The sequence below is a fragment of the Euleptes europaea genome, chromosome 18 (genome assembly GCF_029931775.1).
Source record: "Euleptes europaea isolate rEulEur1 chromosome 18, rEulEur1.hap1, whole genome shotgun sequence".
Classification (NCBI taxonomy): domain Eukaryota; kingdom Metazoa; phylum Chordata; class Lepidosauria; order Squamata; family Sphaerodactylidae; genus Euleptes; species Euleptes europaea.
This window is the reverse complement of record NC_079329.1, coordinates 34,556,345-34,699,969: the sequence shown is the minus strand read 5'-3', so window position 1 is coordinate 34,699,969 and position 143,625 is coordinate 34,556,345. Positions and strand designations below refer to the sequence as shown.

At 47.3% G+C, this 143,625-nt stretch overlaps 2 protein-coding genes across 6 annotated transcripts; one reads left to right on the top strand and one right to left on the bottom strand.

The window, feature by feature from the left end:
* Positions 1 to 22,593: 22,593 nt before the first annotated feature.
* RPL19 (ribosomal protein L19) lies at positions 22,594 to 25,598 on the bottom strand. Its single transcript, XM_056863180.1, has 5 exons — positions 25,465 to 25,598; positions 24,267 to 24,389; positions 23,975 to 24,095; positions 23,532 to 23,642; positions 22,594 to 22,775 (listed from the first exon to the last, which is right to left on the bottom strand). Exons 1-5 carry the CDS (start codon positions 25,568 to 25,570, stop codon positions 22,652 to 22,654), a joined length of 585 nt encoding a protein of 194 aa, XP_056719158.1. The 5' UTR covers positions 25,571 to 25,598; the 3' UTR covers positions 22,594 to 22,651.
* Positions 25,599 to 43,323: 17,725 nt separating this feature from the next.
* Positions 43,324 to 118,148, top strand: CACNB1 (calcium voltage-gated channel auxiliary subunit beta 1). Of its 5 annotated transcripts, none has more exons than XM_056864743.1 (14): positions 43,324 to 43,415; positions 57,725 to 57,811; positions 86,362 to 86,481; positions 96,261 to 96,383; positions 96,719 to 96,855; positions 97,633 to 97,709; positions 99,862 to 99,881; positions 100,354 to 100,434; positions 102,232 to 102,290; positions 103,978 to 104,087; positions 107,852 to 108,003; positions 112,462 to 112,557; positions 114,923 to 115,108; positions 117,702 to 118,148. In XM_056864743.1, exons 1-14 carry the CDS (start codon positions 43,329 to 43,331, stop codon positions 118,146 to 118,148), a joined length of 1,782 nt encoding a protein of 593 aa, XP_056720721.1. In that variant the 5' UTR covers positions 43,324 to 43,328. The 5 variants fall into 5 exon arrangements, with proteins under 5 accessions (XP_056720721.1, XP_056720724.1, XP_056720723.1 ...); XM_056864746.1 differs by lacking the exon at positions 99,862 to 99,881 and adding an exon at positions 98,130 to 98,287; XM_056864745.1 differs by lacking the exon at positions 117,702 to 118,148 and having other exon boundaries at positions 114,923 to 115,227.
* Positions 118,149 to 143,625: the final 25,477 nt, after the last annotated feature.

Below are 143,625 nucleotides of genomic sequence, written 5' to 3'. Positions count from 1 at the left end.
TTCTCCTCTCCAGGACTGTTTCTGAAATCAACTTTGTGGGGGTTTCCAAACCTGTAAAAAACTGGGGAGATTGATCATGCATCTCCAATAAAGATGCCAGCAGCCTCCAGCTGAGACTTGGGGATCCCCCAGAATTACAGCTCATCTCCAGACTACAGAGATCATTTCCCCTGGAAAAAATTGATGCTTTAGAGCAGTGGTTCCCAAACTTTTCGGGCCACCACCCCCTTGGTTCCACAAACTCAACCCCAGCACCCCTACCCTACAAAAAGCATTATTAAAAACAGGTGTTTGCATGACTCACTAAGGAAGATAATAACAATAAAATTTCAAAACAGTAACAATTATTTGCACATCTATTCAAAATCGAATTAAAACTTTTTAGTTGAAATTTATTCCACCAAACTGATGAGCTTGATCCAGTGGTAACAGCTCTTCAATGTCTGGAAAAAAATTCTGATAGTTTCCATCAAATTTGCAGACATGGCGCCATAGCTTGATCTATTGTAAATTAGTGAAAAACACAGTTGAAGGGGCCCACCTCTAGCGCCCCCTGCTGCCCCCTTGCCCCTTAGTGCCCCCCTAGGTAATCCCACCGCCCCCCAGGGGGTAGTACTGCCCTCTTTGGGAACCACTGCTTTCAAGGTTGAAATCTCCAGGAGCTTCCCAATCTGTATCAGGCAACTCTGCCTCCCACCCCCTGCCGGTGGCCAGGGGAGACCCCAAATGTCATGGATAATTTGGCCCTTTGACCTTATGCCTTATGGGGAAAGGCATATGATCTACTGCAGAGGTTTTCCATCTTTCCCAGATGCAGCTTGAGTGCCTAGGCAAGCAGAATGGGACCCACCAAGTTGTAAGCATGTGACAGGGCCTCCTGTCGTAAAGTCACGTAACAGGAAGAAGCAATGCCAGTGTTACAAACTCACCAGTGAAGCAGGGAGCTCTGCTCTGCAAGGGTATGTAGAGCAAGGGTGTCAAAGATAAGGCCTGTGGGCCGAATCCGGCCCTTTGAGAGCTAGTAACCCAGCCCGTGAGCGGAGCCGAGGCAGCCACCCCCCGCTTCACCCCACTCCCAATTCTGGGCTGCGGGGACCTTCTGATCCACACTGCTTGCTGGCTGGGACCTCCACGTGGAGGTCCAAACCTGCAGGCAGTGGGGATTGGAAAGTGGGGGCTCCAGCAGCACATAGATCTCCTTTTCCCACTGCCCCTGAAGTCAGGGTCTGCTGGAGAGGGCTGGAGCCAAGCACTTGGATCACCCTCCCCTGCCGCCCCCGAAGTCGCCGGCTGCTGGGGAGAACAATGTAGGTGCTGGGCTCGCCAGCCAAGGAAGCCACACACACACCCACTCTTGATCTGGGCTAGTGAACCCACTGCAGGCTGGCACACATGGCTGATCTGGGCCGGCGAAGCATGACCCGGCCTGACCAAATGACATTTATGTCATATCCTGCCCTCGTAACAAATGAGTTTGACACCCCTGATGTAGAGCATTGGCAGACTGAGTGTTGGGGGTGGGGGGTAGGTAGGTGATGGCTAAACCAGGTGAAAGAGAATTTTTGTGAGGGGGGATATATCCGAATCTGCCTATGCTAAAAGGAATCCCCTCCATTGCCAAGTGACCTTGCCTCACCATCCTAGTGTGCTTTTCAGTGTGCATGCACAGAGAAGCATGGCATCCACATATGCATGTGCCATAGCAGCAAGGCCTTCCAAAAAACACCAACCCATGGCAGATCTGTACAGGCTGGCAGCCCTCCGGTGGGCCCTGGCTCATGGGTTCAGCCCAGGGGAAGAATATGAGGCTCATCCCAAGAGCTGTAATTCACTGTGCCTTGTCAATGCCCATGGCCTTCTGAGAGAGAAGCTTTAGGAGACCTACCATGAACCAACCCAAGATCAACCAGTAGATCCTGAGAGCCAGCATGATGTAGTGGTTAAGAGCGGTGGTTTGGAGCAGTGGACTCTGATCTGGAGAACTGGGTTTGATGCCCCACGCCTCCACATGAGCGGCGGAGGCTAATCTGGTGAACTGGATTTGTTTCCCCACTCCCACACGTGAAGCCAGCTGGGTGACCTTGGGCTAGTCACAGCTCTCTCAGGCTCACCTACCTCACAGGGTGTCTGTTGAGGGGAAGGGAAGGTGATTGTAAGCCAGTTTGATTCTTCCTTAAGTGGCAGAGAAAGCCAGCATATAAAAAGTCTTCTAATTCTTCTTCTCTCCCGCCCCCCGCTTTGTTTTAGGGTCGCTGGAGGCTGTTGTCTCAGTATTGCTATTCCAAATCAGTACCATGGACAAGGAATTCCATTAATCCGTCACCTTTTCCCCCCCACTGGCTATCTTGGGGATTTCAATGTTAGCAGCAAACTCTATACTCCGCCCACTCTCTGAATATCAGAAATGATAATTGTGCAGTTGTTGAATAACCTCTTACGCAAGGACTGAGCACAGCTAACTAAAGGGCCTGATTTGACGAAAGACGCTTTCTCCCTCTTTAACCACTGAATCATCCTTCAAGAAATACGACGCTCACCCTCTGAAGGGCATTTTGAGGTGGGGCGGGGGAGTTGTTGGCTTGGGAGGTAGACTCTGCACATGGCACCTCTACCCTCTGCGTAAATTCATCTGGCATAACTGCCAATCCATGCTAGTCATCGGTGATCTGTTAGTTAGTCAGTTGCCAGTGACCTTCAGTCTGTATGCTGTTGAGTTTCCTGGCAGATACAACCCAGGGGTGTTGTAGATTCTCACTTCCACCCACAGTAGCTCATTTGACTTCTTGAACCTGGGTCAGAATATGAGAGTTATTCTGATTTTCTCATCACCCAGACCCACCAGCTTCCAGACTGTGATGGAGGGTGTTGCTTCCCTTCTAAGATAGGAAGCTCTGACAAAGGGTGATTTAGTACAGTGACATTTCATATCTGGTGACAGGACTGGCCAGCATGGTGTAGTGGTTAAGAGCGGTGGTTTGGAGCAGTGGACTCTGATCTGGAGAACCGGGTTCGATTCCCCACTCCTCCACATGAGTGGCGGAGGCTAGTCTGGGGAACTGGATTTGTTTCCCCACTCCTAAACACGAAGCCAGCTGGGTGACCTTGGGCAAGTCACACTCTCTCAGCCTCACCTACCTCACAGGGTGTCTGTTGTGGGGGAGGGGAAGGGAAGAAGATTTTAAGCCGGTTTGATCCTTCCTTAAGTAGCAGAGAAAGTCAGCATATAAAAACCAACTCTCCTTCTTTCCAGAGGGACAGCTGAAGCTACAAAGCCTCTGTTTGTATGATAAAAAAGAAAGATATAGGCAGAGATAGCTCTGACATGAACGCAGAACTGGGGACAGTCTTTAAATGCTTCTGGCTTGACTCCGTCCGTATCTCTGCCTCGGCCTCACTAGGCAACTTTGACCCAATCCTTTTCTACACCACAAACTCTGCCGGTCGATAATAATATTCTGATCTAACATTGCAGCTTCTCGTTTAAAGTTCAAAGCACTGTATTGTCTTTGGATTGCAAACAGCTGGCACTTTCAGTCAGTCTCACCCAATTCCCATCCTTCCTTCCATCCCCCGTCTCACGTGGCTTTTGACCACGTGGTCCCACAATCCCCCACATAGCCTTTGTGGGGTGGTCGGCTTCTCCCTTTTTCAACAGCAGAAAAGTGAGTTGGATCCAACCCTTTGCTTTCACAACAATCCTATAACTGTTTAGCCTATTTTGTATTTATGGAGTTAATTTTATCCTCACAAAAGCCCTGCGCTGTAGGCTGTGCTAAGAAATCACAAATTATCCAGGTCTATCTAGTAAGCTAGGGAGCCAGCTTAGTGAAGTAGAAGAGTGGCTGACTCTAATCTGGAAGACCAGGCTGGATTCCCCACTCCTCCTGGGTGATCTTGGCCCAGTCACAGTTCTCTCAGCCCACATGGGGGCAGCGGATGGCAAACCACCTCTAAATGTCTCTTGCCTTGAAAACCCTATGGGGTTGCCATAAATCAGCCTTGACTGGGTGGCACTTTCCACCATCATCTAGTAAGTTGCTTAGCTGAGCAAAGATAGAATCATAGAGTTGGAAGGGACCACCAGGGTCCAACCCCCTGCACAATGCAGGAAATTCCAAACTACCTCCCCCCACACCCCCAGTGACCCACACTCCATGCCCAGAAGATGGCCAAGGTGCCTCCCTCTCATGATCTGCCCAAGGTCAAACAATCAGCACTGCTGACAGATGGCCGTCTAGCCTCTTCTTAAAATCCTCCAGGGAAGGAGAGCTTACCACCTCCCGAGGAAGCCTCCACAATCCAAGTCCCATCTTCCATCTACTACATTGAGTTTCAGAGGAAATGTGAAGTAGGAAGAGGCTGAATCCTCCAAGGCCATGTGATGAATCAAAGGCTTCAGCTAGAATTTAAACACATCTCCTGGAGTGCTAACATACCATCTGCTACTTACCTAATATAGAAAGTCCCCCTTTTCACCTACCAGTGTGGCACATTCTGCTTGCCCTTCCTCTTTGTGATACACTGATCTGAAACACAGCATGGGAGGGGGGAGTAGCGCATAGAGAAATCAATGGGCCAGGCAACCGGGCCTTCATGCTCATCCTTGCTGTCAGTAGTGATGCCAGCCTCCAAATGGGACCTGGGTGGAAGAAGCGCATAGAGAGACCAATGGGCCAGGCAACTGGGCCTTCATGCTGTATGTAGGGATGCCAGCCTCCAGGTGGGACCTGAGTGGAAAAAGCGCATGGGGGTGAAGTAACACATAGAGAGACCAATGGGCCAGGCAATTGGGCCTTCATGCTGTATGAAGGGATGCCAGCCTCCACATGGGACCTAGGGATCCCCCGGAATCACAGCTCATCTCCAGACTACAAAGATAAGTTCCACTGGAGAAAATGGATGCTTTAGAGGACGGACTCTATGGCCTTGTTCCCTACTGAGCTCCCTCTCCTCCCCAGGCTCTATCCCCAAATATCCAGACGTTTCCCAACTTGGATCTGACAACCCTAGCTGTATGATTGTGGTTCTCAACCTTTGGGTCAGGACTCAAACACAGGCCCCGACTCTCTTGCAGGTGGGTCACAAGCCAGGAGGGAGGAGGAGGAACAGGGTGAGCTGGGAGAGGAGGCTCTGGGAAGCAAAGGAAAATTTGGGCTTTCCTCTGCATAAGATGCAGAACGGTCATGAAATACAGCCCTGTTGCCCCGTAATGCTATATATTTCTAAATACTAAATGCCAAAAATAAAATAGCAAATTAATTGGCTTTAACTGAGGTGAGATTCCTGCTTTTTTAGGCTGTGGAGGGGGGCCATAGCATGGAGGGAGTCCCCAAAAGTACAGTAAGCTCAGAGGTGGGTCCCACTTCAAACGTTTGAGATGCACAGCTGGATAAAACCACCTAATATTTGGCACATTACCACCTATATCCATCACAACATTCAAATGTAAACCAGTTGGGAAATTTACATTACAAGGCAAAATGATACTCTAAAAGCACCATATACATATAGAGATAAAAATGCATTACAAGCCAACATAATACTCTGAAAGCACCTCATATACACAAAATAAGAAAATATATGACATCTTACACATATAAGAATGCCTTAATAGTTTGAATATATATGCTATTATCGAAACGGTGGACAAATTTCTGTTTCTTCTCTACCAGCTTCAAGCTGTAAGTCTCTTCCAGTACCTTCAAGCTGCAAGTTTTCAATCTTTACACTGACTGCAAGTTGTTGAATCATTTATTTCAAGCCACAAGTATCGTTACAAACCATACTTTAAGCCTCCAGGTTTTTTACCTGTTTATAAAAGACTTTACACAATATTATTGAGGCTTACCTGATACTTATCTCATTGTATAGATGTTTTGAGGCTGCCTATTATAAGCTGATTTTTTTTATATATAAAACGTTCTATTATTGTGTGATGTCTAGGAGTTTCTCATAACTATTATTAATTAGGTAGCCAGTTGCTTGATAGTGTTTAAAAGTTTCTTTGGACTTGATGTTTTCTTTCAGTTTGGCTCATCTTGTTTGCATAACCTCCAGGTGGTGGCAGGAGATCTCCTGCTATTACAACTGATCTCCAGTTGATAGATATCAGTTCACCTGGAGAAAATGGCTGCTTTGGCAGTTGGACTCTATGGGATTGAAGTCCCTCCCCTCCCTAAACTCCCCCCTCCTCAGGCTCCCCAAAATCTCCAAGTATTTCCCAATCTGAAGCTGGCAACCCTACCCTTACCTGAAAGCTGACCTGGCTCCTGGGTTGAAGAAGACGAAGAGTTGGTTTTGATATGCCGACTTTCTCTTCCACTTAAGGGAGACTCAAACCGGCTTACAATCACCTTCCCTTCCCCTCCCCACAACAGACACCCTGGGAGGTAGGTGAGGCTGGGAGAGCTCTATCAGAGCTGTAACTTGCCCAAGGTCACCCAGCTGGCTTCGTGTGGAGGAGCGGGGAAACAAATCCAGTTCACCAGATCAGAGTTCACTGCTCCAAACCACCGCTCTTAACCACTACACCACACTGGCTGAAGCAGGTGTAAGGATGATTCTACTGTGTGACCCCTGCATTGTTTAATGTGTCATGTTAACCCTTATACTTGGTTTCAGCTGGTTTCAGATTTCTGTTTGTTTTCACATTTCTGCAGCCCAAATCCTATTGCGCTGCTATTGATTTACTCTATGCCATTCACCTTGAGTCTCAGTGAGAAAGGCAGGCTATAAATAATGCCATGTCAATAAAGTGGAGGTGTTGATGGGTGAGTTGGCTCCAGGTTGGGTTGGGACCGTTAATCCAATGGGAGGACTGTTAAAAGAGACTTGAGGAATTCAGCGGAATCGCTGCAGTTCTGTGGTGTTGGTTTGTCCTTGTTGAAAATGGGACACAAAGGGGTTTTTTTTATCATGTTCTTTCAGTGTACAGACAGCCCCATTCCAAAGGCTAATGAAAGCAAAGCAACCCTCCGCAACATTTAGCTAAACAGAATAAAACTTAACCAAATTAACTGCAATGCTTTTTCCCAGCTTAACCCCAAAAGCCAAGCCAGAGGAGCTTTTGAGAAGGGGCTCCAATTGAGGCTTAGGCCGTTAACGCATGACCAGGTTCAAATATACTTTGTACTAATCTTGTATTAGCTACTGATTTAATAATGTTAGATATAATAAGATTAGGTTAATTAGAAAAATAAAAAATATTGGGATTAGTTCCGTTAGCAAAAGTTTATATAATTTATTTTTAGATGGAAGAGGGGGAGGGGGGAGTCACTATATTGTTATATTACTTGTCTCTTTTATTATTACTGTTATTCTTATTATTGGATATTGTCTTTATGTTTGATATGTTAATTGAAGAAAATTAAAAAAAAAATTCATAGGAACGCATGACCAGGTTCCCATTTGTTTGTCCCTGTTCTATCTCACATTTTGTCATCCTGCGTTCATAACATTGAACGCATGGGAACAAGGACAAACAAAACCTGAAGAAGGGGTGCCTTCCCTGCCGGGAGAAGCCACTGCTTGGCCCCGGCGGCGGTAGCAGCAGCTCCTTTCCCCTCCCTGACCACATGCCCCTCTCTCCCTCTCCCCCTCCTGCTCCTGCGCCTCCCCCCCCAGCACCAGTGGGGGGGTTTCAGCCCACCTTACAGGTGCCTGCTGCCCAGAGCCTCACCATCAGAGGCAGAGGTGTGGTGGCGGCTTCTTCTGGCGCCAACATTGCACACTTCCAGCCGCCTCCACCCGTTACCTATGACTTACAATTGCCAGGTTGGTTTCCCCACTCCTCCACATGAGCGGCAGACTCTAAACTGGAGAACCGGGTTGTTTCCCCACACACAACACAAGCCTTTATTGGCATATAAGGGTTGTTTTCCCACTCTTCCACATGTAGCCTGCTGGGTGACCTTGGGCTAGTCACAGCTCTCTTAGAGCTCTCTCAGCCTCACCTACCTCACAGGGTGTCTGTTGTGGGGAGGGTAAGGGAAGGTGGTTGTAAACCGGTTTGATTCTTCCTTAGGTGGTAGAGAAAGTCAGCATATAAAAACCTACTTTTCTTATCTGACTGTTCTATTTTCTGTATTTTATATATATATATATATATATATATATATATATATATATATATATATATATATATATATATATATATATATATATATATATATATATTGCATTTTTGTATCAGGTATGATTATTATATTATTATTTTTAAAGTTTTTTAAAAAGCACAAAATAGCTTGCCCTAAGGTTCTCATCGCTCTCATGCTGAGACTTTACTACTTCCCGTGTCAGGAAGAAGGTGGCCCACTTCTTGCCCACAAAGAAGTGAGCACAAAATATTCAAGACTCCACGGCTGAAATTAGCAATGAAGCTTGTATGGCAGGGCTCCCCAATCTTGCTGAGCCTGTGGACAATCTTTGGATTCTGAGAACAGGTAGAGGGTGCCACCACAAAACGGCTGCTGTGGTAGGGTTGTTGACTTGGTGGTGGTGGTGGTGGTGGTGGTGGAAAGTGCTGACAAGTCCCAGCAGACTTATGGTGACCCCGGTGGGGTTTCAAGGCAAGAGGCGTTGGAGGTGGTTTGCCATTGCCTGCCTCTGGCTGAGAGAGTTCAGAGAGAACTGTGACCGACCCAAGGTCACCCAGCAGGCTTCATGTGGAAGAGTGGGGAATCGAACCTGGTTCTTCAGATTAGAGTCTGACACTCTTAACAACAATATCACACTGGATTCCTAGAGAATTGGGGATGGAGCCTCTGCAGGGCGGCGTTTGGGGAGGGAGCTTGGCAGAGATATGATGCCACAAAGTCCACCCACTGAAGCTGCCATCTTCTCCAGGGCAATAGGTCTCTGTGGTCAAGTGATCAGTCATGATTCCAGGAGAACAACCGGCCCTACGTGGAGGTTGGCAACCCTACATACTGCGGAGGGTGCAACCTGCCACAAAATGGTTGCCATGGGTTGCTTGGGCCAATAACCAAACATTGGGAGATTTCATCAAGCCTCCTCTCAGGCTCTTCTGCCCCAGTGAGGAAAGCCACTGCTTTGGGGAAGAGGTGAGAGGGCACCAGGTGGGCATCACTACAGTCCACTGTTCATTAGGGTTCTCATATGAAAACAAGTCACATTCAGTTGCTTCAGAAATGGCAGAGCCAGGGAACATTCAAGCACTCATGAACACATGAAGCTGCCTTCTACTGAATCAGACCCTCGGTCCATCAAAGTCAGTATTGTCTACTCAGACTGGCAGCTGCTCTCCAGGGTCTCAGGCAGGAGTCTTTCTCATCACCTACTTGCCTAGTCCCTTTAACTGGAGATGCCGGGGATTGAACCTGGGACCTTCTGCATGCTGAGCAGATGCTCTACCACTGAGCCACGGCCCAAACCGGCAACCCCAGGTGGGAAGCATGTCCTGAACCCTTGCACTGGGAAGAAGCCTGAGGTCTAATCCCTGCAACAATAATGTCCTTATTAGAAAACACGTCAGACTTTCAAGCCCACTTTCTGTCTCTGGCTCTATCTTTAGCCAGACCTTTGCAAGCGGATCAGGAAAGCTCCAAAACAAATCAGTTTGGCAGTTTCTTTTTTCATTGCCTTTTGTTATGCAAACCATCCTAATTAACGTGGGCTCCGTCTCCTCCTCGGCTGTCCTTGGAAAACCATCCGGACAGCAAGAAATCATACACAATTGCCAGCGGCAAGCTGACATGGGAGCCGGGCTCCATTGGAGTGAAATTTAAGAGGTGGGGGGTAAAAAAAAAATCGGATCTCTTTACCGTCTTTTATCTTTGCTGCTTCTGAGCGCTGCTTGGCCTGATTTAGCAGTGCAGCAAAGAAGGCATGCGGGATCTGGAGCTTGTAAGTCACATCACGTGGCAGCTGGAACAGGGCGGCAGCATGCTTCGCTGCAATGAAGCCTCTCTGCTGCACGCTGCCCCGCTCCAGGGGGCAGGTCACGGATTCAGATGCTGACAGCCCAGTTTATGTCTATTAATAACTCTTTGCAGATCCACCGGAGCTGCGTGCCAGAAGGCCTCGGGCAGTCTTGCTGTGACCCAGCATTGCCAGCTCATGAGAGAGAAAATACCGTTCAAGAGATGAGAATGTTGTCCTTTGGAAGGGTCTTTGGAGGTGGGGTGTCCTGGAACAAGGTGCTTCTTCTAAAACCAAGGAGGCAATTTCACCCAGGCCTTTTATGCAGGGATGTATTCTTATGGTCACCCCCGCTGACTGCTTCGGGGCTGCCTTTGATTATGCATTGCCTTTTCCACCCATCAGAGGTCGCCTCACTCTCCCAGTGTGTTTTGCCCACATTTTCAATATGCTGGCTAAAACAGCATCTGGAAAACGCAGGAAAAACACGCGGGGAGAGCGAGGCGACCTCTGATGGGTGGAAAAGGCATGCATAAGCAAAGGCAGCCCCGAAGCAGTCAGCAGGAGGGTTGCCAGCTCCAGGTTGGAAAATACCTGGAGATTTTGGGGGTGGAGCCTGAGGAGGGTGGGGTTTGGAGAGGGGGGACTTCAATGCCATAGAGTCCAAAATAGCCATTTTCTCCAGGGGAACTGATTTCTGTCGCCTGGAGATCAGTTGTGATAGCAGGAGATCTCCAGCCACCACCTGGAGGTTGAACCAAAGGAAATAAACCACTAGTGCTGTATCATGTAAGTGTAAAGAAAAACCAGCACACAGGCTCACCATATATCACAAAACACTATAGTCTATGTCACAATGAATAATTCTTATTATGTTCTATCACCAATATTTACATATATATTTACAACATTCAAAACTGTGTGCAAAATGGATGTACAAAGGACATCCACATAATGAGAGCAATGTCCAACAAATTCTTCTCAGGCAAGAAATGAGACTCATTTACATGTTTCAAATGCTAACTCCCACTGGTCTTAATACAGATTTTGATTTATCGTGTTTCTTGTAATTTCTATGAATAACTAGACTTGTGATTAATTTTCGTTTCATATTTGGCGGTTCATGCTCATGAGAGGTTATATCTTTGATGTTATTTTGCTGTAAATTTGTAATTTTTGTAAAGAGATATAATATGTCTATGTTGCTTTAAGACCATATGCAATGGACTGCAGCCGCTCCACCTGCATATTGTTGAAATGTTAAATAGTTAAGGACTGCTCCAACTGTAGCTGGAGAATTCCTTGTGAATCCTGCTAGAGAACCGGAATATTGGTCTGCTGAAAGTTATACTCATTGGTATGTATGTATACAAAAAAGACTTATATTTGCTTAAATATTTATTCATGTAGGGTTGTGCATTGGAAAAACTTTTGTTATTGCAATTATAGAAAAATTGGCTGATGAAGCTTATTGGCGAAAATGTTGCCAACCTGGAGGTTGGCAACCCTAGTTGGTGGGAGTGACTGTGGGGAAGCATCCCTGCATAAAAGGCCCAAGAGTACCATTTGTTCCCCTTTAAAAGAGGAGCAGGAAGCAGACAGTGCAATAAAAAATAAGTTTTGTGCTTTTTTAGTAGTAGCCTCAATCTGGCATAAGTAAGCAGTATTCTTTTCCTCTTGAAGTAGATGGGTGGGTGGGCGGTTTTCTGCAGAGGGCATGGTCCTGATGTAGAAGAGACGCAACGCTTACCAAGAAATTGGAGAGATGGGTGCTCTAGGACTGGAGAATAAAAAACCTACAATTAAAAAAGTGGTGGGGGGGAGCAAGCGACCAAAAAGGTTTGTGAAATTATAGGACACGGTTGCAGGAATTGGCCTGCTAGTGTTTCTGTGGTAGGGTTGCCATGTCCCTCTTCGCCACTGGCGTGAGGTTTTGGGGATGGAGCATGAGGAGGGCGGGGTTTGGGGAGGGGAGGGCCTTCAGTGCCATAGAGTCCAATTGCCAAGGCGTCCATTTTCTCCAGGTGAACTGATCTTTATCAGCTGGAGATCACTTGTAATAGCGGGAGATCTCCAGCTAGTACCTGGAGGTTGGCAACCCTATTCTGTGGCAATGAATTCTTGCCACAAATATGTCAAGGAGAAGATGAGGGGAGAGGATGGAGAGAAAAAGTTGGATGAGAAAGTGGCTGGATGGGGAAAAGCAGAGACAGGTGAGAGAGGAAGGGAAGGGTCATGGAAAAGCAGGAGCTGTGCAAGAGAGGGTGGTGAACTGCCTGTAAAAAAGTCTCCAGTGCTCTGTTTTAAAGCCTTGGGCTGTTGCCAGAATTTGGGCTGTAAAGCCAGAAATTTTACCTTTTTGCCATCATTACAGGGTGGGGAATGCATTTTCTTTTACTGTGCATGTGTAAACTATGTAGCGGATGCATGTGCACTTGGTTGTCGCCATCTGTCCCAGTACACCATTGGTCCCCAACGTGGTGCCCATTGGCACCATGGCACCCACTGGCACCTTTCCTGGTGCCCACCAACTATTTTTTGAAAGTGGGTAGGGGCAGGTGGGGCTTTTGCCCCGCAGGGCTTCTGGCTGGCCACTGGGAATTTGATTGGTAGTGCAGATTTTTTAAAACATTGTTTCGGCAACAGTTGCTTCCAGGATCTTCACTATGTGACTGAAGGTAAGCCATGACCACCTTTGGGTGGTTGGCTCCGCCTCCTGGGGCAGCCATTGTGCAGCAGCCATTTTGTGGCTGCGCCCACCACATGGTGTCTGAACACCAAATGAACACGCAGGCTCAAAAAGGTCGGGGACCCCTGCAATACACGATTTCACAGGCTGTCCCTTCAGAGACTGCAGGGTGTGTCTGCAAGTTGAACATGGTGATGTGGTGGCGGCGGCGGCAGCTGTGGAGACATTTCATGCGCCCAGTTCCCTGTTTCTTGCCCTCCCATGGTACCAGGGTTTGGGAAACCAACAGTTGGCAATCCATTTCTAAGGGAAGGAAAATACAGGGAGGGGGGAAAGGCAGGGGATTAGGTGGCAGAAGGAGGGGGGGAGATTCTTTCATGATTCACTCTTCGTAGGAGGTAGACGTTGAGAAAAGGGTTGTGCATGTTGGAATTTTCCAGCCAGACATTGGCTTCAAGCTTGTAGTATCACTAAAAGTACAATGTAAAATACTCAATACATAACCATTCTAAGCAAACACACACACACACACAAAGTGACGAACCAAAACAAAAATAAGGTAGCAGCAAATTCAAAGGTGGAAGACCAATTTAGCAGATATTAGCTGGTCTCCCAAAAGAATGAGCCTGGTGTGTCTCTTTTGATATCCACAAAGATTGAGTTTGAGTGCTTGGAGAATGTGCTGTCCATCTAGACCACTGGTTCCCAACCGGGGGTTCGTGGACCCCCAGGGGTCCGCGAGAACTAAATTAAGGTCCGCGAACAAAGTTATAAACCAATAATAAATTAATATTTTCTCTATTATAAAATATATATATTAAAATATTATTCTAAGTTTAATGTTCAACTAACAGTTATGATTAAAGTTTATTTTCAAATTCTCAGAATTTTTATTTTGGACCTTGGGGTCCCTGCACCGAACAAAAAAGTCCTAGTGGTCCCTGGTCAAAAAAAGGTTGGGAACCACTGATGTAAACAAAAGGGCTGCATCTGGATCCCCTGACACAATTGAGGAACAGCGGCCCAGCCAGGCCACCGGCCAGGACAGACTTCTGCTGACATAAATCAGCAACACCAACCACAAACTAGTGTTTGCGCTGGATGAGGGGTGCCAGCTCCAGGTTGGGAAATACCTGGAAATTTTGGGGGTGGAGCCTGAGGGTGGGGTTTGGGTGGAGAGGAACTTCACTGGGGTATAATGGGGAATGAGCCAGTGCTCTCATGGCCATTTCTTACATGCCCAGGATGATGCCAATTGCCACTAGGGGGTCAGGAAGGAATTTTCTCCAGGCCAGATTGGCCAGGGATCCTGGAGGTTTTTTGCCTTCCTCTGGGCATAAAGCAGGGGTCACTGGGGGAGTGGGAGGAAGGTGGTTGTGAACTTCCAGTGTTGTGCAGAGGGTCGGACGAGATGACCCTTCAGATCCCTTCCAGCTTTATGTGTCTATGTTTCTAAACAATATAACTGAATAGAGAGACGGCACAGTACAGTGGTGAAAAGCAGCAGACTCTAATCTGGAGAACTGGGTTCGATTCCTCACTCTACATGAAGCCGGCTGGGTGACCTTGGGCCAGTCACAGTTCTCTCAGGACCCTCTCTGCATACGTGGAGGCAGGCAATGGCAAACCACCTCCAAACGCCTCTTGCCTTGAAAACCCTATGAGGTCGTCCTAAGTCAGCTGTGACTTGACGGCACTTTCACCCACCATCACTAAATGCTTTGAATATTCTTAGTGCTAAGTATCTTTTTAAATTTTCATTTTGGGCTGTTGCTGCTGGAGAAGAGCTCTGGATAACCTTAAAAGTGCATATTCTGCCTTTTGCATACTTAGTCTAATTACAGCAAGGGCCATATGGGATGTTTTGTGGGTTTCTGGTGCCCTCTTCTGTTGTCTAAGGAGACAAGCAAGGGCGAAAGCCAAAGAACTAGAGAAGACAGAAGACATTCCTCCGTTGATGTGGAGTGTTTGGTACAGAATGCCACAGCTCAACAACTATTGCGAGCTAGGTGGAGCATTCATTCTGCACACTCCCTTGGCTGTCCATCAGTTGCCAGGTTCAACTCAAGGCACTAGTTATGACCTACAAAGCCCTCAGGGCTTTGGACCCTACAGGATTGCCTCTCCTGCTATGCTTCACCATGACAACCTTTGTTCATCTGCTGAATAGGGTTGCCAACCTCCAGGTATTAGCTGGGGAGCTCCTGCTATTACAACTGATCTCCAGCCGATAGAGATCAGTTCACTTGCAGAAAATGGCCGCTGTGGCTATTGGACTCTATGGCATTGAAGTCCCTCCCCTCCCCAAACCCGCCCTCCTCAGGCTTCGTCCCAAAAACCTCCCATAGGTGGGGAAGGGGGACCTGGCAACCCTATTGATGAAGGTGTCTGTAAGTCTGTAAGTTGCCAGGTACCTCTTCACCACCGGTGGGAGGTGTTTTGGGGCAGAGTCTGAGGAGGGCAGGGTTTGGGGAAGGGAGGGCAATGTGTCCAGAGGAGGGCAACAAGTTGGTGAGGGGTCTGGAGACCAAGTCCTATGAGGAAAGGTTGAAGGAGCTGGGTATGTTTAGCCTGAAGAGGAGAAGGCTGAGAGGGGATATGATAACCATCTTCAAGTACTTGAAGGGCTATCATATTGAGGATGGTGCCGAGTTGTTTTCTGTTGCCCCAGAAGGTCAGACCAAAACCAATGGGTTGAAATTAAATCAAAAGTGTTTCCATCTAGACATTAGGAAGAATTTTATAACCGTTAGAGCAGTTCCTCAGTGGAACAGGCTTCCTTGGGAGGTGGTGAGCGCTCCTTTTCTGGAGATTTTTAAGAAGAGGTTAGATGGCCACCTGTCAGCAATGCAGATGATAAGAGGGAGGGCATCTTGGCCATCTTCTGGACATGGAGTGGGTGTCACTGGGGGTGTAGGGGGGAGGTAGTTGTGAGTTTCCTGCATTGTGCAGGGGGTTGGACTAGATGACCCTGGTGGTCCCTTCCAGCTCTATGATTCTAGGGGCTTCAACGCCATAGAGTCCAATTGACAAAGCGGCCATTTTTTCCAGGTTAACTGATCTCTGTCAGCTGGAGATCAATTGTAATAGCAGGAGATCTCCAGCTAGTACATGGAGGCTGGCAACCCTACTCCATTCCTACTCAATAGCCAGCGTACAGGAGACTCTGGTAGCTTCCATAACAGGTCTCTTTATTGCTTCCAACTGGGAGAGAACACTTGTCAATGAAGAATATTCTGGCCTTTTATGCAGGGACGCTTCCCCACGGTCACCCCCGCCAACTGCTTCGGGGCTTCCTTTTGATCATGCATGACTTTTCCAACAGTCAGAGGTCGCCTTGCTCTCCCCGCGCATTCGGCTAAAACAGCATTTGGAAAAACAAAGGCAAAACGCACAGGGAGAGAGAGGCGACCTCTGACGGGTGGAAAAGGCATGCATGATCAAAAGGAAGCCCCGAAACAGGCGGCGGGGGTGACTGCGGGGAAATGTCCCTGCATAAAAGGCATAAGAAGACATACTGGAAGACTGTATCAGATGCACACCCACGGAAGAAGACCCAAGTTAGGCTCTCCCCATACAGGCCTTGAGTGGAGGGGAAACGAAAACGAGCCGTTGAGCTTACTTAAACAGATACACATCATGGGGCCACCCTATGAATGGGTGAAAACAACATCTGACAGTACCTGGCCACGCTCTCTTGTGGCTCCCACTTTGTGGAATGGCCTGCCTGAAGAGAACAGAAAGGCCCCAACCCCTCGACCATTCCACAGATGGTGTAAAACACAATGGTTCAGGAAGGCATTTTTCTAAAGGGAATAAGGCTGTAGCATAGGTTTGCCAGCTCTGGGTTTGGGAATTCCTGGAGATCTGGGGGTGGAGCCTGGGGAATATAATGCCATAGAGTTCACCCATTAAAGCAGCTGTTTTCTCCAGGACAACTGATCGCCAGTTTAATTCCTGGCGATCTCCACGCTCCACTTGGAGGTTGGCAACCCTAATGGATAACTGAATGGTTTGTAATCTGCCTGGGATTGTAGCCTGTTCCACTATTTGTTGCATCTGCTCTTAATTCATTGACTTCTAGATTTGTAATTCCATTTTCTGTATTTTTGTTTTTTCATTGTTTTGCTAACCTTTCTAATCCTAACCCTGTTGCATTATTAGATATGGTCTGATTATATTGTGAGATATACCTTGAGCATCAGCGAGAAAGGTGAGCTATAAATATAGTCTCCCATTTTTCTGGACATGGAAGAGACTTAGCGATAATAACTAAGCCTCGGGTACAAAATATGTCTGATTTGGAAAGCAGCATTTTTTATAGGTCAACAAGTAAGTGAAACAAAATTAAGTGGTTTCTATAAAGCCTAGAAAGGAGGAGTTAAGAGTGTGCTTTGTACTTCGTAGTTTATACCAATGTTATTCAAACTGTATACCTTCAGGCAGCTCTGTCCATATATCCCTGCATGTTTCAGAGGATTCTAGGGAATGCTCTATGGTGCACACTCAAGCCTAGTTCTAACTGAAGTGGAAAATCTGTGTGTGAGTTGGATCAATGCAGACTGCAGGCAGAGATTCATCAGACTGAAAACTCTTCCACATAACATAATTCCCTGCATTACAGAAAACTAGATGTTAGTGGAAGGGTTTTACTCTAGTCTTTTTGCGGATATGCTACTTTTCTATGAGTAGGGGAAATCAGAGGCAGGGAAGAGAGGAAAGAGGGTGGTGGGAAATAATGATGCTGGTGTGGAATCAGTCAAACATCAGGAAAAACTTTTTCTAGGTCTCTCCAGAGGTGCCACCAGTATCAGCAACTTTAGCACTCCTGGAGTAATTTCTATTCTAATTTAGATTAAGGGTTTTTAGTTATAGTTGCTATCCTGGTTGCATTACTCCTGTGTGGAGGAGAGCAACTGGTTTGCTATAAGAAGAAGAGTTGTTTTTTTTATATGCTGACTTTCTCTACCACTTAAGGAAGAATCAAACCGGCTTACAATCACCTTCCCTTCCCCTCTCACAACAGATACCCTGTGAGGTAGGTGGGGCTGAGAGAGCTCTTAATAGAACTGTGACTCGCCCAAGGTCACCCAGCAGGCTTCATGTGTAGGAGTGGGGAAACCAACCCGGTTCACCAGATTAGCATCCACTGCTCATGTGGAGGAGTGGGGAATCAAACCCGGTTCTCCAGATCAGAGTTCCCCGCTCCAAACCACTGCTCTTAACCACTACACCATGCTGGCTTAGCCAGAGACCCAGCATGGTATAGTGGTTAAGAGCAGCGGACTCTAACCTGGAGAACCAGGTTCAATTCCCCACTCCTCCACATGAAGCCTGCTGGGTGACCCCGGGCCAGTCACAGTTCTCTCAGAACTTTCTCAGCTCCACCTACCTCCAAAGGTGTCTTTTTTTGGTGGGGGGAGGAAGGGAAGGCGATTGTAAGCTGCTTTGCGACTCCTTAAAGGTAGAGAAAAGCGGGGTATAAAAACCAACTCTTATTCTTTTTAGTTGCTAACTAGTTCTCCTCCATTTCTTTTTTCTTTAGTTGGTCTTTCCTTCTACAGGTCGCTGTCTAGTGCCATGAATGGCAGTGAGTACTACTACCATCTGCATTATTCGATCTTGAGTGTACTAGGGGGGAGCCATCGTTCACTGTTGAACATGACATGGTACTTATTTCCTAGCATTCACACTCCCTGAACAATGAGAGAGGGAGTTGGGCCAAAGGAGGCGATCTATCTGAGCTATTTTGGGAGAGAATCGCTGTATGAAAAGTGGGATGAAAACAGATATGTAAGTAAAACCAAGGGCAGCCATGAAGGAGCTAGAAAAGATTCTGAAGTGTAAGGATGTGGCCACCAAGATTAAGTTAATTCATGCCATCATATTCCCTATTACTATGTATGGGTGTGAAAGGTGGACATTGAAGAAAGCTGATAGGAAGAAAGTAGATTCCTTTGAAATGTGGTGTTGGAGGAGAGTGTTACGGATTCTGTGGACTGCCAAAAAAACCAAATCAGTGGGTTATAGATGAAATCAAGCTTGAACTGACCCTAGAAGCTAAAATGACTAAACTGAGGCTATCGTATATTGGTCACATTGTGAGAAGACAAGAATCACTGGAAAAGACAGTCATGCTAGGAAAAGTTGAGAGCGGCAGGAAAAGAGGAAGACCCAACAAGAGATGGATTGACTCCATAAAGTAAGCCACAGCCTTTGATTGGCAAGATTTGAGCAAGGCTGTCAAAGATAGGACAATTTGGAGGACTTTGATTCATAGGGTCGCCATGAGTCGGAAGCAACTTGACGGCACTTAACCCACACAAGTAAAACCAAGACATCAGTGCATCAATTCATGGGAAAGGCAGTGCAGAGTTAAATGGAGAGCCAGCCATGCTAGAGCTTACTTACCAAGATTAAGCACAGGGCTTTCAGCCCCACTTGAGGCTTCCTTTTGATTATGCATGCCTTTTCCGCCTGTTAGAGGTCGCCTTGCTCTCTCCACATGCTTTGCCTGCATTTTCCAGATTCTGGCTAAAACAGCATCCAGAAAACATGGGCAAATCGTGCGGGGAGAGCGAGGCAACCTCTAATAGGCAGAAAAGGCATGCATAAAGGAAGCCCCCGAAGCCGTTGGCCTCAGGGAGTTTCCTGCTGCCCCATCTGTTAGTCTGCCTTCTTTCTGGGTTGGGACCCAAATGCAAGTCTCACACCCACAGTGCAATTTTGCCTTTCTTTCCTTGGGTACCAAACACTGCTATGCGCAAGTGCTGTAACGCTGCCATGTTCCCACACTTCTGGGAATGCCAAATACTTGCCTGCTCGGAGAACTTAATTGCCTACCCTGGCTCCTTTTGCCTGAAATTTGGCACTATGATTGCTTAGATGAGGGGATACAATCCCCAGTAATTTCATGGAAAACAAAGACATTGTACAGCCAGACATGTGTTTTGCTTCAATAGATGATGAGGCTGGTACCCATTCTCTTCTCTGCCTAAAACTTGGCAGGGAGCATCCCTTGGGAAATGAGGGGGTGAGGCCAGCAACAAGCCTTCTCGGCTGAATTAAAAACTGTTGTGTTCCGGAAGGTGTCTGAATTGGATCAAAGAGGCATGGCGATTGTTGTTTATATTCCTGTGCCCATTGAGATGTTTTTATGAATGCAGTGAAATTTTTTAAATCTCACTCCAATTCATCACCTTGAGCATGTTCAGATGGAAAAGGATTTGGTAGTCTGAGTAGATCCTTTACAATTTAACTGTGTTCACTGTTAAAACCAATGGAAAAACAAAACTGAATGAAATTACTAGGTAATGGTAGTCCCCTGTGCAAGCACTGGTAATGGTAGTCCCCTGTGCAAGCACTGACCTATGGGGGTGACATATCAGGACGTTTACTAGGCAGACTATGTTTACGGGGTAGTTTGCCATTGCCTTCCCCAGTTGTCCACACTTTACCCCCAGCAAGCTGAGTGCTCATTTTACCGACCTCAGAAGGCTGAGTCAGCCTTGAGCTGGCTAACTGAAACCAACTTCCATCGGGATCTAATTCAGAGTTTACCGCTCTGTGCCATGGGGCTCCTAATAACAGAACATTTGAAAGTAGAAACAAAAATGAAAAATTGCACAGCCTAGATATAGAATCTCTGCTTGCTGTCTTGTCCATACCTGGTGTTAATCGTTTGCCCTTCTGCCCTACTTTGGGATTAACTGGCTAATCAACAGACAAGGCTTGACTGATGGAACAAGTTCTGATTATTATTGGTATGCAAAAGCCCTCTGGTGATGCAACTGAAGGGGCGAATGAATGCCACCTAAGGTGGGAGGTGCATGAAGGGCTCTGTCAGTGTGCCTGGGGTGAAATGGAGCTTGGCGTGTCTTTTCATTTGATTCCTACGCCAAGACCTGTCTAGAAATCAGTGCTTGTGGGAGAGTGAACAACCAATGTCAAATTCCAGCCTAAAGCAAAACTTGGCCAAAGCATCTTTTGAAAGTCATCCCTGGGAATTAACATTCATGACCTTATTGAATAGTTAATTGGATTCTTCTGCTTATTCATGCTGCTGCTGGTCAGCGCTTTGCATTAACATGTGCTTGAAGTGCTAATGAATGTAAAGCAATGAGCAAAGTGTTCTTTTTTTCCTGTCTGAATGCCAAGAAGCTGTCTCTGTTTGAAAATGCATCGCACATAATCTTCTGCAAAAGGCAAACTGTAGAAAGCCACATTAGTCCATGGAAAAATTCCCAAACCAGCAATCCTAAACATGAACAGATTAAATAGCTCCAGCCCCAATGCTGGTTTCTTTAGCGTTTAACTGCTCCTTTACTCATCCCTCACAGGGTGTCTGTTGTGGGGAGGGGAAGGGAAGGTGATTGTAAACCGGTTTGATTCTCCCTTAAGTGGCAGAGAAAGTCGGCATATAAAAACCAACTCTTCTTCTCATCTCTGGTTCTTGATGTTTAACCAGTTTCTAATCCATGAGGGGTACTCCTTTTTATCCCACAACTATGAAATGCGGGAAGATTTGGTGAAGGACTCGTCCCTCCAGCTTTTCTGAAGTCCAAGTATATAACATTTTAATAGCTCACCCTTGTCCACATACTGGAGTTTGACAAGACTATTTCACAGAATTCTGATTTTTCCTCAGAAAAAACTTGCTCTTCTACGTACCTAATTCTGCATTTAAGTTTCCACTACTCAGAACAGACATATTAGACCATTTCCTGCCATCTAATCCTCTGAAACAGGGGACCAGTTTTAGTGATAAGTTGTGTATTGGTACTAGATTTCCGTGGCTGCATGCCACCCAGACTCCGTGCCTTGGTTTTGTAGCATATTACCCCAAGAACTCTCTCTCGTCACTGCAACTTTGCTCAGTGTGTCCAAGACCCCTCCCGAAAACTGGCTGTGTAACATTTTTTGCAGTGAAAACTGACATAAAGAATTCAGTTCCTGTCATATTCCCTTGACAATCCTTTCCCACCAAAGGCCACACCACCTCTGTGGCTATTTTTTCTGGTTCTGATGCATTTGAAGAAATTCTTGCCGGGTTTAGCAATATTCTCTTCTTTTTGCCTGGCTTTTAGTAAGATTTGTCAGACACAACAATGCTCTTTGTTCAACACATTTAGACAAGATTTCCACTTTTTAATGGAAGTCTTTTTTCACCTTTTATTGTTTCCCAATTTCATTCATTAACCATACTTGCCACTCTAAATTTTAGTCTAAAGTATTTATCCTAAGATTTCATTACTACGGATTTAGATAATTTCCAGGCATACGGAAAATGTTTGATCCCCCTTACCTTCTTTCAATTAATCCCCTCACTTTTGGAAGTTTCCAGTAAAGAGTAAAATGGAGCTGTTGGGTAGCCTTCAATTCACATATATGGTGCACTGAACAATATTGTGACCAGTTTCCTATTGGTGAAAACAAAACTGACACTTCATTCCAGATCCTGAGCACCGTTTAGGCCCAAGTCCAGGATTTCTTCTTTAGGTGGCTTCGTGACCAACTGCTCTCACGCACTACCATCTGATCTTTCCCATGACTTGATCATGCATTTACCCAGGCAATGGTAAATGCAACGGTAGGTGAAGTAGCCCATTATTATACCTTTTCCCCAGCTTCCTTATTCCTTTCTCAGTTTCAAAATCATCAGGTCAGGTGTGCGACTGCATGTCCCTAATATTGTTACCTTTCAGGGGTTTCTACCAATAGAAACTCTGTGGGGGGTTATTTCTCAATTTTTCTGTATTTGTCTGTCTCCCCTGACATATAGAAGCTATTCCATCCCTGATACAATCCTCCTTCCTGTATGCTTATATGCAGATATAGCAATGGCATGGGGAAACCAGGCTTTGGAAATGCTCACTACACTGTATTTTTTTAAATTCAAGCGCTCCCCACCTCAGTTCCAGAGGCTTCCAGCATTTGCATATGAACACCTGCACTTCCTCTCTCCAAACACCCTCAATATGTACATTTCCCCTGATGGCAGTTCTGGATTAGACTCTACAAAGCCCTTTGGTTAAGAGATTTATTAGACTCCCTTTGAGCACTATGTACACAGAAAGGCAGAAGTTACTTCTTGGTTTCTTCCTCCTTAGACAAAGTCTTGAAAATCTCCTCCTTCTTGGCTTGCAGGCGTTCTTCACGGCGCTTACGGGCCTCCTTGGTCTTAGACCTGCGGGCTTCAGCCTGGTCACTGGAAAAATAAAGGCAACCTCATGAAAAGAGCAACAACATAACATTCACATCAGTACCCTCAATATGCTCACTCAATCAACCATGAGGACTATTTCCATGTGAACAGATGTGTATCAAAGAAACTTCTTCCACAGAGGGCACTCTGTCACTGATGCTAGCCACCTCTATAAACCTATTTTTTGCATTCTGAGTCACTTGGACACAATAATGTAACACTCCCCCACTAGACAAATCCCAAGCAACCATGGCTGATCAGGCCTGGCAGGTAGTTAGATCTTCTCACACCTCTCCTGTAACCAAAGAGTTTCATTAGATGACCAAAATAAATCAAAGAATTCTCCCAACTCTTTACTGCACCTATTGATTATGTAGAGGAGATTAGTGCTACAATGGATTCAAACGGACTGGCCTACAGGAAACAGGCAAAAGGCTATTCTAATCTAGCTTCTTTAAAACGAGTTATACTCTACTTGCTATAATTGACCATCGGATTCTTTTGGACCATTCCTGCCAAGGTACAGGCCGAAGAACTCTTTTCCATATTGAGGTTCGTGAAGGAAAAACCAGGAAGTTAGAACCATAAACTGCTCCAGTCCCTCTCTCAATTCCTTAGCCTGCTACACGTTTTTACTGGGCATAACTATCGAACTACTGTTTTTCCTTAGGGAGAAGGCAAAGTTGATTAGAAATGGGTATCTATTTGAAGATGCAAGCACAATCCCCCCTGCAGTGGTAAGAATAAGAAAACACTCACGCCAGAAGCTTCTTGCGAGCTTTGTCTGCCTTCAACTTGTGAATGTGCTCCATCAGGATCCGCTTATTCTTGAACACGTTACCCTTGACTTTCAAGTACAAGCTGTGATACCTGAAAATGGCAGACCACAGGAAAGAATGAATGTGCTTCGGAGTTTAAAAAAGCTTGTACAAAAAGAAGATCCAAGAAGCTTTGCCATAACGGTGCCTTAAATTCTATGAAACCCAAGATATTAAAATCCAGCATGCTACTTGCTAAGCCTGCATCAGCTTAGCCTGCATCATTAGCTCATCACTTTGGAAGATGTGCTTCTCAGCTATTAATTACCCTTTCTGCTGTACTTGCTGAAGTGTCAGTCTGATCTGCAACCAGACAATCCTTCAACCCCTTGAGACAGGCCCATTTTATCAACTGGAGGAAGCATATCCATTTCCCAGACTTACATGTGGCGATCAATCTTCTTGGACTCCCTGTACCTCCGAAGCAGACGCCTCAAAATTCTCATCCTTCTCATCCATGTAACTTTCTCAGGCATACGGGCATTGGCTGTACCTTTTCTCTTACCTGGACGGCAACAGAGAATGGTATTAAATATAATCAACTCTGTTTGACAGTTTGAGAAGCACAGAGCCAAAACATTATTCAATGTCTCCAGGCAATTCCTGCAGATGATCTTTCCACATTCAACTACTTCTACTACACGAGAAGTCAAAGATGAGGAAAATCGATCCTTACCTATGCCCATGTGCCTGCCCTTCCGGCGGGCCAAGGTGTTCTTTCTGCACCGAGCACGTGAGTGAACGGTCACAGGCTTGCGGATAATCAGACCATCTTTGATCAGTTTCCTGATCTGCTGGCCTAAGGTGTACAAGGACAATAATCAGTGACAATGAATTAATACATACAAAGATAAATGTGTTTATATGTTCAGAAACTTCAACTGATACAAAATGCTGCAGCCAGAATGTTGACTGGAGTGGGTCGTGGGGACCATATCACTCCAGTCTTTGCCTATCTACACTGGCTTCCAATCACAATTCAAGGTGCTGGTCTTGACCTTCAAAGCCCTATATGGTTTGGGACCAACATACCTGAAGGACCACCTAATGCCTGATGAACCCTGCTTGGGTGCCCCCGCTTTCTGAAATCAGGAGGGTAGCAAACTGGGAGAGGGCCTTCTCAGTCATGCCACCAACGCTCTGGAACTCTCTCCAGGGAGATTCGCCTGTCCCCTTCTGTTGATGTCTTCCACCAGTGGGTAAAGACTTTTTTGTCTTCTTGTGTTTTTATGTTTCGTATGTATTTTAATGCTGTCTTTTAAACTATTTTAATGATGTATGTTTGGGAGGAGGGTTGACGCTAATTGTTCTATTGTGTAATTTTATTTTATATGTTTTGAATTGTTAGCCACCTTGGTGGCCCTTGTAAGGGCAGGATAATAAATAAAACAAACTGCTTTGAACATCAATAGTAGTATTACAAGCCTGCCCTTCTACAGATGTGCTTTCTCTATTTACATACTACAACCTCATTTGTTAAGTGGATGATTTTTAAGTTGCTTGCTTATGCGCAGTTGCTATCTGTGTACGTGGTGGCAGCACTCTAGGCAACACCTTGATGTTCAGTTAACAAGAGTTAGTTGGAAAATAATTTCTCAAGTCTCTGTTATGGAATGAAAAAATGCCCCAGCTGTCCAAGAACAATGTCCCTGGAGTCCGGAGAAAAATTCACAGGGATACACCAATACAGTGCTAAGCATCTTAGTGGGGTATTTACTATGCTTTCCTCCCCATCAACCAGTTCACTTTAAAAACTGCTACAAGGAGTGTGAGGCTAAAAGTGTTGTCAATGAGCAGCTAACAGCCCACCCTCTCCAGGAACATGGCTGAACAGAAGCACTGCAGCCATGACCTACAGACAAACTAGTACTTACGAGAGTTCGCATTTGCGATTTCATTAGTCTCATTGGGATCCAGCCAGACTTTCTTCTTGCCACAGCGCAGGACGCTAGAGGCCAGCCTCTTCTGGAGCCTTAGCATACTGGGGACACAAATCAAAATATACAGGTTAGATATTTCACACAGATAAAGAGAACCGAGATTGAAAAAGACATTTAGTTTGGGAGTCATAATATACAAGTGGGAACCTGTAAGGACTCGCAGGTCTTAAAACTAAGTACTTGTGGGTGCCTACTTGTACATTATGCATTTTTTACATGCAAGTTGATTGTTTCATCTGTCCCAGTCTTTCTCTGAGGAACAAGGCACATGGCTCCTTAAAAGCTTACTGCATACAATGGAAGACTTATTGGGAATCTCTTCCTGAAACTGGATCCCTTAGCCTCCTGTTTCAGCTACAGGGATGCAAATGAGGCACTTCCCCAACTTTCAGGTCCTACGTGGTTTATGCCATCATACTTTATTAGCAGAAGACACAGTTAAATTATACTCTAAGACCAAAACCTACATTTTTATTAGCTGTCAGAATGTTGATCCGTTTCAGAGACCCAGGTTTCAATCCACCTTGCTCTGACACTTACTTAGAGGCCTTGATCCAGTTGCCCCCGTGCAGCCTAACCTACTTCCCAGGGAGGGTTGTTATGGTACAGAACAGAAGAGGAAGTAACCACAAGCGCTTGGCCCTGAGTTTCCCTGAAGTCAGAGCAGAAATTTTGTTTAAAGCGCTCAATAAACCAGCACTCCCATATCTAATACAGGCCAGTGCCACTTTATTTATTTTTTTATAACATAAAACAAAACAAATACAATAATATAAAGAAAATTGAAAAAAGAAAATACAAAAGAGTATCTATGAATACTTATTAGTACATTCGTGGTTACAAAATTATAAAGTTCAAAAAGATACCCCTTCGACCCTCCACCCACCTTAAAAAAGTGGCCCATCACCTGACTTCCGAAGAAGTGTCTAGTTTTAATAATATCTATTAACAGTAAAATATAGAAGTATTAAAACTAGTTTCTATAACTCACTAATTAAAGTAGTAAAATCCATTTTTGCCCGTTTATCCCAATATGTGACGGCCTTTGCCCAAGTTTTTTTTTTTAAATTCTTCCATATCTTTTCCACATAGGAATTCCGTTAATTTGGCCATCCTCATATACATCCATAGTTTCTCTCAGGCCAGCGCCACTTTACAAGGCTGTAGTAAGTACGACTGATCCCAAAAAGCACTTTTAAGTAGCGGAAAACGAAGGCTACATAAAGCAGCAGGGTGAAGCAGGTTATAAAACGATTTAAAGGCTCTGCTAAACCATAAGAAAATATGGTATGAGGGGTTTTTTTTCCTGGCATCCTTTTGACCCCACGAGGGAGACCTGCCCCTTCATCGCCTTTCAACGGTGGAAAAATGGGGGGGGGTCGCCGGCGGGAAGGGGGGGTTAACAGGCCCCTTTCAACACCCCCCCACTTTCCCTTCCCCCACCCTCTTCCCGCCGGCGACCGCTCCATTTTTCCACCGTTGCTAGGCCACGCCCTTTTCGAATGCGCCCCCCACCCCCCCTTCAACCGCCGCTCTTCCTCGGTTCAGTCCTCTCCCTTCACGAGGCCTTCGTCGACTCCGGCAAAGGGTGGTCGCTTTCCCTCCCGCCAAACCCCCTAACTGCCCCCAAGAAGACGCATCTCCCCCTTCCCCTCATGTTATTTTCCCCCCCTCCGGATCCGCACCTCATGGCGGCGGCACCGACGGCCCGGAAAGGAAAGGAAGGAGACGCGCATGCGCAGGCCCACTAGGTAACGCGTCAGTGGATCGTACCACTTGTTCCCCTCCCGCCCCCGCCCCCACCGCCCGCGTCCATTTTCTTCCCCGTAGCTTCGGTTCACCCTCTGCCAAACTGAAAGCTCCTCCACGTTAAGCAAGGTTAAGTAGGGGGACAGGCCGCAGAAAGAACGAAACAGGGAGGATTATTTCTTTTTCCGCTCTCCCCTCCAGGGGGTGGGAATGGCATGTCCCGAAAAAACGCCACTGCGCGTGCGCGCCTGGCTGGGTCGTCAGGCCGAGAGGCCCTTTCCGGGTAGTCGCGCGCCAGTCCTTTTCGCGCATGCGCGAGAAAAATGTAGTGCGCGGAGTCTGGTTTTTGACATGCCTGGGCTAGTTTGCAAAGAGTGCGCCTGCGCAACGTGCAATGTGTAGGAGTTTGCAAATGCGCTGTACCCTGACCTGGATGGCCCAGGCTAGCCTGATCTCGTCAGATCTCAGAAGCTAAGCAGGGTCGGCCCTGGTTAGTATTCGGATGGGAGACCACCAAGGAATGCCAGGGTTGCTGTGCAGAGGCAGGCACTGGCAAACCACCTCTTGTCAGTCTTGAGACAGCAGGGTAGACTTCCCCTGCCTATGGAAGATCCACTGATTTAGCAATTTGCAATAATCTCTTTTCCTTTCTGTAAAATGTATTGAAATGTATTAGGGCAGCCAGGGAATAGCTTGTTGCTGGGCAGAATATCTCTGTATGTCTGTGCTAAGGAATTGGGGCAAGAGTCATGGAGGGTTACAGTAAACCATAACAAGAACTGGGTGAAACTTATTCTATTGCCGCCTCGATGTCTGGAGTGCTATCAGCGTTACCCTGAATGTTGATGGGTTGTCATATCTTGAATTTGGATAAATATTCCTTCCTCAGTACAATCGGGGCTCAGAGGTTTTTACTCGCTAGAGTGCTCTGGGTAGCAGCTGCTCCAAATAAATAAATAAACAACGGTTTTGGGTCTCCTTCTCCTCCACGAACCATTTTACCATATCAGTCTCTTGCCATGAAAACCCCAAAAAGGGGTTGCCATAAGTTGGCTGCGACTTGACGGCACTTTACACACACACAAATGCGCTGTGGGTTATTGGATTTTCTGTCTGATGTAGCTCGTGCTGCCCTGACCTGGATGGCCCAGGTTAGCCTGATCTCATCAGATCGCAGAAGCGAAGCAGGGGCAGCCCCTGTTAGTATTTGGATGGGAGACCACCAAGCAAGTCCAGGGTTGCTAGGCAGAGGCAGGCAATGGCACACTAGCTCTGATCGTCTCTTGCCTTGAAAACCCTATGAGGTTGCCATAAGTCAGCTGCAACTTAATAGCACTTATGGCGACCCTGTAGGGTTTTCAGGGCAAGAGACATGCAGAGGTGGTTTGCCATTGCCTGCCTCTGCATGGAGAACTGTGACTGGCCCAAGGTCACCCAGCTGGCTTCATGTGGAATAGTAGGGAATTAAACACGGTTCACTAGATTAGAGTCTGCCACTCTTATCACTGTCAAAGATAGGACATTTTGGAGGACATTGATTCATAGGGTCTCCATGAGTTGGAAGCGACTTGACGGCACTTAACACACACACACACTCAACCACTACACACAGAGATGCTAAGTTTGCAGTTAGCTATATACATTTGACTTGACTTAAAGAGGCCAGCGTAGTCTGATCTCGTCAGATCTTGAAAGCTAAGCAGGATTGGCTGTGGTTAGTTTTTGGGTTGGAAGACACCAAGGAAGTCCAGAGTTGTGATGCAGAGGCAGGCAATGGCAAACTACTTCTGTTTGTCTCTTGCTTTGAAAACCCTATAGGGTTGCCATAAATAGGCAATAAATCAGTTGTCGTGTGAGCCACATAGTTGTCCCAGAGTACAAGAATGAGACTTGAAGTTGATGAAAGTTCGTAGAGGGTCATCTTTCTGCTTAATACTGTTTTTGGAAGAGCTGTTTTGAGGTTTTTCAACTTCTGAGTATTCTTACACAAAAACATCCACTGCTTACACCTGTTAAAAAATTCAAAACTGAAGAAAAACATTATACCAGAAAAAAACACAGAGGCAAAAAAGATGGAAAGAAAATCTGAAAATCTGCAGGCAAAAGCAATAAGTACCCAAGCAATGTAGTAAGTGAATATGAGAGACCCAAATTTGAATATCCTCTCTTGCTGGGTGACTTTGTGAAAGTCACACACTCTCAGCCTAACCTTGGGTGTCTGCTGGGGAGAAAGACTGGGTATAAGTGAAATAAGTAAATAAATAACTAAGCAGCCTCTCCCAGGTAGCGGGTACCTATATCAGCCATTTCCAGATGAGTTACTAGGGATGGCAGCTCCAGGTTGGCAAAATACCTGGAGATTTTGGGGGTGGAGTCTGAGGAGGGTGGGGTTTGGAGAGGGGAGGGACTTCAGTGCCATAGAGTCCAATTGCCAAAGCAGCCATTTTCTCCAAGGGAATTGATTTCTATTGCCTGATGGTCAGTTGTAATAGCGGGAGATCTCCAGCCACCACCTGGAGTTTGGCAACCTATCCTGAGTTCAATTATTTTGGGGAAGAGGTTTTTTTTCCTGCTTCCCACAGCATCGTGGTGCATTTCTGCCCGCCCAGGGGTTTCCTTTGCTTTTCTCCAGTCTTTCTCAAATCTCCTTTGGTTCAACGTTTTGGGAAAGTTCACAGTACAGCCTGGATAGTTGCTGTATGGGTGGTAAAATTTGGATTTTCTGGCCCACATGGCAGCCATTTTCCCATACCCTGTTCCCCCACCTGCCACCTGGGGCTTTTTATTTTATTTTTAAAAATCAGCACTAGAGTATCCTTATATCAATATACAATAATAGGTTCCCTGAATTCTCAGTTTTCATTTTTTTAAAGTAAGTCTCTAGAAAGAGCCAGCATGATGCAGTGATCAAGGTGTCGGACTAGGATCTGGGAAACCCAGGTTCGAATCCCCACTCTGCCATGAAAGCTTGCTGGGTGACATTGGGCCAGTCACACACTCTCAGCTTCCACCATGGCAGGTATTTAGATGGGAGGCCTCCAAGGAATATCAGAGGTGTGAAGCAGAGGCAGGCAATGGTAGACCACCTCTGAACGTCTCTTGCCTTGAAAACCCTACAGGGTCGCCATAACTCAGCTGTGACTTGACAGGGGAGGAAAGCAAATCTTTGGAAGGGAGGGGGGCTGGAGACTTACTTTTTCATTAAAGTTGGGAATTCAGAGAATCTGCTACACATATAGTTACAATAGTGTATTGATATAATTATGTTCTAGTGTAGGATTTTTAAAAATTGCATAAGCCCTGGTGGCCCAGGGGCAGGGGTGGCCACTTCCAGGGGGTAGGGGTAGGAAGCATGTGGAAGCCACTTTGCTACTTCGCTTTATCTGCAGCTGCACCAGCAACATGGAAATCACAAAATCCAGTCCCCCTTGGAAGTCACCATCATCTCTAGACAGGTGGCAGAGTTCTGGTGAAAGGAAGAGCCGGCAGTTTGCAGGCCAAGGTGGGAAGAAGCTGCTTAGGATCTTAATGAGAATTCAGGTACTCAGGAGCATACATGTGTTAAAATCTCTAACCCACTCTGTTATTCTATGCCCTCTTCCATGTGTCTCTATTCTGGTCCCTTTAACTGCATTAAGCGGGAAATTCACAAAACCCCGGTCTTCTGTTCTAGAAATTGAATACGCGGGCAGTGAGATGATTGACAAGCAGGGAAGAATTTAAATGTCTAGATTTGGATTTGTTTCTGAATTATATACTTTGAGTATGTGGGCTATAGCCCAGACTAAAACAGGTAGTTATCCATCCATTACTTTAAAAACATTGTTAGAAATGAATGACGTGGCCAATTATTGTCTGGTCTCTCAGTTTCCCTTTCTTGGCTAAGTGACAAAGAGAGCAGCTGGGGAATAATTGTAGGTTTTCCCTGGTGATTCATCTGCACTTGGCCCCTTTCAGTCTGGCCAGGCTATAGGACTGAGACAGGGCTGGTATATTTAGTTGGCGATTTCAGTTTGAATGTCGATAAGGGCTGTTCTTCTTTTCTGCTTTTACAGGATTGATCAACATCCTTTGATAACAGTGGACCATGCCATCCTGTTGAGTCTTTTGGGGGCAGAAGTAAGTATCTGAGGATGTGCCTTGGAGTGGTTTAAATTGTTCCTCATGGATCAGACTCCAAGAGTTGCCATTGGAGTTGTCATCAGTGTGGGAGGGGAGGGGGAGGCCAGCTAGCATGTAAAAACTGTCACTGTCCTCAGTCATAGGCTGGACTCAGTATTATTCCTGGAGAAGTTGTCATGGGTCAGCCTGCTGGGGCTTCCTCAGATGGTCATGATGAGGACCTTGAAGCTGAAGGCTATGAAAGAGAGAAGCAGAAGCAGGCTGAGTATCCACAGGCAGCCTCAGGCAGACAGGTCCTCTCTGTGTCTGCAGCCACCCAGCACAGGAGACTCACCTTTGTAAGAGGTCCAGCCACAGGCAGTGCATACCTGTTCTCTCCAGGATCAGAGGAGCATGCCTATTATATTAGGTGCTTTGGAACACAGGCAGGATAATACATCTGCAGTCGTCTTGTTTGTGGGCTTCCTAGAGGCATCTAGTTGGCCTCTGTGTGACAGACTGCATCCTTGGTCTGATCCAGCATGACCTTTCTTATGTTCTTTACAGCTAAAGACCCCCTAGGTCAAGGGTGTCAAACATAAGGCCCGCGGGCCAGATCCGGTCCCTTGAGAGCTCTTATCCAGCCCGCAAGCCAGCTGAGGCAGCCACACACACCCCTCGATCTGAGCTGGTGAGGCATGGCCCAGCCCGAACAAGTGACATTTATGTCATATCTGGCCCTCATAACAATTGAGTTCGACACCCCTGCCCTAAGTGATTTGTGCTTTCGCACAGTGCCAAATAAAGTGCTTCCCATGTAGGCTGCATGCTTAAACTATTCAGTGGCGTACGTATACACACGCACACTGTTTCTAACCCCCCATTCCATTCTTTCACCTTCTGTTGTGCTTTTATCCTTCCTGTTTTCCGGCTGCAACCTCTTGTTTGTTGCTCGCTCCCTGGGGAGAGCCTGGTTGCTGGTGGGGCAGCCAATGAGAGAAATGAAATCCTGGACACAGCTGCAACGAAACAGGCTGTTTCCTCCTGGTGAAAGCCTGGTGGAGACAATTATAGAGGCGGCGCTTGTTGGCCCGCGCACACTCACCCATGTTCAGCTGGGATGAGCGAACCTCCCCAGAGAATCAAGAGGATAAACACTGACCAGCGGAAGTTCAGTGCTAATTCATCCGCTCCTCCAGCAAGAGAGGCTAGGCTACAATTCCAAAGCCAAAATCAGGACACCAGTTCTTGCACTTGCTTTGCTGGAAGGTTTGCAGGGCCTCCTTGCAAGACCATGGAGATGTCCTGGCAGGACGTTTGTATTAATTTCGGTTTGAATGAGGCAAACATTTTCTCACCTTTCTTTTTCTTTTTGCCTTCAAATCACAATTGACTTATGGCTACCCCCGTAGGGTTTTCAAGGCAAGAGACATTGGAGGTGGTTTGCCATTGCCTGCCTCTGTGTCACCATGGTATTCTTTAGAGGTCTCCCATCCAAATATTAGCCAGGGTCAGGGTGTCAGCGAGGGCATGCAATCGGACCCGGGATAGCGAGGTGGCTTTCGTTTCATCTCTCCTTCCCGTGGGAAGGAAGAGGCAACAGCCAAAAGGCTCGAGAGATCTCCACTTCAAAGTGACTTCCTGATTGTAATCCTGCTCTGATCTTAAGGTGTGAATTCTCTCTCTTGGTATTGGGGAACCTCTGATGTTTTGCATTTCAAAGATGTTACTTGTAAACATGCTAGTGTGGGTACTCTATAAGAATACCCTCCAAATGATTTGGCGCCATTGTAACGTTGTGTTTCATAGGTTACTGTACCCTTCCTTTCAAATAAATTCTACTTTAAACTCTCTGCTAACGTCTGGAGTAAAGTGGATGATTCCTGAGAGGCAACGGAGTCCTAGAACCTGACAGTACGTTACAATCACAACCTTTTTTGTTTTCGGGTTAGAAGTAGTATTAGGATGTCGGCACCACCCTCGGTCCCGCTCAACGCGGGAGAGGAGCTTCGGCAGACTCCCGCTGATATTGAGGTTGGTCAAGGAGCAGCGACCCCGGAGCAGCGCCCACCCGGGCCTACCGATGTCCCTGGGAGGCCGACGTGGACCCCCCGATTCTCGGAGACCGGGCAGCGGCAGAGAGCAGCGTCAGAACCAGGAGGCGACTTCTACCGGGGACCGCTGGCCGCTTGGTATGGAGAAGGGGAAGGGTGGAAGGACCCCACGCTCGCTCACACCCCGACCCTCACTGCAGAAGCGGCCACTCTGATACGCGGACAGAATCAGATGCTCGTTCTGCAGAATCGGGACCTGCAGACTCAGCTAGATACCTTGCAGCGAGACCTGGCAGCCGTTCTAGGGGCAGTGAGGGGGCTTGGACAGCCCGTGCAACAATCCCAAACGGGTTCACGGCCGACTACAGGACCGCTCGTTGTTGGGGAGGCTCCCACGCCCAGACGCCCTACGGCCAGAGACCTGAAGGTATCTTTCGACGGGTCCAGCTCACAGTTGTCTCACTTCTTACTCCAAATCTCCGGCTTTATGAAGGACCAGGGGGAGACCTTTGCCTCGGAAGAAGCTCGGGTCAGGTATGTGATCAGCCTGCTGGAGAAGGAGGCAGTGGAGTGGGCAGTGACAGCGGCGGAAACTATGCCCCGAGTTTTGGCATCCCTGGATGAGTTCTTGTGCGCTCTACGACGCCGGTTCGAAGACCCCCACCGGGGGGAAAAAGCAAAGATTGCCATGCGTCGTTTGAAGCAGGGAACCCGCTCAGTGAGTGAGTATGCACAGGACTTTTTATCTTTGTCGTGCAAGATAAGGGAGTGGAGTGAGGCCACAAAGGTCCAGCATTTCCGCGAAGGGTTGCGGTGGGAAGTGCTGGATGGCTGTTTGACTTTGGGAGATCCAGAGTCCGTGGAAGAGTGGGTAAATTTGGCAGCTCTAGTGGAGAACCGCAAGCTTACCCTCCAGTTCTCCAAGGATCGTCCTTCGAAGACGATCCCTATCCCGCCCACGAGAGGGGACAGCGCAGCAGGTCCCAGGCGAGAGGGAAGACATCGAGGAGTCTACAGTCTCGACAGGGCACGTCGGTTCAGGGAGGGAGCTTGCCTTCAGTGTGGGAAGATGGGTCATTTTGCAGCAAGATGTACCAACACGCCGTCAGAAGGGACGAGCAACAGGGCGACACAAGAGCGGGAGGCGACACCACCTCGGAACCTGGAGCACAGGAGAGCGGAGGGGACGAACGGTCGCCGGGGGGCGGCGGCCCTGCAAGCGGAAACCTCATCGGATCGTGGCACCCGAGATAGCTTCCGAAGCCCCTCACCGGCAAAAAACGAGGACGGCCTTCTGTGAGGGAACCGGCACAGAGGGCACCCTTGGAAGAAACCAAACCGGCTCCATGTAGGGTGAGTGACCAGGGAGAGACATTGCTGATACCTGTTGTATTACGAAATCCCCAAGGGGGGGAACCGGTGGCCGTTGTGGCTATCGTGGACTCCGGGTGCTCCCGGACCCTAATTGATCAGGCGGTGGTAGAACGTCTGAGAATTGGGACTCGAGAACTGGATCAACCCTTACATTTCCATCAAATGGATGGGAGTGACCTGCGGGGGGGGCCGGTTCATTTGCACACTCGCAAGATGTGGCTGGGGGTGGGAAACCACTGGGAACAGATCCACTTCACGGTAGTGCCTAAGATTTCCTACCCGGTGGTCCTCGGCGTTAATTGGTTGGCGGGACATAACCCGAGCATTGACTGGGAACAAAGGCGGGTGGTGTTTGGAGCTCCTCAGTGCGAAAAACACAGCCGGGATGATTTACCCGGGGGCGAAGGGGGAAGCGCCGCTGCCTTGGAGGAACCCACGTTGCCCCCAGAATATAGTGATTTCGCAGATGTATTTGAGGGGACGGACTGTGACTTATTGCCTCCTCATCGCACTACGGATTGTGCCATCGAACTGATTAAGGACGTTAAACCGTCCAAGGCCCGAGTTTATGCCATGAGTTCTCAAGAGAAAGCAGTGCTGCGAGAATTTCTGGACAAGAACTTGGAGCGGGGCTTCATACGACCGTCCAAAGCTGCATTTTCTTCTCCCTGCTTCTTTGTGAAGAAGAAAGGTACATCTGATCTCAGACTGTGTGTAGACTATAGGGGGCTTAACGCGATTACTGAAACTAATGCCTACCCCCTTCCCTTAATCCCAGACCTCCTGAGTGTGTTACAGGAGGGTTGTATTTTCTCGAAAATTGACCTGGCGGAAGCCTACTACCGGGTCCGGATCAAGGAGGGGGATGAAGCTAAGACAGCCTTTTCTTGTTGTTGTGGGTTGTTTGAATTTTTAGTCATGCCGTTTGGTCTGTCTGGGGGGCCCTCGTGCTTCATGCAATTAATTAATGAGATTCTACACGACCTCCTATTTAAAGGTGTGGTAGTTTTTTTAGACGATTTGCTCATTTACTCCAAGGATCCCGCAGAGCACAGGGAATTGGTGCGGGAGGTGTTGCGTCGTCTAAGGGACAATCATTTGTATGCTAAGTTATCAAAATGTGCATTCAACCAGAACCAATTGTCGTTTTTGGGCTATGTGATCTCGCCACAAGGGTTAAGCATGGATCCGGAGAAAGTGAGGGCAGTGTTAGAATGGGAACCTCCCAGAACTCGCAAACAGGTTCAGCAGTTCTTGGGGTTTGCGAACTTCTATAGAAATTTTATTCAGGATTTCGCTCAAATAGCTTTGCCTATTACTGATTTGCTTAAAACCAAAGGGAAGGGGCAAGGGGCCACTTTTGCACAATACCAGGTACCTTGGACCGCCAGGTGTCAGGCGGCTTTTGAAACTCTTAAGGAGCGCTTTACCTCTGAACCCATTCTGGCGCACCCAGATTGCTCCAGGCCATTCACTTTACAGGTAGATGCCTCGGACAAGGCGATGGGAGGCGCACTCCTTCAGAGGGATGATCAAGGGAGGCTTAGACCCTGCGCATATTTTTCTAAGAAGTTCTCTGGCCCTGAACTCAATTGGCCAATTGGGGAAAAAGAGGCAATGGCGATTAAACATGCACTCACGGTTTGGCGACAGTTCCTGGAGGGGGCTGCCGAGCCCTTTGTGGTATGTGCTGATCACCGCAACCTCGAATCTATTTTGGGTCAGCGGAAGCTGTCAGCCAAACAAGTGCGTTGGTCTACCTTCTTCTCTAAGTTTAATTTTACCATCAAACACATGCCTGGGAAAGAAAACTGCTTAGCAGACGGACTGTCTCGCATGCCGCAATATGAGTGTCAGGTTGAGCGGCCGGTGGGTTCTCTTTTCACACGGGAACACCTGGGTTTGACTCCAGAGGGGAATAGTGCAGGAGTTCTGACCAGAGCGCAAAGCCGCGCGGCGGCACAGGACTCGAGTTCGAGTCCCCCTCGTGAAGTGGTCGCTCCCACCTCCTCATCCCCAGCAGTCCCCGGAGAACTCTCAACCACTACCGCTGGGGAGGGGGGGGGAATCTCCCAAATAGAGCGAAGGGAACAGGCTGAAGGGCCGGTACCCACCCCCTTGCCGGGGTCGGATGTCGCCATTCCCCGCCTCTGGGCAGTTCCAGAAAGCCTCCCGGAGGTAGTCAAGAAAAGGTGGGGGGAGGCTCTTCAACGGGAGCGGGAGGAAGAATCTATCCCGTCCCAGATGACGGACAAAAACGGTATCTGTAAGAACAAACATTACGTACCCAGGGAACTGAGGCGGGAGATATTGGAACGGAGCCACAGTTCAACAATAGGGGGACATTTTGGGTTTGCTAAATCCTTACACCTAATAAGAAGACAGTTTTGGTGGCCTGGGATGCGCCAAGACATCGAAGTATTTATCAAATCCTGCCCTGTGTGCGCAACTAGTAAACGTTTGATGGGAAAACCCCCGGGATTATTAAAGCCCCTAGAAACTCCCGAGGCACCCTGGCGAGTGATTGGGATGGATTTCATAACAGACCTCCCATCCAGTCAGGGGAAGACTGTCCTGTGGGTAATCACGGATCTTTTCTCTAAGCAAGTTCATCTCGTACCGTGTGAAGGGATGCCATCTGCACATAAACTGGCTCGCTTGTTTGTGCACTGCATATTCAAATTGCACGGATTTCCACGGAAGGTCCTGAGTGACAGGGGCTCCGTGTTTGTGTCCAAGTTCTGGAAAGCGTTTTTAGGAATTGTAGGTGTGCAGTTGGGTTTGTCATCTGCCTATCACCCCCAGACGGATGGGCAGACCGAAAGGGTTAATGCGGTGATGGAATGTTATTTGCGTTGTTTTGTTAATTATCACCAAGACAATTGGGTTGATCTGCTGCCACTGGCAGAATATGCCTACAATAACTCGGTGCACTCTGCAACCGGGGTGAGCCCATTCAAAGCAGTTTATGGAATGGATTTTGGACCATTAGGGGCTGTACCCACCCCGCCAGAAGGCGATCCCCCCGAGGTGTCTAAATGGGCTCACACAGTGAGGAACACTTGGCCCTGGCTTGTAAAAAACCTGGAACAGGCTAAAGATAGGTACAAACTACAAGCAGACAAACACAGAACACCTCAGTGGGAATTGAGGGTCGGAGAAAAGGTGTATCTTTCCACTAAGAACCTCAGGTCTTTACGCCCGTGTAAAAAATTGAGCCCACGGTTTGTGGGCCCATTTTCTATCTCCAGAGTTATCAATGAGGTTACGGTAGAGCTGGAGCTACCCAAATCCTTACAAGGGGTGCACCCGGTGTTTCACGTGAGTCTACTAAAACCCTTTCTACAAGCACCAGAATGGCACCCCGAACCCGAAGCGGCAACTCCCATCATGGTACAGGGCGAACGGCACTTTGAAATCTCCAGGGTGCTCGATTCTCGGAGGCGCAGGGGCCGACTGGAATATCTTGTGCGTTGGAAACATTTAAATTCCAGTCACGATGAGTGGGTGTCCGCTGTTCACGTACAGGCTCCAACCCTTGTAGCGGATTTCCATCGCCATTACCCGGACAAACCAGGAAATCTGGAGGGGGGGCCTTTGGGGAGGCGGAGTGTCAGCGAGGGCATGCAATCGGACCCGGGATAGCGAGGTGGCTTTCGTTTCATCTCTCCTTCCCGTGGGAAGGAAGAGGCAACAGCCAAAAGGCTCGAGAGATCTCCACTTCAAAGTGACTTCCTGATTGTAATCCTGCTCTGATCTTAAGGTGTGAATTCTCTCTCTTGGTATTGGGGAACCTCTGATGTTTTGCATTTCAAAGATGTTACTTGTAAACATGCTAGTGTGGGTACTCTATAAGAATACCCTCCAAATGATTTGGCGCCATTGTAACGTTGTGTTTCATAGGTTACTGTACCCTTCCTTTCAAATAAATTCTACTTTAAACTCTCTGCTAACGTCTGGAGTAAAGTGGATGATTCCTGAGAGGCAACGGAGTCCTAGAACCTGACACAGGGCTGAGAGTGTGTGATTGGCCCAAGGTCTCCCAGCAAGCTTCCATGGTGTGAGTGGGAATTAAGACCTGGGATTCCCAGGTCCTAGTCCTTAACCACTACACCACGCTGGCTCTCTTTCTCACCCTTACAGAAGTTTTGTTAGATTTGTACAGCTAAGAAGATTCTACTCTCTTTGATCACCACTGCTGGTGATTGGTTCACTCTGTCCTTATCTCTTACAAATTGGAGCATACAAAGTCTGTACCGCTTGTATTGGTTTTCAGCCTAGGTTGCCAGCTCCGGGTTGGGAAATACCTGGAGATTTTGGGGGTGGAGCCTGAGGAGGGGAGGGTTTGGGGAGGGGAAGGATTTCAACAGGGTATAATGCCATAAAGTCCACCTTCCAAAGTGGCCATTTTCTCCAGGTTAACTGATCTCTGTCTCCTGGTGATCAGTTGTAATACCCAGAGATCTCCAGCCACCACCTGGAGGTTGGCAACCCTATTTTAGCCCCACAATTTACATTTCCCCCCTCTATACTGTGTCATCAGTCAAGGGAGGACACTTTTTTGTGAACCTTAGTATACAAAAATGTCTGCCACAATAAAACGATTGGTCTGTAAAGTGCCGCTAGATGCCTTTTTGCCTTTCCCTTAACAGATTAATATGACTACCCCTCTGGAACCAGATTAAGTTTCTCTTAAATTAATTTAGAAGGCAGCGAAGCATGTTGAAAGATTTGCTCACAAAGACCTCCGTTCAGAGATACCTCAGCAGCTAAGTTATAGCAGAATTAATCGTAATGTGCAAAGGGATTCAGTTATTTTTACAGTGTTTTACTGTGATCGAGCGAGCTCAGGCTTGCTAGCTTATCCTTGTCACTTTGTGGAGGAACTAAGCTGTATCATGCACTGAGCTGCTGGAAAATTTAGCTTGCTTGCGCGCGAGCAGGACTTCAGAAATCTCGGCTAAGAGGAAGAGAGAATCGACAGTGTTCAGATTGGGCATTTTTTGCCATGGAATGGAAGAACTAGCAAATCTGCAGGCACGTCTTACAAAAGAGGATAGATCGGGGTGGCCGACGCCTGTCTCCTGATCAGTCCAAATGCGAGTGTGGGGGTGGGATCCAGATAGGAATAGAACAAAAAGGGATGGAAAAAACACTCCAATGTGTAAATCGCAGAGAGGTAGTTTTGTAATAATCATGCAGATTTTAGATAAATGGAATATTGCTTAGTTCACTGTTGTGGGTATTTAAGTTATATTAGCAGCACGGTTTTAGTTTCTTTTCAAGAATTTGTATTATGAGTATTTTAGTAATGTTATATTTCCATTTTCCTTTATTGTTATATTCTCATTTTCTCTTAATAAATTCTCTTTATAAAAAAAAAAGGAATAGAATGAAAAGATGCTGTCAAGCGTGCATGCACAAGGAGCCCTGCGAGAACTCATCCTTCCATCTTTCCCAGCTTCCGAGGGACCTTTGGAGTGAGGAATATATGAAAGGGGTATAGTCTGGAGGAGAAGGAGAGGGTAGCCGTTGGCAAAAGGATGCTGGTAAGCAGGAAAATGGTGTGGAGCAGCTGCTGGGGCGAGAAAAGCAGGAAGCTGTAGTAGTGCCAGGGCTACGTCAGAAGTCTGCGAACGTGCGGCTCCATACTTAGCAAAATTGGCCATCCCAGGAAAGATGGATGTGAGATGCAAGAGAGAGAAATGCATGCAGGTGGACACAAAGGAAATTAACTGGACTTCCCTTCTCTGTACCCAGAGCCAAGTGGCATGGGGATGCAATCCCAACAACACTGTCTTAGGAGTAATCATCAGCCAAGAAAATGAGGTTTATTTCTGAGTAGAGAACCAGCGTGGTGTAGTGGTTAAAGTGTTGTATTCGGATCTGGGAAACCCAGGTTCAAATCCCCACTCTGCCATGGAAACCTGCTGGGTGACCTTGGGCCAGCCACACACTCTCAGGCTCGACCCTGGCAAGTATTTGGGTGGGAGACCTCCAAGGAATACCAGGGTAATGGCGCGGAGGCAGGCAATGGCAAACCACCTCTGAATGTCTCTTGCCTTGAAAGCCCCACCAGGGGTCGCTGTAAGTCAGCTGTGATCTGACAGAACCACCCCCCCCCCAAAAAATCTTCTGAGTAGTCTCACTTAGGATTCTCCTGGAGCCTCAGTGGAACAGGCTTCCTCGGGAGGTGGTAAGCTCTCCTTCCCTGGAGGTTTTTAAGAAGAGGCTAGATGGCCATCTGTCAGCAATGCTTATTCTATGACCTTAAGCAGATGATGAGAGGGAGGGCACCTTGGCCATCTTCTGGGCATGGAGTAGGGGTCACTGGAGGTGTGGGTGGGAGGTAGTTGTGATTTTTCTGCATTGTGCAGGGGGTTGGACTAGATGACCCTGGTGGTCCCTTCCAACTCTATGATTCTATGATTGAGCATCATTCTGTTCACAGTACAGGATCCCCCAGTACCTTCCGTACAATCGAATGTATGAGTGAGTGTTCCCACTCTCCCCACATCAATTTGAAAGAGATGAAGGTCTACCTTTCTGCCACTCTGTAACTGTCCTTATTACCTAGTGTGGTATACAGTTCTATAGCTCAGCCCTTAGGCTAGAGCCAATTGGAACCATAAAAAGGCATCTGAATTCTCAATTCAGGCTGTACTCGTCTCACTTGTGCATCTGAACACCCCAAATCAGATGTTCACCTCTTTATCCTAACCAGCCCCCTCTGATGACCTGCTACCTCTCTATTCGATAATGAACCAATACATCTGCCATAGAACGACCCCATAGAAGAAGAAAACAGTGGTTACCCAGACCTCGTCACTGGAAAAAGACAATCATGCTAGGAAAAGCAGAAGGCAGCACATGAACCTGCCTTCTACTGAATGAGACCCTTGGTCCATCCAAGTCAGCACTGTCTACTCTGACCGGCAGTGGCTCTCCGGGGTCTCAGGCAGAGGTCTATTCCCAGCACCTCCTTGCCTAGTCCCTTGAACTGGAGATGCCAGGGATTGAGCCTGGGGCCTTCTGCGTGCCAAGCAGAGGCTCTGCCACTGAGCCCCGGCCCCTCCCTGGGACAAGAGGAAGACCCCAGCAGAGACGGATTGACTCCGCAAAGGCAGCTGCGGCCCTCTGTTTGCGAGACCGGAGCCCAGCTGTTCAGGCTGGGACATTTGGGAGGCCATGAGAGGGTCGCCATAAGTCGGCAGCGACATATATATATATATATATATATATATATATATATATATATATATATATATATTTATTTATTTATTTATTTATTTATTTATTTATTTATTTATTTATTTATTTATTTTCACATTCAATTTCAATATTGTCATCTTCAGAGTTACATAAAATAAAACCATTTCAAACTAATCAGCCTAATCAATATTGACTTTTCTGATTTCCCCTCTCCCCTCCTCTATCAAATTAATATTTATATAATCCCCTCTGTATTTGTTTTCTAATTCATTACATCATTTCTATAAACTACATATAACCATCCTGTATACTTTAATTATTGAATACTTCACCCTTTCAACATTGATCAGTTGAATTAGATTAAATCATAGCCTTTAACTGGTTCTTGTAGGTTATCCGGGCTGGGTGACCGTGGTCTTGGCATTTTCTTTCCACGGGTCACACAGCCGGATAACCCACAAGAACCAATGCACTCTGACCGCGAAAGCCTTCGACAGTACAGCCTTTAACATTTCCCGTATTTAATCCGTTTCCACAACACGTGACCCCTGCCTCCCATCCTCTCACATATTCTTCATTGTCTTTTTGATTTACTAAAGCAGTGAAGTTTAGCCGTTTCTGCTAGGGCAAACATTTCATTGGTCCAGACATTCTTGCCTGGTAGAGTGGGCAGCGACCGGAGGGCCCTGAACCCCCCCTCCCCTCCCCTCCCGGCGGCTTGGCCGGGTCAGCGGCAGGCGGGTCTGGGGAGGGTCTCCGGGCGGGCGGGTTGCAGTCCGGCGCCTCCAGCCTCCTCCCCGCTCGCCGGCCGGCCGGCCGCTCTGCCCCGCGGCGGCGCAGACCCCAGACACCCACCCATCCACGCACCCACCCATCCATCCACGCACCCACCCACCCATCCACCCATCCTTCCACGCACCCACCCATCCACGCACCAACCCATCCACCCATCCACGCACCCACCCATCCATCCACCCATCCATCCATCCATCCATCCACCCATCCGCCCATTCACGCACCCACCCATCCATCCATCCACCCATCCATCCACGCATCCACGCATCCACCCATCCACGCACCCACCCATCCATCCATCCACCCATCCACGCACCCACCCATCCACCCATCCACGCACCCACCCATCCAGCATCCCTTTCTTCCCCGGGGAGCCGTCCGCCCGCAACGCCTCCGGGGCCGGAGCGGCCGCCTCCTCCTTGGCGGCGGCGGGCGGGGCGGTCTGGGCGGACCCCGGCCCGGTCCGCCCGCGCGCCTGGCCTGAGCGCAGCCGAGGGCCCGGCGGCCAGCTCCATGGTGCAGGACGGCGGCATGTCCCGCACGCCCTACAGCTCCAGCCAGGACATCCAGATGGAGGTCTTCGACCAGCCGGGCCTCCAGGTGAGGGGCCGGGGAGGAAAACGGGGGAGGGGGGGGGCTTTTCTCGGAAGGGGGCCGGGGGTCTTCTGGAGGCAGGAGCTGCCCCACCGGGGGGGGAGGGGGGGCGGCGGATTGCTGCCTGCCGCTGGAGGGATTGGGCTGGCCAGACACGAACGCCTTTTCTCCTTTCGGCGTGCGTTTTGCCTGGGATCCTAAGCAGCCGGAACCCAGGAAGCTGCCTTCTACTGAGGCAGACCCTCGGTCCATCCATCCAAGGCAGTCTTGCCTACTCAGACCGGCAGCGGCGCTCCAGGGTCCCAGGCTGAGGTCTTTCGCATCCACTACCTGCCTAGTCCCTTTCGCCGGGGGATTGAACCTGGGGCCTTCTGCATGTCGAGCAGAGGCTCTACCACTGAGCCACGGCCCCTCCCCAGATGTAGTAAAGCCCCTGGCAAGGGGTGGTGGGGTGGTGGGGAAAGCTTTGCCTGCTTGTGGCTGACAAGAGCCTTTGGAGGGTCTCCTCTGCCCCCCACCCTGCACTGTGTGAGGAGAAGAGAACTTGCAGAGACCCTCTTTCTCCTTTCCCTTGGGATCACTGAAGGCCCCCCCCCCGCATCACACCCCCCCACCGTGTCATCCGATTGATTCCCAGACACCAGAAGCTCTTTCCCAATCTGTGCCTTCTCATGCAGTTGAGTGAACGGGGTGGATGCCTCCATCCAGAGACACAAAGGCAGTGCCGGACCCGAGGGGCTTTTAGTGGGGGCTGCCACCTGTCTGGAGAAAGAGCAGGGGGTCGCGCTGGGTAGGCTGGGCGATCTCGTCACCCTTGAGCTTGGTTTCTGGGGTAGAAAAGTAGGCCGCTGGGATACTACTCGCTTGCACAATCGCCTCCTGTGACTCAGTTTCCCATGACCTGGAAAGCAGGTCCTCCTCTAACGCTTCTGTGGAGGCTCCGGGGGTAGTTGAAGCTGTCTCTTAGCTCTTGAGGAGTGACAACTCAGAAGATCACCCAGAGCTTCTACTTCTCTAGTTACTGTAACCGACAGAATATCAGTGAGTCCACCACTAAAACTCGTAAGAGTGTGAGATGGGGGGGCCTGACCCGGGTGGCCCAGGCTAGCCTGATCTCGTCAGATCTCGGACGCTAAGCAGGGCCGGTCCTGGATGGGAGACCCCAAGGAATACCTTGGGGGCAGGCCACGGCAAACCACCTCTGCACGTCTCTTGCCTTGAAAACTCTACTGGGTTGCCATAAGTCGGCTGTGACTTGATGGCACTTTACACATGAGATGGGAGGGATATGTAGAAAGGTCCTTTTTAATTTTATTTGGATAGTTAGATGGAAGGTTCTTGGCAAGGACAGGCTGATTTTAGTCTTGTGGAGTCCTGTTTTTTTCCATTTTTACCAGAATCCATGAGGTCCATCATTGTGTTCTACATTTGCAAAACAAGAATAAGAACTCAGGATCACGCAACAGTTAAATCACAACTGATCAGTGTTAAATGATCTTGAATCCAAACTCTTGCCTGAGAAGAGATTAGATCTGGTCAAAGTCCATCTAGTCTAGCTTCCTTTGCAAGAATCTCAGAAGTTGGCATGCACTGGTCCATCCACTGAAGGTTGGCCAAGGGACCACTAGGGAGCATGATCTAATGCCCTCTCCTGTTATAGAGAGTGGGTGATTGGCCTTGGGAAACCACGGATGCGGTCCTAAGGACAATTCCCTGGGAGTAAGCCCAGCTGACTAAAATGGGGGCTTACTTCTCAGTAGGCCTGCCTACGCTCTGTGGGAGGTTGTGAAGCCCCATGTACCTGCAGAGTTTTGTGACACCCTCAGATGGATTTGTGTTGAGACGGGAGAGAGCACGCTGGTGAGGATCCTGGTCTAATTTATTCAGTTTATTTTAGGAAGCGTGAGACATGCTGGGTGCGGGTGGGTCTCACAAGCAGATGGAGACAGCAGATTGGCGACAGATCAAAAGGACCCACGGGCCTGATCCAGGGGATGGAAATACAAAGTGTTGAGCCAGTGTGGTGTAGTGGTTAAGAGTGGTGGACTCTGACCTGGAGAACGGGGTTTGATTCCCCACTCCTCCACATGAGCGGCGGAGGCTAATCTGGTGAACTGGATTTGTTTCCCCACTCCTACTCACGAAGCCAGCTGGGTGACCTTGGGCTAGTCACAGTTCTCTTAGAGCTCTCTCAGCCCCACCTACCTCACAGGGTGCCTGTTGGGGGGAGGGGAAGGGATGGTTGAGTGTAAGCCTGTTTAATTCTTCCTTAAGTGGTAGAGTAAGTCAGCATATAAAAACCAGTTCTTCTTCTCAGCTCCAAAGGGTGTGGGTGATAACAGGATAGGTAGATATACCAGAGAGGATTGGGGATATTGGGCTACCTTGGCCTGCCAGTCAGATATAAGGCTCAGTGGTAGAGCATCTGCTTGGCATGCAGAAGGTCCCAGGTTCAATCCCAGCATCTCCAGTTAAAGGGACTAGGCAAATAGGTGATGTGAAAGACCCCTGCCTGAGACCCTGGAGAGCCGCTGCCGGCTTGAGTAGCCAATACTGACTTTGATGGACCAAGGGTCTGATTCCGTATAAGGCAGCTTCATGTGGTATAAGGATCGGAAGCCTATTTATCAGCGACTTTGAGGAGGATCTTGGAGGAAAGAAATACTAGGTTAGGTGGTAGATAAAGAGAGTTACTGAATTCAGTTATTGATTTTATTTTAGATTTAATATCCTGCCGCCCCCCACTACACCAGGGCTCGGGGTGGGTAACAACACATCCAATATACATGTAAAATCAAGAAAAGTTAAAACAGATTGTGTGTAAAGAGCCGTCAAGTCGCAGCCGACTTATGGCGACCCCTTATGGGGTTTTCAAGGCAAGAGACTAACAGAGGTGGTTTGCCAGTGCCTTCCTCTGCACAGCAACCCTAGTATTCCTTGGTGGTCTCCCATCCAAATACTAACCAGGGCTGACCCTGGTTAGCTTCTGAGATCTGATGATATCAGGCTAGCCTGGGCCATCCAGATCAGGGCTAAAACAGATTAAACTCCATGAAATAATAAATAACAATAACAACAGGGCCGTTAAATTCCCACCAGAGTTCACTTCTGAGACTAACAGACCATCCGCAAAGTAAGTGGGGAGGGGGACCGTGGGGAGCATATAGAAGGGGGGGCTCTGCCAAGTGACTGATGAAGGTAATAGAGCAGCCGAAAGCCCTCAACCATGTGGTTGGAAGCATCAGTGGTTGGAAGCACCAGGCTAGGTGAGTCACATATGAGAAGAGAAACTAGTCTAGTCACCCCATCAGGTGTGTGCTTGTCCTCACTGATTTCACCAAGTGATGGAATACAGGACCCCACACTCACTTGAACACATGAAGCTGCCTTCTACTGAATCAGACCCTTGGTCCATCAAAGTCAGTATTGTCTGCTCAGACCGGCAGCGGCTCTCCAGGGTCTCAGGCTGAGGTCTTTCGCATCACCTACTTGCCTAGTCCCTTTAACTGGAGATGCCGGGGATTGAACCTGGGACCTTCTGCATGCCAAGCAGATGCTCTACCATGAGCTGTCGAGAGCCAAAGCCCAAAGCCCCCCTTGTCAGATCTAATAAAGGAACTTCTGACTCTCGAAAGCTCAACCCCTGATCCTGTCTAGCTCTGTGCAACAGGGCCAACCCCCCCCCCACACACACACATACTCCGCCTCGACAGACCAGATGAAGAACAATGCTAAATGAACGCAGGGGGAGAGATGGCTACGAGCAAAGCCGTTCCTTCGGGTGCTTCCCTTTGTCCTGGCTCTTCACGGTCCCCCAGGTGGTGGATCCCGACCGTTTGTCGCAGCCAGGAATGACGCACGTGCCTTAATTAGAACAAGGGGGAGGAAAAGCCTAAAAATACCAGCCCCAATGCTGCCTCCTTGCCTTGCCCTGCCAGGCCTCAGAACTACGCAAACCATGTCTGCGGGGGCCCCAGGAGCAACTGGATTCCACGCCAGCTGTCTCTCTCCCTCTCCCCATGCTTGGGAAGCGTCTAGCTCATTCTAGGCCCACGGTGTCTCCACACACCCTCAGCAGTGTCTGGATTTTTCTGTGCTTCTCCAAGAAAAAAAAAAAGTCATCCCTGGGTTGTGGGTTGGGGGGGTGATTCATAGATGAGCAGGTGAAAAAATCCGATCTCTTTCCACTCTCTGCAGAGTAACCTGGTGATACGTGCTTTCTCGGTAGAAAGGGACAGATGGGCTGTGACCAGCAGGAGTGCTGAACGATGCAGGGAAGGAAGGAGCATTGAGAAAATAATTGGGGGGTGCCCTCTTCTGCCTTTCTTGTTTTGGGCTCTGTGTTACCTTTCCATCCCAGCTCCTTTGCAAAGTTCCTCTTCCTGCCTTCCTCCTCTGAAAACTTCATCAGGTTCCCTCCTCCCCTTTCCTGCCTAGCAGCCGGACAAAAACATCCCACCTGCTATAACAAAGTTTATTTGCTATAGCAGCTGTATTTACAACAGCCCTGCAGGCTATACAACAGTTTGTCCCCTTTCTCATTTTACAGATTGGAAAGCCAAGACTTGGAAACAGGGGGCTTCCCTAAGGCAACCTAGCGAGGTCCCGGTTGACCTGAGATATAGACTGGGTCAATGCCGGATCAAAGCTCATGTTCATAACCCTTGAGCTAAATCAGCTCTGTAAGAAGGATGGGTGAAGTCCCAGGCTGTCAAGTATTTCTTCACACAACACATAGTTAAATTGTGGAACTCCTTGCCCCAGGATGTGGTGATGGCTGTCAACTTGGAAGGTTTTAAGAGGGGAGTGGACATGTTCATGGAGGAGAGGGCTATCGGTGGCTACTAGTCAAAATAGATACTAGTCATGATGCGTACCTATTCTCTCCAGGATCATATGAGCATGCCTATTATCTTAGGTGCTGCAGAAGACAGGCAGGACAATGCTGCTGCAGTCGTCTTGTTTGTGGGCTTCCTAGAGGCACCTGGTTGGCCACTGTGTGAACAGACTGCTGGACTTGATCTGGCATCTTTGGTCTGATCCAGCATGGCTTTTCTTATGTTCTTATGTCACAGTCATGCCTTCTGGGATGAGGTGCTTTGGGGTGGGAAGAAGCAGGAATGAAAACTACAGGGCCACTGTTAGCCACTTTAGTCCTAGCCTCTGTGGTAGAACTATAAGTTGTGATAGGAGCTCTGGGTATGTGATTTGTCCCTAAAACACATGGGGGGGGCAGTCTGGATGGAGTCCAGGCTAGGGATGCCAGCTTCCAGGTGGGACCTGGGGACCCCCCCAGAATTGCAGCTCATCTCCAGACTACAGAGATCAGTTTCCCTGGAGAAAATGGATGCTTTGGAGGGTGGACTCTGGCATTGTATCCTTTTGAGGTCTCTGTCGTCCTTTGGCTCCATCCCCAAATCTCCAGGAGTTTCCCAACCTGGGTTTTTCAATCCTACCCCTCCATACTCTGCTCGTGGCCTGGGGAGACTTGGCAACCCTACCCCTATAGCCATTTTTAAAAATACTGATACACAGTGTGCATCAAAACAAGTTGCGGAACATATCAAATGCCAGAAAAGTTTCTAAATCTGAGTTTGAAGCCCAAGCCAAATGGCCCCCTTGAACCAGAAAAAAGACAAGTCCCTGTATTGTGCTTACTAGGGTGGATAAAACCCATCTTAAGGCCCAATATACATACCTGACTTTTTCCCCTTCCTGGGGCTCTGATCAACCCAGCCACAACCCATATTGGGCCTTCCTACAACTCTACTTTAGAGCTGAGCTCCAGTTCCGGTCCCACCCCATGCATCGTTTGGCCAGAGAAACCACACACCTAAATTGGTCCCCACTCCACCCTGCCGTGTCTCAAATAAAAACATTCTTTTCCAGCTCTTTAAAGTATATAATTGCATATATGCCAATTAAAGTATTTAATTGGCATATATGCAATTAATACAGGAGCTAAAAACAAGGAGAATAAAAGCTAGGACCAGATAACACCATGTGACACAATGCTGGGAGGCAGGAGACTTTGTGTAGCCTCACGTACTCACCTAGAAACATGGAGCTGGAAGGGACCTCAAGGGTCATCTAGTCCAACCCCCTGTTAAATGCCGAAAATTCACAACTACCTTCCCACTCCGTCATGACCCCTGCTCTGTACCCACAGGAAGCCAGGAGGAAAATTCTTCCTGACCCCAAAGTGGCAATCGGCATTACCCTGGGCATGTAAAAGAGGCCCGCGAGAGCCAAGCACTGGCTCACCCCTTCCTGCCCTCCCTCTCATGATCTGCCTACGTTCACAGAATCAGCCTTGCTGTCAGATGGCCATCTAGCCTCTGCTTAAAAACCTCCAAAGAAGGAAAGCCCTCCACTTCCCGAGGAAACCTGTTCCACTGAGGAACCGCCCCGTCAGGAAGTTCTTCCGAACATTTAACCAAAACCCCTTTTTATATAATTTCAACCTGTTGGTTCTAGTCTGTCCTTCTGGGGAAAGGAAGGATCCATGCGGGATCTCTGTGGCCTGCAACTGAGAGATATTGGGGTGTGATTGGGATGGGGGAGCATGGGGTGCACTTAATGTGCATGACTTTGACATTGTTATGGTTTGTATGCAGGAAGAGATGTGGTTGTATCATGACAGAACTGTTGTGCATATTTGTCAGTGCATGTGCACACATACATGTACACCACCGCAGGAATAGTTGTTGCACATATCTCTCTGTCCACTTTAAGCAGAAGCACCTCAATGTGTATGTTGAACTTAAATTGAGGGCCTGGAAATCTGTATTTTTTTAATTGCTATTTTATTTGCTCAAGGGTTTATTCCTTTTAAATAAAGATTTTGCATTAGAGGCCCCTCAAATAAATGAGCAATAAATACAAAATCCAGCAAAAAGTGGACAAATTCTATAACGATAGCCATTCATGTAACTACAAACTGTCTGCAACAATATCAAAACTTTCCAATTAAAGTAGCGAACAACAGCTGAGTTCAAAATGCCTACTATTAAAACCTCTGAGCCCTGCCAAGTACATGTTTGAAGGAAAAACATTGCAAATTCTATGAAAGCCCAGTGAAGAGATTGTCTTCCTTGCCACTATGGTAGGGGGATCGACAGGGCAGGGGCACCCATCCAAAGCTCTCGATTTCTTGGCATCCCAGTTTTAACTTGTGAGTAAGAGGTAGGGATACCAGCCTCCAGGTGGGACCTGGGGATCCCCCAGACTACAGAGATCAGTTCCCCTGGAGAAGATGGATGCTTTGGAGGGTGGACCGTATGGCACTGTTCCCCACTGAGGTCCCTGTCCTCCTCAGGCTCCACTCCCAAATTTCCAGGTGTTTCCTTACCTGGAGCTGGTACCCCCCCCCCCATCCCCTGCCAGTGGCCAAGGAGGACCTGGCAACCCTAGTAAGAGGGGACTGGCCATCAGCAGTTCCTGATGATTAGATCTCAGGCCTGGTTCATCCATGCAGAGGAATGATAGGGCAAAGAGGAAGGGGGTAACAGAGAATGGGATGTGTGACTTCAGGTTATGGGTGGAAGTTCACATTTTGGAATGGTCTCCCATGTTTAAAAAAAGTTCCTTGCAGACAGAAAACTAGCACAGCAAGTACGGAAATGGGATGGAACATTTCTCCTGCGGGGCTACTTTTCTGTTTGCAGGGAGCTGTTTAAAGTGAAGGAGCAGGCCAAGCTGGAATCCCGTACCTGCAGTCTGAGGTGATTCAGTCCATTCTTCCACCTGAGCTTTGTACTACCCTGGACTCACCTCTTTCTCCTGTGTGTGTGAACCCGGTCTCAGTAGGCAGGCGGGCTCCTTGGACATTGGCAATCCTTCAGGACTCAAACAAGTTCTCAGGACTCACACAAGTTCTCCTCATTCAGATTTGCTTGCAAGAATTTGAATCCTTATTCTAGTGTGACTCCACTAGGGTTCCCAGCTTTGGGATGGGACATTCCTGCAGATTTTTTTTGTGGGGGGAGGGTGCCTGGGGAGGGCAGGATTTGGGGGAGGGACCTCAGCAGGGCATAATGCCATATAGTCTACCCTCCAAAGCAGCCATTTCCTCCAGGGGAAGTGATCTTGGGTCATCTGGATATCAATTGTAACTGCAGGAGATTTCTAGGTGCCACCTGGAGATTGGCAATCCCAAAGTCTACCCTCCAGAGTCCTCATGATGAATGCTGATTTGGAGCTATTGGAAATGTGTTGCATTTGAAAACTGGATCCTGACCTCAATTGCCATTGCCTTACCGTTTATTAGCAAGTTTCCTTTTCCTTTCCTTTTATCCCTTAGAAGCTCCTTGATCAATTGATCTTGAGCAGCATATATCTAGTGTTGGAGGGATATAAGGACTGAAACAAATCTTGCCACTGACAATGTAGCCTTGGGGTCCCTGTCGCTTAGTAATTAGCAAGTTTTAGAGATTTGCTCTGAAAATTACCTCTCAAAGTGGAATTTCAGAAGCAAAATTGGAAAACATTTAAAACTCAGGGATGATCTAGAAGCCTCCTGCCAAAGAATCGTGCAGCCAATTCAGTAATCCCAGGAGATCTCCAGCCACCACCTGGAGAACAGCAACCCTTAGTAATCTCTAAAGCTTCTCTTGAGTTTTCCCTCATGCAGGCATTTCAAGGGCCTTTTATTCATGGGTTGTTCCTGTCATGGTCACCCCCTGACTACTTTGAGGCTTTGTTTTAATTATGCATGTATTTTCCGACCTTCAGAAGTCGTCTTGCTCACCCCTCGGGTTTCCCCCGTGTTTTCAGGATGCTGTTTTACCCCGAGTTTAAAGTCTGCCTCGATCCCAAATCGAAAGCCAGTCCTGTGCGTACTTGTCACTTCGGGTTTTTCTCCCCATGCCCATTTTTCCTCCCACTTGTCTGTCCCCCTCATCCAGCCCCTCCCCTGGAAGCCATTATTGAGTGCACTAGCTAGAGAAACCATGAGGCTGCTTATTTGGTCAGTTTCACAGTGAGTGTGGGTCAGTTTCAGATCGAACAGTTCAGGGAAGGCTGAAATAATCACTAACAACCTAGGCGGATGCTTTTGGTAAGTTTCACAGCAAGTGTGGGTCAGTTTCAGTTCTTGGCAGAATGGAACAGAGCAGGGCTGATTTGCCACCCTCCCTTTATAAGCGTCCTCTTATAGGCATGAAAGTATGTTGTTGGTTTTTTTGTTAGCGAGTGCAAGACTACCGATGGAATGATAAATGTCATGATTGACTGTGTGAGTGTTTTTATGTTCTTATGACCCCTGCATTGAGTTATGCAGAAACACCTTGGGGGAGGAAGGGTTTTCCGGACCCTTCTCTGCTTTGGCTTTAAAATGCTCACTTGGTTCAGATGAAATGAAAGAATCCCACTGCAGGGCTGGCAGGGGCTGGTGACGTATTTTTAAAAAAAACACACCACACCCAATTACAAGGCAGCGTTTTCGGGGGGGAGGGACTTACATGGTTCAGAGGTGTTTTAATTCTTTCTAAGCCATTTGTGGGGACTGTTCTCAGGAGAAAAGCAGGTTTAAAGTATTTAAAATAAATAGAAAGGTCACTGGTTTGACAGGAGATACTGTCATTGTTTAAGAGCAGGTCCTCAGAACGCCTCTCTAGAACCCGTGACTCATCAGATTTCTCAACTCCAGCTAGTTACACTGGCTGCTTTTCTTTTGAAAGCAAGTTTCTAGCCCTCTTTAAAATGTAGTAGTAAGCGATTAGACACAAGGAACAAAGATTTTTGGAAGCTTAATTCATTTGTAAGCGTAATTCGTTTAACCATGAAGGTACATAGTTGTTCTGGCAAGGACGGCAGTAGGTTGGATTTATTTTTGCATCCGCTGATTGGGATAACGGGGTATTTTCCTGAACTGAAATTTCCAGCAATTTCACATGATTCCAACTAATTTCATTAGTTCAGTCAAGATTTTTCATTGACCCCCCTTCTTAGATGTGAAGGTATTAGTTTTACAGTAAGCATGCCTAACAGAAGCTGATGTGGATGCTGTGCCAAAATAGCACATGAAAATGAGACACAGACAGCAGTCACTGCATGACACAGTACATCAGTGTGCCACCCCCAACTGGGGATGCCAACCTCTAGATGGGGCCTGGAGATCTCCTGCTATTACTATTGATCTCCAGGCACTAGAGATCAGTTTTCCTGGAGAAAATGGCTTCTTTGGAGGGTGGACTCTATAACATTATACCATGCTGAGGTCCCTCCCCAAACCCTGCCCTCCCCAGGCTCCACCCCCAAAATCTTCAGGTATTTCCCACTCAGACCAGGCAACCCTATCATGATTGAAATGTGTTATAATCCTGAACTGGAGTCAGAATCATAGAATCATAGAGTTGGAAGAGACCACCAGGGCCATCTAGTTCAGCCCTCTGCAAAATGCAGGAAATTCATAACTACCTCCCCACCCCCACTCCCAGTGACCCCAACTCCATGCCCAGAAGATGGCCAAGTTGCCCTCCCTCTCATGATCTGCCTAAGGTCATAGAATCAGCATTGCTGACAGATGGCCATCTAACCTTTTCTTAAAAACCTCCAGGGAAGGAGAGCTTACCACCTCCCGAGGAAGCCTGTTCCATTGAGGAACCGCTCTCACTGTTAGAAAATTCTTCCTAATGTCTAGACAGAGTCCTCCTTTCCCTTCTTTAAGGTATTTGCCAGGTCGGGTGTTAGCTGCCATCCCTTCCAGCATCCAGGTTGCATCTATTTGGGATGACCCCTGCTCTTTTTCTGCTCCTTCCCCCAAGTTCAACCCCCAACGTACTTCATGAAGCATCCCAGATCTCTCCTTTAGATACCAGCTGGCTCCTGCTCAGTGTATTAATACTATAGAAGTAAACAAGCAAAGGTGAGCTTTAACCCTTGCTAGAGGTTCCGTACTTCCCTCAGCAGGTTTGGAGGGAAATTTTAGAAAACTCCCAAGAGTTCAGTGAGAGTGTCCTTGTGGGGCCAGAGAAATTGAAGACTCTAGCCACGTTATTCTTAGGTGTAATTATTATAAGGACATTAGACAGAAGTTGATTCATCCACTGGTGAACCTAAGGGAGTTTGTTTCAGAAGAAGAGGAAAGGAAATTTCTGCTGTGGAAAGGGGACACCTTTGGTTTTTCCCAAGTCGCTAAATTTTGCTCAGTGGCTATTAAGGTCCGTTTGAGAGAGACCACTAACGGTAATGCCAACGTTGGCCACGATTAACTCTTAGGTAAATTTTTGCACATTTTTATTGCAACTATTTTATCCTTTTTAATATGTTTCTGTGAAGCTGTGGGGATACTTTTAGATTTGAGACCTACCCTTTTAAAATCCTTTCTAAGATTGCAATTGCTTACTATGTTCTGGCAAAAGCTGTAAATAAATAAATCTATCAATCTATCAATCTATCAATCTATCTATCTATCTATCTATCGAGAGAGAGAGAGAGAGAGAGAGAGATCTCCTTTATGAGGCTGGCTCCTGGCATCCGTAGCTCTGCTACTAACGCTGTGTTTCAGTTGTGGACTCCTTGCAGTCCTAAACAGGCAATCCTGAACAGTGAAAGGGTGCTGGCTTATAGGAGTGATTATGCTCATCCCCCTTACCTACGATAAGTGTAGAAATGGAGGTTGTCTTGCGCCTTTTCCCTCTGCCTGTGGGGTTCCTTCTTTTGTCCCTTTCCCATGCAGCTTTGGAGGATTTTGGAATATCTGCGTTCCAGTTCTGTGTGGTGCATCTTGGGAATCTGCGTTTCAAGATAATTACCTTTGGCTGTCCTCCCTCCCCCCACCCCCGGTAATTGATTTCTGGCCTGTCATGATGTCAACCCGTTAAGAGTACCAAAGCCCCCCAAGCAGCAGATTGATATCTGTGGCTTCGGTCAGATGACTGCACAGCAGCGTCAAGCACCGGCGTCTGCGCTGTGGAGGAAAGGGAGACCCGATTGGGTAAAAATAGGTTTTTTAAAGAGGGTTAAGGGGAGGCATGATAGAGGTCGATAAAATTATGCACGATGTGGAGAGAAGTGGACAGGGAGAAGCTTTTTTCCCTCTCTCATAATACCAGAACGCAGGGTCATCTGCTGGAGAGTGAGAGATTCAAAACAGATAAAAGGAAGTATTTCTTCACACAACGCATAGTTAAATTGTGGAACTCCCTGCCCCAGGATGTGGTGATGCCTGCCAACTTGGAAAGCTTTAAGAGGGGAGTGGATGTGTTCATGGAGGATAGGGCTATCCATGGCTAGTCAAAATGGATACTAATCATGATGCATACCTATTCGTACCAGGATCAGAGGAGCATGCCTAATATATTAGGTGCCGTGGAACACAGGCAGGATAATGCTGCTGCAGTTGTCTTGTTTGTGGGCTTCCTGGTGGCACCTGGTTGGCCACTGTGTGAACAGACTGCTGGACTTCATGGGCCTTGGTCTGATCCAGAGTGGCTTTTCTTATGTCCTTATGAGACATATAAACAGCCGATGATCTGGAAAAGCTTTGCCTAGCTCCTCTTCAAGTTGTTTTATCAACAGCACAAACCTGCTACCCCAGGGGGAATGGAGCTGTATCTCTATGCTGCCTGGTAGAACTTTCCTGACCATAGGTGTTAATGGTGATGGGGATGTATACATGTATACATATGGGAAATTATGGAGAACTAAATCCTCATATGTGCACATGATATACATGTACACAAAGCCTGGAGACCAATGCCCAATGAGACTCTGGGGAATGTTCAGTCTGGAGAAGAGGAGGTTAAGAGGGAACATGATTGCTCTCTTTAAGTAATTGAATGGCTGTCGCTTAGAGGAGGGCAGGGAGTTCTTCCTGTTGGCAGCAGAGGATAGGACCTGCAATAGTGGGTTTAAATTACGGGCAGAATGGTACTGGCTGGACATTAGGGGAAAAAACTTTTTACAGTAAGAGTAGTTCAGCAGTGGAATCGGCTGCGTAGGGATGTGGTGAGCTCCCCCTCATTGGCAGTCATCTAGCAGCGGTTGGACGAACACTTGTCAGGGTTGCTTTAAACCGATCCTGCTTTGAGCAGGGGGTTGGTTGGACTAGATGTCCTTTATGGCCCCTTCCAACTCTATGATTGTACATATGGTTGCATGGGGATGCATTTCAATATCTAAGAGAGCACAATATCCAAGAGGGCACAAGATTACAGTTGGTCACAGTTGATCACTGTGTTTATTCCTTGTGGGATAAATCCATTAATTCCAGGATTACTAGTTGACCCCCCTCCTGCTTATACCCTTTTCCTTTATCAGGCACTGATCTCTACCTTTCCTTTCATGCTGTCTGTTGCTGAAATTATAAATTCTCGTGAGTAGCTGGCCATGAAGTTTTGTGCAGCATTTGTCCTGTTTTTGGTTCTAAATGACTAGTAAATAGTGCAACCAGCCAGCTTTCTCACTCAGCCAGTTCCCCACCTTATTTCAGGCCCCCTCCCATTTGTCCCAAAAAGACAAATCAGTGGGTTCTAGATCGAATCAAGCCTGAACTCTCCTTAGAAGCTAAAATGACTTAAACTGGGGCTATCGTGCTTTGGTCACATTATGATAAGACCAGAATCATTGGAAAGGACAATAATGCTAGGAAAAGTGGAAGGCAGCAAGAAAAGAGGAAGACCCAACATGAGATGGATTGACTTCATAAAGGAAGCCCTCCATTTGCAAGACCTGAGCGAGGCTGTTACTGATAGGACATTGATTCATAGGGTCGCTATAAGTCGGAAGTGGTGGCACTTAATACCCCCCACACAAACATGGTTTCTGCCCATGCAGGTCCCATGACCTCCTTCCCAGGAGGTTTTTAAGAAGAGGCTAGATGACCATCTGTCAGCAATGCTGATTCTATGACCTTAGGCAGATCATGAGAAGGAGGGCACCTTGGCCATCTTCTGGTCATGGAGTAGGGGTCACTGGGGTGTGTGGGGGTGTGGGGGGGAGGTAATTTGGAATTTCCTGCATTGTGCAGGGAGGTGGACTAGATGACCCTGGTGGTCCCTTCCAACTCTATGATTCTATGGTAGTCAAGGAGACCCTGTCTTCCCTTTTTCACCAATGAAAAAGTTGGGTTGGGTGATGGATCCAACACCTTCACCCCCCACACACACACACCAGTATTTCCTTTTCTGTGGCAAAGGTCAAGATGGGATTTTTGTTCACTTTAGGTGTGACAGACAGCTGTCCTGAACATTTTATGTTCAGACCATAGCTAGAGCTCTTCAGTGAGCTGCACATGCCTGTTTCCATTGGATCTTGCTTTCCTCCCCCCTTTGTACCATTTCTGATTTTCTGCATCTTCTTTCACCTCCTAGGGAAAGTACGGCAAGCGAAAGAGCCGCTTCAAACGCTCCGACGGCAGCACCTCTTCTGACACCACCTCCAACAGTTTTGTCAGACAGGTAAGAGCTTGCTGAAGGGGAGGGGTGGGAATCGAGGTCGAAATAGGGCATGGGGAGGAACTGGGGCAGTTTGTGTGAGGAAGTTTGTTTCCATCCCATGTTGTTAATTGATTATTTGTTCAGGGTATGTGAGAAGTAAAATAAACCATGGACCTTCCTTTCATGCTTCCATAGGTCATTTATGCTTGGTAATTAGCAGCCCGTTCCAAGCTGAAGTGCCCTGCATATATTTTTTTCACGCTGAACCGTCATTCAGGAAATGACTGTGAAGCCGGCGCACACCTGCTTCGCATTTCTTAAGAGCCCCTTTAATGCGACCTTTTGTATTTGCTCCGCCCCTGCACAGAAGCATTTACTGAAGGAAGCATGACAAATCAGGGTTTAGCAATGCAAACGACCATTGCCAATGGCTGAGCAAACCAAGGAGAGAAGGAGCAGGCGAGCGGGGAGGTGGAATTTCTCCTTTTGCATCGGGACCATGAATAGGCATTTTAAAGGTCGCATTTAAAAAAACAGCTTTGAGCGAGCATCAAAATTGACCCTGCATAAATGGCCATAGTGATTTATCAGGATTTTTGGATTACCTCCTCCTAGTGGAGCACTGCAAGTTTGCTATTTCTTTACCAACTGTAGAAGTGCAAGGGACAAATTCCGGGGTCCCCACTGTGGTGCCCGTGGGTGCCATAGTGCCTGCTGAAACTTTTTCTAGTGCCTGTCAAGTGTTTTTAGTAAATGGGTGGGGCCAGGTGGGGCTCTTGCCCAACAGGGCTTCTGATCTGCCAATGGAGGTACTCCTTCGCTTTGTCTTTCACCTGTTGTCAGTGCCCATTAATTTTTATTTTATTTTTTGCAAAATAGCATTTGAAATAATTTCTTCTAATCACCTTCTACAGATTTTCTTGGTGCAGAATTAGGATTTCCCCCCTCTTTTGGCATACTAACCCCTTCTCATTTCCATCGTAATGCCTCACATCTCTTGCTGCCTGTTGCATTTCCACGTGCAGATAGCGGTCCCCCTTATCTTTTCCCCCTGTGCAGAACCAGCTAGAGGGGAAGACTGAAAACGGTCCCTGCGTTAGAGCCTAATCCAAACTTGCCCGCTGCAAGTCTACTCTTTCAAGGTGTTCTGGGTTCAAAACAAAAGCGTCACAGGCAGGCAGGTGGTTTCAGATGCTCAGAAATCTAAAGCTGCGGCATGGGGTTACCAACCTCCAGGTGGCACCTGAAGAGCTCCTGCTATTACAATCGATCTCCAGACGACCAAGATCAGTTCCCCTGGAGAAAATGGCTGTTTTGGAGGGTAGATTCTATGACCGTATACCCTGCTACCTTCTCCCCAACCCATTCAGGTTCCACCCCCAAAATCTCCAGGTACTTCCCAAAACAGAGCTAGCAAACCTATGGAGGACCCAGATGCTTTCAGAATACAGGAGCAACATTTTGATGATGGGTAGTTTGAATCCTGAATGGTGATTCGCACAGAGGTTTTGGGAAAGGAGCAATTATCCTACCCCCCCCTTTAGAGGGTGCAATATCTAGGGACCAGTAAAGGGGAAAAAATATGGATGTTGCACAATATGGACAGGAGGCTGGCACTGGTTTCAGAAGCCTTCCCATGCCCGTTTCCACCCCACACTTATGAACTGCATCAAAAGGGCAGCAGGTGTCTAGTTCAGGGCATTTCACTTCATCTTCCTATTCAGTTTCTGACTTGGCTGTGGAAACTTTACTGTGTGGCTTTTCACGACATGTATGCAATGGATATACCAGCTGGATGTTGACCCATCCTCTGTCTGGATCCCACCAGTGTGGTGTAGTGGTTAAGAGTGGAGGTTTGGAGTGGTGGACTCCTCACAAGAAGCCAGCTGGGTGACCTTGGGCTTTTCACACTCTCTCAGCCCCACCTACCTCACAGGGTGTCTGTTGTGGGGAGGGGAAGGGAAGGGGATTGTAAGCCGGTTTGAGTCTCCCTTAAGTGGTAGAGAAAGCCGGCATGTCAAAACCAACTCTCCTTTCTCTTCTCTCCCAGCTGATGCAGACACAGCAGTTTTCCAGGTGTTCTCAACCGGGTCATTTGTCATCTGGGCTAAAGAAATACAGGAATGACACACACACACCCCATGATAGTTTTAACATCGCCATCCGTTTCTTCCCTCCGCAAATTAAACACAAGCCGAACCGTCCCCCCACCCCACCACACAGGGAAGCAGCGAGGTTGCCATAGTGACTCGCCATCCATTTGGGTGTCTGGCCTGACTGTTCAATAAATGAAGCCACTAAATCTATGGAAAATACATTTGGTAAGTCAAGTGGGAGAAACGGGGCTGTGGTTCATCTCTTGGCACAGACGACTCCGCCGTCTTCTGCGTACTGAGCAGCCAGGTCTGGATGGGCAGATGGTGAGCCGGTTGGTGTGCTCCCACCTTTCCACCTGCTGGAATCACCAAGTCATGCTCTGGGGGGCGGCAGGCAGCCTCCTCCAGCTGTCTGGCCACCTGACCTGTATCACGGGAGCAGTTCATCGTTGTCCCTCCCTGTTCCTCAACCCTTGGCTTTACCGTTGCTTTTTAAAGTTAGAAAAGGACTGCTGTTTGTATTCTGCGACCCATGCATAGAGTCCAAATTCTGTATGAGGGGGGACCCAAATTTGTATGGCAAAATTATTCTACTCCATTGAGCAAACTTGGGAAATATATGTGTTTAGTTTCCAAAAGAAGAAGAAAGGTTGGTTTTGACATGCCGACTTTCTCTACCACTTAAGGAAGAATCAAACCGGCTTACAATCACCTTCCTTTCCCCTCCCCACAGCAGACACCCTGTGAGGTAGGTGGGGCTGAGAGCTCTAAGAGAGTTGTGACTAGCCCTAGGTCACCCAGCTGGCTTCACATGTGGGTGTGGGGAAACCAACTCGGTTCACCAGATTAGCCTCCGCCGCTCATGTGGAGGAGTGGGGAATCAACCCCGGTTCTCCAGATCAGAGTCCACTGCTCCAAACCACCGCTCTTAACCACTGCACCACTCAGACTGCTGAGATTTCATGATGCCTCCCCCATCTTTCCCCCCAGGTTGTCAGTTGTAAGGGACTAGAAACCTAACTTATTATTTAAACCTAACTTATCATTTAAAATTATTATTTAAAGAGGCGTAGACTCTTGCTGGTGAAAGCCGAGGCTGCAATTTATGCCAGTGTGGGGATTCTGCGGGATTGCTCTGAAGATGACGGTGCTCAGGATGGAAGCATACCTGTCCCAAGGCGAATACGGAAGCCAATTGGGCCCTGTGACCAAGGCTGCATTTCAAACATTTTTAAAAAGCCTCATAGATGGAAAACCAAATGTAAAATCAGCCCAGATGGCAATCCCAGAGGGGAACAATCTCATTAGAAGGCCCTGCTGCTTCAGGCTTTGCCATTGCTAAATCAGTCTGGTGTGATGCGGGACTGGAGCCCTCTGTGCTCCCACCCCAAGTCTTGTGGCCTCTTTCTCACCCCATCCTCTTTCTCATGTGTAAAGGCAACCGTTAGGGCAATGGAAGCCGAGGAGGAAGGAGTGGATCCGTGACCCGGACTGCCGTTGCCATAGTAATGACGTCGGAGGCAGTTGCTATGGAGGAGATTCCTGGAGCAGGCCTCCAGCAGAGCGCCAGAAGGCATTTGAAGAGCCAGCGGTGCCGTGCGCTCCCTGTTCCCAAGCGGAGGACGGTTCTAAGCCCCGCTCTGCAATCTAAAAGAAGAAGTAGGGACAAGAGGCGGCAAAGTTTTTTTAAAAAAACCTGCACAAGAAGGCAGTCTGGGAGGAGGATCTGAATAAGGGAAAGTGACCTGCTCGTGCTGACTCCAAGATGAATCGTAAACCCCAATTAGAGTCTGAGCCGCAAGTCACCTCTGCTCACAGTCACCCGGCTTCCTTCGGGAACTGTGTTTCTCAAGCTTGCCCAGCAGAGGGCAGCAGATGGTCTCTCGGTCTTCATTCATTTCTAACATTTCTGCTCAAGATCAATTGATCAAGGAGCTTCTAAGGGATAAAAGGAACATTTCTGTCCTGCCTTCCTGCATGCACAGTGTTAGGCAAAGAACACACAGATAGCCACACTGGCCCACGGCAAGATTCAAAAACAAAAATTAATAACTTTTCTGAAGACCCACTAAAATATAATCACACAGTGTGCGAACTTCAGAGTTCTCCAGAACTCGAAATCAGGCTGGATATTAAAAAGCAATAAAAAAGGGGTCCGATCTTGCAGTAGGTGCAGGGGGGCGTGACTGTTAGTTTCACTTAAGCGAAGGGGTATGGGATCACGAAGTGGCAACCCAGAGTCCAAAAAGTGACCGAATCCCCTCTCCTCATCTCCCTGCAATTTGAAGTCTTGATTGTGTACCGAGGAAAGGCAGAGGGGCCTAGGTTTGCCAAGCCCGCCCCCCCCCCACTGATGGGGGGTGGGGAGTAGGGTTGCCAGATCCAGGTTGGGAAACTCCTGGAGATTTGGGGGTGGGGCCTGGGGAGGACAGGGACCTCAGTGGGGTACAGAGCCCCAAAGCCTCCACTTTCTCCAGAGGAACTCATCTCTGTGGTCTGAAGATGAGCTGTAATTCCAGAGGATCCCCCGGCCCCATAGGGTTGCCAGGTGCCCCCTCTCCTCCGGCGGGAGGTTTTTGGGGCAGAGGTAAGGCAAAGATTGTGCGCGCGCGATTGCATCATTTCCAGTTTACACCCGGAAGTGCCGCATTGCAAGGGGCCTTTGCATTTGAGTGGTAAACGGCCCCTTGCGATGCGGCACTTCCAGGTGTAAACCGGAAGTGATGTGGCATGGTGGGCAGACGTGTATGCTCACATTGCCCGCTGACCTTCAGCCGGTTGTTGGGCAGCCAGGTGGATTGGCGGAGGTTTGCCCGCCGCTACCTGGCACTTGGCAACCCTACAGCCCCGCCTGGAGGCTGGCATCCCTATAGTTGCCACAGAAAGCCCCAAGTCGTCATCCTGTCTTCCTGAGTGACATCCAAAATGAAATCTGTCACGTGTCACAATTTCCTTGCCCCACAGAGCAAGGACATCACACCGGATACGTTGTATGGCTAGAGATCACCAAAGTGGTGAGGGAGATACGTAAGGGATGAGGTGGCTTTGTTCAGCTGCAGCCAGGCTCTGCCTAGCTCACCCCTTAAACACCCATTGTGCAGATACACATTAACTAGGTCCCCCCGGCCACTGGCGGTGGATGGGGGGAGGGGGAGGGGGTGGGTTGCCAGATCCAGGTTGGGAAACTCCCGGAGATTTGGGGATGGAGCCTGAGGAGGCAGGGACCTCAGTAGGGTACAGTGCCACAGAGTCACTGCTGAGAGCCAGCGTGGTGTAGTGGTTAAGAGCGGTGGTTTGGAGCGGTGGAGTCTGATCTGGAGAACCGGGTTTGATTCCCCACTCCTCCACATGAGCGGCGGAGGCTAATCTGGTGAGCTGGATTTGTTTCCCCACTCCTACACACAAAGCCAGCTAGGTGACCTTGGGCAAGTCACACTCTCTCAGCCCCACCTACCTCACAGGGTGTCTGTTGTGGGGAGGGGAAGGGAAGGTGATTGTAAACCAGTTTGAGTCTTCCTTAAGTGGTAGAGAAAGTCAGCATATAAAAACCAGCTCTTCTTCTTCCACCTCCAAAACAGCCATTTTCTCCAGGGGAACTGAGCTCTGTCGTTTGGAGATGAGCTGTAATTCTGGGGGATCCCCAGGTCCCGCCTGGAGGCTGGCATCCCTCGCTGGGCCTGTGGTGTGTCAAGGAGCAGGGTGTGCTGGACAAGAAAGTGAGGGTGATGTCAAGGTTCAGGTATTGGGTTGGCTGGAGATCCTTCTACGGTCATGAAACTCACTGGGTGGCCTTGAGCAAGCCAGTCTAGCATATTAGTCAGAAGTGCTGTGAAGATGACTCAAATGCTGCTCTGTGCTCCTCGTTAGAAGGGCTGGTTGTAGGGTTGCCACCTCTGGATTGGGAAATACCTGGAGATTTCGGGATAGAGCCTGTGGAGGGCAGGGTTTGGGGTGGGGAGGGGAGGGACCTCTACGCCATACTGTCCACCCTCCAAAGCAGCCATTTTCTCCAGGGGAACCAATCTCTGTATCCTGGAAATCAGTTGTAATTCAGGGAGATCTCCAGGCCCCACCTAGAAGTTGGCAACCCTAGCTGTTTGCAGCTCCAAAGGTCACCAAAGCATGACAACAACATTCCTAGGCAAAGGGCCAAGGAAAGAGGGCATTAGATACTAGATTCAGGTAGTTGCCTTGATGTGAACGGGAGTAAACAGAGGCGCCTTGGAAATATCTAGGAAAGGTTTACTCCCTATTCTGTAATCATGCAACACCCCAGAAGTGGGGAGTGTGGTTGCCGGCTCTGGGTTGGGAAATACCTGGAGATTTGGGGAGTGTAGCCTGGGGAAGGGGGGTTGGGGAGGGGAGGGACCTCAGAGGGGTATGATGCCATAGAATCCACCTTCCAAAGTGGCCATTTTCTCCAAGTGAACTCATCTCTGTTGCCTGGAGATAGGGTTGCCAGCTCCGGGTTGGGAAATACCTGGAGATTGTGGGGTGGAGCCTGAGGAGGGTGGGGTTTGGAAAGGGGAGGGACTTCAATGCCATAGAGTCCAATTGCCAAGCAGCCATTTTCTCCTCGTGATCTCTATTGGCTTGAGATCAGTTGTAATAGCCGGAGATCTCCAGCTACGACCTGGAGGTTGGCAACCCTACCTGGATATTAGTTGTAATCCCAGGATATTGTCGCGGTCCGTGCCGTTAAGGTAACCAAGCTCTTAGAATTGACCCCTTCCTGAAAAGGGATATTTTATCTTAATCAGCCTGCTACCCACTAAGCAGGGATCAACACTTTCCACCTCTTGCGAGATAGACTTTCTCTTGAAATGTTCCAGTAAAAATATGAAAAGAATATATGAATAAAAATACTATTTATTTCACATAAAGTATATGCATGTAAATGGTTACAGAAATAAAAACTATATTAGTTAGTTCAACAGGAACAAAATACTATCTTATGTATGCAAGCAATATTAGCAATATCAACAATCTCTATGACTCTATATAAGAGTTTCCCAAGTATATATTTCATTCAGGAAATAATACAGTTGACAGAAATCTTGTAAAATAATGGTTAGTGCGTTGAATAAGTATTCTAATTCAAATTATTTAAATATAAGACATACTTTACCCAGTCATGTCATTGCAGAGTTTCTGTAAGGATTCTGTGTTCACTTAGAATAGTTAGATTTCCTTCAGGTATTCTCTAAGTATTACTCTGTATTTCAATGCCTTTAGTAGTTGTAAAGGTAGGAGAGATCTCTTTGGTTCCATAGTTTCATGTTAGAGCTGATACTATAGCTCTTCCAGCCGTCTGTTTGTGACTGAAGGCATGAGACCATAGAGTCTCTATATGTTTGAGGTTTATGGGTCTGAAGCCCATGTTCAAATTAGAAAAGGCTATGTGAAAGCCATCTTTGAGTATGCATTGCCGTAAGCATTGCTGTATAGCTAAGAGCCACCTTGATGGTTTTGCTATACTGTAATTAATCAGTATTTGAAGCTATGTGTAAAACTTAAAATTATGTGTAGAGTATAAACTCTATTTGGCAATCTCTCTGACAGTGACAATCTTTAGAGAGTACTGAGTATAGTTCAGTTTAAGAGCTTAAGGCTCCATGGATCTCCATCCATGTATTCCAATTATATGTATTCCAATTGGAGTAATTCTATGTGTTAGCCATTGTTGGCTGTAATGCATGTTTATGTATGCATGTGTATGTCAGACAGTTCTGTGTGAGACCTCAGTCTTAGAACTGACTGCAGAGTATAGTCAGTGCTTCCTCCTTGTGTAGAGAAACCCCTGGAATAAGCTCTGGTAGTGGGCTTCTTAGACAAGCTGCATTTACATCTTGTCTTTCAGAACTAGGAAGTCTATACATAAGATAGATCTTATGAGGACTTATATTTGGCCAATGGCTTCTATAAGTTCTCAGTGACACCATATTCAAGTATGATAAGAGCCATACCCTTATAATCCTTAGAGTATAAGGGCCTTCATCACATATTCAGGATGTAGCATTGTACAGACAGTTATTCCAGACAACCAGTCTTCAGAGAGACAGACTGTGTAGCATAATACCTCTCTCTGTGCGAGTTCTCCAGAAATAGAGACAAGTATAAATTATTGTTCCTAATTCACGCAAGAATCAGGTTCCTAATTCACGCAAGAATTAGGCTGCCAAGGTTTTACATCTTTGGTAGATGGAGGAAGTCCATAGGTCAGTAGGTTTAGACCATCAGGAACCTCTCTCACCTGTAGTCAGAGAAAGGTCTCTATTTATATCCTTCCAGAGCCATTATCTTGTAGATGTGCTGGAATAGGTCCAGTCAACTTTGGTTCTAGAATCCCTTAGCTAAAGCATTCTATAAATAAACAGTAACTTAGTCAGTAGTTAATCAATAGGCCTTATAAGCAGTACTATGCACTTGACTGCCATCTGCAGTAGTTAGTAGATACGACAGTGTCTATCATTCCTTGTCAAGCAGTATGTTTTGCTTAATCAGATAAGCACACCTGCAGCTGTGACCTTTATCTGTGACAGCTGTAGTAAATGACTATAGCAGCAGAATCTGAGTTTGCTTCTACAGCATAGCAAGTAAGCCTTGAGCTTTTACAGTCAAAGGTGTTACAGTCTATGAAGTGACATAACATCTTTTTAACATGTTTTAACACATTTCTATCCTTATGAAGCCTAATGGGACATGTTTTCATATCAAAATCCTGTTCACATATGGTTGCCTGCGACAATATCTCCAGCTACCACCTGGAAGATGGGAACCCTGGCGCGGGAGGAGGAATACATTGTTAACAGGGGAGCGACAAATTCTTTCTTTGTGGCAGAGAGAAGCTATTCCTGGGCTGTTTGTCTTCTGTGTATGTATCTATAGAATATTGTGCAGAATCTGGTAGAAGATGGCCAAGATGCCCTCCCTCTCATCATCTGCTTATGAACTTAAGCAGATGTTGAAAGGGAGGGCATCTTGGCCATCTTCTGGACATGGAGTAGGGGTCACTGGGGGTGTGGGGGGGAGGTAGTTATGAATTTCCTGCATTGTGCAGGAGGTTGGACTAGATTACCCTGGTGGTCCCTTCCAACTCTATGATTCTATGTGGATTCAATAATAGCTCCATCAGCTTGAAAGTAAGTTTCTGTCCCTCATGGTTGCTGAGTTGTGTTTAGGAACTCTGAAAGTCCCTGCCCTCCAGAATAGTGGAGACAGCGGAAGGGCTGCACACCCATTGCCACACTTCAGGAGGAAAGCCTAGGCTGATAAAGACAGATCCCTATAAGGCTCTGCAAGCTTAAGGGGACCACCCTCCCCAGACCCCATCCGGTATCCCCTCAGCAAGGGGCAGGGCAATTTTTTAAATTCTCCTAGAGGCTGAAGGAACTTTGCAACTGTCCTGGAGTTTTTGTTCTCTCCCAGTCTTGCCCGTAATTCCCACTTGGTCTTCCCTTATCCAGTCAAACCTCTGGTTTCATTCTCTGCAATCCCTGAAAACCTGCTCACATGCGACCTAATGAGGTCGTAACAACACGTTAGGATAGGGTTCAAATTCCCCTGAGTGAACTTTGACTCTGACAGTCAAATATCAGGAGCAGTGGAACTTGTTTTCCAAGCACCTGAGGCCCCAATTCAGATCAGGGCCATGGAGCAGGGGGAAGATATTTATTTATTTATTTTATTACATTTCTACCCCGCTCTCCCCAACCCGAAGGTCGGGCTCGGAGCGGCTTACACAATCTAAAATATAATAAAACAACAACCCATTTTAAAATGTAATTTAAAATACAATTTAAAATAGGCCAATAATGCCCCTCAATGGTGCTAAAAATTCCAAAAATAGCAATCTGCAGGCGGCAGATGAATCTAACCATCCCCTAAGGTGGTATAGAAGGGGTGGTGCGCAGCAGCGGGGAAGGGGAGGAGGACTAGGGAGGCCAGTAATTATAACGAGAACAGTCACTGGCCTCAACCATAAGCCCGGAGGAATAACTCTGTCTTGCAGGCCCTGCAAAATTCCTGAAGGTCCCGCAGGGCCCTGATCTCACTAAGGAGGCTATTCCTCTAGACAAGGGCCAGAGCCGAAAAATCCCTGGCCCTGGTGGAGGTCAGCCGGATACTCCTTGGGCCAGGGATCACCAGCAAGTTGGTATTACGTGAATGTAAGCGTCTCTGGGGAACATACCAGGAGAGGCGGTCCCGTAGATACGACGGTCCCAGACCGTGTAAAGCTTTAAAGGTCATAACCAGCACCTTGAACCTGACCTGATATTCCAGCTGGAGCCAGTGCAGGTGACGGAGCACTGGCGTAATATGCGCCCGCGGCGAGGTACCAGTAAGAAGCCTCGCCGCGGCATTCTGTACCAGCTGGAGTCTTCGAGTCAGTCTCAGGGGCAGCCCTACGTAGAGCGAGTTGCAGTAGTCTAGCCTGGAGGTGACCATTGCATGGATCACCATGGCTAAGTCAGGGCAGGAGAGGTAAGGCAGAGGTGGTAAAATGCTGTCCAGGCCACGGCTGTGACCTGTGCCTCCACTGATAAGGAGGCATTTAAGGTCACACCCAGGCTCCTGACCACACGCTTAGGTGTTAACTGTACGCTGTAAAGAGCCGGGAGTCGGCACCCCACCCCCAAATCGCTCCAGCTGAGCCACAGGACCTCCATCTTCGATTAATTTCAGCCGGCTTTGCTTCATCCACCCAGTCACGGCATCCAAGCACCTGGCCAGTGTGTCCGGGGCAGAGTCCGGATGGCCGTCCATCAGTAGATAAAGCTGGGTGTCATCAGCGTACTGATGACACTCTAGCCCGAAACTCCGGACCAGTTGGGCGAGAGGACGCATATAGATGTAGAACAACATAGGGGAGAGGATCGCACCTTGAGGCACCCCACACACCAAAGGACGGCGCTGTGATACCTCCTCCGCCAGCGTCACTCTCTGTCCCCAACCATGGAGAAATGAGCGCAGCCATTGAAGGGCTGAGCCCCGAATCCCAATGTTGGCGAGGCGGTGGCCTAAGATGGCATGATCGACCATGTCAAAGGCTGCTGACAAGTCTAGTAAAATCAGCAGCCCCGCCTCACCCCAATCCAGCTGTTAAAGGAGATCGTCTACCAGGGCGACCAGAGCTGTCTCTTTCTCATGGCCAGGGCGGAAGGCTGACTGGAATGGGTCTAGGATCGATATAGGGTTGCCAACCTCCAGGTGGGGCTTGGAATTCTCCTGGAATTACAACTGATCGCCAGACAATAGAGATCAGTTCACCTGGAGAAAATGGCAGCTTCAGAGGGCAGACTGTATGGTACACCATAGATTCTAGGTCATGTCCCTCCCCAGATTTCCCCCTCCACAGGCTGTGCCCCCAAATCTCCAGGAATTTCCCAGGCTGGAGCTGGCAACCCTAAGAAGGGGCTTCATCCTCCCCCCTGCACCTAGGGTTGCCAGCCTCCAGGTAGCACTTAGAGATCTCTTATAACCAGGTGTGGCATGTGGTTGAGGGGGAAGTGGTCTGTGTTAATCTCAATGCATTCTGCTTTGGATGATCAGGCACACATCTATGCTCCTTGGTAACACAAAATTAGTACAACTAGTGTAAGTTACAATTGATCTCCAGACCACCAAGATCAGTTCCCTTGGAGAAAATGGCTGCTTTGGAGTGTGGACTCTATGGCATTCCTGCTGAGGTCCCTCCCTCCCCAAAACCCCACCCTCCCCAGGCTCCACCCCCAAAATCTCAAGGTGTTTTCCAACCCAGAGCTGGCAACCCTATCTGCACCATTTTCTTGACCCAAAATAGCTGGGGGGAGGATGCTATTGGCTGGGGGCGTTGTCTATGCATGTAGTCTGTCAACTAGCTCTGGGCTGGGAAATACCTGGAGATTTTGGGGGTGGAGCCTGGGGAGGGCGGGGTTTGGGGAGGGGAGGGACCTCGGCAAGAAAAGAAGAATTACTAGGCTTCGGATTGATTTGCACCATTAGATTTCTGCCGAGTTTGAATCCTCCTAGACATACTTAGGAACAGTCCTTAGATGAACTTGAGATTTGCAGGGAAGCCATTGCTGCCCTTCTGTGTCTAGGGACAGGGGTTGACCCTTTAAACTTGGGCGTTGAGAGATTGTGGTCCTGTGAAGGTCTGTTGAGTGATTTCCCCCTCCCCAGTTAGGTGTGGTGAGAAAGCTGGACTTAAAACAGCAAACTGGGTCATTGTTAATGGTCTGTTCTGATTCCCAGCATTCCACATTGCAGAGGCACCCCGTAATTTGCCCGGCTCGCCCCAAGATGCTGCTCTCCCCCCTACTTTCACCTTTCCCATTCCTTCTCTCCCCCCCCCCACCCACCCCCATCCAGAGCTCTAGTTCCTGGGCAGGAGTCAACCAGAATGACTCTTGGCATAGACTCACCCCCCCCTCGCCTCTGCCCCCACTGCTGGGATGTCCAGTCCCTGGGCTAAATATACCCCAGCAGTTTGCAAATGTAGCAGTATGCTTGTAACCCGAGCCCCCAGCAATCGGGCAGAGCTCCCTTTGCCCACACAACACCAGGCCCAGGCAGCATGGAGACGCCCGGCGGCAAAGGACCCAGGCCCGTTTTGGTGAGCACTTGTCCCTCTCAGCCTTGGACAGACCCCCCTTTAGGGAGAGAACCCCCCCCCTTTTCTGTCACTGGCTCAGCCCCCATCCACCAGGCACTTCTGAGTCCCCGCAACTGCTCTTAGCATGTTTTCCAGGTGGTCACGTTAGAAAGCCTGTGACCTGGCATTCCTGTCTCAAGCCCCCACTCTTGCCCCTCCGTTTCCCCCGCAAATTCACTTCCTACCCCCTTGCCCATAGCATATCCCACCCCTTGTAAATCTCCTCTTACCCTTCAAAGGTACTCCTGTACCAGGTACAGTCACTTTCCCACCTCCTGTGTACCATTTGCTGATGTCCTTAATTTAGTCAGAATATTAGATTACCGATTTGATTTGCAGAGGACTAACCTGTGGTTGTTTTGAGCTTTCATTGGAGGACTTTTCATTGTGTGGTAATGTAAAAATGGGAACTTTCTGTGTTTCCAGATTTCTTTAGCAAAAGAGACTTGTGCACGCAGAGTGCTTGATGCTCTCTTGCCATAGGTGCTTTTTTCATGTGTTCAAGGATCTATATCTCACACACACACACACACACAATAACCCCGGGCAATCTGGTAAGAATGTGGATGGGGTGATTCTTTTTGCAAAAGCACATAGGAGCTCTAATGGGGGATGCTTCCCTCCTTCCCTTTCTTCAAATGCATGTTGTGATCTAGTGATTTTGTGTTGTACTTGATGGACTCTTTGAGTTGGATCTGGCCATCTTTTTCACTCACTCTCACCCAATCTCCTTTCTTACGACATTCCCTGTCTCACATGGCTGCTTTTGGCCATGTGGGTCCCATGATCCCCCGCATAGCCTTTTTGGGTGCTCAAGGAAGATGCCTCCTCACTTTTTAACCATCAGAGAAGCTGGTTTGATCCATCCCCTTGTGAGCAAGATCCATGTTCTCCCTCTTGTTGGCAGAGGTACAAAATAGATGGTGCTGCCTTCAGCAGTTTTCACACCTGGGTCTTAAATCAACAGTTCTTTCCATCTACCTGTAATGAAACCTATAAAATCTACCTCCGTAGTTCTTGGTGTGTAAACATCATTCACTTGTGTCTCAAATACTGTGAAAAAGTTCAAAGGTATTTTAATCACATGTGCAAAAATTATCCTGGATTTAAAAAAACACACCCTACCAGGATTCAGAAGTTCTTTACTTGGAATAAATTATGCAGATTATCAAACTCCATTTGGGCTTCAAATGTTTATGTTCTTTTACTGGGGGAAGAGGAATGAGGCTGTTAGAATAGTGGAAAGACTGCAGGGATGGATGGGAGCCTGTCGATGAAGAAGAGGTGGGGGGAGGGTTGGGGTCACTGGGGATGTGTGTGTGTGTGTCAGGCATGGCCTGAGAGAGGAATGTTGTGGTTTCTCCAGGTGCTGGCCAAGGCCAGCTCTAGCCCTGAAAACAACGTGTTTAGACTGAACTCTGTGGGAATGCCGGTAGAAGCCTACCTCCCTGACAGCTCCTGGGAGGGGGGTTGCCATGGCATCCAGACCTACCCCGATTTGCCCTATGCGCTTCCATATATGCCCTGTACTGCGCTTGTAGTTTTCATTAGTGTCCATTTGACTCTTAGCTTCTGTAAACCTGTGGATTTTCCAATAAATCAACTCTCTTTGGACTGCTTGTCTGTGGATGTCTGTTTATGGGATTATCATGGGACTAGAGTTTATATTTGGACACTAACCTGCCAAATATATCCTTTATCCCTGGCTGGAGCCCTGGAGGGATCGCCGGGACCTCGGGTTGGAGCTAAGGACGTGCTCCCCGAGGGTGTTATCCCTGGCTGGAGCTCTGGAGGGTTTGCCAGGAGGTCGGGTTAGAGCTTTGGGTCAGCTCCCCGAGGATTCTGATCTACTGCGTGCCATCCTTGTGGAGGTGCAGCAGACTCAAGCCGAGTCCAACCGACTGACAGAGTTGGTCGTGGAACAGTGGCATCGACTAGCGGCAGCGGTCCCCTGGGAGACGCAGGGCGCTGATCTCCACGCCCATAATGAACTTTGGTGGTTGGATGTTTTGCCAAAGGAGACCCGGTTGGCGCAAGAGGACGCAACTCTCTTAACTCAGCTGTTTGACGAAGTTGCAGTTCGTGGGGCGCAGCGGGAGCCATCGGTCCCAATCCGAAGGTCCGTTTCCTCGTTCCCAATGGCGGGAGCTGGGAGTGGGACTGGTCTGGACCTCAACCTGGGCGGCCAGGATGTGCATAACCTGGCCACCAAGACGGTGTTGTCCCTTATGAAATTACCGCCAAACCTGGCGTCGGAGGACGATGTGATTAAGGTGCTACATCCAGAGTTTGGTTCTTCCTCCATGGAGCTTGCCCGCAAGGTTTTACCGCTACTGGGCAAGTATGAGGAAATTCAGTTGCTACTGGAGCAAGCGGCAGAGCCGCTGGTAGCAGCCACCTCCGCAGCTCGGGCCACCGCCTTGAAAGCGGCTCAGGCTGCTCAACAAAGGGTGGCGGAGCAACATTTGGCTGAGGCGGCCGCTGCTCAGAAAAAGGCCGCCCTGGAGCGGGTGGCCTTGGCATCCGGAGCGCGACCAAGAGGCGGGGAGGAACTAGAATGGCCCTTGTTCTCTCCGGAACCCTGTCTGCCCCGGGATATGGCCCATCAATGGCAGCTCGTCTTCGCCTCTGACATGCGGGACTATTACGAGGATGTAGAGCCCAATGAGGAGGACTCAGACGACTGGAATACAAACCTCCGTGTTAGCCAAGCCCGACGGACTGGGGGGGCTGAGGAGGAGATACACGTTCTGAAGTATCAAAACCGAGAACTATTGGAGCGTATGGCCCAAATGCAAGATCAGATGGACGTGCTAGTGTGCGAGTATGGACGCTTGCATCAGGCCCAAACCGTACCGCCACCCCCCCCCAAGGCAACAGCCAGTTCCTGGGCAGCAACTAATACCCGGACAGCAGCTGCAGCAGCCAGTTCCTGGGCAGCAAATAATACCCGGACAGCAGCCACAGCAACCGCAGCAGCCTCCTGGACAACCGCCACCAGCGCTACCCCCAGGACTGCCCATTCAGCCAGGGCCCCACTCCAACAGGTGGTACCGGTTTTACCTTGGCGGCAGCCCCGACTATGAGTGACTTTTGACGGCTCTGCAGAAGTGTTGCCCTGTTTTCTACATCAAGTGGACAGTTATATGAGAGAACAAGGGCATGCGTTCCCCACGGAAGATAGTCGGGTAAGATTCGTCTCTTCTCTTCTGATTGGAAGAGCTGCAGAGTGGATGATCCTGCAGTTTGATACCCAGGCCCGATCCATCCGCTCGCTCAACGAATTCATGTGAGCGTTAAGATGACGTTTTGAGGACCCATTCCAGGGGGAGAAAGCCAAGGCTGCCCTTTTGCAACTCCGGCAAGGATCTTCTTCGGTCAGGGAGTTTGCTGATGAGTTTCAATGACTCACTAGTAAAATCGTCGATTGGACGGAGGCTACACGGGTGCATTGCTTCCGAGAAGCCTTACACCCCAAGATTTTGAACTGGGCTTATATGCAACGGGATCCAGCCACCCTGGAGGAGTGGATCCTACTGGCGGAGGAAGTGGAAAGCTGCCGCCAGTTCATCTCTCTTGCCCAACATCGGGCCAAGGAGGAGGGAGGCCAGAAAAATCCTCCCAAAGCCGCAGCCCCTGCCCCACGGAGACCGGCTCAACCCTTGCAAGACCAAGTGTCATGGTTCCAAAGGGGAGCCTGCCTTGTTTGTGGTGCCATGGGTCATTTCGCAGCGGCCTGCCCGTTGCGTCCGGAGCAACCGGCTCCCACGCCCCGGCTGGAGGGGACGCCTTGCAGGAGAGAACGCGCTCGGAGAAGAGGCGCTGATCGTAGCATCGCTCCAGGACAGAAAGCATCTCCAGCCCTTCACATCGAGGAGTCTGCAAGTGAGCCATCGTCAGCGGACCCGCCAGGGTCCCGGATTACAATTGCCCCCGGAGGGGACAGCTCTGCTTCGTCGGAGGAAGGCAGCCACCGGGGCCCTCCTGCTCTAAACTTGGAGTCTCCCCTGGATCAATCAAAAAACGGACTGGGTCTGCGGTGAATGGAGCGACGCCGCAGACCTCCGCGGATGCTTCTGCAAAACCTGAGGCTCCTTAATGGTGAGTGAGGTGGGAGAGACTGTTTATGTGGATGTAGTGTTGCAACATTATAGAAAGGGCCCCCAGTTACAAGTTAAAGCTTTAATAGACTCTGGTTGTGCCCGCTCCTTGATCAACGAGGCCATGTTTCAGCTCTAGCCCTGCAAACAACGTGATTAGACTGAACTCTGTGGGAATGCCGGTAGAAGCCTACCTCCCTGACAGCTCCTGGGAAGGGGGTTGCCATGGCATCCAGATCTACCCTGATTTGCCCTATATGCTCTTCCATATATGCCCTGTACCGTGCTTGTAGTTTTCATTAGTGTCCACTTGGCTCTTAGCTTCTGTAAACCTGTGGATTTTCCAATAAATCAACTCTCTTTGGACTGCTTGTCTGTGGATGTCTGCTTATGGGATTATCATGGGACTGGAGCTTACAGGGGGAGGTAGTTGTTAGTTTCCTGCATTGGGCAGGGGGTTGGACTTAGATGACCCTGGTGGTCCCGTCCAACTCTATGATGCTATGATTCTACCCTAAAGGAGTCTCAAACCAGCTTACAATCACCTTCCCTTCCCCTCCCCACAATAGATACTCTGTGAGGTAGGTGAGGCTAAGAGACTTCAGAGATAACTGTGACTGGCCCAAGGTCACACAGCAGGCTTCATGTGTACGAGTGGGGAAACCAACCCGGTTCACCAGATTAGAGTCCACCGCTCATGTGGAGGAGTGGGGAATCAAACCTGGTCATCCAGATTAGAGTCCACCACTTCTAACCACTATGCCACGCCGGATCTCTATCTGGGTAAGAGAGAGCTAGAAGCACAAGCGTCCTTGTGGGGTGGTAGAGAATTAGCTTAGAGCTATAGGGTGGCCAAATTCGGATTCCTGCTCAGCCATGAATCACACAGGCTAGCTTCGGAGAAGTCACATGCTGTCAGCGGACCAGCCCTTGGATTGGGGGGGGGGGTGGAGAAATAAAAATTTATAAGTAAAGGCACCAGGGTGCTTTAGTGGGCAGTTATCGATGTACAAGACTTAGAACGACTGTTATGACACTGTGTTCCTGTTTGCAGGGTTGCCCGGGGAGAAAACTCCTTAGTACTTCAGCCACAAAATCCTTGCACCCATTTATTTGTGTGCACCATTCACGCAAACTAGTTTCCCAATATGGGGTATCTATTATATCCAGAAGCAGAGTGATCGGTTCCTGCTAGCATAGGTGGCAATACTTGAACTGTGTCCCATCTCATAGCCAACAACAGTATTACACAAGTCCTATTAGCCTGCTGTGAGACTTGTTCTATGTTGTAAACTAAATAGCTGCTGCTGGCTCCCATTCTTTGTTATTTTTCACTCCTCGTTCCATGCCCAGGGCTGCTATCAAACATTAGTTATGTCTGTTACCATGTGCATTGATATCATATAAATCTTCAAGCAAAATAAATGAATTTTCCATAAAGGAGCACAAAGAAGCTTTCTGCTGAAAGAAATATGTGAAAAAATGTTTTAAAACAAAGAATTGCATGCTTTCCCCTGGATTAGCCTTCTGTCTGCCCTTGGCTGGATCCCCCAAATGTGTTCTGCTAGCCTTTATTCAGGTGCAAGGATCCTTCCCTTTATAGGGAGGGGCTGTGGCTCGGTGGTGGAGCATCTGCTTGGCATGCAGAAGGTCCCAGGTTCAATCCCCGGCCTCTCCAGTTAAAGGGACTAGGCAGGTAGGTGATGTGAAAGACCCCTGCCTGAGACCCTGGAGAGCCGCTGCCAGTCTGAGTAGACAATACTAACTTTGATGGACCAAGGGTCTGATTCAGTATAAGGCAGCTTCATGTGTTCCCCTGATACAGCCCCCCTGCCTTGAGAGTCATGCCCCTTTTCACTTCTGAAATCATGAGATCTGGAATGTTGTTTGATTTTTTAAACTGAAGCAATGATTCTCAAGGCTGTGTGAGATGCAGCTTTGATCTCCCAGATCTTTAACCCCAGTGCCTGAAGTCCAGGAAACCACACACACCCCAGATTGCTTTTGTTGGCTGTGGAAAAGCCAGCACTCGACTTCTTAGCGCAAAATAGTTCTGTTCATGTGAATGGTCTTTTGTCACTGGACATGCCAAGTGCTGACGGGCCCCCAAATGTCCAGTGACAGCCCATCTTGTGCCCCACCCCTCTAAGTTGACTTCGGCAACGGGGAGAGCCTCCCACGCACGCACACATCCAACTGGGCCACACGCCGGCTTTGCTAATAAACGACACATAAGTGAATAAGCCAATTGCTTCTCGCAGGCGCATCATGATCTTTTAACTCGTTCCAACTCCAGTCCACGGACCTGCTGCCCGGGAGGCTGAAGAAGCCCTAGACTCAGCGAGCATCTCCCATGGGTTCCCCCATCTCCCTCCCTGCAAGAGCAGGGCAGGACGGCTTCTCCCGCTGGATTGCCCACCCTTGTCTCTCAAGCATCTCGGGGGGCTGCTTCCGAGAGGCCTGATCCCCGGCTTCCCCTCCCCACCGGTCCTTCCTCCAAGCTGGTCCTTGCCCCACTGGCAGGGGGCTAACAAGTTCAGGCTGCCCCCCTGCTGGGATGTACCTCTATGAGCTAGATGAAGATTCAGAAGGGGTGAGTACCATTTCCTGCCTGCTTTGGCTTATCCCCTGGTGTCAGGAGGGTGGGGTCTGACCCTCATTTCAGTACTTTTTCTCAAGGAAGCTCCCCTCCAATAGAAACATTTGCAGTGGGTCGTGACAGCCCCAGACAAATGTGCACCAATATGCCTACAGTACTGCAGCTGGAATGGAGGGGAGATGGACAATCTCACAGATTCTGGAGGGGTGGGGGGTGTTGATCAGCACTTTGTGACCCCCCCCCACTTCCCTCAAACTCCCTTGCTGTATACCGTAAGATAGTTTTTTAACTCCCAAGGTGGTGGTGGTTGTTTTTTTGTCAAACAAGACTCAGGAAAAAGAATATATTTTGTAGCACAGTTTACTTTTGTTGCTGGTGATTTTGGCCCAGGTTTTTGTCTTGGCACCACCTCCTCCAGATTGCAGTATACCCAGGATTTTGTGTTCCTTATTGCAGATGCAGCTGCCCTACCCCTCCTTAGTTCCAGATGTTGGTGAACATCAGGTTACCGTGCAAATTTCTGTTGGGCAGGCATACCCTTTACACAAACAGTCTCTCTCTCTTTCTCTCTCTCCCAGCTCTAATTTGTAAGAGCAACTGCCATTTGGAGTGACTTCCCTTTAAGACACTGGTTCCCATCCAGGGGTCCATGGACCCCCAGGGGTCCACGAGAACTAAATTAAGGTCCGCGGGACAAAGTTATAAACCCACAATAAATTAATATTTTCAATTAAAAGTTCTCTATTATAAAATATATATATTCAAATATAATTCTAAGTTTAATGTTTAACTAACAGTGATGATTAAAGTTTATTTTCAAATTCCCGGAATTTTTATTTTGAACCTTGGGGTCCCTGCACCGAACAAAAAAGTCCTAGTGGTCCCTGGTCAAAAAAAGGTTGGGAACCACTGCTTTAAGACAATCAGGAAGACAAATGTGTCAGAGGGTAGCCATGTTCATCTGTAGTAGAACAGATAGGCCATTTATGCAGGGTCAATTTTGATGCTTGCTCAAAGCTCTTTTTTTAAATGCGACCTTTAAAATGCCTATTCACGGTCCTGATGCAAAAGGAGAAATTCCACACACACACACACACTTGCGAAAGGAGAAGTTCCACCCTCCATTAGCCTGCTCCTTCATTCCTTTGTTTCCATAGCCATTAGCATTCGCCATTTGTATAGCTAAGGTGCAGCTGTGCTTTTGAATGCTTCCTTGAGGGGATTCTTCGAGGCGGGGCTGGAGCAAACACAAAAGGTCGCATTAAAGGGGCTATTAAGAAATGCAAAGCAGGTATGCGCCGGCTTCGCAGTCACTTCCTGAATGATGGTTCAGCATTAAAAACTCAAAAAAATATGCGGGGCACTTCAGCCTGGAACGTGCTGCTAATTACCAAGCATAAATGGCCTTAGATTCGAGCCCAGTTGCGCCTTAGAGATCAACAACAGTTTCAGGTTGTAAGCTTTTGAGAGCCAAAGCTCCCTTAGTCAGACACGAGTAGGAATGGGGATCTCTGAGTCTTTATATCAGAAGGTGGGAGGGGTTTTGTAAAGAATGCTTGTAAAGCAGGGGTGGGGAACCTGTTTTCCGCCAAAGGCCATTTGGATATTTATAACATCATTCGCGGGTCATACAAAATTATCAACTTAAAAATTAGCCGACCAAGCCCCAAGCAGGCAGCTGCCCCAGATGACCCCCCCACGCAGGCAGGCATCCAACCGGTGGCGCACTTGCCCACCTGGTGGCACAGGATGGTCTGTTGCACCAGCTGGGCGTAGCCGTCCAGCCACATGCTGGAGTTGCTCCTGCTCCGCATGGTCGAGGCCGGATTCTACAGCTGGCTCCTGCTACCTCCGCCTGCCAGGGTGAAATGAGGACACACTGGCTAAGAATTCCCCCCATGCGCATGCGCACATTATGGCCCTGCACCCTTTAACCCCTCCATTGTTGCCACTTCCGCCTACAATCCTCTTTCAGTACAGAGGGAATATGTTTCTCCACGGACCGGGTGGGAAAGGGTTAACACAGTTTCTTGGGCAGCCCTAGCAGCTCCATAGCTAATGACTCTTTTGCAAGGGGGAAAAGGATTCCTTTTCTCAGCAAAACAAGCTCACATCTGCCTTGAATAGAGGCTATTCCTGTCCGCGGGAGGGGGCGGATCACCAGTCTTAGATCCTTCTGAGCTAGAGATCTGCCAGGACCCACGAAGGGCTAGACCAACGATTTTGCGGGCCTTAAACGGCCCCCGGACCTGATGTTCCCCACCCTTGTTGTAAAGGATGCAGAGGTACCAGTTATATGGCAATCAGTTTGATTAGAGCAGAGGGAAAATGCTTGGGGGCAGAAAATTAGCTATTTGTAGTGAGATAAGAATCCTATGTCCGTATTAAGCCTTGGGGGTCCATTGTTCTGAACTTGTGAATGAACTCGAGTTCAGCAATCTCTCATTGTAATCTCCCCTTGAAACTTCTCTGTTTGAGGACTGCCACTCTTAGGTCAGCAATGGAATGACCTGGAAGATTAAAATGTTCTCCCGCTGGTTTTTGAGTGTTGCGGTTTTTAATGTCAGATTTATGTCCACTTATTCTTTAGCACAGGGACTGACCTGTTTGTCTGATATACAGAGTGGAAGGGCATTGCTGACATTCAATGGCATATATAATGTTGGAAGATGAACAAGTGAATGAACCTGAGATGGTGTGGCTGGTGTTGTTCGGTACAGTTATTGTGTTGCCAGAGTAGATATGGGGACAGTTGGCATCTTGGTTTGTTGCAGGCCCTGGTCCCAGAGTCCGTGTCCATGTTAGGAAGGGCATTGCTGTGGGTGAGAAGTTGTTTGCCAGGAGGCTGTCTGTGGGCAAGAAAGGGTTTGCCTCCCAATGCCAGTGAGAAGGGAGAATCATAGATTTTAGGTCATTCATGATGTGTTGATCCGGTTTGAGCTGGAAGTTGTATGTGACCACCAGTGATGTTTTGTGTTTGTTTCATTTGGGGCTCTCTTGTAGCAGGTTATCCCTTGGTATCATTCTGACTTTGTTGATGTGTTTCCTTACTACATTAGGTGGGTACTGTAATGCCAAGGACATGTGTTGTTAGGGTTGCCAGCTCTGGGTTGGGAAATACCTGGAGATATTGAGGATCGAGCCTGCGGAGGGTGGGGTTTGGGGAGGGAAGGGACCTCAGCAGGATATAATGCCATAGCGCCCACCCTCCAAAGCAGCAGCCATTTTCTCTAGGGAAACTGATCTTGGTTGTTTGGAGATCAATTGTAATAGCAGGAGATCTCCAGGTGCCACTTGGAGGTTGGCAACCCAATGTGTTACAGATCAGGAAGAATGTGAGAAGCAGGTTTTGCTCAGCACTGCCCACTGGTGGCTGGTTTTGGACTAATGGGGTGCTAGTGCAAAAGAATATTATTGGCAGCAGATGTAAACATGATGGGATGGGATGTGTTGCCAGATGTGGGATCAGAGAAGGGAGTGGATCCCTTGCTTTGCCATTCAGATGTGGGATCAGAGAAGGGAGTGGATCCCTTGCTTTGACTCTGTCTGTAGCCACTGTAGGTCATTGCTATCCTGGCTGCATGGTGCAGGCTTTCTACCGCCTGGGGAGTTGGGTGACATGTAGGGTCCCTGGCCTTTTGGGACACTGGCATAGAAAGCATTTTTCCCCGTCATACTCCCCACAGCCTTATCACCTGCACCTTTGTGGTTTGTATTTGGATAGAGGTGTGCTATGCCTCTTGGGCTTTGCCCTTCATTTCCTTGGGACCCTATCTGAGAGCCAGCGTGGTGTAGTGGTTAAAAGTGGTAGACTCTAATCTGGAGATCTGGGTTTGATTCCCCACTCCTCCACATGAGCGGCAGACTCTAATCTGGTGAACCGGGTTGGTTTCCCCACTCTTCCACATGAAGCCAGGTAGGTGACCTTGGGCTAGTCACAGTCCTCTCCGAACTCTCTCAGCCCCACCTACCTCACCTACCTGTTGTGGGGAGAGGAAGGGAAGGTGATTGTAAGTCAGTTTGATTCTCCTTAAAAGGTAGAAAAAGTTGGCATATAAAAACCAACTTTTCTCCTCCTCCTCCTCCTTCTTCTGCCCTGCTTTGCTTTCTCCTGATTTCACAGCAACAGGATGTGTTGGTGTAGAAATCGGTGGCAGATCTCTATTTAGTGACTGAATTGCATCTGTTGGAGTTCGAGGCGCAATTTAAAAGCAAACAACTTCTGGGGAACAGATACTAAGCAAATTGCTTTTATTCCCAAGAAACTCTCTGTATAAAGATGGGTTTCGTACAGCGCTTGCCCTGCTCCCGCAGTGCTGATTGACAGGTGCCTGTGGGGGTCTGGCTCCCTCAAGAGGTTTCCGCTCAGCCTTTGCAATGATTCCAGCTCCTCATACTAGCCTCATAGGGGGAATGCTAATTAACACTGACATTTCAGCCCCTTCTTCTCTCCCCGGTTAATCTGCCTCTGTCCAGGAAAAACGGAGGACTGTGTCTGTCATTGAACCTTCATCATCCATCCACCAGAAGAAGTGATACTAAGATTTATCAGAGTAATGACAGGTTATAAATTAACAGGAAATCCAGAAATTATTTTCCTTAAGAAGGAAGATTATACCTTTGTGCAACATTGACTGGCATGGATATTGAATGTATACTGGATGTTGCATTCTAGCTAAGGAGACTTTGAAATTCAGCCATAATAGATATAATCACCTGTTTAATGAAATGAAAGTTGCAATCTTCGTGGAACCTGCTGAGAAAACAAAATCCCACATAACTTGTTTTAATTCTGGGTAAATATGCATAGGACTGGGCTGTGAGAAAAGCAAGAGTCTTATCAGATGCTTTTATAATAAGAGTTCTGTCATTTTCTGCAAGGCTCTTGGTAATACGTTGCCAGCACAGAAGTGGATGCAGAAATATGTATTTTGTTTTCCCTTTGAAATATGACATTCTTGCTTGGTTAAAATGGATAAAATGTACTTTTAAATGTAATTCTCATGGAAGGTTTGAAAACTGACAGTGTAGTTCACAAGAGTGTTGGTGGGGCACCTATTGGACAGCGGCAACAATTGGACAGCGGCACCTATTGGATAGCGTGACAAACAATGAATGATAGGTCTTCACTCCTTATTCTACCTGTAGCATTTTGTGAAATTTTCAAAGTTTAATTTTTTATAAATTATTTTCCAGTGAGGGATCTCTTAACATACCATTCCCATATGAGAGGGCTTATCATAATGAGTAGCTAGAAGCTTTGCTGATTAATTCAAATCAATAGGTGAAATGCAACTCCAACTCTGAAGTTTGATCCTTTTTCTTCCCTTGAGGTTGCCAAGTCGCAATGCTAGGAGACATGCCTTATTTCAGAACACTTCTGTCTAACATAAAAGAAACTTGTAGAGCCCACAAGCCCCATGGACTATATACAATCATAGAGTTGGAAGAGACCACCAGGGTCACCTAGTCCAACCCCCTGCACAATGCAGGAAACTCACAACTACCTCCCCCCACACACACCCAGTGACCAGAAGATGGCCAAGATACCTTCCCTCTCATCATCTGCCTAAGGTCACAGAATCAGCATTGCTGACAGATGGCCATCTAACCTCCTCTTAAAAACCTCCAGGGAAGGAGAGCTCACCACCTCCTGAGGAAGCCTGTTTCCCTGAAGAACTGCTCTAACTGTTAGAAAATTCTTCCTAATGTCTAGACGGAAACTCTTTTGATTTAATTTCAACCCGTTGGATCTGGTCCGACCCTCTGGGGCAACAGAAAACAACTTGGCACCATCCTCCATATGACAGCTCTTCAAGTACTTGAAGATGGTTATCATATCCCCTCTCCGTCTTCTCCCCTTCAGGCTAAACATACGCAGCTCCTTCAACCTTTCCTCATAGGACTTGGTCTCCAGACCCCTCACCATCTTTGTTGCCCTCCTCTGAACACATTCCAGCTTGTCTACATCTTTCTTAAATTGCAGTGCCCAAAACTGAACACAGTACTCTAGGTGAAGTCTAAACAGAGCAGAGTAAAGCGATACCATCACTTCGCGTGATCTGGACACTATGCTTCTGTTGATACAGCCCAAGACCACATTTGCCTTTTTATGATCTGGCATCGATGAACTCCAGGAAACAAGCCCTTGTTTTGCACAAAGACTGGAGTCTCCATAAAGCGTTTCTTATTTTAAAGAAAGTTGATGCTAAATGCAGTCTTACCTTTGCAGGTGAATTTTGTCCCGGGGGTTACTAGTTTATTCTGCATTTAGCTGGCCACTTCTCACTACTTTTGTTTAGCACAGGATGAAATATTAGTGAGAAGTGAAAAAAACAAACACATGTTTTTCCTGGAACTGCTAGCATTTTTGCGATGCTCAACTCTAAAGAAAACAAGCATTGTGACCCAGATGAGTTTGGTTTTCCAACACATTACTTGCAAGGATTGTAGCAAGGCGTTTCTTCAGTCTGAGGGTGAGAGACGTGGGTTCACACGTCCAGGAGGAGCAGTGGAACATGGAAAGAGTCATGTTTCCCAGAGCAAAGATGTTCAGGGGAAACTGTTGGAAGAGGAATGGATATGGCAACTCTGCTCACACAGAAAATTCCCATGTTACATTTGTAATTTGTGCTGTGAGGACTATTCAAAATTATTAGAAACCCTAATCAATCAAAATATTGTCGAAGGCTTTCACGGTCAGAGTTCATTGGTTCTTGTAGGTTATCCGGGCTGTGTGACCGTGGTCTTGGTATTTTCTTTCCTGACGTTTCGCCAGCAGCTGTGGCAGGCATCTTCAGAGGAGTAACACTGAAGGACAGTGTCTCTCAGTGTCAAGTGTGTAGGAAGAGTAATATATAGTCAGAAAGGGGTTGGGTTTGAGCTGAATCATTGTCCTGCAAAAAGTAACAAAGGTAATGTGCTAATCATTGTCCTGTAAGTATCAAGATAATGTGCTAATGAGGGTGTGGTATGTTAATATGGAACCATTGTATCCTGAAGTGATCTGTTAATGTGTGAAATCCAAAGCTAAAGCTAATCTGCATGGCTATTGTGGACTGTAGTCTTTGTTAGTCTGGAGGTTTTCAGGACAGGAAGCCAAGCCTTATTCATTCTTAAACTCTCTTCTTTTCTGTTAAAGTTGTGCTGATGTTTATGAATTTCAGTGGCTTCTCTGTGTAATCTGACAAAATAGTTGGTAGAATTGTCCAGTCTTTCAGTGACTTGGAATAAGACCCTGTGTCCTGTTTGTGTCAGTCCATGTTCAGCCACTGCTGACTTCTCAGGTTGGCCAAGACTGCAGTATCTTTCATGTTCTTTTATCCTTGTTTGTATGCTGCGTTTTGTGGTCCCGATGTAAACCTGTCCACAACTGCAAGGTATACGATATACTCGTGCAGAGGTGAGGGGGTCTCTTTTGTCTTTTGCTGATCGTAGCATCTGTTGTATTTTCTTGGTGGGTTTAAACACTGTTTGTAGGTTATGTTTTTTCAAAAGTTTCTCCATCCTATCAGTGACTCCTTTAATAAAACAAACTTTCAGTTAGGTCACACGGTCTACCGGAAACCAACTCACACAGATCGCTACTTACACAAAAACTCCAACCACCACCCCCGACAGAAAAGAGGAATAATCAAAACATTAATGGACCGTGCAAGACGGATCTGAGAACCACAGTTTCTCAAGGAAGAAATTAATCATCTAAATCACGCACTGCTAGCAAATGGCTATTCCAGAAATGAAATCAGAAGGGCCATTAAACCAAACAAAAATCAGAAAACTCAGGAAAAACAGTCTCCCATAGGAAAGGTATTCTTACCATTTATTAAAGGAGTCACTGATAGGATGCCAACTGATGCATGAGAACAGGAGCACACAGCAAAGATCTGGTGGTTCTAGTCTGGATCAGGGATTCCTTAATCGCAATGTGATAGGTGTTGATGGGAAACCATGCAAGGGTCGTGTGGGGTCAGATTAAAGGCTGCTGGAGGGGACAGAAACCCCTTGTAGCTTCGAAAGCAATGTGGGAGGTAGGCCTTGGACCACGGGTGCACCTAAGCCCGCTAGGTTAATAGGCTGATATGACTGTCTGTCTGAGCTCATTTCTCCAAAAGATACAAACCAGTAGACTGGAAATGGCAGTCAGCGAGAATAGGATTCGTGGGATCTACTAATTGTTCTGAAGTGTGTCTGAAGACCAAGAGTACGGTATAACTAACCTGTGGTTAGACAGCTGTAGGCTGGGAGAGTAGTTTTATACTGTACCAGCAAATGGGAGGGCATTGTATCAGCACTGCCTTGTTCCATCTCCTTCTGCTGCCTGGGAACAGTGAAGTGTAAAGCCAGAGAGGAGAAAATTGCCAACATTCTCAATGGTTAGGGTTGCCAGGTCCCTCTTCACCAAGGGCGGGAGGTTTTTGGGGCACAGCCTGAGGAGGGTGGGGTTTGGGGTGGGGAGGGACTTCAGTGCCATAGAGTCAATTGCCAAGGCAGCCATTTTCTCCAGGTGAACTGAACTCTATCAGCTGGAGATCAGTTGTAATAGCAGGAGCTCTCCAGCTAGTACCTGGAGGTTGGCAACCCTATCAATGGTAGACCAGATGGCTCAATAGGAGGCACAGTGAGCTTAGAGGTGAAATGTGAGGTTTGAGTGGCAGAGTAGCCAGATGCTGTTGGGACCTGCCTGCATTACGAAAGAGTTTTGTCTGAAGGCCCTAAGAACGATATAGAATAATAGAATCATACAGTTGGAAGGGGTCAACAGGGTCATCTAGTCCAACCCCCTGCACAATGCAGGAAATTCACAACTACCTCCCCCCTCCACACCCCCAGTGACCCCTACTCCATGCCCAGAAAATGGCCAAGATGCCCTCCCTCTCATCATCTGCCTAAGGTCATAAAATCAGCATTGCTGACAGATGGCCATCTAGCCTCTTCTTAAAAACCTCCAGGGAAGGAGAGTTTACCACCTCCAGAGAAAGACTGTTCCACTGAGGAACCGCTCTAACTGTTAGAAAATTCTTCCTAATGTATAGACGGAAACTCTTTTGATTTAATTTCAACCCATTGGTTCTGGTCCGACTCTGACTGGTTACCCCACACGGTCTTCACCCATCCACCTTCTCTCCTTTCCGCTTCAGGGTTCTGCTGAGTCGTACACCAGTCGCCCGTCTGACTCCGATGTGTCACTGGAGGAAGATCGCGAAGCCCTGCACAAGGAAGCAGAGCGCCAAGCCCTGGCACAGCTAGAAAAAGCAAAGGTAACCGAAGGCGTATTTGAGAATTACAACAGGGGCTTTCAGAATGACTTTAATTAGGGAATGTTTCAGGTACAACAAATGGTAAAAAAAAAAAAATAGAGTCGATACGCACAGGTCCCAGAAAACGCAGGTGCATAACTACATGCTGAAACAAGCCACTTGCTTGACTAGGCTTCAGCAGGTGAAGAGAGAACAGAACCCCATCTGTATCGCTCCTAAGGGTCACTGTTTGTGGAGAGCGACAGACCAGCAATTACTGTCTTGTTTAGATTGTGTATCCTCCATGATGTAATAAGGAAAACAGCCTGTATGCTTGTCCTATATTATGTAAACGAAGGGATTCATAAGAAGAAGAGTTGGTTTTTATATGCCGACTTTACATTGTTTTGGTAAACGAAGTCCATTAATCCGTTCACACTGTCATGCTCTTCCAGAGGTTTCTGTAATTTTGGGCTGTTTTTCCATTTAGAAGATATTATCACAGATGCTTGGTTTTGCAGTTCTCAAAACTGTGAATTTGTGTCTGCAGAGATAACATGCCTCTTCACAGCAAAAATGTTATAAAATAAACACAGAGAGTTGAGAAAAAGACCTTAATCCCATTGCTCCTTTGCAAATCTATGCACACAGAATCAACCCCTTACCTCTTAAGTGCTAAGTTTCAAGAAGTTCAATGAATAGAAGCTTGTTTGGAGCGGAATAGACCTGCACAAGGAGCTAAGTATGAGAAGGGAGGGGCAAGCAGTAACAATGAAAATGAAACCATTTGAGCAGAATGCCACACAAGTCTTGGGAACGTTGTGCGTATACTCTGAAGTTTATCATATTATTCTCTCCCTAGAAGAGAAAATCTATAATGGCAGCAGGCCGTAAAAGAGACCCAGTTTGGGACTATTTTAATGAAGTTCCTCTACCTATGGGTAAGGCAGGCATGCATACAAAATGCAAACACGGCAACAAAGAAATGCAAGGTCTGGTGGCCAAAATGAAATAGGAGATAGTTCACCCTGGATTAATTCCATAATTATCTATGTATTTCTAATAGTATAACCAAATCAGTAATTTTTGATATAACTGTGAAAATAATCTGAAAAGTTATTATAACTTTTGGTTGTAAATATTAAGATTATACCAGCAACAATGTATGTAGAAAACCATGATTTAAACCTAGTCTTACTGACATGATTTAAATTGTGATTTACATCAAATCCACCGGATTAAAATTAAATTAACAGTGCAGTAGATGGCTCTAAAAATGCAGCATTGTGCAGATTCTGAAGGTACTGCCGGTCTAAATACAGCCGCCAGTTCAGGCACGGGGAGCAAACACATACTGGCTAACTGGGCTGGTATGGAGTCGGTCCCAAACACAAGATGATCTAACAGCGCATATTGTGGGATGTTGCCTCCTAGTCGTTGATATGCTGAGGCTTGCTGCCTCTGAATATGGAGGCTGCAGTTAGTTACCAAAGTTAGTAGCCATTGATGGCCCTCTCCTCCATGAATCAGTTGAATCCCCTTTGAAAGAATTATGACCTACCATCTAGTTACCACACAGACAACCACCTCCTAGGATGACTGAAGGCTTAGGCCCAGTAACCGTAGGGAGTATGCTTTGGTGTAGGGACACCAGCCTCCAGGTGAGACCTGAGGATCCTCTAGAATTACAGCTCATCTCCAGACTGCAGCGATCAGTTCCCCTGGGGAAAAAATGGATGTTTTGAAGGATGGCATTATACCCCACTCTGTCCTCCCCAGGCTCCAACCCCAAATCTCTAGGAGTTTCCCAACCTGGATCTGGCAACCCTAACCCCCCATCTCCCACTGGTGGCCAAGGGAATCTGGCAACCCTAGTTCCACTGGAGAAAATGGATGCTTTGCAGGGTGGACTCTATGGCATTGTACCCCTGTCCTCCCCAGGCTCCACCCCCAAATCTCCAGGCATTTCCCAACCTGGATCTGGCAACCTTAACCCCCCACCCCCACCCCCTGCCAGTGGCTGGGGGGACTTGGCTACCCTACTTGGATGACACTAAACTGCTTTCATGTAGGCATTTCTCCTTTTTGTCCCCTTTTCCAGCTCTGGCCCCCCAACCTCACCCAGCCTTGTGTTGCCTCTGCAGCCCTGCTATCCAAATAGCTGCATCACTTCCATTTTGCTAATGTTTTCAGAATTGTATTGATGATGAATCTTCCAGGATATCACTCGACATCCGTTAAAAACCCCAAGCTTTTACATTATGCAGACTGTTCAGCCAAATAAAGTGTTCTGAATAGTTTTTTTTTTAAAGACTGAAATACTCTGGCGGAAGCAAATAGAGATGTCCACCTTTGCTTTGGGTTTTATAGTCACACTTGACATGGCTCACGCTGAATCTCCTGAGTAGTGGGAGAAACATACATTCAATGTATGGGCAGCCTGAATATTTTCCCCAAGGCAAATAGCAGCTCCAGGGGCCGTTTTGAGATGGAGAAAAGGGCCTGCGGGGAAAAGGTTAAAGCCCTCCTGAATGCTGCTTCTAAAAAAACACTCAGAGAGGACCAGTTCAAAGTGTTCTGTTGCCCCAGGCAAGGTGTGCTCGTCCTGTCCTAGGACCGGCCACAGGCAGCAGGAGAGGATGCCAGTCTCCTTCCAAGCCACTATCAGCTGGGATTGAGCCAAGCCCTGGCAGAACTCAGCGGCTTCTTTTGTTGTGCTGACCTGAGCATTTACTCAGTTGGCTTTCACAGCCCTGTGCTCAGAGATTCAACAACGTCTCCACTAGTTTGGCCTTCATTTACACTAAAGCCCTAGGAAGATATCTAGGGTTCATAGAATCATAGAGTTGGAAGGAACCACCAGGGTCATCTAGTCCAACCCCCTGTACACTGCAGGCAATTCACAACTACTTCCCACACACACACCTCCAGTGACCCCTACTCCATGCCCAGAAGATGGCCAAGATGCCCTCCCTCTCATGAATTGCCAAAGGTCATAGAATCAGCATTGCTGACAGATGGCTATCTAGCCTCTGCTTAAAACCCTCCAGAGGAGGAGCACTTACCATTAGGGCTGTTGGGAAAAAAAATTCGGTAAAATTCAGATTCGGCAAAATTCGGCCCATTTTGATTCGGGAAATGCCGAAGTCTGAACTCCCCTGATTCGGATCCGTGGAATTCGGCGCGAGATTCAAAGTTCGGGGAAAAATTCGGCCAAATAAAGCCATTAAAAACATTCGCGCCTTTCCGCAGCTCCGGGGGGGCATGTTTGGAGGTAGAGGTCCCAAACTTTCAGCGTAGCTTCAGGGGGGCCTTCTTGCAAGAACCCCCAAGTTTTGTGACGATTGGGGCAGGGGGCCTCGAGTTATGAGGCCCAGAAGGGGTTCCCCCTCTGCCCGTTGGAATGAATAGAAATAAATAGACTGTTTGGACTCGTAGTTTGCAAAACCATGCAAAGCAACACGTGACGTGACCTTGGGAGTTTGCAAACCAAGGAAAGGGACAGCGGCGCACTAGCTATGTATTAGGAGCAGGTGGGGTGGAATTTCCCCTTTTGCATCGGACTCGGGAGTTGGGAGTCTCGGGACCAGGCAAATGCATTTTTTAAGTCACAATTTGAAAACTAGTTTTGAGCGAGCATCAAAATAGACCTAACCGATCTTATGAATGAGGGAAAACCTGAGGACACACAACTGAAGCCCCCCCACCCTCAAACCAGGGAGAGAGAGACGCGAGTGGGCACACACACTCACAGGCAGAACGGGCGAAACCCCCCCTCAAACCAGTAAGGTGCGGCTCAACCCCAAACGGGGAAAAAACAAAGGAGGAGGAGGCGCGGCCCGGGTGCCAAGCGGAGAAAGACTCGCTAGCCGCTGCACAGACTCAACTTTATACTTTAAAACTTTAAAAACAGAACACACACTCCCGCAGAGGCAAACGGGCACACACCCCTTGGCAGAACGGGCGAAAGCCCCCTTTGGCTTCCCACCCACCCACAGAAACTGCTCCCCCACACACACACACAGACTCTGCTTCCCCCCCCCCCACACACACACACAGGAGAAAAGGTATAGAGAAAAAAAACCCAAATCAAACTGTTTGGATGTCTTCCAGCAGGAACACGGAGGAGAAGTAAATCTTTAGGCACACACCCCTCGGCAGAATGGGCAAAAGCCCCCTTTGGCTCCCCTCACCCACAGAAACTTCTCCCCCCACACACACACACAGAATCCTCTTCCCCCCTTCACACACACACAGAGGAAAAAAATATAGAGAAAAGCTCCAAAATGAGTCTTTCTGTGGCTGTCTTCTCAGGAGTAATCCAATATCATTCCATTTACGCACGGGAGGTTTTGCCTTGGATTTGCCACTCTCTAGATGCACAGGATCACGCCTGCTTACTCCGTGCTCCTGCTGGAAGACATCCACACAGTGGGTGGATGGGGGTGGACCGCATATCTCGGGGGGCCCTGACCCAATCTTCTCAAAAATTGGGGGTTCTTGCAAGAAAGGTCACCTCAAGCTACACTGAAATTTTGGGACCTCTACCTCCAAAAATGCCCCCCCCCCGGAGCCGCGGAAAGGCACGAGTGTGCTGTAAATGGAATAAAGAGGCACATTAAGGGGGGGACCCCTTCCGGGCCCCATATTTCAGGCCCCCTGACCCAATCTTCACAAAACGTGGGGGTTCTTGCAAGAAGGGTTACCTCAAGCTACACTGAAATTTTGGGACATCTACCTCCAAAAATGCCCCCCTGGAGCCACGGACAGGCACGAATGTGCACACACGCACCCCCCCACGGGGATCTCTCTCTCTCACACAAACTCTTTCTCTCCCCAGGCCACGCAGCAGCTGGGCTCACACACTCAACCATGACTGATTGGCCAGGAGAAGACCCAGCTTGGCCACCACTGGCCGTGGGAGAATGCTGCTTACTAACTGACAGTTATTCTGCTGATTCTGAGCCCCTGAATTTGCTGAATTTATTCGGGGCACCCCGAACTCGCCGAATTTGGCTCGTCGTTTTCCCACCTTTTTTTAAATTCGGTTCCATCCGAACTGAAAACCACCGAATCGGGGGAAATTCGGCTGCTTTTTGCTTCAGGACGAACCGAATCGACAGCCCTACTTACCACCTCCCAAGGAAGTCTGTTCCACTGAGGAACCGCTCTAACTGTTAGGGTTGCCTGGTCCCTCCTGGCCGATGGCAGGGGATGGGGGGTAGGATTACCAGATCCAGGCTGGGAAACTCCTGGTGATTTGGAGGTGGAGCCTGGGGGAGGACAAGGACCTCAGTGGGGCCCAATGCCATAGAGTCTGCTTTCCAGTGAGTCCATTTTCTCCAGGGGAATTGATCTCTGTAGTCTGAAGATGAGCTATAACTGCGGAGGATCCCCAGGTCCCACCTAAAGGCTGGCATCCCTAAAGGTTTCAGTAGTGGACTTCTGTTTGGAACACTCACTTTGTCCCAGTAAGAACAGCTTTGATGTCACACTTGTTGGTTGGGTGCTTCTTTGCCACCCCAGCCCTGCATTTCAGGAGAAACTCCCATATTTTGAATTAGCATGATGAATTGTAGCGTTCCATGGGCAATCATCAGTCCGGTGCTTGATTTATGTTGGTAGATTTATATAGAATCCATCTTTTTGCCCTATTAACCTGCCTGGTAGGATAATTTAATGAGTGGCTTCTCAGAGATTCCAAGTACCGTGTCTATCTGTCTAGTCCACTTTTATCCTTCCTTCTTCCAAGGAATTCAGGGAAGCATACATGCTTCTCTATTTTGTCATCACAACATCTCTGTGAGGTAAGACTAGGCTAAAACTGACCAGGTTGCCCATGGTCATCCAGTGAGGTCCATGGCAGAGTGGGGATTTGAACCTGGGCCTCCAAGGACCCAGTCCAATACTGGGAGAGCCAGCATTGGAGAGCTAGCGTGGTATAGGGGTTAAGAGCGGTGGACTCTAATCTGGAGAACTGGGTTTGATTCCCCACTCCTCCACATGAGTGGCAGATTCTAATCTGGAGAACCGGGTTGGTTTCCCCACTCCTCCACATGAAGCCAGCTGGGTGACTTTAGGCTAGTCAAAGTTCTCTTTGAGCTCTCTCAGCCTCACCTACCTCACAAGGTGCCTGTTGTCTGGAGAGGAAGGGAAGGAGCTTGTAAGCCACTTTGATTCTCCTTAAAAAAAGATAGAGAAAGCCGGCATATAAAAACCAACTCTTCTTCCTCTTGTTCTTCCTCTTGTTCTTCTACTACTTTAAAGCTGTTATTCTGCAGCAGCTGGTAAAGTGCAGCTACTCCACTTCCCCCAAGATGGCCACAAGCAAGTTTTTCTCTGTCCTGTTTGCGACTGGCTCCGGCCCAACGGACGCCTATAAATCTCAGGCCAGCCAGGCATCAGCAAATTAATTTGGCTAATGGCACAGCAATATTTGTTGATCCAAGAGGTACTTGAGGGAAGAAGAGGCTTCGGTGATCGGTAAAGCCCTGTAAAGACGCACTGCTAATGCCAGAGGACTGTGCAGCGGGCTGGCAGGCCCCCAGCCCTTCCTTGAGTGCCCCCAGCAAATTGCCCAACCCGTCTTCTTTTGCTGCTGGCATGTTTCTGTGGCAAGCCTCACAGCCACCGAAAAGGGCACTGAGCCATCTAAAGAAAAGCCATTCACCTGTGCCCTTGAATAGCTGTCCCTTAAAACTGGGGCTCAGGAAGTCAGGAATCCCTTTTTCCCCCTTCAGAACCTGGAAAGTAGTTTGGGAAGTGGATTGCTGATCGAAGTGTGGAAGGCAGTGCAGTAGAGTGGCCAAAGCAAAACTGTGCCAGGATTCTTGGGCTGTCTTGCCAGTGTTGGGAGAGGAGCGGCACTCAGCCATGATCAGGGTTGCCAGCTTGGGGTTGGAGATTTTGGGGGTGGAGCCTGAGGAGGGCGGGGTTTGGGGAGGGGAGGGACTTCAATGGGGCGTAATGCCGTAGAGTCAACCTTCCAAAGCAGCCATTTTCTCCAGGGAGCCTGATCTCTGTTGCCTGGAGGTCAGCTGTAATCCCAGGAGATCTCCAGCTACCACCTGAAGGTTGGCAAGCCTACCCATGATAGGTGAAAGAGGACAAAATGACTGTTCGCTGCCATTTTGTTTTCGTGTCTTCCAGACGAGAAGGCGCTCGGAGTTCTGGGGGTGTTTTGATGTCTTGGAGAAGATCAGGGTTTATTGATTAAAAGTAGTGTGTGGGAAGCAAGGATCCCAGATTCACCCGCTGGCTGTGGGAGGGGGTTGGTGGGAACTAGGGTAGACAGGGTTGCCAACATCCAGGTAGTAGGTGGAGATCTCCCGCTATTACAACTGATCTCCAGCCGATAGACATCAGTCCATCTGTAAAAATGGCCGCTTTGGGAATTGGACTCTATGGCACTGAAGTCCCTCCCCTCCCTAAACCCCGCCCTCCTCAGGCTCCGCCCCAAAAACCTCCTGCCGGTGGCGAAGAGGGACCTGGCAACCCTAAGGATAGAGGAGGCAGAGCTGGTGCTTGATAACACCTTGGGAAGGGCAACCTTCCAAGTGTTGGGGACGTCCCAGGAGATCTTTCTGCAGAGCCCTGCCCAGGATGGAAAGAGAAGCTCTCGCTCAGACCTCCAGTGCAAGCCAGCCTCCTCCTTTGGCACAGCGGCCCCCACTTTGGCTACAGGCTGGTTACTATGATGGATGCAATTAGCTAATTAAGCCTCCAAGTCCCGTCCCCCGCTCTTTTCCTGGCCCTTGGCACAGCCTGTTGCCACAGCAGTCGCGCAGTTGAGATGCCTGAAGCGTTTTGGTCTCTTGAATCCCACCCAGCACTTTGCTGCCAGGGCCGGCCAGCCACCCAGCCGGGGAGGGGTGGGACGGGACACGTGCAACCTTGAACATCCCCAGCATTTAAGCCTGGGCTGGGAGCCAGAGAATTTCATCCTTGCATTTATCAGCAGATCTTGTGGCTATGGCTTGCCTCCAGTCTCAGGTTAAATGGGGGGCCTGGCCGGGGTGGGGCAGACGACCCAGAGTCAGTTCATGCTGGGACCTGTTGTGTAGTTCATTCTACCTGCTTCTCTTTGCCAATCAGCCAGTAGGAGAAGCAAAGCACAATATCCATTCAAAAAGGTCCTTACCCTGATGGCCGGTTCACACATTACAAAGTCTTCCAGCCTCCCACATGTCTGGTCAACAGATGTGTTCTTGAAGTTCCCTACTGGGTACTTAATTCCCAGGGACTGGGTACTTAATTCCCAGGAGCTGGGGATGCCAGCCTCCAGGTGGAGCCTGGGGATCCCCTGGAATTACAGCTCATCTCCAGACTACAGAGATCAGTTCCCCTGGAGAAAAGGGCTGCTTTGGAGGGTGGGCTCTATGGTATTATCCCCTGCTGAGGTCCAGTCCTCCCCAGGCTCCATCCCCAAATCTCCAGGAGTTTCCCAGCCTGAATCTGGCAACCCTACCCCTAGGATTGCCAGGTCCCTCTTGCCACCGGCAGGAGGTTTTTGGGGCGGAGCCTCAGGAGGGCGTGGTTTGGAGAGGAGAGGGGCTTTAATGCCATAGAATCCAATTGCCAAAGCGGCCATTTTCTCCGGGTGAATTGATCTCTTATCGGCTGGAGATCCTTTGAAATAGCAGGAGATCTACAGCTACTACCTGAAGGCTGGCAACCCTACCTACCTCCCATCCCCCGGTGGTGGCTAGGGTGGACCTGGCATCTCTACCAGGGCCTGATTCAGATAAGGACCGAGGTGCTGAAGGCTGCATCCCATCCTGTTTTTCTGACCGGAGACAGCACAGGGACCCATTTTTTCAATATATCTTGATGACTGAGTACTGTGAAAGGAATACTTCTGTAGGAGCCTAAGATTATAAAGGCAACCTAGGATGAAATATAGGTCATTTATGCACGGTCGCTTTAACCTCCTTTAGTCCCCATTTCAGCCAGGATCAAGTTTTTCAGTATGCACAATACCTCATTCCTTGGAAGCTCAACACTGTTTCAACGCAAAACGAACCCGGCTTTTCCCATTCCTCTTCTGGCCCGAATTAAACTGTTCATCCTGGCTCATTCCGGAGTCACAGAGCATGCATACACACACACACACACACACACACACAGTCTGGTTCAGCCACTCCTCTGGGACTTCAGCCTCCAGCCTTTGCAGCACATCTTTGCTGGCCTAGAAAAGAGGCATTATTATATCCCCATACTTGAGGAAGGCAGAAATCAAAAATGAATGTCACAGCCGAACATAAAGTATGAAACTACTTTTCTCCCATAGGAAAGTGGCTTCCAGTATATCGACAGCTTTTCTTTTTAGTGCAGGTAAATGCACGACCTTTGGCAGAGACCGTGGGCCTTCGAGCCCAGAGTTCCTGTCCATGCGGAAGAGCAGACATCGAATCATAATCTTATTTTTTCTTTTCTTGTGGGTTATATTCCACTCAAAGCCTTGCTTTATTACACCTCTTGTTGCTAAGTTTCCTGTCTGCTCGCATGATTTTCACCTTCTCTTGGCTGGTAGCGATAACGGAGTTACACTCTCTGTAGTTAAATTTATTCTTTTTGCTCTTAAAATTAGGAGCTTGTATGTATCACCTAAACCCGAGGTTGAACTTTTAAAAATATTTAATGATTTGGGATTTGTGTTTTTTTATTTGTCCACATGCTTTGGCACATAGGGGCTCAAATTTCTGCACAGGAACAGGCTTCTGGTTTGTCTTCTGGACACAATTCCACCTGACCTCGCCTGTGCCCTCGGTCTTACCAACCTGATCATGTCTCCCTTACAGACCAAGCCAGTAGCATTTGCCGTGAGGACAAATGTCGGCTACAACCCTTCTCCCAATGACGATGTGCCTGTCCAGGGAATGTCTATTTCTTTCGAACCCAAAGACTTTCTTCATATCAAAGAGGTAAGGGCAGTTGACAGAATGGGATCTTGCACAGCATTTGAGGGGTGGGTCACACACTAGTTCTGCAATGTACACGCAGCCTGCAAAATAATCCAGAGCTGCTGTCTTGGGCAATATGAGTGTAATTTGGTGCCATCTTGAGTTTTGAGTTTCAGGGATTTTAATTGGGATTTTACCGGTTTAAATCTTAGAATTTATTGTTAATCTTATTGTTTATTATTATCAGTGTATTTTAAATGATGTTACCCACCCTGAGCCTGGCTTTGGCCAGGCAGGGCAGGCTATAAGTCTCAAAAATAAAGAAAGAAAGAAATATTCTGCCCCCTTTCCCTCAGAAATACAACAACGACTGGTGGATCGGACGCCTGGTGAAAGAAGGCTGCGAAGTTGGCTTCATCCCTAGCCCCGTCAAGCTGGAGAACATGAGGATGATACAGGAACAAAAGATGAGGCAGCACCGGCTCAGCTCCAGGTGGGGAAGGATGAGATGGAGCCGGCAAAGAGAAGGGGACTCCTTGGCTCTGCCCAGGATCCCCTGGGCTCTGCAGAACGATGCCTCTTCTTCTTCGGGTAGAAGCTCCCTGGTATCTCCTGTTAAGAGGAAGAAAGCCCTTGCCCATTACATCATGGCAGGTTTTATGGATCATGTGTGTGGACAGGTATGGGTGGAGTTGCAGTGGTAGGGCTGAGACCTCCCCCATCAGGGATTTTGCTCCCTGAGGAATTTGGATAATTTTGACATGAACAAAGTTGCAGAAGGCAAGGAGGAGGAGTGGACTCAGAGAAAAGGCGGGGTACTCTGAAACGTTACGGAGGCTGAAAAAAGTGGGTTTTAGAAAGATGAAGAGCTGTACTGAAGCCCCAGTTCTGGCCAGCAGAAAACTTGTTCAACCTCCACTTTGTTTGTTGAACCTCCTCAAGAATACTGGGCATTATCCAGAGAGTGAAAGAAACATGGAAACATAGAGCTGGAAGGGACCTCAAGGGTCATCTAGTCCAATCCCCTATACAATGCAGGAAATTCACCTCCCCTCCCCACTCCCCCAGTGACCCCTGCTCTATGCCCAGAGGAAGGCAAAAAAAAAACCAGGATCCCTGGCCAATCTGGCCTGGAGGAAAATTCCTTCCTGACCCCAACGTAGCGATGCCTTGCTTCCAGCACACGGCTCTCGCTTGGTTACAAGAGATTAGCCCCACAGCCTCCCCTCTCCTTCTTTCCCCATCTTACTGAATGCCCGTCACTTTGCAGCAAATCGGGAGACAACTCCACCTCCAGTCTGGGAGACGTGGTGACTGGCACCCGGAGACCCACCCCGCCTGCAAGTGGTAAGTACCAAACAGAGAACAGTATAACCAGCAGCGCCCTCCTACCTGCAGAGTCTAACCCCTCCCTTGATGAAATGAGGAGAGTCTGAAGCATCAGAAGGACACGGCCTGACCTTAGCAAAGCTTTAATATTCAGATTATAGCCAGATTCTCATGGTAATCTTCAGATAGACCTCTGAATGCCTAAACCCTGCCCTACTCACCCATCCTCAAATTTACACACATATTATACAATACAAATGGGCATTTCCTTTCCATTTATTATTTCTGTTTCATTACCCAAATCAATTTTGGTTCTTTTCCCCTTTCTGGTCATTCCTTTTCATTTGTTTTTCTTGCCTTTTCAGTTTGTATTCTCTCTCCTCCCCCCCCCCATTTTGTTCTACTTACCCCTTTCCCTCCTCCCTATCCTTCTCCCAGGTACCTTGGACATGACTAACTTAGCTTATGACCCCGACGCCCTTGACTTAGAGGAGGATGAGGAGGCAACCGAGGAGCACCTGCGCATCCCTAAGACTAGCGTTAGCAGCGTCACCACGCCCCCCTCCGCCACCAAGCGCATGGCCTTCTTTAAGAAGGTAATGGCGCACTCCCCATGCACCTGCTTGCCATATGCCCATGGAATGCCTTCCTGTGTGTGTAGGCTGTTTCTGCCTAGAATTCAGGGACTGAGGATGGAAGGAGAGGGAGAGGGATACTCGTGGAGCCCATCTTGAACGTGTGTCCTGCGGTATTTGCATTGCTTGGTGCATCAGCCAGCATGGTGTAGTGGTTTGGAGCGGTAGACTCTAACCTGGAGAACTGGGTTTGATTCCCCACTCCTATACATGAAGCCAGCTGGGTGACCTTGGGCTAGTCACATTTCTCTTGGAGCTCGCTCAGCCTCACCTACCACACAAGGTGTCTGTTGTGGGGGAGAGGAAGGGAAGGAGATTGTGAGCAGGTTTGATTCTCCTTAAAAGGTAGAGAAAATCAGCATATAAAAACCAACTCTTCTTCATCATCATCAACCAGACAAAACAATGGCCTCCGAAAGAGGTGTTACATGAAAGAGGTGTTACTTCTCAGAGGTGGAACAGAGGGGTTACCTGTTCTGCAATTGTAGCATGCATGAGCATATGAGAAATTCTGGTATGTTCCAGTGATACACCATTCTGTGCATGTAAGAGTTGAGCTACAAGATGCATCAGCAACCAAGCCATACCTTGTGTGGTCCTTGGTAAAAGATGGATCCAACAGGGTATGTCTCCTTTCCCCCCATTCCTCCTTCCTTCTGTGCCGTGGGAGGGCAAAGGTGACTCAGAATGGTATGTTCTGACCGTCCTCTCCTTCTCCCACTCCTTCTCCCAAATACAAACCCCAGAAAGTTGTTCCGTTCCTTTGCCCCTTGGGAAATGTGCAAGTGGTATATTCCATCTATTCTCCCTTACATGGGAATTAGCACTGGGTGCAATTCTTCCCTGAACAGGTGGAGCATTTTGACCTTCTTGCTGGGGCTGAACATTCCAGAAGGAAACCAGCTGGGAGCAAGAGTGGAGCAATTGCCCCCCCCCACTTGTATGCCAGACTGGAGCATCTCAGAGGTCATGGCCTCCCTGGAATGAGCATGAAGGGATGTTCCAGCAACTTTTCCATCCACACAAGGGGAAGGTTCCTAGCTTTTCCCTCATCTAGATATGGCATATATGCCTTTCCGGGCCCTCCCTGTCTTCCTTGGGTGCCGTCTAGAAGAGAGAAGGGCAAAGTTGCCAAGAGACTGGTTGCTCAGCAGCGTCCGCGTATCGGCACCAGAGTTCCAAACGACAGCGGTGGCCCATTCTCCATTACACTGGATAATGCAGGAGAGAAAATGTTGAGCCGGCTTTGGACTGGGTGGCATGAGGAGGTGCTGAAACCTTGGCACTTAGACTGACGGCAGGGGAGCCAACCTCCCCTCCCCACCCCAGCGGTGGGAGCCATTTGTCCCCTCTCCAAAGCAGTTGCTCTCCTGCTTTCCCCAGCGCCAGTTTTTTGTTTCTCCTGTGCCTGCCTGTGCTTTGGCTGGAGTGAGCTGTCAGTAACATGCATGCCTTGTTTGTTTTCTCTTGCCTGTCCCCCTCCCCACTCCCCTGCGTCCCCCACCCCACCCATTAATGGCGATCACGGGACATAGCCAAGCAGAAGCAGAAGTCGGTAAGTAGGCTTATGAACTATCGGTCTGGAGGCGGTGATGGTTTCCGGCGGGTTCTGCCCAGTCCCAGCGAGCTTCTCCTGACCAGCCGGTGACCGTAGGAGGATGACCCTGCCCCCCCCGAAGGTTGTGTGCCTGTCTGTCCCACTATTGGCCACTGGTTCTTGGGGGGCTCCTCAGCAGATGAGGGCTCCAATTCCATGAAAGGTTACCTTCATCTTGAATGTCCAGCATTCAAGCAGATGTGGGAGTCTGATCTAAAGGGCTGAGACCCCAGTGGTACGCAGAGACCCCTTTTTTCTTTCTTCATCCCTGCCCCAGGTTCCTCCCTTGTGCCCCCAAAGTGAAGGTGTTCCCCTTAAGGTTGAAGAAGCTTCACAGTATTCTGTTCCAATAACACCGCTACCTATGCCAATTAGGGACTGTTGACCATGAAAGACCCTAATGGCTTGCTTTCTTCCTGGTTCCCCTCAGACAGAGCACGTCCCGCCCTACGACGTGGTTCCTTCCATGCGGCCGATCATCCTAGTGGGTCCCTCCTTGAAGGGCTACGAGGTGAGGCTTCTAGGCAGGGGTTCAGTAGTACATGGGGTGGGGGAGGGAATGGTGCTGAAGTGGGCAGGCAGTGTGTGGGGGGGTCAGGTTGCTTCTCAAGACTCCACCCCCACCCACCCCCGTGGGGAAGGGTGTATCAAATCAGCACTGGAACGGGCAATTTCACTCTTCATTTTCCCTGTTATTCTTTCCCCAATTGAAATCTCACACACAGCTGCTCCCACACAGCCTCAAAGTTGCTCTTTGCCTTGTGTTTGTGTGTGTGAATATATGGGCACCAGATGTAGGGGAAACACCTCTTTTTGGGAACCTGGCAGGTAGTTTGAAAAAGAGTTCTCCCTTCTTGTTGAGGTCCATTCATGACTCATCAGTCTTACACACTTTGCACCTCTGGTGATAAAGCTGTCATGGCCTAGCTACCTTACACTGTTTAGGGGATTATTTGTATCGGGAGGGGGGGCAGACCTGTGGCTCAGCAGTAGAGCATCTGCTTGGCATGCAGAAGGTCCCAGGTTCGATCCCCGGCATCTCCAGTTAAAGGGACTAGGCAAGTAGGTGATGTGGAAGACCTCTGCCTGAGACCCTGGAGAGCTGCTGCCGGTCTGAGTAGACAATACTGACTTTGATAGACTGATGGTCTGATTCAGTATATGGCAGCTTCATGTGTGTTCAAGCTGAGGGTTCTTACAGGGGAGGGGCTGTGACTTCGTGGCAGAGCATCTGCTTGGTATGCAGAAGGTCCCAGGCTCAATTGCTGGCATTTCCAAATAAAAGGATCAGGCAGTAGATGATGCAAAAGGCCTCCACCTGAGACCCCAGAGAACCTCTGCCAGTCAGAGTTGAAAATACTTGACCTTAATGGACTGACTTAGCATAAGGGAGCTTAAATAATCAGCTGTGGCTTAGTGGCAGAGCACCTGCTTTGTATTAAGAAGGTCCCACATTCAACCCCATCTCCAGTTAAACCGGACCTCCGCCTGACACCCTGCTGCTGATCTGAGTGGACAGTACTGATCTAAGTGGACCAGTGGGCTGGCTCAGGATACTGCAGCATCATTGCTCATGTATAGTATCCTGCCAATAAAGGTGACTGAAACTGCTCATGTCTAGAAGGCAGGTTTTCTTTTCTCTCCTGACCTGCCATCCCAGCAGGTGTGATCTGCACAAGCCTCTTCCAGTGTCTTTCAGCCATGTTGTCGAGCATGCACTGAAGCATACAAACACATACCTGGAGTGTAAGGATTATGAGAACACCTAAACCTTGCAATCAGAGCCAAGAATGTTTCATAAGAACATAAGAAAAACCATGCTGGATCAGACCAAGGGCCATCAAGTCTGTTCATACAGTGGCCAGAAAGGTGACTCTAGGAAGCCCAAAGCAAACAACTGCAGCAGCATTATCCTGCCTGTGTTCCACGGCACTTAATAGAATAGGCATGCTCCTCTGATCCTGGAGAGAATAGGTATGCATCATGACTAGTATTCATTTTGACTGGTAGCCATGGATAGCCCCCTCCTCCATGAACGTGTCCACTCCCCTCTTAAAGCCTTCCAAATTGTCTCACAGCCATCAGCACAACCTGGGGCAGGGAGTTCCACAGTTTAACAATTTAACTACCTACAATTTAACTATTTCAAAAAAGAATGTACATAAACTGATGCGTTCAAGCCATGTTTGTACACATAAAGCCCTCCTTTTCTTTCTTTCTCCATGCAAATTCCAACTTCTGAATTCTGACTTCTGCTCCTGTCTGTCTGTCTTTCATCCCCACCCCCCATTCCTCCTTACCTTCCCAGGTGACGGATATGATGCAGAAAGCTTTGTTCGACTTTCTGAAACGCCGATTTGATGGCAGGTGTGAGCAGCAACCTTTGAGGCAGGGGTTGCGGGGAAAATCAGACACTTTCTACTTGCTGTGTGATCCCTGTGGCTGGATCCTGGTCCTGGGTGCCTGCATTCAGAACCTCACTAAAAGTCAGAGAAAATTAAAAAAGCAAGGCAGCGTTCATCTCCATGAGGCCTCTTGGATGCTTTTGCAGATCCTTTTTAGTAGCACAGTCAACCCATTTCAAATCAAATTTATTAATATGGTCAACTGACCAAGCACATGCCAACACATCAAAATGTCCAGACTCAATAGTTTTGCACCGCAGAATCACAGACAAATAAAGGTGTAAGATCAATAAAAACAACCCCTGATTAAAATTATCAACTTAAAATTTAAAAATTGTAAAATATTCTAAGTATCATTCTCTGATAAAGCTCTGTGTATTTATAGCAACAGCGCAGAACTTGGCAGTTTGGACCGTAAGCTGAGGGTCTTCTCCTAATAGGAGCTTCTTTGCCAAAAGCTCAACTGACTCTTCAGGGAATCTACCAAGCAAGGGGGAAATAAGCTTTGATCTAACTTCGCGGTAGAACGGGCAGCATATCAGTGCATGTTCGATGGTTTCAATGTTCCCTGTCCCACACGGACAAAACCTCTCTGATCTAGGGATCTTCTTATATTTCTAAAACAGCTGATGGTAGGACTTGACATCTGTCAAGGGTAAAGGCCTTCCTATAATTAATAGGCTCAAGATGAGAACAATCAACTCATTTCTAATTTTTTCTTCCCCCTTCCCCTGCTTTTCTAGACCATGAGGACTATATAACTCTTTTTTTAAAAAAGAAAAGAAAGGTGAGATGTTCTGGTACAGTCCACAATAGCCATGCGGATTAGCTTTGGATTTTACACATTAACAGATCACTTCAGGATACAATGGTTCCATATTAACATACCACACCCTCATTAGCACATTATCTTGATGCTTACAGGACAATGGTTAGCACATTACCTTTGTTACTTTTTGCAGGACAATGATTCAGCTCAAACCCAACCCCTTTCTGACTATATATTACTCTTCCTACACACTTGACACTGAGAGACACTGTCCTTCAGTGTTACTCCTGTGAAGATGCCGGCCACAGCTGCTGGCGAAACATCAGGAAAGAAAATACCAAGACCACGGTCACACAGCCCGGATAACCTACAAGAACCAATGAACTCTGACCGTGAAAGCCTTCGACAATATTTTGTTCTGGTATCTGTTAATGCACAGCTAGATTCACTGGTGCCCTGACCTGGATGGCCCAGGCTAGCCTGATCTCATTAGATCTCAGAAGCTAAGTGGGATTGGCCCTGGTTAGTACTTGCATGGGAGAACACCAAGGAAGTCCAGGGTTGCTATGCAGAGGCAGGCAATGTCAAACCACCTTTGTTAGTCTTTTCCCTTGAAAACCCTATGGGGTCACCATAAGTCGTCTGCGACTTGACGCCCACCTTTACACACACACATTCACCGGCGCTTTGTCACTTCTTGTAGCTCATAATGTCTTGAAACCTACTTTAAAAAAAATGAACATGAAATGAGTTAAGTTTATGTTAACATGGCTCCCCGCATGGTGGCACAATAAGAATGATGGCCTAGATGTCTCTGTGATAGTATCGGAATGCCTTGGGAATTATCTGTTGGATGCCCACTTCTCTCTGTCTTCCGCAGAATATCCATCACGCGTGTGACAGCCGACATCTCCCTGGCCAAGCGCTCTGTCCTCAACAACCCTAGCAAACACACCATCATTGAGCGCTCCAGCACCCGCTCTAGCCTAGGTGAGGTTGCGTTGAGATCCTGGGGGAAGGGGGACTTGGACCGTTACCCTCTTCGTCCTTTTCTTTCTGGGGCTGTTTCCACACAGATGTTTTGTTCTGCCTCGGTTACAGCAGTGCTGTTTTTGAGAGCACCCACATGATGCCATCCTCTGTTTATCCCGCTTCTGCATTTCCTCCTTACTTTGCTGTGACCTCTTCTAAATGGTTCAGCACGATCTTTTTAGAAAGATTACAGTCAAAGTGTCTTTGGACACTATGTGGATGGAGCATCGGACCAAGGCCCATCAAGTCCAGCCGTCTGTCCGCACAGTGGCCAACCAGGTGCCTGTAAGAAGCCCACAAACGACTGCAGCAGCATACTGCCTGTGTTTCACAGCACCTAATATAATGGAAAGGGATCCTACCCACATCAGCATCATTACCTCAGCTCCCCAAATCAGCATTCCACACCTCTACCAGAGGGATTTTTAGGTTATTATTGATAGATCCCTGTAGTGCAATAATGTAATTGTATATTGCAATTCCCAGCTTGCTTCCTTTTTAAAAAGATTATCTGGCTTATTTCCTTGCAAAGTTGTAAGGCAAAGCATACAAACTACATTTCCCCTTATAACTTCCCAAGGGAAAGGGCTAGACGGTTTCAATGAATGCTGGGAACTGGTAGATTGTAGCAATAGAGCATTATACTGTTATAACACTGTAGTGATCTAGCACAGGGGTCCTCAACATTTCTGAACCTATGGGCACCTTTGGACTTCTAACATAGTCTGGTGGGCACAGTGACAAAATGGCTGCTGCAGGAGGCGGAACCAGTAACCGCCATGAACCAAGAGGAAAGGCAGGATCTAAATGTGTTAATAAATTAGTTAATAAAATGGCGGCGGCTTACCTTCAGTCAAACATTTAAGATCCTTGTGCTGTGGTAGCATCTGCTGCCAAAGCAGTGTTTGGCAGCACCAGTAAAGGTGTTGATGGGCACCTTGTTGGAGACCCTGATCTAGCGATTCTCACTGGGGGTTTTTAAAGCCCTTCAGTTGGGGGGGGAGGAAATGTTGGCTTCATGGACTGAGGCAAGGAAAGTGTGAGGAAAACTGCCGTGTGGATGCTCTGCTGCCTGTGTCTTCGCAACAGCAACAAATCATCACCGTGGGGAGGCAGCCTGGGCATAGAAGGCAGGAGTGAGAGCTGACCGCATCCTCAGTGTGATTGCGTGGCACTAACTGCTTGCATGAGCAGCCTTCTAAGTTTTCCTAGCCGGGGTCGCTCCAATCTGTATCAGCCAAGAGCAGCTTTCCCCAGATGCCTCTGAATTTCCCACAGTGCCGTGCAACGTTGCCTCCTCTTTCCCTGTTCCTTGCAGCATTGCTCTTGCAAGCCCACATCCTTTAGCACGGCATTGTGAAATTGCCACATGATGTGTTTTCTAGGATGGAGGTGTGTGTGTCCTCTTTTGTCATAACTGATGTGGAAAATGCTCCCAAGATTACCGGTTTGGGCGCTGGAAACATTTCCACATTTAAGTGCATGCTGTCCAGTGTTTGTATATGGAAATAAGATTCCCTTCATGCCTCTTGACAAGCCATTCGGCGTGTCAGCTGTTTCCTCTGTTTTTCCCCTCTCCCCTTGCCATGGTGTCAGATTTCAGGGGCACCTATTACTGCTTCTGAGAAGACCACCGACTCACTCTTCTCTTTTTCCCCCCTCTCCCCACAACCTTCCTTCCCTTCCGCCTGCGCCTCTTCTTTCCTTCTCTGCTCCTGATACAGATGTCTTGGGTATGTAACCTTTAGCCTCACAAATTCTTAGCCGCCCCAATGCAAATGTAACTATATTTGGATGCAAAAAAGATAATCAATAAGGGTGGATTGCATCTAAATAGCTTTTTTTCTTTCCGGAGGAAAAAAAATTCACAGCTACAACAAAGGCATATGTTTTGGTTTTGCCAAAATATGATGTTCTGTTGTTCATTTTGAATTTTTTTTCATTGCATTTGAAAAATGAAAAATGGTGAGTCACCAAAGATATTCATTTTTCAGAGCCTTTCAACTGCTAGAATATAACAACTAAAACAAATTGAGAAAATTATGCTTTTCAAAAAATTTCAAAAACACTGTTGTGGTCCAACTAATAATTTCTGTCCACAAAATGTTAAAGGAGCTATTTGGCTGTAAAATGTTTTGTATACATCTATAAGAATTTAAGGTCAAAATAAAGACTGGTTCATTTTTAATATGAATCATATAAATTGGAATGAAAAACTAAATTTTAAAAAGTTGTTTGCAAAGAATAATATGCTTAGAATCAGTTGGGAGTGCGGGGGCGGTCTATTAGTTTTGGTGATGCCTAGTTGGAAAATGGTAAGAAATCCAGTAAAACAGTTTCAGGTCTCAGTGACTCCATGGGGAAATGAGTTAACCATATGCTCTCATTCCCCATAGAAGTCAGTGACATTTCAAATTTTTTAACTTTGGCTGGATCATGCACTGATTTTGGTAACTGCAGTGAGGAGTGTAGTCTGAATCATGTACTTTCTTTCATGTTTCCTTAATGTCCTCATTCCAGCCTAGTCAGGGGGATTTAATGCAACCATTCCCGTACAACCAGCAGTGCCTAAGCACAAGCCAGATCCCCGCATTCAACCTGATGCCTGCTCAGTTTGGGGTCCCTTCTACACAGAGGGGGCTTTTTCGCATTCTCATTTTCCTCACTTCTAAGTTCCTGTTTCTTCTGGGGGGGTTTCCCCCAGTTTCTCACGTGTTTTGCTCCCTCTAGTGGTCGATTCGTTATAACACAAGATTAACTCTGGCATTAAAACCTGCAGTTTAAATCTGCAGGAAGATATGCTGGACCTAAACCTGTTTTATATTGAATCGACCACTAGAGGGAGCAAAATACATATGGAACTGAACCTCCCCCCTCCCCCGAAGAAACAGGAACTTACAAGCGAGGAAAATGAGAATGCAGAAAAGACCTATGTTGTGGGGAACCTGCTATATCTCTCTCCCAGGCATGAATGTGCAAGTGCACTCTGCCACCCCACATGCCACCTGGTCATGTTTTTGGGGAGGGAAAGTGCAGGGAGACGAGTGTGTGCCAGGGCCAACCCAAGACATTTCGGTGCATGAGGCAAACAATCCAAATAACCTCCTTCCTCTCCCCTTCTTCCCACTTCCACTAATTAGCATGGAGTGCAATCCTCGAGGGAGTTCCTGTATACCAGACCCACTGAAGCTGCCCAGAAGCAGCCTTGTGCTCTTGAGAAGCTGTGGTTCTGTGGCAGTTGCCCAGGATAACTTCCTAGTGGATTACAGCCCATGGGTGGACTTTCCCTGTCTCCCACTTTGTCTCCTTTAACAGTGCCCCAGCTCACTGCTTCCAGCAGCTGCCTCTCTTTGCCTTGTGGTAGTGTTGCCTCTGGCAAACGCAGGTCTCTGGGTTGGGGCGAGGGTGCGCTGTTCAGGAACCAGAAGGACATCCTGTATCCCACAAGGCAGAAAGAGTTGGCCAGTGCATCCTTCCCAAATGCAGCATCTTTTGTAGTTCCAATACCTATCACGAGGGATAACTGTAGCTTCATACTCAGCCTTCAACTGAGGAAAACCAGAGTAGGTCACAGGTCAGTTTGTGGGTGCAGAAATGAAGTCCCTGGCAGTGAGCAGAATCTAGAGCAGCCAAAAGCAGGTGGGAATGGGGCTGCAGCTCCTTGCTGTAGCCCTGCTGACCCTCTCTCCCTCTTTCCTGCGGTCTGCTTCCTGCCCCGGCAGCTGAAGTGCAAAGTGAAATAGAGCGCATCTTCGAGCTGGCCCGCACACTGCAGCTGGTCGCCCTGGATGCCGACACCATCAACCATCCGGCTCAGCTCTCCAAGACTTCACTGGCGCCCATCATTGTCTACATCAAGATATCTTCCCCCAAGGTGAGTGGATGCTAGGGTTGCCAACCTCCAGGTACCAACTGGAGATCTTCTGCTATTACAACTGATCTCCAGCCGATAGAGATGGGTTCCCCTGGAGAAAATGGCCGCTTTGGCAGTTGGACTCTATGAAGATGTGTAGGGTAACCAGTCAGAGCTATACCGCTGTTAGGGCCTTCAGACAAAACTCTTTCATAATGCAGGCAGGTCCCGACAGGTGCCACTCAAACCTCACATTTCTTTTCTTTTTATAAATTTTTTATTATTTTTCCAGAATTATTAATCACATAGTTTAACAATTGACATAAACAATAAAAAGTAAAAACAAATAGGAAACATTGTTAAAGATATTTGTGTATAATCAAATATTGACTTCCCCTACACCTCCCTCCATCTTGTGATAAATTAGTAATCTCTTTTGCATAAAATTCTAATCCTGATATTGTTGCTAATATTTATTAATAGTTAGTACTATCATATAAAAGAAAGAAAAAAGGGAAAAGAAAATAAAAGAAAGAAGAAGAAAAATAGTGAATCTCACTAATAATAAATGGATTCGTATAGTAGAAAATATTTAATTACTTCCATTAAAAATTAATTATTTTGTAAGTCCTCCATTTCTCCCTAACACTCATTTAATACATTTTATATTTCTAGTAAATTAATATCGTATATGGTTCTGTTTCCATTATAGCCAATCCTTTTAATCGGTTCCTTTTTAATCTCATCCATCTTTTAAATTAGTCCCTTTGTCCGGAATTTCCAGCATTTCCTTCTTTTCGTCATTAACAGTATGCGTCGAAGAGCATCCTTGGAAATTGTTGGTAGAGTCTCTTCTGCAGATAGATGATCTCCATGGTAAATCCACGTTGCAATATCTTGCATCTCAAATTCAAAGAAAAGGATCCTGATTGCCCCAGTTTTTCTACTCATTAAGTCCTCCAAGCAGATGTTGAAAACTTCATCAGGCAGATTGAAGAGACAGAGGTCAAAGTCACTCACATTCAGATCCGTTGTTGTCAGCTGGGCTATTGCAGTTTGTTTATTGTAGTTCTCGATTTCCTTTGCAGGATTCTTCTGTTCTTCATCTTTCTTGTCAACTAGAGGACCCTCTAGTATCACCTCTGACCTCATTGTGATAATTTGGGTTTTTATGTCTTTAAGATCGTCTAAGATGATATCCAGTTTTTGATTAATAAGTTGGCATGAAATGTTCATCAAAGCAGAGAATTGTTCCATCTGTTTAGTCAGATATTCCATGGTTGCTTCTTCTGAGAATTTCTGTTGAAACTCAGTTGGTAAAATCCAGGCCAATATACCAGTGTAGTAAAACTCAAACCTCACATTTCACCCCTAAACTCACTGTGCCTCTTATCAAGCCATCTGGTCTACCATTGATAGGGTTGCCAACCTCCAGGTACTAGCTGGAGATCTCCTGCTATTACAACTGATCTCCAGCCGATAGAGATCAGTTCTCCTGAAGAAAATGGCCGCTTTGGCAATTGGACTCTATGGCATTGAAGTCCTGCCCCTCCCCAAACCCTGCCCTCCTCAGGCTGTGCCCCAAAATCCTCCTGCCGGTGGCGAAGAGGGACCTGGCAACCCTAGTGGATGCCCTCTGCTATTCACGCCACCTTCCAAATGGATTTGGGAGAAATGGTGAGTTGACTATAGGATTTTGGTAACTGGTCAACTTTAAGGATTCTACAGAATCCAGTGGGGGTGTGAGGGGTGCTGCACATGCTGGAAAGGCCATAAGTTAACAAATGTTGTCCTAAGGCAACTGGCGGTTCCTCCTGGCAGAGAGGAGAAAGCCATTAAGGATGTGCATTTCTTTCCAAGCTAATGAAAAAAAATGAACCAAAAATGCCCAATTAAATTACATTGATTTTTGTCCATTATGTCAAATTGGAATATTGACTTCTGAACATATGCCATTCATTTTATTAGTTTCATTTCCCTGGCACTCAGCAGTCCAGTTAGAGAGGTCAATTAAGTCAGAAGGAGGGGGAAAGAGTGAAGAGAGGCCCGTCTCTGAAACTGGCTGTTCCCCTTCCAATTTGTTTTCTCTGTTGAACAAACTGTGCCACCAGAAGGCTGAGCTACATCATGAGAAAGAACATGTGGGAAAGGGTTAACGTCCTTGTGCAGCACCCTCCCTGGTCTTTAGGGGATGCTCCTTAGAGCAATCCAACAGGATAGAGATCTCCTCCTCCTCCTCCTCCTCCTCCTCCTCCTCCTCCTCCTCCTCCTCTTCTTCTTCTTCTTCGCATATTTTGCACTTAATTTGTAGACTCTTTATTTTATTGTAATGCAAGTAATATGACCTTTGAGCAACTTCATGAGCATATTTTCAAAGATATTCCTGCCACCATGAGAGTTAGAATCTTGGGTTTTTTAAAAAGGTTTCAACAAGAATCTGTGAATCACACAGCCTTGGATGACTCATGGTTAGTCTAGATACTTAGTCTCACCTGCGGCTTATTTTTCTCATCTTGAGCCAATAAATTATAGGAAGGTCTTTACCCTTGCCAGATGCCAAGCCCTCCCATTGGCTGTTTTATAAGGGAAATATAAGAAGATCCCTAGATCAGAGAGGTTTTGTCTGTATGGGACAGGGGACATTGAAACCATCACACACGCACTGATATGTTGCCCATTCTACTGTGAAGTTAGATAAAAGCTTATTTCCCCCCTACTTGGTAAATTCCCTGATGAGTCAGTTGAGCGTTTGGCAAAGAAGCGCCTATTAGGAGAAGATCCTCAGCTTGTTGACTGGTGACAGTTTTACAATCAACAGGTTCATCCCTTGGTGTCTATATAGCCCAATAAAAGCCACCAAGGCAGGAGAAAGTTTACAGATTTATTATTCAGCTGAATAACAGGCTTTAGTCCAAAGGCAGAAGCAACCATTTTTAGTCCAACATAAGATTATATACTTGCCAAGATGTCAGTCATTACAAAGGTCATGTTCTCCTCCTCTTTACATCATTCTTTCCTCACCTTAGACACACAAGGTCATGTTAAGCCCACATCATATCTCTCCATGCGACCCATGATCAGAAAATGGAGGCAATTCTGCCTTTAGGGTGGGCAATTTACAATGCTAATGAAGTAACACCTCTTACTCTGGCCTTGGCCGAGGCAACTGCTTCATCAGCAGGCTAATAGAACAAATGGTGCTCAGAGCAGGGAACCACATCAGATGTCCATGAAGCTACAGCTCCTTTTATCTACTTCAGGGAGCTGCTCTCATTATTTTCATTAACCCTTAGCTCAGGCCTACAAGCTTACGCTCCAAACTGCCAAGTTCTGCGCTGTTGCTACTATAATACACAGAACTTTATTAGAGAATGATCGTTAGAATATTTTAGAAATTTTAGAAATAAGATGATAATTTTAACCAGGGGTTGTTTTTATTGATCTTACACCTTTATTTGTATGGGCAGTCTGTGATTCTGCGGTGCAAAACTATTGAATCTGGAAATTTTGATGTGTTGGCATGTGATTGGTCAGTTGACCGTATTATTAAATTTGATTTGATGACTCATGGTTTTGTGGGTTGTATTTTTTTTTGTCGTCAAGTCACAGCTGACTTATGGCGACCCCTGGTGAGGTTTCCAAGGCAAGAGATGTTCAGAGATGGTTTGCCATTGCCTGCCTCCGCATCTCACCCCTGATATTCCTCGGAGGTCTCCCATCCAAATATTAGCCAGGGTTGAGGCTGAGAGTGCGTGACCAGCCCAAGGTCACCCAGCAAGCTTCCATGGCAGAGTGGGGATTTGAACCTGGGTGTCCCAGATCCTAGTCCAACGCCTTAACCACCATACCCCACTGGCTCTCATGGGCTGTACAGGGGTGACGTTTATTGAGATTTATCAGTGTTTCTGGAGACACCAGAGCTGGGAACTCTCATCTTGTCCAGATATGTAGGGTTTTCACAACCAGGAGTGAAACATGGGATCTCTTTGATATCCCAGCATCTCCCTGTTGGCTGAGTAGGTTCTGACAGCAAGACCCAGAATGTCTAAGGCCCTTTTACACATGTGGAAGGGAGAACTGAAAAGGAGCTGTCCCTTCTGTGTGATGGGGGGGGACCATGCCAAGGACAGCATCCTCTTTATGCGTACGCCCATTTGAATCTCCCAGTGGGGAGTGGAGACCAGATGTTCAGGATTTGTAAGTTCCAAGTTAGGTTAGCAATCTTCCTCTGTTTCATTTCTTTTACTAGCCTGCACTCTAGTCCTGTAACCTGCATTTTTTCTAGAGTTTTGCCCGTAGAATGAAGGTTGCATTAGTTTAAGAGAAAGTGATTGCCTGGATTCCTACCTACGCACCTTGCTGTGGCTTATGTTACCAAAGCAGCCCTGGTTTGGACGCTCCTTTTTCCCAGTCTGTTTTGGTTCCGGTTTCTTTAGTCCTGTGGTTTCTTCTTTCCTCTCCCTGTTCCTTACCCAACAGGTGCTGCAGCGATTGGTGAAGTCGAGAGGCAAATCCCAGGCGAAGCATTTGAATGTGCAGATGGTGGCATCGGACAAACTGGCACAGTGTCCTCCAGTGAGTACCACAGCTGGCATGGGGTGTCCTCATGACCTGGCAAATAGACGGTGTGTACAATCTGATATCGTAGGCATCGAGTCCATTTGGAATACATCTTTAAATATATACCTGGGCTGTTACTAAATTGTTTTATCTGTTGATTTATGTGTATGTGTGCATAATATGTTTTACTAGACCACTGAAGAAGGCCTGGGGGCTGAAACGCGTTTGGCAGGTTGTTTTAGATTATCAACACAGACACACACACCCCAGAGAACACCAAGATCAGTGGATGAGAACCTACTGGTGATCCCTGGCCCTAAAAGCGTGCAGTTGTCCTCAATATGAGCCAGAGCTTTCTCAGCCCTGGCTCCAGCCTGGTGGCATTCTCTGCCTGGTAACATCAGGGCCCTGTGGGAAAGACCCTCCACTCTTCCACCAGGCTTAGAACTGAGAACAGCCACTGATATCACCTTTACTGGCCTTTTCAGCCATGGCCCACCTGGTGGAACCTTAAAAGGTTCCATAGGGCCTGTAAGATGGAGTTATTCCACCAGGCCTATGATTGGGGGCAGCAGCAGGTTGTCATCTATGCTGGCCTCCCTACCCCCTCTACACATACACACACACACACACACACACACCTCGGTTTAGTGACTGTGTGGGATATTAACTGCCCTGTTGTACTCTCCATCGGTTGTCCTGGTTGATTAAGCGCCATCGATTTATTTAGTTAGTATTGTATGCTTTAATAATTTTAACTGGTAGATGTATTATGATCTTATTATTTTATTGTAATCAACCTGTTGTTACCTGCCCTGAGCCCAGCTTTAGCTGGGGATTGAGGGCGGGTTAGAAATTAAATCAAATAAATCAATAAACAAATTTCATAGTTTTATTGAGTTCTTTCCCACCCAACCTTTGGGTACCCTACTTTGTTTTCAGGTTGCGTCTCCCCCCCCCCCCCCGTTTTGAGCCATAGTGTAGCCATGTCAGTGAAGGCCAAGTAAAGAATTGAGGCTTGACCCAGTGATAGTCCAGCACCATTATCTGTCCTTTCAGTTTAAGTCTCCAAAAGTCTGCAATTCTCATCTCATGGGGAAAACCAACCTTTAACACATATCCTGCTTTCTTAAGCATAGCAGTCAGTAATTCTTTTCACACTAGTAGAGTGAGATAGATTGAGATAGTAGTATTCTTAAAAGTCTGTTAAGAAGGACATATGGATTACTTTTCTATTGGTTACAATTTGGTGCAGTATGGAGTTGTCATTGTGTAACTGGTGTCAGTCATATCGTCCTTTATTGGCATAAAATCACTATACATACGGTAGCATGTAAAAATATAAATGCTTGACATATAACCTTACAAAATGATTAAAAGACACTTGCATAAGATAGTGTTGTAATACATCTGTCTATTTAACTGATTTGCGGCGTTCTATAGCAAACTTTAAAAATTGTGCTACCTTCTCCAGAACATGGGGCAAATAATTATTCAATAGAAAGGAAGCATTACAGGAATCAGAAGCATTCAGTCTACATGTCTACAGAGGGCTTAGTAATTCATTACGAATTTCTGAATAGAAAGTCCGATAAAATAAAACACGGACAGCTCTTTCAACACAATTACTGCCACAGGGACAAAGTCTGTCTGATTGGGGGATTTCACGAGTAACTGGTGTAAAGGTTCTTCAAGATCCTGACATCAGTTTGCCTGTATATGCTTTTGCTTGTAAAGTTGTCAGCATCTTGGAACTTCCTTAGGAACAGATGCTCACCTTGATCATGATCAATCAATAAAGAAAAGAATTTCTACTTCAGTTATTGGTAATGATTTGGACCCTTTCTTTGAACCCAGCTAAAATTTGTAATTTCCCCGTCTCCCCTCCTCTCAGGCCTTCCACTTTGCATCTTGGGCCATGCAGAACACCGTTACCAAAATTGCTTTTCTTTCCCGTCTTCAGAGACTAGGCTCAGGGCAGGGACAGTACCATTTCAGTGTTTGGTACAGCATCTAACACAGTGCTGTGTGTGTGTAAAGTGCCATCAAGTCACAGCTGGTTTATGGGTTTTCAAGGCAAGAGACATTCAGAGGTGGTTTGCTGTTGCATGCCTCTGCATAACGACCCTGTTATTCCCTGGTGGTCTCCCATCCAAATACGTACCGGGGCTGACCCTGCTTAGCTTCCAAGATCTGATGAGATTGGGCTAGCCTTGGCCATCCAGATCAGGGCAACACAGTGCTAAGGAGAGGTGAAAAACCCATCCTGTTCATCCTTGGCAGGCGACTGGCTCCTTCCTTTCCTCCCCCTCCCCAATTACTTACAATCTCTGTTTTTCTCCCTCTTGCCCTTCCCATCCTCCCATCTCTATTGCTGTAGGAATTGTTTGACATCATCCTGGATGAGAACCAGTTGGAAGATGCCTGCGAGCACCTGGCTGAGTACCTGGAAGCCTATTGGAAGGCCACGCATCCTCCCAGCAGCAACCCACCCAATCCGCTGCTGACGCGCACCATGGCAACAGCTGCCTTGGCTGCCAGCCCCGCCCCCGTCTCCAACCTCCAGGTACAAGTGCTGACCTCACTGAAGCGCAACCTGGGCTTCTGGGGAGGGAGGGGCAGCCTGGAACAGGGGCAGAGCGGAGCTGCCCACAGCCCCCGAATGGAAGAGCACGAATTGTAGCTTCCCCCAAAAGTGTGCTGGAAAGAAGAAACGAGCCTGAGGAAGCCCCACTGATGAGGCTTCCACTTTCCCATAATGGACATTTTTGGAGCTGCTACCAGGGAAAGGAGACATCTCTCCAGCCCGCTCTGGGTTCGCTTTTCCGAAAAGTTCCTTGCTTAAAGATTCCTCTTCCCCTCTCAGTCGTGCACTGAATTTGACATCAGGATGACGTCTGGCTCAACGCATCAACAAGGCATCCCATTTTCCCCACTGCCTTCATCTTTGGAGAAATGCATCCTGGGATGCTATAAAGGGAGGCCTCTGAGCTATGGACGACTGGTTCATGTTGAAGGGCAGATCCTGTGAGCTGACCCCAGTTACCTTTGTAGGTGCCAGGTTTGTCCCATTTGCCAGCAGGGTACAAACCTGTGTGGCTGAGGTGCCCATGAGCAGCAATTTCAATCTGGGCATCCTCTCCTGCCCACATCTTAATCCTCATTCTTTTTATAACGGAGTGGATCTAGACAAGTGTTCCCCAACCTTATGACAAGCGATGCCTTTTCCTATCATTTAGAAGGGCCAGACCAGATGGGTGCTGAGAGTTCTGAACGTGGAACTTTCCATTCGCCTCATATTTGGCCTTGAGTGACAGGAATTCAGTTGCTATGAAGGGGTCTGAAAGATCACGATTCTCGGATCTCCCCTCTGGGCAACCTGCAGACATCTAGATTTCTCCAGTTACAGGAGAACCTGCCGAGGAAACTCCATCTGCTGGATTCCAACCGCTAAATGTGCAAAACCGACACTTAAGGTTTTACCAGCGTGCCCTGAATTCACTCACTGGTGCGCTGTGGGTTGTTATCTTAACTGTTCCCTGTGTCTTTGCTGATAAGTTTGTGTTGTAGCCCAGGACCTAGATTGTTTCATTGGATTGGCTGATAGCCATAGCAAGCTAGTCTGACACCTGTCAGATTCATCTCCATAAGGGCCTAAACAGAGGAGTTTGTACAAGGCAGATACAGGCATATAGGGTTCTTCCTCGTTCCAATATTCCTCACTTGTGTGTCCCTATAGCTTTGTAGTGGTTGTTGTTTTCCATGCACATTTAGCTCCCTCTAGTGGTTGATTTGCTATTACATCGCTTTATGTCCGGCATACGATTCCTACAGTTTACGTCAGGAAAATATGCCAGACATAAAGCGATGTAATACTGAATCGACCACTAGAAGGAACAAAATGCGTGCAGAAAAGAAAAACACACACCAAAGCAATAGGGACGCAGAAGCGAGAAATATTAGGATGCAGAAGAGCCCAACTTATCATAGTCCACTGTTAAAAATATGTATATGGTGATTCCCCACCACCATTCACTCAGACACAGATGTAGATGTGCTTCAAGTATACATTGGAGTGTGTGGTGAGGAACACCGCATTCTTTTAAAAAAGTTCAGATTTTGAAGTTGTGAACATGCATAGGAAGCTAGCCCTGTGCAATAAGCGTCTCACCGGAACATTGTGCTGTTTTAAGTCCGATGGGTCCAACAGGTCAGTGCTGGCAAGCCATACGTGTCCTGCTTGATGTTGCGTTTCACTGTGTTGCTCGTGGGTTCTCAAACAGGGTGGTGGACCTGTCTCATGTGGTGTAGGCCGTTACCATGGAAGACGCTTGTGTCTCTTTGAATTCCTTCCCCCAGGATCAGAGGACAGGTTGATTCATTTTCCAAACCCAGGTGCAGCCGCTGAAGCCATGGCCAAAGCCACGAGTGCAAAAACCATGGCTCAAAACCAGTTTCTAGCAACCTGCTAGAGAACCATGAGAGGTCCTGTTGAAGCTGCCCTCTATCAGCTGGGCCATCTGCAATTTTTGGCAATGCTTCCTGAGACACCCCAATGTATACTTTCTTCACCTTCTTAGCCTATTGGACAAGGAACACACACTGCCCTGAAAACATTGGCTTCGTGTAATTGTGTTTAGGATTAAATTGTTCAGGGGTCCCCAACCTTTTTGATCCTGTGGGTACATTTGGAATTCTGACATGACATGGTGGGTGCATCAACAAAATGGCTGCTGTGGGAGGCAGAGCCAGCCACACAATGATTACCACAGCTTAACTTCAGTAGCACAGGGTAGATCTTTGTGCTGTGGTGGCAGCTGCTGCCAAAGGAACATTTAAAATAATCTGCATGGCCAATCAGATCTCCAATAGACAGTAAGAAGCCTTGCTGGGCCCCTCCCACTTCCTAAAAACACTCGGAGGGTGCCAGAAAAGGCATCAGAGGGCACCATGATGCCCACAGGCACCGCGTTGGGGACCCCTGGAATATTTTGTCCATGGTTTGTCAGAAACGTAGAGAGGTCCTCAAGCCTGTGTTTGGGAAGCTTGCATCTAACCTGTTTCCAGCTGTTGCTGTGGCTCTCTGGCCACGCTAACCCTGCTTTGTCTTTTTCTTCCTTTCTTATGCATGGTGTGCGGTGAATGCATCTTACAAACAGGGACCCTACTTAGTGCATGGGGAAGAGCCTCACAACGCCGAGCATACCGGCCTGCACAACTGCTCGGGGCAGCCGGTGGGGCGTGGCCAGATCCAGCCAGTGCAGCATCCCTCCCACCTGGCCGCCCGGGGCCTCTCCCGCCAGGATACCTTCGATTCGGAGACCCAGGGCAGCCGTGATTCTGCCTACACCGAGCCGGGGGATTCCTGCATGGACATCGAGACCGATCCCTACGAGGAGCCGGAGCCCCATGGCCCGGGCCACCGCCACCACCAGCGCCAGCCCTCCTGGGACGCCGAGGAACCCGACCGACAAAACCACAACCGGCCTCTGCGCGGGCGGGGCAAGGGGCGGGAGCGCTACTGCCAAAATGAGGAGGGGGAGGAGACGGTTGGCCACAACCAGAATGATGTCGAGAACTGGGGGCGTGACGCTTATATCCATTAAGGCCCTGGGGGGGCATGGCTTTGATCCACTGGGGAGGTGGCCTCCTCCCCCTCGCAGCCTTGGGGGTCAGCGGCTGTCTTTAATTCAGTGCCCCGCCCCCAGGGAGAGATGTGGCCTGCCCAAGGCTTGGTCTTCATCTCCACCAGGTGGTGGTAGGTGGGCGGGTGCAGCGCTTGTATTCCAAAGGCTCTGCCATCGCCAGCCAGGTCTGTGAGTTTACTCCCCTCCCCTCCATTCTCTCTTGAGGACCCCCCCTCTCCCCTGCCCCTTGCCATTTGTGCCAACAACCTCTTTGACCATCCCTGCCCTACCAGCCAGCACTGCCTGGGCTTTTATCACAGCGTCATCCAGAAAAGGAAATCACATCTACCTTAAAGCCCTCTTTCAACTCGGGGTCCCCTTACGGACCTGGAGAGGGAGAGGGCCCGTCTCCATCGGTGCCTAGGGTCGCTCCAAACTCTGTGGCCAGAGCCACAGCGGACAGCAGAATTCCTGACTGTTTGGGTGCAAACTCTCGGGAGCCTTCCCGTCGGACTCCGTCCTAGCCAAACAGCTGCTGAGTGGTTCAGTTGGGTCCCTCTGCAGATTCAGGCTGCCCGTCGTTCTCTTAATTTGCCTGCGTGACGGGGCTCGAACAGGCCACGCCCCGGAGGAAGGGCCGCACGGAAGGCAGAGGCAAAGCCAAGCCCAGTTTTCCATCACAGGATCCAGTCATCACAAGATCCTCTGCAGTGCCTATAAAAGAAATCCAGCCCCGGTCACCTTAAGCCCTCCGTTCGTCCCCATCCTCCAGTGCCTCGGCTCATGACCCTTAGGGATGTATTTTCTCTGCTGGCTAGATCCTGGGTCTGCAGATTGCATGCGTGTGTGGTGGGTTCTGTGGCTGGCAGAGAAGGGGACTTTGGGGCCTGTCCCTCAGGCATGCCTGTAACCAGCCGCCGTCCTGCTCTTAACACTGGTTGTGAAAACCTCTTTCCAGCATGCGTGATTGCTTGGCCTGGGGCATTTGGCGGATGAAAGGTAGGAAATGACTCCCGCTTCTCTGAACTGGGAAGGTGAATCCTTCCAGACAACCTCCTGCTTCCTTTACTGTAGGTACTGCCTTCTGTCACAGTAGGGGAGGGGGCTTCAAGCGCAGCCCCTTTCCCTCTGTTGCCTCTTCCTTTTGCCTTTGAAAGATAAATGGCCTTTTTGGTGAGACTCGGGAAATCAGCTGGCTTTTGTCCTGCACAATAGAAATGGTTTGGGAAGTTTGCTAAGATGAGCCTAATAGCCGTCCTTGGTGTGCACAAGTTCCGGAACCAGCCCATGCTGGATGGCGTCCAAGAGAGAACCACAGGAAACCATGCAGGTTGCGTGAGCCATGCAGCTCTTAGCTGGTTCTGTCACTGCTGACTTCTCTTGAGACCTCCACAGGGCTAGGGACCGGTTGGACCCACTCGGACTGCGAGTTGACCAGCTTGGAGCCTTACGTTGCTCCGCGGAGTGCAAGGGAAAAGCCGCCGCTAGTTGCCCACAGGAATGTCAGCAGTACCCAGCAGATTCCACAGCACCCAGACACACCATCTTGTGCCAAACTTGCTTCATGCCCTTAGTACTGGAGACCTCCTATTTCAAGGGATTGTCCTTCATTCAAGGATGTCACCATTGCAAAGAACATGACGAGCATCCTTCATCTCCAGTCCCCACACACCTTTGGCATTTACCGGGCCTAAGTGCTTGAAACGAGGCAGCTTGCCGCCACCTTTTTTCCTGATGTGTTTCCTTCCTATCCTGCCGGTTGTCTCCCTCTGTCCTCCTCTTTGAGGAATGGCTTGGTCCCAGGTCTGCTCTGTGATGGAAATGAGAGTCCTTGTCTGCGCCTGGGTTTGGGAGCCTGAGGCTACCTTGGTGTGGGGGTTTTGTCATCGTCGTCGTGTTCATTTCCTTGGTGGCGTGAGCCTTCCAAGCTGCTGCCACCATCTGAAGGTGTCCTGCTGCCCTGAAGTTTCACAGCTCCTATCCCAGCTGCCTCCATTCAAACAGCATTTCTATCTTCAGCATGAATGTAGAGGTTTTTCGGGAGAGATTGCTCCTGAGAACTAACTCGTCAGGGAAAAAAGTGACACATGGCCTTAGAATCATCCCTTCAGGCCTTAGGGTATAACCTTATTCTGGGTAATGCTGAAGGAAGAACGTGGCGTACTCAATTGCAGGTGGGACTGATGGAATGTACCCCCACAGACTCGAGATACACAAGGCAGGGTAACACAAGCAATTCGACTTAAGACTTGGGTCGTTTATGCATGGGAGTTTTACCTGAGGTTCGTTGCTCGCTGGACCCATACTTTCCTGTTGGGAATCTCTGCACCAGCAGTCTACAAGCTCAAATCAAGTTCCCACCCCTCGAAATGCTGCTTTGTAATTGGCTTACTTGTAGTGCTTACTGTGAGAGAAAATCCCCCCCAAACCCAATTGCCACATAAAAAAGCCTTTTAAGAACAACAACAAAAATGGAGCAATCTGAAAGGAAGGGGGGGGGGGAATCCAAGCCTCGGTTTCCAAAAGCTTTTCTTCGGCTCAGAAAGAGCTCCAAGGAAGCAGGAAGTATTTTAATCCCCACCTCTTTACACGCTGCTTTGTAATTGGCTGTGAGAGAAACCAAGCTTGCGTGTCCCGCACTTTGCCTTCTGCATGGGGATTTCAACTGGGCTTTGCTGAGGGAAGATGGAAGAGTCGGACTAACAGAGGAATGGGAAGACCCAGACATTGTGAGGGCTGGGCACAGAGTCATCTCTAATGGACGGAAAACTCATGCATAACTCCAAGGAACCACCGATTCAGACCGGGGGCAAACATGAGTAAAAGTACCCATGCATAAACGACCTCGGTGTGGGACGTCGTGTGTATTCAGGAACAGGCTGGACATTTGGACATGTGGCTTCTGACTTACGGAGATGTCACATTGTGTAGCAACCAAGGGGGGCTGGTGTATGCTGGATCTTGCCTTGGTGGGTGGGGTGATGGTGGGCAATATATTTCTGGGTCCTTTTTGACTCCTGTGAATAAGTACCATCTATAGTTCCTGCAGCCCCTTGTAGTCCTGTTATGTGATCCCTTTTGGGCGGGGGTGATCACTGCCTGATGCCCTTGACTGTATGGATCATCCCCTTATTTTCATCTGCTGTCCCTAATTCCAGAGTCTTGTGTGTCCACAGCACTCTTTGTCAGCTGACTTTCTATCAGATGCCACTGCTTGAAATGTTTTATCTGACAATCTCAGCAATCCCATGGCTACGTTCGATGGCTGTATGATGAGGTATGGCGACCTTGGAGGCAGGAAACGAATGTCTGGCTTCCTCTGGCCCAAATCAGTTTTTGCCACACCTTAGGGGTACTTAACAGGGCGAACAATGATGAACCTAGTGCTGAAGTACATGACGACCTTTGAGTTTGTTTCTGGGACGGGCTTCAAATCTCTCTCTCCCCCTCCCACCTGCTTGGAGCTTCACTGTGGATAATGAGCTATTTGCGGTGTTTTTTCCCCAACAGTTCTGGTTGCGCAAGGGTTATGGGGAAGGACTGCTGTTACTTTATAACAGGGGGAAAGAACAAACAGATCTGAACCGCGGCATCTGTGTATTTGTTTTTTATCAAGTTGTTTAAAGGAGTGTATTTTTATTTATTTATTCTTAGCTTTGTCCCTTGGGATGGCATTTTTGGACAATTTTTGTTTTGTTTTGCAGTAGTAAATTGCGGGCAGCTGTGCTAGTCCATTAGAAAAAATATCCCAAAACTAGCCATAATAACACCTTACAAGAGGACTAATTGCAGACCTTGTTACACCTTACGAAGTCCTTGAGTCATGGCCCAGGTCTGTCACAAGGTATACCCCCTCCCAAAGAACATTACGTTCATCTGATTCGAACCTGTTGCTGGTCCTCGGCCCTTAAGAGTGTGCAGCTGTGCTCGACAAGAGCCAGGGCTTTTTTGGCCCTGGTTTTGGCCTGGTGGAACTCCCTCCCTAGTAACATCAGGACCATGAGGGACCTTAAAGAGTTCTGCAGGGCCTATAAGATGGACTTATTCCACCAGACCTACAACTGAGGATGGCCGTGGGTGTCATCCTGCTAGCCTCCTCCCCTTAGGGTTGCCAGGTCCCTCTTTGCCACTGGCAGAAGGTTTTTGGGTTGGAGCCTGAGAAGGTCAGGGTTTGGGGAGGGGAGAGACTTCAATGCCATAGAGTCCAATTGCCAAAGCGGCCATTTTCTCCAGGGGAACTACCAGCTGGAGATCAGTTGTCATAGCAGGAGATCTCCAGCTAGTACCTGGAGGTTGCCAACCCTACTCCCTAGGGCTATTTTAGTCTTGAAAACGGCATGGAGGAGAGGCATAAGCACCAGCTTGTTGCGGTCCCGATCTGAATCGGGCCCCCACACCCCCGGAAATCAAGATTCCAGCACAGACGCCACAACACAGATTGGATTGAAAGTCTTTCTGATGGACCCAAAGACTTGGTAAAGGTGTACTTAGGCCCTAAATGGAATAAACTCTGAAGAATACAAATGCCTGTTTGCATATTTATTATGGTTTACTTGAGCCTAGCAAGAGGACAGTTGTGGTATGGCTGGTTTGAGGATTTTTTTCTAGTGGACAGCTTCTTCGAAAGCCTTATAACGGATGTTTTTGCGAAAGGGAGCAGAAAGGCTTCTCTAAGAATGTGCTTCTGAGTTTTCAGTTGCTAAGGAATGACCGGGCCCCCTCTCCTGCTTTATGTTTGCATCTCTCAGATTTATTCCCCCATTGCATTTTTTGTGTGTGTGCTGGGGAGGAAGAGAGAGATTATTGAAAACCGAAAAGAAATTCTGCCGGGTCTCTGCCTCATCAATATACAGTCTGATTCTTCAGTGCTCTAATAGCCCAGCCCCATTACTATGAGAATAAAAGTATTTTGTAAAATGCCATCACGTAGTATTATTTCTTGTATGAAGGTGGGGAACCATGAAAACCAGGACTGAAAAACAAGCCCCGAAAGAAATTAGGAGTGCTGGGATACCACTTAAACTTTTCCATAGTTTCCCACTAAAAACAGTACCTGGCATAGAACAAACTGAAGACGTGAACGCATGGTCTAAACTGGTCTAAACGCATGGTCTAAACTGGTCTAAAATTGATGTGGCAAAAAAAATCCTTGCTGTTGTTTTTAATTCTTAAATATGTTCTCGGTGTATGGCTTATGGGCTGTCAAAACTGAATAAAGTGGAGTAAAGTGGAGAATGCCCAAAACACCACACCAGAATCCCCGCCGCCGCCTTTGTGGACATATGAAGCTGGCTTATATTGGTCTATCAAGCTTCAACATTGCCTACTCTGACAGAAGAAGAAAAGAAGAAGAATAGGTTTTTATACCCCACTTTTCTCTACGTAAGGGGTCTCCCCCCCCCCACGACTGGCACTTTATGAGGTAGGTGGGGCTGAGAGTTCTTAAGAACTGTGACTAGCCCAAGGTCAGCCAGCAGGCTTCATGTGTAGGCGTGGGGAAACCAACCCTGTTCTCCAGATTAGAGCCTGCTGCTTTTAACCACTACACCATGCTGGCTCTTAGGGAAGGAAAGGTAGTGTCATGAACCACTCAGGTGAGCAGGAAGGGAGGCTGTTAGCAGGACACAAACATGGCAGAGAAACTGAAGTCGCTTCAGTAATGCTAATCTGGGGGGAGGGTGTAAACGTATGATTGAGACTATGATGGTTCAATTTAATAATTACAGCCCGGGCCCACTGATCACATGAGTCTTGGTCTGCCCCTCCTATACCACCTGTGTTCACAGGTGGTATAGCCATCTACCTTCGCCATGTCCCTAATCCAGGCATCTTGGAACAATATGATGTCAAATGAGGCTATGTATTTGTCAAAGGAGGCATCAGCCCTTTAATACTTTAATTTTAATGCTTTGATATTCATGATTAACACCAATGGTTGCTCGGAAGGGATCAAGGCATCCATACGTAAATCTTGCTTGAGGGAATTTGGGACCTGGGGGCAGAAGGCCCCTTTCTTCAGCAGCAAGGAGAGATCTTCAGCACTGCTGCAACTTAGCATCACCAGGCTTTAGATGTGCTTTACAAAGAAACGTGTCTTGGGCCTGTGCGCTTAAAAATTACGCGTCTGCCGCTTAGAGCGACTCGCTTCTGAGCTCTGCCATCCCCATCTGGGCCCAAGAGATTCAAGCAGGGCAGCAAACACAAGCCGGAGTGAGCAATAAGCCGCTTGGGGCTTGTAGGCGAAGGAGCCCAATCCAGTAACACCCCGATCTGGCACTTTCCCATCCTATGCGTATTTTGCAGGACTTAGAGGGGAAAGAACCAGATGACTCCCCCACTCCCGTGCGGGCAAGCAGGCAGGCATCAACCGGTGGCGCACTTACCCACTTGGTGGCACAGGATGGTCTGTTGCACCAGCCAGGCGTAGCCATCCAGCCACATGCTGGAGTTGCTCCTGCTCCGCATGGTCGGGGCCAGATTCTACAGCCAACTCCTGCTACCTCTGCCTGCAGGGATGAAATGAGGACACACTGGCTAAGAACTCAGCCCCCCCCCCTGCATTCTGGCCTGCTCCATTGTCGCCAATTTTGCCCCCAGCCGTCTTGTAGTACAGAGGGAATACGTTTCTCCACGGCCTGGGTGGGAAAGGGTTAACACAGTTTCTTGGGTGGTCCTAGCAGCTCCATAGCTAAGGACTCTTCTGCAAGGAGGGGGGGGGAAGGTTCCTTTTCTCAGCAAAACAAGCTCACATCTGCCTTGAATAGAGGCTATTCCTGTCCGCGGGAGGGGGCGGATCGCCAGTCTTAGATCCTTCTGAGCTAGCGATCTGCCAGGACCCATGAAGGGCCAGACCAAATGATTTTGCAGGCCTTAAACAGCCCCCGGGCCTGACGTTCCCCACCCCTGCTCTACTGTTAAGCCATGGCCCCTTCCTCACTTCAGGAACAAATTGTCAACATGCTCAAATCATACACAGTGTGGAGCCTGGCCGTGTAGTGCAGCTTTTGGTATTCAAGCGGATTTTATCTGCCACTGGGGAGGGGGACAGGATTTCAGGGGGAAGGCAAGTGGGACAGAAAATTTGCAGGTTCTTCACTTGGAATGTGAGCGCAGCTTAGGGATGCCAACCTCCAGGTGGTGTCTGGATATCTGCTATTACAACCGATCTCCAGGCGGCAGAGATCAGTTCAGCTGGAGAAACATGGCCACTTTGAAAGGTAGCCTTTATGGCATTATACCCCATTGAAGGACTTCCCCTCTCCTCACCAAACCAGGCCTGAACCAGCAAAGGCCTGACAGTCATGTCAAGGGATCAGGCCTGAAACAGCAACGGCCTGACACCCACCCTCCTCAGGCTCCACCCCCAAATCTCCAGGTATTCCCCAACCTGGAACTGGCAACCCTACACACGCACCAGGGATGTCAGCCTCCCGGTGGGACCTGGGGATCCCCCGGAATTACACCTCATCTCCAGACTACGGAGATCAGTTCCCCTGGAGAAAATTGAAGCTTTGGAGGGTGGACTGTGGCACTGTGTCCCATTGAGGTCCCTGTCCTCCCCTGGGTCCACCCCCAAATCTCCAGGAGTTTCCCATCCTTGATCTGGCAACCCAACCCCCAACCCCTGCCAGTGGCCGGGGGGACCTGGCAACCCTAGCGCAGCTCCTTCACATTAACACATGAAGCTGCCTTATACTGAATCAGACCCTTGATCCATCAAAGTCAGTATTGTCTACTCAGACCGTCAGTGGCTCTCCAGGGTCTCAGGCAGGGATCTTTCACATCACCTACTTGCCTAGTCCCTTTAACTAGAGATGCCGGGGATTGAACCTGGGGCCTTCTGCATGCCAAGCAGATGCTCTACCACTGAGCCACAGCCCCTCCCTTCACTGCTTTGTAGTTTGCCCAATGGCAATCTGACCACAATCTACAGGTAGATCTTCTTCCCTACATTGAAAGCCCAACCAACTTTTTAAAAAAGAGGTTTAAGAAGTACATCTATCAAAAAAGCACTGAATCTACCTGGGCCACTTTCATAGCATTATGCTTTACAATGAAAATAAATCCTTTCCAAGGCAAGTGACGTGGAGTACACTTCCATACAAGTATGAATACATCACTCAGGTTCAGATTCTCGCATCTGTAAATCAGTGTGTATTGGGAAGCCACAAATTGGCTGAGAGTTTTCTGAGGGCCAGGCAGGCATGCTTGGCCCTTTCAGATGGTCTGTCCAGTGTAGAAAAAAAAAGGAGAAAATACCCCAAATATTGAAAATTATCAAATATCGTTATTTAATGTTTGTACATTCACATCTGTATGTAAAGAAATGAAAATCACATATATTGTTCAGGCATCACAATACTAAACAGTGGTTACAAAAGGTGTTTTAAATACAGACGCTGCAATTACAAAAAATAATAATATAAATTGGCGTCGAAATGTCAAAACAGTTTAACAGCTGTGATCTTGTTCCAATTAGCTATATCTGACAACAATCTTGTTTCTCTCTTCTCATCAAGTACCCTGGTTCAAGACTTGTTTCGTCAAAAAAAACTTCAACTGAAGTCTTGCAATAAGCTACAATTATATAATCAAATGAACACATTGTTTCATTGTAGTCAAAACTAGCCCACATTAAAAAAAACAAAAAAGCACAGGAGACATCTTAAATTCACATAGAAGTTATGTCCAAAATACAAACCTTTTTGTGCATAACATTGGGAGGGGGGGTAGTTTTACATTCAGAGTTGTCTTCCTTTTGAGTGTACACAATCTAATAAGTGAGCTGGGCAGGGAACAGGATTGTCAGCACATGTCCGGTGGAAGAGGCGTACACAGAACCTACACATGTACAACTGTATGTATATAGGAGGCTCTAAGTATGATCAAGGGGAGGGAAGGCGGTACAGCACAGCCCGATTTCATCCGATCTCGGAAGCTAAGCAGGGTCAGTACTTAGAAGGGAGACCACCAAGGACGACTTTGCAGAGGAAGAAGAAGAGTTGGTTTTTATATGCCGACTTTCTCTACCACTTAAGGGAGACTCAAACCGGCTTACAATCACCTTCCCCTCCCCTCCCCACAACCTTCTGTGAGGTGGGTGGGGCTGAGAGAGCTCTAACAGAGCTGTAACTGGCCCAGGGTCGCCCAGCTGGCTTCGTGTATAGGAGTGGTGAAGCCAATCCAGTTCACCAGATGAGCCTCCGCCACTCATGTGGAGGAGTGGGGAATCAAACCCGGTTTTCCAGATCAGAGTCCACCGCTTTAAACCACTGCTCTTAACCACTACACCACACTGGCTCTGGCAAACCACCTCTGCTTTTCCCTTGCCGTGAAAGACCCTTGTTGGGGATGCCATAAGTTAGCTGTGACTTGAAGCACTTTACATACAAACACAAGTGTGATCAGGAACCCTGACTGCATGAAGGGCATCTGTGCTTTGGTTGCCAGCTCCAGGTTGGGAAATACCTGGAAATTTGGGGGTGGAGCCTGAGGGAGGCGAGATTTGGGGAGGGGAGAAACCTCAGCAGGGTATCATGCCTTAGAGTCCACCTTCCAAAGCAGCCATTTTCTCCAGGGGAACTGATTTCTGTCACCTGGAGATCAGTTGTAATCCCAAGAGATCTTCAGCCACCACCTGGAGGCTAGCAACTCTAATCTGTGCACATACATCTGTATGCTTGTGGACTTTAAACATACATTCCAATCAATAGGGTTGCCAGGTCACTCTTCAGCACCAGCGGGAGGTTTTTGGGTTGGGGCCTGAGGAGGGCAGGGTTTGAGGAGGGGAAGGACTTCAATGCCATAGAATCCAATTACCAAAGCCGCCATTTTCTCCAGGTGAACTGATCCCTATTGGCTGGAGATCAGTTGCAATAGCAGGAGATCTCCAGCTACTACCTGGAGGTTGGGAGGAGAAAAAAGGCACCTCTGTACTAATACCACGAGGTTAGGAAAACAGTACAGGATGATATATATACACAAAGTGCAAATTTTATAAGCTACTGAGATGAAACAAGGACCATATACATGACACATACAAAGCACAAATATATACAATATGTACAATCTGCATAAAGCAGACGTCTGATTGAATCTATTTGTACTTACCCTGCATGGGAAGGAATTATGAATGTATAACAGCACTTTTTTGAAGGACTGAAGAAAGATTTCCACTGCTGTGGATCTGAAACGGCAGTATCCATTGATGATTGTGGCTTTATATGGACTTTATACACAAAGATTACAATACTAATACTTACCTGGTACTCTGTTGAGACCTTTGGAATCATTTCTGCTTTATGCAGATTGTACATATTGTATATATTTGTGCTTTGTATGTGTCATGTATATGGTCCTTGTTTCATCTCAGTAGCTTATAAAATTTGCACTTTATGTATATATATCATCCTGTACTACCTGGAGGTTGGCAGCCCTACCAATCACACCATCACTACACACACACACACACACACACACACACACAGGTCTTTGATGCATGGCTGTTTCACATGCTGTCACCCCTCCAATGACTTTGGGTCTTTGTGTTGATGATGCATGCCATTTCTGACCCTCAGAGGCTGCCTCGCTCTCCCCCTGCCTTTCCCCACATTTTGCCAGCGTTTTCAAATTTGAGATAAAACAGGTCTCTGAAAACGTAGGCAAAACGCGGGGAAACACAGGGGAGAGCAAGGCGACCTCTGGTGGTCAGAAATGACATGCATAACCAAACAAAGACCCAAAGTCGTCGGAGGGGTGACGGTGAGTGAAACAGAGTGAAGCAGTAATCTGGATCTGATGTTTTCAGATCCCAAAAGATGTTTTCAGCTGAGGCCTGTGATAACACACAATTGTTTTTAAAAAGAGAAGCTTTTCACTGCTCGGCTCAGCTGCCTGTTTTGAAGCCAGCGAGGCTCCTTAGCCCTTGGCTGAGCTCTCCCCATAGCAAGCTAAGTTTATCGCACACGTCCTGAAGTGGGAAGACCTGAGCGCCAGCCCAAAAGATATTTCTGCCCTTCAACGCCTCTCAGGAGAATTGTCAAGTTTCTCAAGCAGTTGCTGAGTGGGGTTGGTTGCACAGAGGCCAAAAAGCTCTTGGGAAGCTGAAGCAGAGACGGAGCCGGCAGCTGCAGAAGTTGCTGACTGTGTGCAAATGCCCTGCACCTGCTTGGTTGCTCACCCACACACACACACACACACACACACACATATCCCACTGTTTCCTCTCTGGCTCCAAAGAAGGGGGTGGGGGTGGGATGCACAACGGAATCCATTCCTGTAGCCCAAAAATGTAGCTTGATCTCCTTGCAAAGTATCCTGTGACTTCATACTAATCGAACACATTTCTGAAGGAAGGGGAAAGAGCCGAGGACGCCAGTCGGACCTGTAGGCTGGGCTTGGTAAAACATCGACAGTTGCTGCCTCCAGCTAGGGTTGCCAGCTCCAGCTTGGAAAATTAATGGAGATTTGGGAATGGAGCTTGTGGAGGGTGGAGTGAGGAGGGGCCAGAGCTCAGTGGAAGCGCCATATAGGTCTTTTATAGGTCAGACAACTTCAAGTCTTTGTTTTGATTATGCATGCCATTTCTGACCCTCAGAGGCTGCCTCGCTCTCCCCCTGCCTTCTCCGCATTTTGCCCGCGTTTTCAGGAACCTGTTTTATCTCGAATTTGAAAATGCGGGCAAAAGGCAGGGAAAGGCAGGGGGAGAGCGAGGTGACCTCTGACAGTTGGAAACGGGATGCATAATCAAAACAAAGACCCAAAGTCATTGGAGGGGTGACCAGAGGGAAACAGCCATGCATAAAAGGCCATAGTCTGACCTCTGAAGCTGTCATTTCCTGCAGGGGAATTGATCACTGTAGCCTGGAGATCCTTTGTAAATCAAGGAGAACTTCAGGCCCCACCTGGAGACAGGTAGAATCATAGAATCATAGAGTTGGAAGGGACCACCAGGGCCATCAAGTCCAACCCCCTGCACAATGCAGGAAATTCACAACTACCTCCCCCTCCACACCCCTAGTGACTAGAAGATGGCCAAGATGACCTCCCTCTCATCATCTGCCTAAGGTCACAGAATCAGCATTGCTGACAGATGGCCATCTAACTTCTTCTTAAAAACCTCCAGGGAAGGAGAGCTTACCACCTCCCGAGGAAGCCAGTTCCACTGAGGAACAGCTCTAACTGTCAGAAAATTCTTCCTAATGTCTAGACGGAAACTCTTTTCATTTAATTTCAACCCGTTGGTTCTGGTCCGACCTTCTTGAGCAACAGAAAACAACTCAGCACCCTCCTCTATATGACAGCCCTTCGAGTACTTGAACATGCATATCATATCCCCTCTCAGTCTTCTCCTCTTCAGGCTAAACATACCCAGCTCCTTCAACATTTCCTCATAGGACTTGGTCTCCAGACCCCTCACCATCTTTGTTGCCCTTCTCTGGACACGTTCCAGCTTGTCTACATCTTTCTTAAATTGTGGTGCCCAAAACTGAACACAGTACTCTAGGTGGGGTCTAACCAGAGCAGAGTAAAGCGATACCATCACTTCATGTGATCTGGACACTATACTTCTGTTAATGCAGCCCAAGACTGCATTTGCCTTTTTAGCTACCACATCATACTGGTGACTCATGTTCAGTGTTTGGTCTACTAAGACCCCAAGATCCTTTTCACACACACTACTGCTCAAACAAGTCTCCCCCATCCTATAATTATGCATTTGATTTTTCCTATCTAAATGCAGAACTTTACATTTGTCTTTGTTGAAGTGCATTTTATTAGTTCTAGCCCATTTCTCCAGCCTGTCAAGATCATCCTGCATCTTGGCTCTGTCTTCTACCGTATTTGCTACCCCTCCCAATTGCAATTGCAGGTAATCCCATTGCATTCAGCACCTGTGCCTCAATGCACAAAGACACATAATTGCCTTTGTAGATGAAATATATAAGGGGACATCATTCAAGACTGCTTGTTGCTGGGGGTTTAATGCACAGGGAGGGAGGAAGCCAATCTGAACCAAACGATTTGCTTCCCCATACTCAAATACAAAGGAATAGTCTAAAATAAAATTTATGTGTTCTAAGCTCTGCCCAGATATGGGTGGAGCTGGTAGGGCACAAAATACCCCAGCCAAAACCTTTCAAGTGATCTCCATGGTAAAACCCTCTCTTTACTTCATTTTATTACTGTCGTAGATAGCTTAACATAATAATAATAATATAATCAACAGTCATCAACACACAAAAGGAAATACACACCCACTATAAAATCATAACCTCATTATAAATTAAATTCCATGTTATGTGCAGTGTCAATAAAAAGCTTTAACCAGGTGCTTCCTCATTAAACAAGAAGCACAAAATTTGGCCACCTTAAAGGTGATTTCCTTTGAGTGGTCTGAAAGGGGAAGGAACATATAAAACTTGGCAGATCTACTTGGAAAATTGGTAGGGCTGCCAACCTCCAGGTAGTGGTTGGAGATCTCCTGGAGTTACAATGGGTCTCCAGACAACAGAGATCAGTTCCCATGGAGAAAATGGCTGCTTTGGAAGGTGGACTCCACGGCATTATACCCTGCTGAGGTCTCTCCCCTCCCCAAATCCCACCCTCTTCAGGTTCCACCCCACCCCCAAATCTCCAAGCATTTCCCAACCCAGAGCTGGCAACTCTAAAAACTGGATAGAATTGGGGTGACATATGAGGAATGACTATCCTTATAAAATGAACAATACAATAGCACATGTTTAACTGTTTCAACCGCATTCAATTGGGAAGGACAAACATGTTGAGAACAAGATAGAACCGTTGACTGGGGAGTGCTTCCTCTTAGAGCCTACCTACAGGTAATGCTATGAGGAATGCCAGATGTGTAATTTGACCCTGAAAAGTAGGTATGGGGGGGGGCTCAGATACAGATTGGGACCATGGCAGCAGGGAAAAGAGGGATTAGTTCTTCCCTCCCAATGCTGGATTGAAAATATCCACCTTGAGTCCCTTTAGCCCACTGGTTCCCAACCGGGGGTCCGTGGACCCCCAGGGGTCCGCAAGAACTAAATTAAGATCCACGAAACAAAGGTATAAACCCATAATAAATTAATATTTTCAATTAAAAGTTCTCTATTATAAAAATATATATTCAAATATTATTCTAAGTTTAATGTTTAACTAACAGTTATGATTAAAGTTTATTTTCAAATTCTCAATTTTTATTTTGAACCTTGGGGTCCCTGCACCGAACAAAAAAATCCTAGTGGTCCCTGGTCAAAAAAAGGTTGGGAACCACTGCTTTAGCCTAATCGAGTGAAAAGGAAGTTACTGTTTTATGTTTTAAAGCTGGTGTCCCCAAGCTTTTTAAGCCTGCGGGCACCTTTGGAATTGTGACACAGGGTGTTGGGCGCAGCCCCAAAATGGCAGCCACAGGAGGCAGAACCAACCGCTAAATGGCTGTCACAGGAGATGGAGCCAACCATGAAATGTCAGGGAGTAAGGCTATTATGCATCATTTTGATAGTAACTCTTCAACAGTTCAGGCAGAAGTTCTGCTTAGAAGCATGGCTTTTAAAACAAACACATTGTTTAAAAATACTTTCTTGCTTACACACATAGTGAAGAGCCAACATTGCTGCCAAAGCAATGTTGTCGTTTTTTTAATCTGCACGGACAATCAGATCTCCAGTGGCCAAACTCAGAAGCCCTGCTGGACAAAAATCCCACCTGGTCCTGCCCAGTTTCTCACAACCCTTGGTGGTAGGGTTGCCAACCTCCAGGAGGTGGCTGAAGATCTCCCGCCATTACAACTGACCTCCAGGCAACAGAAATCAGTTCCCCTGGAGAAAATGGCCACTTTGGCAGTGGGACTCTATGGCATTGAAATCCCTCCCCTCTCAAAACCCCACCCTCCTCAGACTCCACCCCCAAAATCTCCAGGTATTTCCCAACCCGGAGCTGGCAAGCCGACTTGGTGGGGTACCCAGGGGCACCACATTGGGGACCCTGTTTTAAAGCAATCTGAGAGGCTCATTACTCATTGGAAATTGGGGGCAGAGGGGGAACAGTCAACCCCCCTCCCAGTACTGCAGCCCCCATCCATATTGCGCTCCCCTCTCCCACAGCTGCTTTTTAGGGCAAACTGCATGCAGGGAATTCCAGGCATGGAATGTCAGCATCCCGTACAGTTTGGACCTCAATTTCCCCAGGTCTTGGGATGGGCTGCGGTTGCTAGACAGCGAAAGAACCACGCTCTTTCAAGCTCAGAGGCACGTAACCTTTACAGAGCAATCCTATGCAGAGTTACTGCAGTCTAAGCCCATTGAAATGAATGGGCTTAGACCAGAGAAACTCTGTTTAGGATTGCACTGTTAATGTTTTTGTCCACATGTTTCGTTTGAGGAGAACCAAATGCCTCACGCTCCTAGCGTCCCTTCCAAGCTGCTGCTCCATGGAATCTGCTCCATGGAATCCTGGCAAAGGAAACACTACACTCAACCTTTGCCCTCCAAGACCGTCCCTTTGCGTAGACAATGGAGAGGGAAACGTGCCACTAAGCCCTGCATCAGCTGGTGCCAGAAGTGGCCGAGGGCCAAGGCGGCCCAGAGCCATACAGAGAAGTCGCTCAGCTGTTGTCTGGATTCACTGGGGATTATTACTCATGGGGAGGAAAATGAAAGCCTGCCCTTCGCACGTTTCTTTGTTTATGTATCTAACTTGGAGAGTGGATTCCTCCAGGTGCTAAACTCTGGCAACAGGTATGCCCTTACAGGAAGCCCATTGGCAGCTTCTACAAAGGGCTGCATTGACGCAGGGGGGGTGCCAAAGGGCACCCCACTCTGACCACAGCAGCAGGCGGAGCAGGAAGGGGAAAGAACAGGCGTTACACACACACCGGGCCGGTGCCAGTCATTTTTGCACCCTAGGCAAGGCTAACTAGTTGTGATCCCCCCTTGCTAACCAAGGGAGGGTGCAAGCGAGCCTCACACAACCACACACAATAGGAGAAACACTTGTCAAACCTTGTTTGATGATAGCTGTCGAAGAGGTTTTAGGGATGGAAGCCAAAAAGAAATACCTCTATCGAACAACACGGTAAAAGCTTGAATTGAAATTATGTCAAATGACATCGAGGAGCAGCTTGTTTCGAAAATAAAAAATTCGCCATGTTTTGCTTTGCAGTGTGATGAATTGATAGACGTTTCTAATTGCAGTCAGTTGCTCGTATTTGTCCGCTTTTTAGACAACGAAAACACTATTAAAGAGGAATTATTGATTTCGCGGAAACTGGAAATGACGTCTTTTGCCACCCCCCCAAAGCTTGCAAGTCATCCCACCCCGATTCTACTCTATGCTGACGATGCAGTTCTCCTGTCCCGCACAAGAATTGGTTTGAAAAGATCTTTGCAAACTTTTTATGAGTACTGCTCTAGGGAAGGTCTTAAAATAAACCATCATAAATCTAAGATTATGATCTTCACTAAGAGGAGAAATTTGCCTCTTTCTCGCTGGGTATTAGATGGCTTTGAGGTTGACCAAGTCAAGGAGTTTGTTTACCTTGGCATTCTGTTTTCCCATAACCTAAATTGGAATGCCCATCAAAAAGCAGTGTCCAACAAAATTAAACCTGCGGTTGGTGCTATTGTCAATTTTTTTCACACCAAAGGTGGCAAATATATTCCAGGGGCTATTCAGGTTTTTAACCTGAAAATTACCCCAATTATCCTCTTTGGTGTTGCCATCTGGATTACAGTCATCAATGAATCTATAGATCGTCCACCGCTTCAGTTCTTACGAAAACTTCTAAATGCCCCTCGATGTGTTGCTGGCGTTACTCTTCGTTCCGAGTTTGGCCAAATGTCACTTGAAGCTAGGGCGTGGTTGGCCACCTCTAAACTACACCTTAAACTGTGCTTTAGCACTGAGGGGTTCCTAGCTTCTCTGAAGCATGACCCTTTTAAATCCTCATGGCAAAAAATCTTAGATGAGAAACTGGCGTTGTTGGGCTTCTCGCAAGATATGTTATCAGATCTTGGGAAAACTGAAGCTTTTGCCAAAATTAAAAAGCGCATTCAAGAGCTCGATTATAACAGCACTACTTTTCGTGCTCGTCGTGTCTGTTCATCCCAGTTCTTCGGAATACCCCCTCCACATGGTCTGCCTGCCTATACATATTATCTAACAACTCCTTGTCTCTGTAGAGCTTTTTGCTTGGCTAGATTGAATGCTAACCCTTCTATGGTAATGCAGGGCAGAATTTTGAATATACCATACTCTGACAGGATCTGCCCTTGCTCTTCTGGCTCTATTGACTGATTAGCCCATGCCCTTTTGGAATGCCGCTTTTATGAGGAACTTCGATCGCACTATATTTCCCCCCTTTTAATATACAAATCCAATGCCTCTGTGACTGACATAATGCCTTTTTTACTAAGTGATAGGGACCCCAAGGCTACATTGTCAGTGGCAAGATTTGTTTCAGTCCTTATATCCCTCCAACACTAGATATATGCTGCTCAAGATCAATTGATCAAGGAGCTTCTAAGGGATAAAAGGAAAGGAAAGGAAACGTCGTCAAAAGGTATCGACGTCATGAATATAATAGCGGAGTATTTTGAGAAACATAGCATTATGTGGGAAAAGCTCGCCGGCTTCTGTACCGATGGGGCTCCAGCCATGTTAGGATCATGCTCCGGTCTAGCAACATTAATAAAACAGAAGAATCCTTCAGTAATAACAACTCATTGTATCATACATCGTCAGGCGTTAGCTTCCAAGACTCTTCCTAAAAGCCTTGTTAATACCATGGAAATGGCCATAAAAGTGGTCAATGTTATTAAAAGCAGTGCCTTAAATACAAGCCTTTTTAAAAAACTGTGCACTGAAATGGACTCCGATCATGAGACTCTTCTTTTCCACACCAAAGTTCATTGGCTATCAAAAGGCAATATGCTGGGAAGGTTATTTGAACTAAGAAAAGAGGTTGAGCTGTTTCTAGCCGAGAAGAAAATTAAAGATTTACTAGAGCTGTTTTCTGATTCGAAGTCAGATGCATTTGGCTTATCTTGTGGATATTTTCTGACATTTGAATAAACTAAACTTACAGTTGCAAGGCTCTGGAAACATAAATTTAGCAGGTGTGGGAAACATTTTTATGTTTGAAGATAAACTGCGTGACTTTATTTGCAAACTTCAGTTATGGGTAGGCGAAAACAATTATTCTGCGTTTGTGACATTAAAAGCATTGGTCGATGATAGTAAAGATGACATGATCACCGCAAATATACAAGACAACATCAGAAGTCAACTGCAAATGCTGGTCGATGAATTCCACCGTTACTTCCCGGAATATAACCAGACAGAATCAAAAGATTCCCAAAAGCTGATTTGCAATCCTTTTGGTATTGCTGTTGAAGAGGTTGCAGAAGAAATCCAGGAAGAATATAACCAGACAGAATCAAAAGATTCCCAAAAGCTGATTTGCAATCCTTTTGGTATTGCTGTTGAAGAGGTTGCAGAAGAAATCCAGGAAGAGTTCATTGAATTCCAAAATGATAGGCACTGTAAGGATGCGTTTGAATCAGTTTCTCTTGAAGAGTTCTGGTGTAAAAAAGCAATTTCATATCCTACAGTTTGGGGATTCGCCTTGCGATGTCTTATGCTCTTCTCCACAACGTATTTATGCGAACAAGGGTTTTCTGCTTTGCTTATAATTAAGAACATGACAAGAAATCGATTGGAAGCAAGTGATGATATTCGTGTAGCTCTGAGCAACAGTATTAGCCCCAGAATTGCCCAGCTTGTAAAAAGGATGCAAGCTCAAAAATCACATTGGTTTACAATTAAAAGTTCTCTATTATTAAAAAATATATTCAAATATTATTCTAAATTTAATGTTTAACTAACAGTTATGATTAAAGTTTATTTTCAAATTCTCAGAATTTTTATTTTGAACTTTGGGGTCCCTGCACCAAACAAAAAAGTCCTAGTGATCCTTGGTCAAAAAAAGGTTGGGAACCACTGATGTAGACCAATTGGGAATTAGCCGGTGTACTTATAATTAAATTATGTGCTTTGCCATCTGCATTGTCCCATCTCGTGACTTCATTTTCAGGACCTGAAGGTCGTGGAGCAGTTAATGAAAAATTAGCTCTTTCCTCTTTGAGCTGATGCTCAATTCTAAAAAGCCATGCATTAAAATTGTTGATGTTTAGTTTCTCAAGGATGGCCTTTCTCTGTGCCATATTTGCATTCCAAGAAATGGGGAAAAGAGAGAAAAACTTTCTGCACTCAAAGCTTAGGAGTAGCTGTTAGGCAAATTTCCAGCTTGTTTTGTCACCTTGCTGGCAGGCTGTAAGGCCTCATAGTTATAGCAGAAATTTAGGAGTTGGATTTCAAACACAAAGACTCAAAGCCAGTTTCTGGAAGAACATTTCTTTTATTCTAGACAGCTGTTTGAGTCTCCAAACTTTGCCCTTTGAGGCTTTTCAAAATGGAGCTTGGAGCACCGGACAGAAGTAGGTTTAAACTTTTATAACCTTTAATTAGCTCATTATAATAGTTTAACTACACATATTACATAATAACTTGTCATTGGCTTAGAGTTCTAGGGGATGACTTCATTGGTTTATAATACAAATCAGAATAATGTTCATTGGTTACAAAAATAAGGAAAATCATTGGTTTACAGAAATATAAGAATAATTCCATTGGTTTAGATAATACTTGTTTAAAACTATTGTTAGTGCTCCTGGTATTTTTATTTAGTTACAATTAATCTTTCCCTCCCTAACGGTTCTCAGACATCTTGTCTGCTTTGCTCTGTCTTTCAACCTTGGACTAACTTGAATAACAACTTCTTTTCCATGCCTTCTTTGTCTGTTTATGAACTAAATATATTTTTCTGGCCCCCTCCTTTGGAGTTCAGTAATGTGTTTTTTATTTATTTATTTTTATTGTTGGAGGCCTGCTGATTTTCTAAAAGCCTGCCACTTCATTCCCCCCTTTGATACCAAGGCTCCTCTGGGCCTTGGTTATCACCATTTAGAATATTTTGACAGAAGTTACCATAACTTTTAGACCACCTAGATTTTTTAACCAAGTTTCCATGTTTGAAAGGGGACATGGGTTACCTTGAACATTGGCGTGTGGTATCCCATGTTTTATTTTGAGTCCAAGTAGCTGGCCCGTAAGTTTTAATGACACGTAGGGGTGGCCATTTGTTTTCCCATTGTGAACCCCCCCATGTTTATACTCCTTCTAGTTCAGGTTAAGTCATTGAACACAGGAGTACCCAGAATATTTCCTCATTGTCTTCGGAGGAGGAAGAACCCCGGGACAATGGTCCCAAATGCACATGCTTCCCACCAGTTGTGTGGTGGCTGGGAGTAAGCACTCCTGCCACAAAGCCAGAAGAATTCAGATTATGCCACTATCCTTGGGATTTGCCCACTGCATTTTGAGCCGGGTAAATGCCTCGAATCGGTTATTCCCGGAGCAGTTAGAAAGGGTCCCTGAGGTAGTGCAATTACTAGTGAAGAGGACTGGTGACCATATCGCTTTCAGGGGTTTGGGGATTTAAGTCATACCGGAAGACGTTACTGGCAATATTTGAAAACAGGCAGAACTTTCTACAGATTTTGTGAATCTGTTGGTTGGTTTTCGGGAAATACAGAGATGGGCCACTACTGAATGAGATAACTCCCACACTTTGGGATATAAGTGAGAGTTTTATTACTCTGGGCCAAGGACTTTGGGGTGGTCCCCAACCACATTTAAAGGATTATCAGGAAGGGAGGTAGCAGACTTCTCAAGACATTTAAAACTTTCATAGTGAGGGCTAGAACCTTTAGGACATGGATCAGTAACAAAACGGACACCACACAGGCGCTGTTTTTGAAAACAACAGAAAATAAAAACAAAACAACATTCAATTAAAAATCCCACTAGTTCAAAAAACTAGTACATTTGAAAAAGAGTCCTGACATTTCCAGTTGATCCTCAGTCTTCCGGCATGTGTTGGCTAGCCAGTGTCCGGGAGTGGCTAGAGCAGGCCTGTAGTCCCGTTGCCCGTTTTCCGGGAATTATTAGGATCCAGTAAATTAGTTTATTAAGTCTCAGCAAGTTTGGTAACCTTAAGAGAAGCAAGCTTCATACAAGAATGGTGGATCCAAAGCTTTAGCTTGGCAACCCGGAATGCAGAGAGAGTCATAGGGAGCCACACCCAATCACCTGGTTTCACAGTATATAAGTCAGTGTTCAGCACTTCCGGGAGCCCCCCCTTTGGGTCCACCTGTAGTAAAGAGATAAGACAATTCTCCAGAGACATTAGTTGTTTTTACAAAACAAGATTTTCTTTCACTTAATATAAGTTTTCCTTTAGGCACTGAGTAAATAAGAGTGATCAATCACATACAAGTTTATAAGAAAAATATTTTACTGACCAGGCAGACAAAAGGCTGCTAAAGCAGATATGAGTTTCAGAAACATACATGAGCTTGGGACCACTGGGTGTAAAGCCACTGTGGATTTGTTTTCTGGACTGGGAAGTGCTCTTCAGGCACCATTTTAGAGTCCTGAGAACAACACCCTTTAACCTGGAATAACAGTACAGCTGGCACAGGCCCTTAGGAACATTTAAACTTTCTGCAATAAAGAAACACAGTTAGAACAGACATTGTTTACAACAGTGAGAGATAATACACCCAATTAGGTATTGAAAACCACATTTTTCAGGACAAACATTTTTGCAGAGAGATCATTGTAACATTTACAGTACCTGAACTGTTTACTTTTGGCATTGGAAATTGAATGAAATTGTTTTAATCTTATATAGTTTTTACACCAAACATACGATGGTTTTTTTGATGTTTCTGATTCAGGATCCAGTTTTTCCTTAAAAATAGAATTCTAAAACAATTCAGTTATTATTTGTACATTAACAAACATTTTTAGACCCATAATTTATATATGAGGTAGACTCAGAATTTACATATGAAGTAGATAGATTTTGCCTTCTTTTATGCAGTACTTTATATAAAAACAGACATATTATATTTTTAACTTTAAGCATATTTTGCATACTGTGGGTACCTGTTTAAGAAATAAAAGACACCATGTATATTAACATTTTATATTAAAACTAATATAACCATTAAAACAAGACAAATGTTTATTACACCATGGGCATAGGATTAGGAAAGCATATTTGGAATCAATATTATTGTAAGGTTTGCAGCCAGCAACAGGGCCCTGGTAAAAATTACTTGGGCTTGCGTTATAATTGCATATCTTGCCTTATGAAGTCTTTCCTGCACAAAAATTATAACCGTCAGTACAATAAGGTACATTTACTTTGATTTACAACTGGTCCTAAAGGTCAGGGCGACTGGAGAAGACACCACCCATCACTTTTAGACAGTCATGGGTTAGTTTCCTTTCAGACACTGGGAACAAGGTGGCTAGGTTGGGGATCTTATGGGTTTTTAGAGTAAAGCGGGGATTCTTGGCCCAACAGCCTTTAATAATTAGCCAGTAATTTTTAGAGTTTATTTATGTTACAACAGAATGAGGCACTTAAACAAGCAGAGTTTGCCCAAGAATACACTTGTTAAACTTTTTAGAACAGTTTTCCTTTTTCAATATAACTTTGATATATACAGGACAAAAGAGGCGGCAGCTAGAGTTTTAACCCAAAAAAACTTTGTAAGAGATCATCCATCAGATCCCCAAACAGAATTTTTATTTCCCGAAATCATTAGAATCATGGAATTGAGTTTATACCAGGAAGGAGGGAAGGCATAAATGATAGCAGACCCCTTTTGCAAACTGGTAAGCTATAACTAAAATGGGAAACCTGCCCCTAAATACTGGGTGACTGCAATGTTTGGCAAGGTTTGTGTACCTGGAAACAGCTTAAACAGAGGAGGGGCTAAAGACTCGGCTAAGCCAAGACTGCCAGTATTTTGTACTTCAGGACTGGTAGATGAACATATTTTCCCCCCTTTTTAAATAAATCTTATGAACAGAGTGCAGTTTTAACATGGCCATTCGTTTAAAGTTCACTCTTTCTTTGAAATGCAAAATTGCATTTAACTTTGCTTTATAACATCTTGAGTATTTAACATAACTTAAAAGGAATACAGGGTAGCCGCCAAAAATGGCTTAAATTTTCTGAAAGACCTATAAAAAAAGTCTGAATAAACTTTTACAAAAAACAACTAAATATGACGTGCCACAAAATGAGGGACTCTTGGTATGATTTAAAACACCTTTAGGCACCGTCATAAATACCTGAGTCCCCTTCTAAAACACCACCCACTATATTTTAAATCAGCCATAAAAACCACTGTGGGGATTTCATAAAGACACAAGTCCTACAATAAATCTTTAACAGCTCTATAAAACTGAGCTTGTCTTAATTAAGACCAGTTTAAAAAAAATTCATTTTACTATACTTTTCTCTGACCCTGTTATACACAAAACATACCATTTTTTTCCTTCTTCCCATTTTATCACATACAAAATCCCTCCATTAACTCCACATCACTGCACCAAATTACACCCCTTTTTCCCACATGTTCAACCAGGCCCAGCTTCCTTGACATCCTCGAACTCTTTACTTAATCATACAGTTTACTCCCTTCTCAAAGTCCCCTTCATCATGTCTCTCCTCAGCCACCCTTTTTTTCAAGCCAAACAACCGCCCCTTTACACAACCAACAACAAACTCAAGACATACTTTATAACTTTCTTGTGACTCACTTACTCATATTCCTTTAAAATCTACTTGCTTTTTCACTCTTTTTTTATAAAACAATACACACATTTCCTTAAAAAGACACATAGCCAAAACAGGAGAACGGGGTGTGTGTGTGTGACCTTTCCTCACACGCACCAGAGAGGGAAATCTCTCTCCCCAGGGAAATACAATTGGAGAGAGGAAAAGACACAATAACACCAGACTAATCAAAAACAGGTACTTAAATAATCTGTCCCTCTCTTGGTAGCATAGATGCTTATTGTTGGCAGAGACTGGGGCTGTTACCAGAGGCGTATATTGTTGGGTCACAGGAGAAACAGCAGCCGAACTAGAGTCAGGGGTAGACTGCGCTGTGACCTCGAGGGCTTAGAAGGAAAGGGACAGTCAAGGGCATCTGCCTGCCCCCCCTCCTCTGCTTCCTGCTCCAGTAATTTACATATGCAGCTAAAAGACAAGTCTAGCAAAACAATTTGCCTTTAAAAAGGAGAAGAGGAGGGGGAGAAAGGGGACAAATCTAGCCTTGGAGAAGCTTGCTAATTTAAAGCTTGTCAGTAACCAAAACGTTTTAAGAGAAGTGAAGAGAAACAGGCAGAAAACTTTTTAACATTTGCAAATGTTTTTGATTAAAGAGACGCAATTACAGTTAATAGCTGAAGCTTAGCTTAAGCCAAACAGTCATTTAAACAAGAAAAGTTTAAGTGTTTGAGTCACATTTCACCCCTTTCTCCCCTGTAAACTCCAGCTATTCCCAGGAGCTTGGGAACGAAAGGGAAAGGAATGGAATGTGCCCTCTTTCTTTGGCTGGCCACATTCGCAAGCACCTCCGCACAGAACAGTAGCTTTTTCACACAAACACACCAAAAGCCTAGTTGCCTTTTAAAGCCAGTTAGATTAGTGATTTTACAAGCGCCGTGGAATCTGGCAAGAGGGGAAAAGCTTTACTTTTTAGCTGGCTGGCTAGTAGGAGAAACCGGTTTCTTCAAAGAAGCCCAATAAAACTTAAATGACTGCAACTAACTTTAGCAGGACAGCATTTAAATAACAAAAGGAGCTTTAATATCCCAGCAACATTTTACCCCCTACCCCCCTTCATACACTGTCAGGTCCTGCCCCAGAAGATGAAAGAGGGAGGGAAAAGAGGAATTTCTCTCCTCTCCTCCACTGACAGCTTGCTCAAGCAATTATAGCACTTTGAGCAAACGAAGACCGGTGGCTTTTTCAGGCCGAGAGCCTAAAAGCCGACTGTCTTTAAACACTTAATTCTCTTACAACGGTGCACACATACACCCAACTTTATACATACCTCAGATACCACACACAAAGCTTTTCCGTTTTCAGTCAGCAATCATTTTCTGACGTACTCAGGAAATCGAGAGACTGATCAGGTCTCTCCAGTCCTTTAATGACATGTAGGACTTAAACTAAAAACCCGGTCTGTTCATACTCCACCTGTCTTCTGTGTTTTTCCTCTTATTATTTTTTTCCACCAATAAAGCAGGTCTCACTTCCAGAGGCTTATGCAGAGTTCAGGAAGGCGTTGGAGCAGCCAGCAAGAGTCCAGGCACTTAAGGACAACTCTCCCTCAATTTAAAATAATTGAGAGGCGCCCTGAAGAGGAATCCAAAAGCATGCAGGCTCCCTAGCCAACCAACGACCTCTGAGAGATGCAAATCTCGTTTGTGTTTGATCAATCCATCTCCCGGCCAAGGT

What these genes read in the sequence shown, in the direction of transcription:
- RPL19 (XM_056863180.1), bottom strand. Translation starts at nt 25,570, where the DNA reads ATGCTAAGGCTCCAGAAGAGGCTGGCCTCTAGCGTCCTGCGCTGTGGC. An exon ending in GGGCAGGCACATGGGCATAG is followed by an intron (nt 24,096 to 24,266) that starts GTAAGGATCGAT and finishes GTTGCCGTCCAG; the next exon opens with GTAAGAGAAAAGGTACAGCC. An exon ending in GCTCGCAAGAAGCTTCTGGC is followed by an intron (nt 22,776 to 23,531) that starts GTGAGTGTTTTC and finishes TTATTTTTCCAG; the next exon opens with TGACCAGGCTGAAGCCCGCA.
- CACNB1 (XM_056864746.1), top strand. Translation starts at nt 43,329, where the DNA reads ATGGTGCAGGACGGCGGCATGTCCCGCACGCCCTACAGCTCCAGCCAG. An exon ending in CAGCACCGGCTCAGCTCCAG is followed by an intron (nt 96,856 to 97,632) that starts GTGGGGAAGGAT and finishes GTCACTTTGCAG; the next exon opens with CAAATCGGGAGACAACTCCA. An exon ending in AACTGGCACAGTGTCCTCCA is followed by an intron (nt 112,558 to 114,922) that starts GTGAGTACCACA and finishes CTATTGCTGTAG; the next exon opens with GAATTGTTTGACATCATCCT.